This window comes from Delphinus delphis, chromosome 3 (genome assembly GCF_949987515.2).
Source record: "Delphinus delphis chromosome 3, mDelDel1.2, whole genome shotgun sequence".
Lineage (NCBI taxonomy): Eukaryota > Metazoa > Chordata > Mammalia > Artiodactyla > Delphinidae > Delphinus > Delphinus delphis.
Window position 1 is genome coordinate 3,298,226 of NC_082685.1, and position 137,490 is coordinate 3,435,715.

General features: G+C 59.0%; 6 protein-coding genes across 14 annotated transcripts in view; 3 read left to right on the top strand and 3 right to left on the bottom strand.

Moving 5' to 3' along the window:
* Nucleotides 1-11,917: 11,917 nt before the first annotated feature.
* Nucleotides 11,918-39,424, bottom strand: CSNK1G2 (casein kinase 1 gamma 2). Of its 5 annotated transcripts, XM_060007357.1 has the most exons (12): nt 39,151-39,421; nt 21,510-21,942; nt 14,730-14,770; nt 14,516-14,585; nt 14,289-14,437; nt 13,956-14,190; nt 13,805-13,890; nt 13,641-13,725; nt 13,393-13,541; nt 13,146-13,229; nt 12,955-13,061; nt 11,918-12,835 (listed from the first exon to the last, which is right to left on the bottom strand). In XM_060007357.1, the coding sequence occupies exons 2-12, from the start codon at nt 21,691-21,693 to the stop codon at nt 12,781-12,783; spliced, it is 1,245 nt and encodes a 414-aa protein (XP_059863340.1). In that variant the 5' UTR covers nt 21,694-21,942; nt 39,151-39,421; the 3' UTR covers nt 11,918-12,780. The 5 variants fall into 5 exon arrangements, with proteins under 5 accessions (XP_059863340.1, XP_059863338.1, XP_059863341.1 ...); XM_060007355.1 differs by having other exon boundaries at nt 12,955-13,229; nt 39,151-39,424; XM_060007358.1 differs by lacking the exon at nt 13,146-13,229 and having other exon boundaries at nt 39,151-39,423.
* Nucleotides 39,425-46,858: 7,434 nt separating this feature from the next.
* SCAMP4 (secretory carrier membrane protein 4) lies at nt 46,859-66,459 on the bottom strand. Of its 2 annotated transcripts, none has more exons than XM_069540540.1 (7): nt 66,413-66,459; nt 59,696-59,744; nt 58,420-58,548; nt 57,973-58,129; nt 56,155-56,256; nt 51,033-51,150; nt 46,859-49,347 (listed from the first exon to the last, which is right to left on the bottom strand). In XM_069540540.1, the coding sequence occupies exons 2-7, from the start codon at nt 59,700-59,702 to the stop codon at nt 49,168-49,170; spliced, it is 693 nt and encodes a 230-aa protein (XP_069396641.1). In that variant the 5' UTR covers nt 59,703-59,744; nt 66,413-66,459; the 3' UTR covers nt 46,859-49,167. The 2 variants fall into 2 exon arrangements, with proteins under 2 accessions (XP_069396641.1, XP_059863348.1); XM_060007365.1 differs by lacking the exon at nt 66,413-66,459 and adding an exon at nt 61,213-61,248.
* On the bottom strand, nt 61,494-66,497 carry ADAT3 (adenosine deaminase tRNA specific 3). 4 transcript variants are annotated; one of them, XM_060007363.1, is made up of 2 exons: nt 66,413-66,497; nt 61,494-62,563 (listed from the first exon to the last, which is right to left on the bottom strand). In XM_060007363.1, the coding sequence occupies exon 2, from the start codon at nt 62,544-62,546 to the stop codon at nt 61,494-61,496; it is 1,053 nt and encodes a 350-aa protein (XP_059863346.1). In that variant the 5' UTR covers nt 62,547-62,563; nt 66,413-66,497. The 4 variants fall into 4 exon arrangements, with proteins under 4 accessions (XP_059863346.1, XP_059863343.1, XP_059863344.1 ...); XM_060007360.1 differs by having other exon boundaries at nt 61,494-62,822; nt 66,413-66,475; XM_060007361.1 differs by lacking the exon at nt 66,413-66,497 and adding an exon at nt 64,742-64,833 and having other exon boundaries at nt 61,494-62,822.
* Nucleotides 66,498-90,989: 24,492 nt separating this feature from the next.
* On the top strand, nt 90,990-95,937 carry ABHD17A (abhydrolase domain containing 17A, depalmitoylase). The gene is made up of 4 exons (XM_060007366.1): nt 90,990-91,498; nt 92,627-92,821; nt 95,183-95,362; nt 95,465-95,937. Exons 1-4 carry the CDS (start codon nt 91,167-91,169, stop codon nt 95,688-95,690), a joined length of 933 nt encoding a protein of 310 aa, XP_059863349.1. The 5' UTR covers nt 90,990-91,166; the 3' UTR covers nt 95,691-95,937.
* Nucleotides 95,938-104,770: 8,833 nt separating this feature from the next.
* KLF16 (KLF transcription factor 16) lies at nt 104,771-115,654 on the top strand. Its single transcript, XM_060007367.1, has 2 exons — nt 104,771-105,387; nt 113,307-115,654. The coding sequence occupies exons 1-2, from the start codon at nt 104,928-104,930 to the stop codon at nt 113,606-113,608; spliced, it is 762 nt and encodes a 253-aa protein (XP_059863350.1). The 5' UTR covers nt 104,771-104,927; the 3' UTR covers nt 113,609-115,654.
* Nucleotides 115,655-118,848: 3,194 nt separating this feature from the next.
* Nucleotides 118,849-137,490, top strand: part of REXO1 (RNA exonuclease 1 homolog) — a 20,988-nt gene continuing 2,346 nt past the window's right edge. The window contains exons 1-11 of the mRNA XM_060007368.1: nt 118,849-119,116; nt 128,827-130,553; nt 131,504-131,608; nt 132,975-133,185; nt 134,990-135,153; nt 135,303-135,434; nt 135,499-135,622; nt 136,160-136,273; nt 136,382-136,519; nt 136,636-136,749; nt 137,342-137,415. Of these exons, the coding sequence (XP_059863351.1) occupies nt 118,960-119,116; nt 128,827-130,553; nt 131,504-131,608; nt 132,975-133,185; nt 134,990-135,153; nt 135,303-135,434; nt 135,499-135,622; nt 136,160-136,273; nt 136,382-136,519; nt 136,636-136,749; nt 137,342-137,415 (3,060 nt within the window). The 5' untranslated portion in view covers nt 118,849-118,959. The remainder of the gene's footprint in view (nt 119,117-128,826; nt 130,554-131,503; nt 131,609-132,974; nt 133,186-134,989; nt 135,154-135,302; nt 135,435-135,498; nt 135,623-136,159; nt 136,274-136,381; nt 136,520-136,635; nt 136,750-137,341; nt 137,416-137,490) is intronic.

Sequence of the window (137,490 nt, forward strand, 5' to 3'; positions counted from 1 at the left end):
CTCCCAAGACGTGTAGCTATGTAGGGTCACAGTGACCTGCCAAAAGGAACGTGCAACTCACCCTCTGGAGAAAGACGGACAGTATAAGCCTCTACCAGCTGTCATGACAATGTCCTACGGCAACTCAAAAATTACAAAGCAAGAGAGAAAACGGAAACCGATCCACATGTACTTCAGAAATGGGAGTTATCACATACCTCAGCATAATAAAGGCCATATTAGGCAAACCTACAGCTAACATCATACTTACGGGTGAAAAGCTAAAAGCGATTCCTCTAAGATCAGGAACAAGAAAAGGAGTCCCATTCTTAGTTTTATTCAACATAGTTTTGGAATTCCTAGCTACAACAATCAAAAGAAGAAATAAAAGGGATCCAAATTGGAAAAGGAAACTTGTCACTATTTTCAGATGACATGATATTATACACACAAAATCCTCAAAATGCTACCAGAAAACTACTAGAGTTCACCAATGAATTTGGTAAAGTCACAGGATACAAAATTAATATACAGAAATTTGTTGCATTTCTATACACTAACAATGAAATATAAGAAAAATTATGGAAACCCATTGCATCAAAAAAAGTAAAATACCTAAGAATAAACCTACCTAAGGAGGCAAAAGACCTGTACGCAGAAAACTATGAGATGCTGATGAAAGAAATTGAAGATGACACAAACATATGGAAAGATATACCATGTTCCTAGATTGGAAGAATCAATATTGTTAAAATGACCGTACTACCCAAGGCAATCTACAGATTCAATGCAATCTCTATCAAATTACCAATGGCATTTTTCACAGAACTAGAACAAAAAAAAATTTAATTCATATGGAAACACAATCCCAAATAGCCAGAACAATCTTGAGAAAGAAAGAAAGAGCTGAAGTCAGAACACACTCCATGACTTCAGACTGTATTACAAAGCTACAGTCATCAAAACAGTATGGTACTGGCACAAAAACACACATATAGAGCACTGGAACAGCAATAGAAAGCCCAGAAATAAACCCACGCACTCACTGTCAGTCTATGAGACAAGGATATACAGTGGAGACAAGGATATACAGTGGAGAAAAGACAGTCTCTTCACTAAGTGGTGCTGGGAAGACTAGAGAGCTAAATCTAAAAGAATGAAATTAGAACATTCTCTAACATCATATACAAAATAAACTAAAAATGGATTAAACACCTAAATATAAGACCAGATGCTATGAAACCCCTACAGGAAAACATATACAGAACACTCTTTGACATGAATCACAGCAGTATCTTTTTGGATCCACCTCCTAGAGTAATGGAAACAAAAGCAAAAACAAATGGGAGCTAATTAAACTTAAAAGCTTTAGCACAGCAAAAGAAACCATAAACAAAATGAAAGGACGACCTATGGACTGGGAGAAAATATTTGTAAACAATGTGACCTACAAGTGATTAATTTCCAAAATACACAAACAGCTCATGCAGGCTCAATATCAAAAAAACAACCCGGGGGCTTCCCTGGTGGCGCAGTGGTTGGGAGTCCGCCTGCCGATGCAGGGGACACGGGTTCGTGCCCCGGTCCGGGAGGATCCCACATGCCGCGGAGCGGCTGGGCCCATGAGCCATGGCCGCTGGGCCTGCGCGTCCGGAGCCTGTGCTCCGCAACGGGAGAGGCCACAACAGTGAGAGGCCCGCGTACCGCAAAAACAAACAAACAAAAAAAACAACCCGGGACTTCCCTGGTGGTCCAGTGGTTAAGACTCTGCACTCCCAAGGCAGAGGGTCTGAGTTCAATCCTTGGTCAGGGAACTAGATTCTGTATGCCACAACTACAGGATCCTGCATGCTGCAACTACAAAAAAAAGATCCCACACGCAGCAACAAAGATCCCACGTGCCACAACTAACACCTGGTGCAGCCAAATGAATAAATATTGAAAAATAAACAAAACCCACAACCCAATCAAAAATTGGGCAGAAGATCTAAACAGCCATTTCTCCAAAGAAGATATACAGATGGCCACCAGGCACATGAAAAGATGCTCAACATCACCAATTATTACAGAAATGCAAATCAAAACATTACAATGAGATACCACCTCACACCAGTCAGAATGGCCATCATCTAAAAGTCTACAAACAATAAATGCTGGAGAGGATGTGGAGAAAAGGGAACCCTCCTGCACTGTTGATGGGAATGTAAATTGGTACAGCCATTGTGGAGAACAGTATGGAGGTTCCTTAAAAAACTAAAAATAGAACTACCATATGATCCAGCAATCCCACTCCTGGGCATATATTTGGACAAAAGCATAATTCAAAAAGGTACATGCAGGGACTTTCCTGGTGGTCCAGTGGTTACGACTTTGCCTTCCAGTGTACGGGGTATGGGTTCAATCCCTGGTTGGGGAGCTAGGATCCCACATGCCTCAGGCCAAAAAACCAAAACAAAACAGAAACAATACTGTAACAAATTCAATAAAGACATTAAAAATGCACGTCAAAAAAAAAAAAAAAGTACATGTAACCCCTATGCTCATAGCAGCACTATAATAGCTGACAATAGCCAAGACATGGAAACAACCTAAATGTCCATTGACAGATGAATGGATAAAGAAATGTTACATATATAAAATGGAATACTACTCAGCCATAAAAAAAGAATGAAATAATGCCATTTGCAGAAACATCAATGGACCTAGAGATTATCATACAAAGTAAATCAGAAAGAGAAAGACAAATATGATATCCACTATATGTGGAATCTAAAAAATAATACAAATGAACACATGTACAAAACAGACTCACAGACATAGAAAACAAACTTAGAGTTACCAAAGGGGAAAGGTCGGGGGGGGGGGGAGGGATAAATTGGGAGTATGGGATTAATATACACACAGTACTATGTCTAAAATAAACAACAAGGACTTACTTAGAGGAAACTATATTCAATATCCTGTAATAACCTATAATGGAAAAGAATCTGAAGAAGAACAGATATATAGGTAACTGGATCACTTCGCTGTATACCTGAAACTAACAGAACACGGTAAATCAACTATACTTCAAAAACAATAAAAGAAATTGGAGTTATCAGAGAGTTCATATATTCAAGACAGTAGAAAAATGGACAAAATAGATGTAATAGTAATTTCAACAAGCAGAACACTCTCTCATATAAATTGCAGCCATGTCTTTTTGGATTCACCTCCTAGAGTAATGAAAATAAAACCAAAAATAAACAAATGGGACCTAACTAAACTTAAAAGCTTTTGAACTGCAAAGGAAACCATAAACAAAACAAAAAGACAACCTAAGAAATGGGAAAAAAACATTTGCAAACGATGCGACCTACAAGGGATTAATCTCCAACATACACAAACAGCTCATGCAGCTCAGTATCAAAAAAACCAAAAAACCCAATCGAAAAATGGGCAGAAGATCTAAATAGGCATTTCTCCAGAGAAGATATACAGACGGTCAAAAAGCACATGAAAAGATGCTCAACGTCACTAACTGCTAGAGAAATGCAAATCAAAACTATAATACGAGGGGCTTCCCTGGTGGCGCAGCGGTTGAGAGTCCACCTGCCGATGCAGGAGATGTGGGTTCGTGCCCCGGTCCGGGAAGATCCCACATGCCGTGAAGTGGCTGGGCCCGTGAGCCATGGCCACTGAGCCTGCGCGTCCGGAGCCTGTGCTCCACAACGGGAGAGGCCACAACAGTGAGAGGCCCGCGTACAGCTAAAAAAAAAAAAAAAAAAAAAAAAAAAAACTATAATACGAGGTATTACCTCACATCAGTCAGAACAGCCATCATCAAAAAGTCTACAAACGGACTTCCCTGGTGGCGCAGTGGTTAAGAATCCGCCTGCCAATGCAGCGCACACGGGTTTGAACCCTGGTCCGGGAAGATCCCACATGCCGCGGAGCAACGAAGCCCATGCGCCACAACTACTGAGCCTGCACTCTACAGCCCGCAAGCCACAACTACTGAGCCTGCGCTCTAGGGCCCACGAGCCACAACTACTGAGTCCACGTGCCACAACTAATGAAGCCTGCACGCCTAGAGCCCATGCTCCGTGACAAGAGAAGCCACTGCAGTAAGAAGCCTGCACACCGCACTGAAGAGTAGCCCCCGCTCACCGTAACTAGAGAAAAAGCCCACGCACAGCAATGAAGACCCAACGCAGCCAAAAATAAAATTAATTAATTTTAAAAAAAGTCTACAAACAATAAATGCTGGGGAGGGTGTGGAGAAAAGGGAACCCTCCTACACTGTTAGTGGGAATGAAAATTGGTGCAGCCACTATGGACAACAGTATGGAGGTTCCTTAAAAACCTAAGAGAGCTACCATGTGATCCAGCAATCCCACACCTGGCCATATATGCAGAGAAAACCATAATTCAAAAAGATACATGCACCCCAATGTTCATAGCAGCACTATTCACAATAGGCAAGACACAGAAGCAACCTAAATGTCCACTGACAGATGAATATTTAAGAAGATGCAGTACATACATACAATGGAATAGTACTCAGCCGTAAAAAAAAAATGAAATAATGCCATTTGCAGCAACATGGATGGACCGAGAGATTCTCATACTAAGTGAAGTCAGACAGAAAAGACTAATATCATATGATATCACTTATATGTGGAATCTAAAAAATGATACAAATGAACTTATTTACAAAACAGAAACAGACTCACAGACTTAGAAAACAAACTTATGGTTACCAAAGGGGAAAGGTGGGGGGAGGGATAAATTAGGAGGTTGGGATTAACATATACACACTACTAGACATAAAATAGATAACCAACAAGGACCTACTGTATAGCACAAGGAACTCTACTCAATAGTCTGTAATAACCGAAGTGGGAAAAGAATAGATATATGTATAACTGAGTCACTTTGCTGTACACCTAAAACACAACATTGTATATTAACTATACTCCAATGTAAAAAAAAATTAAATGAATAAATAAGAAAAAAAATAACAAAATTCAACAGAGTTGGAACATATCTATATTTGACAGTCTAGCACTGAAAAATACAATATCTGTAATGAAAATATTGGCAGCTAGGAGCAACAGTAGACTGGACACAACAGAAGACAGGGCAATAAGAAATGTCCAATGTGAAGAAAAGTAAAAAGTAATAAGAATGGGAAAATGAAACAGATCATAAGGGATGTGGGACACAGTCAAAGGGCCTGACGTCTGTCAGTGGAGTCCCAAAGGAGGGGAAGAGGAAGAATGAAGAAGACTCCATGCAACGAAGACCCAATGCAGCCAAAAATAAATAAAATATTTAAAAAAATAATAATAATAAAAAAAAAAAAGACTCCACACTCCCAATGCAGTGGGCCCTTGTTCACTCCCTGGTCAGGGAACTAGATCCTGCATGCCACAACTAAAGATCCCATGTGCTGCAACTAAGACCCAGTGCAGCCAAATAAATAAATATTTTTTAAAATATATTAAAAAAAAGAACTGACAGGACAAAACTGAAAAACTGGCAAAACTATATTCATAGTTGGAGATGGACACCATCACACAGCTCTATAAATGACAGAAGAAATCAGGAAGGATCATTAAGATCGGAACAACATGAACAACATGAACAGCAGACTTGCCTAGTGGACATACACAGAACACTACTCCCAGCAACTGCAGAACACAGGTTTTTATCAAGTGCACAGGAAACAATGACCACAATAGGTAATATTATGTACCGTAATGCAGGTTTAAGAATAATTTACCTCCTGCAGAGCATGTTCTCTGGCTAAAGTGGAATCAAACTAGAATCAATCATAGGATAACAACAAGAAATCCCCAAGTGTTTGGTAATTAACTCCTTGACATAAACATAGGCTGAAACAGAAACCATATGGAAATTAAGAACGACTTTGAACTGAATGGTGGTGATTATAATACACCAAAATTTGAAGATCCTGCTAAAGCAGAATTGAGGGGAACACTTACACTTTATGCATAGGTTGGAAAAGAAGAAAGGTTTATTTTACTTATTTATTATCATTAATTTTTTGGCTGCACCACACAGCTTGCAGGATCTTAGTTCCCTGACCAGGGATTTCACCCGGGCCCCACAGTGAAAGCGCCAAGTCCTAACCACTGCACCGCCAGGGTATTCCCAAGAAGAGAAGTTTAAAATCCATGGTCTCAGGTTTCATCTTAAGACACCAGAGAATTAACGGCAAGTTCAACCCAAAACAGGAGAAACAACAAAATAATGAGGCCAAAACTGAAGCAGAAAACACGAAAAACATGAAATACAAACAAACCTTTGGTCCTTTGATAAAACAATAGCAAACGTTTCTGTTTGTTTTTAAAGAGAAAACACATGACTAACACCAAACGTGAGAAGCGGGGGCTTCCCTGGTGGCGCAGTGGTTAAGAATCCACCTGCCACTGCAGGGGACACAGGTTCAAGCCCTGGTCCGGGAAGATCCCACGTGCTGCGGAGCAACTAAGCCCATGCGCCACAACTACTGAGCCCTCGTGCCGCAACTACTGAAGCCTGCGTGCCCTAGAGCCCGTGCTCCACAACAAGAGAAGCCACCGCGATGAGAAGCCCACATACTGCAATGAAGAGCGGCCCCCGCTCACTGCAACTAAAGAAAGCCTGCACGCAGCAACGAAGACCCAACGCAAACAAAAATAAATAAATAATAAATAAATAAAAATAAAGTTCCCTTTATTAAAAAAAAAAAAGAGAGAAGGGGAACACCACTACAGATCCTACAGACATGAAAGAGATAATAAAAGGGGTTCAATTTCTGGTTAGGATATAGACTGTTGTGGCAGACCATAACTTTAGGTGGTTAAAAATAAAACGAGAAAAGGAACAGATTCACTACAGAAATCTACAGAAATACAGAAACATAGATACAGCCGCAATGGAAAACAGCATGATGGTTCCTCAAACAATTCAAAATAGAATTCCCATATGACTCAGCAGTCCCACTTCTGGGTATATATCCAAAGGAAATGAAATCAGGTATCTTGAAGAGATATATGCACCCCCCATGTTCACTGCAGCATTATTCACAATAGCCAAGACATAGAAACAACCTAAGTGTCCCTTGATGGATGAATAGAAAATATGATATATACATTTTTTCTGGTATATTATAATCACAATATCATTCCCTTCAGGATCGTTCCTAGTCTGCACACAGTATAAATACATATGTATCTATTTATATACACAACATGTATAGATACATGTATCGCAAATCAAAACCACAATGAGGAATCACCTCACACCAGTCAGAATGGCCATCGTTAAAAAGTCTACAAATAATAAATGCTGGAGAGGGTGTGGAGAAAAGCGAACCCTCCTACACTGTTGGTGGGAATGTAAATTGATACAGCTACTACGGAGAACGGTATGGAGGTTCCTTAAACAACTAAAAATAGAACTACCATATGATCCAGCAATCCCACTACTGGGCATATATCCAGACAAAACGCTAATCTGAAAAGATACATGCACCCCAGTATTCACAGCAGCACTGTTTACAATAGCCAAGACACGGAAGCAACCTAAATGTCCATCGACAGAGGAATGGATAAAGAAGATGTGGTACCTATATACATGGAATACTACCTCAGCCATAAAAATGAAATAATGCCATTTGCCACAACATGGATGGACCTAGAGATTATCATACTAAATAAGTCAGACAAAGAAATACCATATGATATCACTTATATGTGGAATATAAAAAATACAAATGAACACATTTACAAAACAGAAACAGACTCACAGACACAGAAAACAAACTTACAGTTACCAAAGAGGATGGGAGGAAGGGATAGATTAGGAGTCTGGGATTAACAGAAACACACTACTATACATATAATAAGCAACAAGAACCTACGTATAGCCCTGAGACTATATTCAATATCTTGTAACAAGCTATAATGGAAAACAATCTGAAAAAGAACACACACACACACACACATATATACACACACATATATATAAAATTTGATCACTTTGCTATATACCCGAAACTAACACAACATTGTAAATCAACTATACTTTAAAAAAACAACCAAAAACACCCATCAGAGTCAAATAACTTCAAACTATAAAAAGCAGGGCTTCCCTGGTGGCACAGTGGTTAAGAATCCGCCTGCCAATGCAGGGGACACTGGTTTGAGCCCTGGTCCTGGAAGATCCCACATGACGCGGAGCAGCTGAGCCCGCAAGCCACAACTACTGAAACCCGTGCGCCTAGAGCCCGTGCTCCACAACAAGAGAAGCCACTGCAACGAGAAGCCCGCGCACCGCAACAGAGTAGCCCCCACTCACCCCAAGTAGAGAAAGCCCACACACAGCAACAAACACCCAACGCAGCCAAAAATAAATTTTAAAAAAAAGCAGCCGGACAAAAAAGACACATTCCTTTGAAGGGGTTAACAGGGCCAGCTCACCTCTTGTCAGGAACAATGGAATAGCATCTCTAAAATGCTGAGGCAAGAAAGTCAAACCCAAACCACCTGCCAACGCAGAATCCCATTCCCACTGAAAATACCTTCTGCTAATGTAGGCGAAATAAAGATATTTTTAGGCCACTAAAAGCTGGGAGAATTTGTTGCCAGTAAACCCGCACCACAAGACGTATTAAAGGGAGCTCTTCAGACCGAAAGGAAAGGATCTCAGATGGAACCTCTGGTGGGTCAGCAGATGAAACAAAGAGCAGTGGGAAGCGTGACCACGTGGGTGTACATACAAAACTTTTTTTTTTTTTTTTTTGCGGTACGTGGGCCTCTCACTGTTGTGGCCTCTCCCGTTGCGGAGCACAGGCTCCAGATGCGCAGGCCCAGCGGCCATGGCTCACGGGCCCAGCCGCTCCGTGGCATGTGGGATCCTCCCGGACCGGGGCACGAACCCGCGTCCCCTGCATCGGCAGATGGACTCTCAACCACTGCGCCACCAGGGAAGTCCACAAAACTCTTCTTAAAAATGTATTTGAGGGGCTTCCCTGGTGGCACAGTGGTTAAGAATCCACCTGCCAATGCAAGGGACACGGGATCGAACCCTGGTTGGGGAAGACCCCACATGCCACGGAGCAACTAAGCCCGTGTGCCACAGCTACTGAGCCTGTGCTCTAGAGCCCGCGAGCAGCAACTACTGAGCCCACGCGCCACAACTACTGAAGCCCACGAGCCTAGAGCCCGTGCTCCACAACAAGAGGAGCCACATCAATGAGAAGCCCGCGCACGGCAACGAAGAGTAGCCCCTGCTCACGACAACTAGAGAAAGCCCGTGTGCAGCAACGAAGACCCAACGCAGCCAAAAATCAATAAATTAGGGGTTAAGAACCTGCCTGCCAACGCAGGGGACACGGGTTCGAGCCCTGGTCCGGGAAGATCCCACGTGCCACGGAGCAACTAAGCCCGTGCGCCACAACTACTGAGCCTGTGCTCTACGGCTCACGAGCCACAACTAGAGAAAGCCCGCGCACAGCAACGAAGACCCAACGCAGCCAAAAATAAAATAAATTAATTAAAAAAATGTATTTGAAAGACTTGACCGTATATAATGACAGGGAGTTGCGGGCTTATAACGTATGTCAGAAGTAAAATAAATAGCAAAAATAGCACAAGTGGGGGTAAGTGGGAATAGGCCAACATCACACAGGTGCCCCTCTCTTCTGCGTTCCTTCCCTGTTTATAACGAAAACCGCCACATGAGCCGACCCCTCTGGTTCCGGCACCGCCAGAGGGCTGGCCTGGCCTCCTCTCCGCCTGCTCTCCCAGCTGCGCCATTTCCACTTCCCCACAACACAGAGGTGGCCTCTACCCCTCCATCCCGGACCGGGCAGGCAGCACTGGCCTTCCCAGGCCTCGGTGCTGGAGGGACACCCTGGCAGCACGTGGGAGCCTCAGCTCAGGCTCGTTCCACCAGCTTCTGGAAAGGCTGAGGAGCCGAGTTCTCGGGCCTCAGTGCACGATTCTACCTCTCTGCCTGCAGGCCCCAGTCGCGGCCCTCCCCGTGCACGTCCTCGTAAGGTCGTCCCGCATCCTTGCGAGGGTGTGCCTTGTGGGCAACTGTCTCTAATTTGTGGTGGAGATTCCAGGCTCTACCTGGAAAGTTCCCCTCAGCAGCAGCAGCTTTACTTTTTATTTTTTTGGCTGTGCTGTGTGGCTGGCGGGATCTCGGTTCCCCAACCAGGGATTGAACTCTGGCCACAGCAGTGAAAGCACGGAGTCCTAACCACTAGACCACCAGGGAACTCCCAGCAACCGACACTCACTTGGCCACCATCTCCTGCGTCAGCAACTGCGTCAACTCTTCACCGTCTTGTTCTGCTTCCCAGGCCTTTTCTCAGATCTCCCCTGGAGCCTGGGGCACCTTACAGTTTATCCTTCGTTTCTAAAATCATCTGTTCTTTCATTTTCTTCCAGAATTGGATCAGCCATTTCCAAGTCTGGTTTTTGTCCGCGTCTGTCCCTTGTTTTTGAATTTCTGGTCCAAGATGGTTTCGTATCTTCTGACGCTGTTGGGACAGTCTGCCCTTCTCCGACCTCATGCTCTCTCCTGGGGACGCTGGGGTTCCTGGCTGGGGCAAGGGACATGTGCAGGTTGTGCTGTGAACCTCTGCCTTTTGGCTTCTGCCCACCTCGCTGGCTGCCCCCTGCCGATGCTCCCACACGGCCCAGCAGAGAGAAAGGGCTGGGAGGGAGGCCAGGCTCCCACGGGGGACTTGGCGGTGTTCCTTTGTAAGTGTAGGCAGGATGTTGCGCGCGGCAGGCATTCCTCCCAGTGCTTCTGTGTTGTTTGGGACAGACGGTGGGCTGCCATCGTTTTCAACTACCTGGATCCTTGTGAAACTGTTTCAAGAACTGCTGCTGTTGTGTTTTCTTAGCTGATGCTGCCCTAACAGAACAACACAGGCTGAAACCACACATGGCATTTCTCACTGTCCTGGAGTCCGAGATCGGTGTGGCCAGCTCCTGGTGAGGGCCCGCGTCCCAGCCTGCAGACAGCCGCCTTCCCGCTGCATCCTCACCCAGCACAGAGAGCTCTGGTCTCTCCTCCTCTCCTTACCAGGACGCTAGTCCCATCATGAAGGCCCCATGCCTCCTAACACTGTCCCCCACTGCGGGTCTGGCAGCACCATCTGAATGTTGGGGGATATAAACAATTAGTCCATAGCCACCAAAGTCATTTTTCCTCAGCCGCGTCCACAGTGACTGTGACGCTGTCACAGGGCTTCCCACTTTGTGCTGTCGGGTTCACTCAAGACCTAACCATTCACATACAGCTGGTACCTTTTTGCTCCTGGAAGGGAAGCCTTAGGGTTAGGGTTTCAGATGGACTTGTGCAGACAACGGCAAGGAGCCTGTCCTTCAGCTCCCGTGTTTGCTGTTCTCACTGTGATTTACTTCAATGGCTCTTTTTTCCACCAGCCCCAAGTAGACCAAACCTGGTTTTTTTTTTTGGCTGCGTTGGGTCTTTGTTGTGGTGCGTGGGCTTCTCAATGCAGTGGCTTCTCTTGTTGCAGGGCACGGGCTCCAGACGCACAGGCTCAGTAGTTGTGGCATGTGGGCTCAGTAGCTGTGGCTCGCAGGCTCTAGAGCGCAGGCTTGGTAGCTGCGGCTCCTGGGCTTAGTTGCTCCGCGGCATGTGGGACCTTCTGGGACCAGGGCTCGAACCTGTGTCCTCCTGCACTGGCAAGTGGATGCTTAACCACTGCGCCACCAGGGAAGTCCTAAACCTGGTTCTTACATCCACTTCAGTTCTGTTACCTTGTTTCCGACCGTTTATTTCTCCTGAGCAAGGGGGCTGCCACTCCCCGGCTCCTTCCCCAAGTTGTCCTGCCTCCTAGCCTGTCCCTTCCCAGGGACTTGGCTATGTGAGCTGCTGCTGGCCTCAGCCAAGCCCCTTGGAAAGACTGGACACCACGCTCAGAATTGGTTTCATTTTCCTTTATTTTTTAAAAAAAGCCCCTAAGTTCTATGGCTTCCAGGAAGCATCAGAGAAACGGAAGTGCCATTTCTGTACACTTTTTGTAAAGCAAGACCTAGTCGCACACGCGGGGCGCCCCCAGCTGCTCTGCCCTCAGCACGCGGGCCCCAGGGGACCACGGGGGCCGCACCGACGGGCTGCCGGCTCCACACGCACCTGCGGGGCTCGGATGGGCTTTAAGGCGCTTGTCTCCACGGCTCGGCCGGCAGCGCAGAGCGACACAAGGAGCCCACGGGCCACGCGGTGGCCACCCCGAGAGTTCCAGGCCGGCGGCTCCACGAGCAGGTGTGCAGACCCCCCGCGGGCTGCGCCCACCGGCCCAGGCTTTGGTGCAGCATTTCAGTTGGGGCCGCTCTCATCCCGCCTTCCCCTTTGGTCTGGGGAGGCCCAGGGCGGGCTCACCCCTGGCAGCAACGCCCCGCAGCGCCCCCTCGAGAAAACGGCCTTTGGATCGAGGGAGACAAGCTGCACTTTATGACACTAACGGGCGAGCGGCGGGCTGGACGGAGGCGGCCGCGCTACTTACTCAGCAGACGCGCGGGGGCACAAGGCAGGGCGGCCGCTGTGGTTTTCTCTCTTCCTTGTTTTAAATAGTTAATGCTCTCGGAGGGGAGGACTAGACACAGGTGTAGAAATCTCGGCCAAAGTCTTACGTGAAGGAAGTGACCCCACGCGGGGGCTGGCAGCTCTGCCGGGCCTGCAGTCTGCGTCCAGCGGTGGCCACGCGGCCGTGGAAAAGCGGGCCCCGAGGGGCTGCAGCGGGAGGCTTCAGAGGCCACCGCCCCGGGGTCACTTGTGTCGCTGCAGAGATTTTCTCTTCCTCCTCTTGAAGAAACAGCAGCACCTGGAAGGGGCGGGCACAGGCTGGGAGGCGGCGCAGGCTGGAGAAGAGGGGGATGGGGGAACGGGCGCGAGGGGGTGGGCCCAGGGAGTCCCAGCCCCCAGCAACCTCGGGGGCCTTACTTGGTGTCGTCGGCCACCTCCACCTCTGCGGGGGCCGTGATGGGGGCGTTGGAGTGGCCAGCGGTGGGGTCATCGGCATTCAGCTCCCCGTTGGTGGAGTTCAGTGCCTGCGGGGCAAGAGGGGCACGGGAGTCCTGTAGGCCCTGCTCTCCCCACCCCCACGCTGCTGGGGTCCTCGGCCGGCCCCTCACCTGGTTTTTGCTGTATAGCAGGGCTTTTTCCCGAACCTGAGGCTGCGAGGGCAGGTCGGTGTGGACCGTGCCGATGGGCGTGGGCTGCAAGGGGGCAGGATGCGGCTGAGGCCCGGCAGCCACCCCCCGCCCCACGTCACGTGCCAGCCACCCCCGCCCCCGAGCACAGGGGCTTCAGGGTCCTTGCCAGCTGCCCCCACGCGCCAGGGGCCCCCCTCCAGCACCAGCCTCCCCTCCGCCCACGTACCAGGGGCTTCCCGGCCCAGTCGTACTCGTAGTCGAACACGAAGCCGCTGCGGTCAAAGAGGTCGGTGAAGAGCTTGCGCAGGTAGTCGTAGTCCGGCTTCTCGAAGAAGTCCAGGCGTCGCACGTAGCGCAGGTACGTGGCCATCTCCTCTGCGGACAGCGACAGGGCTGGGGGGCGTGGAGGAGCAGGGCGGCGGCACTGGGCAGGGGGTCTGCGGGGAGTGCGGGGGACGGGGGGCAGACCCTCACCTGGGAAGCTCTCACAGAGCACCTCGATGGGCGTGGCCCGCTTAGTGTCCCCGATCTTCTGGTAGCGCTCCTTGAGCGTGTCGGCCTGCAGGAAGAGCGCGGTCGGCACCGAGGCGCTGCCCGCAGGAGACCCCCCAGCCCCGCCCCGGCCCCGGCGCGCCCACCTTGAGCCCCTGCCAGGGCAGGCTGCCGCGCAGGAAATACATGAACATGTGGCCCAGCGCCTCCAGGTCGTCACGGCGGCTCTGCTCTGCGGGGGGGACGGCAGGTCAGCGCAGCCCTCGCGCCCCCCCGCCCACCCCGCACGCCGCTCACCCTTGCCCAGGTGCGTGTTGATGCTCATGTAGCGCGCCGTGCCCGTCAGGCTCTTGTGCTCGCGGTACGGGATGTGCTTCTTGGTCTCGGGGTCGATGTACTCCTTGGCCAGGCCAAAGTCGATGATGTGGATGGCGTGCTGCCGCTTGGTGCCCGGTCGCCCCACCAGGAAGTTCTCGGGCTTCACGTCGCGGTAGATGAGGCTCTTGGTGTGCACGTACTCCATGCGCGTGATCTGCGGGCGGGCGGGCCTCAGCGGGCTCCCTCCGCCCTGCCCACCTTCCCTCTGCCGCCCCACAGCGTCCGGCCCCCTCTCCCTCCCGCGGCCCGCACCAGCTGGATGGCAATCATGAGCACTGTCTTGAGAGTGAACGTGCGGTCGCACAAGTCGAACAGGTCCTCCAGGCTGGGTCCGAGCAGCTCCAGCACCATGGCGTTGTACTTCCCGCACGGGCCGAAGTAGTAGACCTGAGGGACGCCCTCTGCGGGTGGAGGACACACAGACTCACGCGACGCCCGGGCGGGCTCCCCCTGCGCTCCCACACCCGGCCCCGGGGTACCTGCGGCGCTGAGCTGCTTGTAGAAGCGGTACTCCAGGTGCAGCTGCGGCGCCCGGGACTTGATGGGCTCCTGGGAGGGACGAGGGGACAGATGGATGTCACGCAGGGCGCGGTCCTGCCCTCCTCCCGGCCCGTGGGGACAGCCTCTGCTGGGGGCCGGCGAGGGGCCTGCCCGGGCTGGGGACTGGGGAAAGGGGGCAGGGCCCGGACTCACCAATTTGATAGCTACGTATTCATTTGTATAGAGATTCTTTCCTGTGGGAGGAGAGGCACGTCAGGTCAGCAGGACCCCCAGCACACAGGAGACCGCTCACGACCCACCCGTCCAAGGGGCACCTCCTGTTCTGCGGCAGCCCTCCTTGAGCGTGGCCCAATCCCTCCCGGACCTGGAAGGGAAAAGGATGGGCCCATCCCTCCCGGGCCCGCAAGGTACTCCCACCGGCCGTGGGAACCCGCATCTGCCCCCGCACCCTCATCTCCTGGGCCCCCTCCCTGCCGTCCTGCCCTCTCCTCCAGCACCGCCCCAGAGGCCAACCCTGCCTCCGCCCACTCGGGGCTGCTCCCAAGTCCTCTGCGGGATCCTTCCCGCCAGCACGCCAACACGCTCCAACTTCTCCCATCTAAAAAAGTGAAAACACAACAAAGAGTCCTGGTGACCCCAAGGCCTTTCTTCAGCTCCAGCCGCAGGGAACCTGGAGGAGACATCACACCCCTTCCACACACCATCCCCCCACCATCCCCAGAGGCTCTGTGAGGCCCCCCCCCCGCCACCTGACCTATGCTCACCGCTCCAGCCTCTAGGGACCCCGAAGGCGCCCCCCCATTCCACAATGCCAGGAACTCCGGCCTTGAGCTGTACACGTCCAGAGGACAAGCCCCGCCCCCTCGCTGTGGAGCAGGGGCCCCAGCCAGGAGCCCATCAGGAGGGAGCGTAACCTGCGTCCTCAGCTTAGACAGACATGCCTGGGGCAGGACATCTCACGCGGCCCATCGCTGGCCCACCTGGACCTCCAGGTGCCCACGGAGAACAAGCCATGGCGCTCAACCTCACGAAACTGCAAAAACACGAGCTGTTCACCTGCTACAGTTCCTACCAGTGGCTGAGCCCCTGGGTGGCCGTCTGCATGCACAGTGTGGGCCAGCCCCTGGGTGGCCGTCTGCATGCACGGTGAGCGCTGTGCACACGCTCCACCCTCTGCCCCTCCCGGTGCTGCCGTCCCGCCTTTCCAGCTCCTGAGCTCCGACTCAGCCCCACGGTGCGCTGCTCCTCCAGGCGACCTCACGCCCGAAGTGCCGTGCTGCTGCGTCTTATTTCTGAGAGGATCCAGTGTGGGAAGAGGCCTCAGCTTCCTCTCCATCCCACTGCAGTGGGACAATCTGGGAGACAGCTGCACCAGGCCGTTCTGCCCCACCCGTGGGTGGCCAAGACACCGGTGCGTATGACCCCACAAGCCCAAGTCAGGGGCCCGCATGCCTGTCAGTCGGTCCCCCGGGTCCCTGCCCATCCCGGCTGTCTCATCACTGTGGTGCCTGGCCTGGAGTCTTCAGCTCAGCCTCAGTTCCTCCAGGGCCTTGGTGTCCGTCCCCGTCTATAGAGTCAGCTGGTCCCCAGACAACTGCAGGGGTGGCCCCGAGTCTGCGGAGAACCGTGCCGTCCATGTCTCCAGAGTTAACTTCTCTCAGCGATGTTTTTACTGCTCAGCGTAGAGTGTGCGGCCTTTGAGACTCGGCGATGTTTTTACTGCTCAGCGTGGAGTGTGCGGCCTTTGTGAGATTTGTTCTGGAGGCACCTGATGGGTTTTGGTGCTCTTACACGATCGGGACTATTCTTAAATTTTTGTTTTCCAGTCGTTGCTCCAACAGAGAAATACAGTCGATCTGTGTTGGCACATGCAGCAGCCTTACCAAACTCATTCCTTTCTAATTGTTTACTGAAAGACTACTCTGGCCTCCGCACGTGGGCAATCAAGCCGTCCGAGACAGGTCACAGCTGTATTTCTTCCTCTCCCAGCTTTCTACCTCTCTGTTCTGTTCACTGCCACTGTGCGAAGGGGGTGCCCGCAGGGGCCCCTCCTGCAGATTCCACTCCTTCGGTTACTACGAGTAAAAGGCACCCAGCGGCAGAGAAAGAAAGCGCCCATCTAGTCCTCCTCATTTTCATTAAATAACAGGCATGCCTCTTGTGTTTCCCCGCCACTCTTTATGATGAAAGTTTCACACATTCAGAAAAGCAGGAAGAGCTGGGCGCAGGGAGCCCCACACCCTGGCTGCCTGGGTCACACAATCCGCGATTGCTCTGTTCTGTTTGCCATCACCTGTTCATCTCATTTTCAGATGCGTCTGGAAGTTGCAGACCTCAGCACCCTGCGCCCTAAACACTGCAACCTGCAGATCAACTTCGATTTGTACTTAGTGCTTGTTTTTCCCTTGGGAGGAGGCATTTACCTGGGAAACGCACAGCATTTGATGAGCTTTGGCAAATGTGTGCTCCTGGGCCACCCCGATCCCGTGAGGACAGACAGCGTCACCGCCACCTCACCTCCTGAGAGGCCACCCCACATGCTCCCTGCTCCTTGGGGTTCCCTGCACACGCATGACGCGGCTCGCTCTGGCTTCCTGCCCGGGCGCGTCCGTCGCAGCACGGACACACCTGGCCCGTCTCCAGTGTCCGTTACTGAACGCTGCGCACGGGCCTTCCTGTCACTTCTTGGGCAGGTTTGCTGGCTTGTGCTGCGCACGGAGCAGAAGTCCTGTCCGGGGCCAACAAGGCGAGGTGCCCTCCACGCCCCCCAGCCGCTTGTCCGTCTGCTTCTGGGTGGTGTCTGTTCAGATCTCTGGCCCAGTTTTAATCGCAGCACCTGTTTTTTTATTGCTGACCAAGCTGTTGTCTTCTCCTGCGTCCCGGGTAACAGCGCTTTGTCCAATGGTGCTCAGCAAATAGCACCTCCCGGTCTGTGGCTCGCCTACTCGTGTTTTTTTTTTAATTTAATTTTACTTATTTTTGGCTGCTTTGGGTCTTCGTTGCAGTGCACAGGCTTCTCATTGCGGTGGCTTCTCTTGTTGCAGAGCTCGGGTTCTAGACGCGCGGGCTTCAGTAGTTGTGGCACGCGGGCTCAGTAGTTGTGGTGCATGAGCTAGTTCCTCCTCGGCATGTGGGATCTTCCCAGACCAGGGATCGAACCCCTGTCCCCTGCATTGGCAGGAGGATTCTTAACCACTGCGCCACCAGGGAAGCCCCCCTACTCGTGCTCTAAACAACATTTCTGGAAATTTTAAACTTTGATGATGCCTAACTGATCCTTTCTGTTAACTGGTCATCTTATTCTGTGTCTTGGTCAAGAAACCTCCTGTTTTGACTGTGCACGTGGGGAAGCCAAAGTCCTGGAGTCCAGATGAGTTGAAGGTGAGAGTGTGTGTGCGCGCACGTGCATGCGGGCATCTGAAGTCTGGATTTACAGCTTCCTGGGGACTTCGGGTGCTCCAGGCTCTGAGCCTCACCAACAGCCAGCTCAGCAGTAGGTGTGAAAAGTGGGAGAGTCTGCAAGGCCTGACAGAGAATGCCTCCGGGGGGCCATGAGCAGAAGGGAGATGCCGGGGCTGCACAGGGCAGGAGGACGCTGGAGCCTCCACCACCCAGAGCACGGAGGCCACCCTGAACCCCCCAGACATTTGGCTGAGAACCCAGAAAGCCCACACACTGGGAGGGGGCGACCCCAGCCCTTGAGTAATGCCTGCTTGCCACCCACCCTATCAAAGCTGAGAAACAGTCCCTGGTGGGGTCATGATGAGTCGCCAGGATGAAGCATGATCCAGGCCTCACGTGTGGCACCCACATTGTCCAACAGACAATAAAACATCACTAGACATGTGAAAAAAGGAACAGCACTGCAAGAAGGAAAAACAGCGCCAAAGGCACCACAGACACAGCATTTAAAATAGCTACTGCAAAAGGGAACGCTCCTACACTGCTGGTGGGAATGTAAATTGGTGCAGCCACTGTGGAGAACAGTATGCAGGCTCCTCAGAAAACTAAAAAGAGAGCTACCATGTGATCCAGCAATCCCACTCCTGGGCATATATCCAGACAAATCTATAATCCAAAAAGATACATGCACCCCTGTGTTCATTAGCAGCATTATTTACAACAGTCAAGACATGGAAACAACCTAAATGTCCATCAACAGAGGAATGGAGAAAAAAGACGTGTACACACACACACACACATACACATACACACACACACAGTGGAATACTACTCAGCCATAAAAAACAATGAAATAATACCATTTGTGGCAACATGGATTGACCTAGAGATTATCATATTAAGTGAAGCAAGTCAGAAAGACAAAGACAAACACCATATGATAGCACTTATATGTGGAGTCTATCTATGAAACAGAATCACAGACATACAGGACAGACTGGTGATTGCCAAGGAGGAGGGGTTGGGGGAGGGATGGAGTGGGAGGCTGGGGTTAGCAGATGTTAGGTAACACGTCAGCAGATACAAGGTCCTACTGTATTGCACAGAGAACTATATTCAGTATCCTATGATAAACCAATATGAAAAAGAATATTTAAAAAAGAATATATGTATAACTGAATCACTTTGCTGTACAGCAGAAATTAATACAACATGGTAAATCAACTATACCTCAATTTAAAAAAAGCTGGGACTTCCCTGGTGGTCCAGTGGTTAAGAATCTGCCTTCCAATGCAGGGGATGCAGGTTTGATCCCTGGTCAGGGAACTAAGATCCCACACGCCGCGAGGCAACTAATCCCACATGCCTCAACTAGAGAGCCCATGCACCACAACTACAGAGCCCATGTGCTCTGGAGCCTGCACGCCACAACTAGAGAGAAGCCCAGGTGCCACAACTAGAGAGAAGCCCGTGCACTGCAACAAAGATCCCACGTGCCGCAACTAAGACCCAATGCAGCCAAAAATAAATAAGTAAAATAAATAAATATATACTTTTAAAAAGCCATTGCAAGTATGTTCGAGGATTTTAAGGAAAAGATGGGCAAAATGAACAAGCAGATGGGAAATCTCAACAGAAAAATAAGGGAATCAAATGGAAGTGAAAAATACCGTGTATCAAATGAAAAATTCAGTGGATGTATCAAATAATATATTGGACGCTGCAGAAGAAAAAAAAGGGTGAACTTACAATAAGGCAGTAAAAACTATCCAGGCTGAAGAAAGAAAAAAGACTGAAAAAAAACTTGAGAGGAACCTGAGGGACCTGTGGGACAGCATCAAACACTCCTAATGTGTGACTGGAGTATGAGAACGAGAGGAGACTAAACACAGGCAGAAAGAACATTTGAGGTAATGATGGCAAAGTTTTTCCAAATTTAACAAAAGAGTGTTAATATACATACCCTAGAAGCGCAATGAACCCAAAGCAGGATAAACAGAAAAAAAAACCACACCTAAATTAAGGCCGAATCAACATCTGAACCCAGAGATGAAAAAATCTTTGCAGCAGGCACAAGACAAGACACACTATATACAGGAGAACAGTGGTCAACAGTAGTCATCAGGGAAATGCAAATAAAGTCCACAGTGAGGCACCACTTCACACCCGCTAGCACGCTCCAAGTGGAAAAGCCTGACAACTCCAAGTGTTGATGAGGATGTGGGATACTGAGAACCTTCACACGCTGCCCGCGGGAGTTCAAAGGGGTACGACTGCTTTGGAAACCAGCCTGGCAGTTTCTCATAAGCACACGTGACCCAGCACTTTGATGAAAACACTCATACACGAGACTTGAAGAAAGGTGCTCAGGGCAATTTTATTCGCAACACCCCAAATCTGGGCACAGCCAAAGGTCCCTGAGCAGGAGAACGCACGAACAAAATGGGGTGCAGTCATACAGATGGACAGAGTAACAAACAGCGACTAACTGCAGGCCCAGAAAACCACAGGCACTGAGCCGGAGGAGCCTGGCAGGAAAGAACACAGTTGCCCCTCAGCCTCCAGGGGAATGCTTCCAGGAGCCCCTGAGGATACCGAAATCTGCAGCTGCTCCAGCCCCTGACAGAAAACCCCACAGCACAACCAGCACAGTCAGCCCCTGCACCGCGGGTTTCGCATACTGAGGTGTGGAGCAACAACCAAACCTCGATCCTTAAAGAGCGTTGTAAGCCAAAAGCCACTACCCCCGCAGTCCCCAACGCACGCTCCACCATCTGTTTACCCAGACCTGTGCTGTTTAGGCTGCGGCTCCCAATGCCAAGGCCAGAACCCAGGACAGCCATCTGGGTCCCCAAAGCCACAAGGGGCACCCCCAGGCTGTAGGACAGGACTGGGCCGGGGGACGTGAGTGTGCGTGTGCCAGCCAGTGTGCGTGTGGGCACACATACGTGCACACACTAATGGGGCAGCAGGGTTGGGGCGCAGAAGCCCCGTCGGGGAAGCTGAAGAGTCAGCCACCGTGCAGCACAGATCAGGCTGGGCACGCGGGGCCCCGCACCCGGGGGAGGCACCTGTCTCTCCCACACCTCCGCCCTTCCCGTGAGCAGTTTGGGCCCCTGCTGCTGGCAGTCCACTGGCTCAGACCCAGAGCCCAGGGCAGTGAGGACCTGCTGCTGATCCCATCCCAGCGCCTCTGGCATGGCCAAGGTTCAGGCTCAGGACAGGCCTCTCCCGGCCTCGCAGGCCGCTGGGCATGTCAGACACCAGCAACACCAGCCGACAGACAGACACGGACCACTGGACGGGGGCTGGGGGTCGCCCACCACTAAGCTCCAACCACTAAGTGCTGTGCAGGAGATGCCCCTGGACCCCCACCTCCGCGTCACCAGCCTCCTGAGCTCTGTGGGCCTGGGGCCCCTGGCACAACCGCCCCACAGCTGTCGGGGTCCAGCCCTCTGCAGAGCCTCCTCCGGGGGCAGGGAACAGAAACACACACGCGCTTACCTGCGTTCCCAGCCCTCACGTCCACCCCCGCCCCCGCGTCCCCGGAAGTGAACGAGCGGGGCTCACCTAGCCGGAGCTCCCCGAAGTTGCCACAGCCTATCTTCTTCCCGACTCGGAAGTTGGGGCCCACCATCAGGACCCCCGAGCTGGTCCCCGAGCTCCGGACGCCGTGGCTGCTCCGGCCGGCGGCCTTGGACATTCTCCGGCCCTCCTCCGACTCCCCTTTCCCTCCTTTCTTGTCAAAATCCATAAGTTTGTGGTACCCTGGCCTCTCCACGGTGACTCTGCTGCCGTGCAAATCCCGGCTCCACGGAGACCTGTGGTCGCGGCGGCTCTTCAGGGCTAGCACCCCATGGCGCCCGGCGGGCTCCTGCTAGTGAGACGCGGGCGCTCGCGAGGGCCCGGCCGCAGCGCTCTTCTCGGTGGCCTTGGGGTCACGCATGGGGGGAGGACACATGCTGCTGACGGGTCCCGGGAGCTCAAATCTCGTGGCTCTCGGCTGCAGGAGAAACAGAGGCACGGGTTAGAAGGCCGCGATGCGCCCGCCCGCCACGCGCCCCGGGGCCCAGAGCACAGCCTGGCAGGGGACCCGGGACTGGGCGTTAAATGGTGGCGGGACCGTGTTCTGGAAAGATCTCTGATATGCAGGTGCGACCTGTGACCTTCTAGGGGCAGAGGGGAGGGAGGCTCTTGCAACCTGTGACCTTCTGGGGGCAGAGGGGAGGGAGGCTCGGGCCTCCGAGAATTCCACGTGCCGCCTGCCGGCCCACCCCAGGCTAGAGGACGGCTGTGCTGGGAGAGGAGACGCCTAGTTGAGCAACAGAGGCCCCAGCACTGCTCCTCCGAAGAGGACAGGTGCAGAGCAGAAAGTGCCCGAGGCTAGGAGACAGGCCCCTGCCACAGACCTGGGGGGCCTCCGAGCTGCCTCTCCCCCACCCCACCCCTGCCCAATATCCAGGTGACATCAACGTCCCTGGGCCTCGTTCCAGGAGCCCGTGACCCTGTGGACAGATGGGTGACCGGCTGCTGCTGCAGGAGAGTGAGAGGGCAGGAGGGGCTGCAAGGGCCCCGAGTGCGGGCAGATGGGCTGTGAGCCTGACAGGGCTGGCTGGACACGCGCCCCCAAGGCGAGTCCGGCCTGGCCTCTCCAGCAGAAAGCTGGGGCTGTGGAGGGAACGGTGGGCACCCCGATAGTCCTCCAGGTTACAGGGAGGGGCTGGCCACCCAAGCTGGGGGGTGGGGATACACTCCCAAGGTCTGTCTGTGGTGCCGGCTTCTCCCTCCTCCCCCCACCACGTGGACCAGTCACCCTGCAGCTCAGACAGACGGGGCTCTCCCCTGCCAGCTGGCCTAGCCTCTCAAGCCACCTCCTCCTCTCACGAGGGTCACAGGCCCTCCTACAGGCCCTCGCCTCCTCTTGTCCCCTCTGGCCAATTCTCACGCCAAAGCCACAGGAATCGCTTTAGAAAGAAAACACTAACCTGCTCCTATGACACCTCCCCACGCCCTCTGCCTGCCCAAGCTCCCCTCGGGCCCAGACTGGCCACTGCGAGGCTCACACCTGTGCTCCCCTCCCCACCAAGCACTCAAGGGCTGACACCTGGTGGAGGCCACGCCCCCGAATGCCTGCAGGGGTCGGGGGAGGTGAGGCCAGGTGACGGCCCTGATGCCGGGTAGGCGGCCCAGCTGTAGCTCATCCACAACCCATGAAGGCACCCGGGGGAGCCCCCGGCGGGCTGTGGCAGGACCAGCACTGAGGCCCGGTGCCCTGGGGGGGGCGATGAGGGGGTCGCCTCCCACCCCCGTGGGTGCCCGAGCCCCCAACTGGCCTCCCACATGGCCCCCAGCGCCCCCACCTACCACCGAGGGCCTGATGCTCGGAAGGGCCAGCCAGCAACCGTGTGTCACCGACGGCACAGGTGCCAAGAGTCGCAGGCCGAGGACAGGCCCAAATGAGGGGGCCTCTGGCCATGCGCCTAGAGGCAGGCCCACAGCCGGCAGGACGGGGTGGGGAGATGCTCACACACGCGTGCACACGCCAGTCCATGCTCGGCACCCACGCAGGTCATCGCTGCCCGGGGGGGCGTGCAGGGCCGGAGCAGCCAGAGCCTGGGAGCCCAGGAGATGCCCAGACAGGCAGGGGCCCAGGCTTCAGGACAAACCTCACCATTTAAGGCCGGCAGCTTCCCAACCACATGGACGGTGTGTGTGGACAATGCGACCCCAACAAGAACCGTGCGCCCAGCTCCGCCACTGCCTGGGGTTCCCACCAGCCGACACCCCGGCACCGCAGCCGCGCCACCTGAGCAAGGGGCCGGCCCGGGGCCGCGCGCCCCCGCCCGAGCAGCGCTGTCCGCGCCTGTGGACGACACACTGGTCGCTGGCCAAGCGGTGCCCCTGCTCGGGCGGCCACCCGTCTGTCTCCACCTTCACCGGCTGCACTCGCAGGAGATGGATCTGAGCCAAGGGGACGCCACACGGGCACTGCAGGCCCAAAGGCAGGCAGGGAAGGGCGTGGCGCAGAATCCGGGCCCTTAACAGAGCAGGCCACTCCCCACACCCTCGGCGTCTCAGGGGTTCCGACGCCACGGGCCAGGCCGCTCCCCACCTGTAAGCGGTTAGTTCCCTGTGGGGGGGTGGGCGGGCGGACAGCTGTTCACCATCAGGAATTTGGGAGTCAACTGGGAACAGCTGTTACAAACTTACAAGGAAATAACTACATTAAAAACAAAGGAAATAGTGGGACCTCCCCGCTGGTCCAGTAGCTAAGACTCCATGCTCCCCAATGCAGGGGCTCCAGGTTCGATCCCTGGTCAGGGAACTAGATCCCACATGTCGCGCGGCAAGGCCAAAATAAATAAAGTGGACAGTTCAACGGTTCTTACTGAACCACAGCTTATGCTTGCAGAGTTGTGCTACAATCACCTCAAATTCCAGCACATTCCATCACCTCAACAAGAAGCCCCGTCCCCATCAGCAGTCACCTCCTCCCCCTCCCCAGCCCCTGACAACCACGAACCCACTCTCTGTGTCTGTGGATCTGCCTGTTCTGGGCGTTTCCCATCAGTGGAATCGGACACCGTGGGTCCTTCTGTGTCTGGCTTCTCTCACTGAGCATCGTGTTCTCAGGGTCCGTCCACGAGTGTCAGGGCTTCTGTCCTTCTTGTGGCGGAGTGATGCTGCTACGTGTGGAGGGCACGCTCATCCACAGGAGGACACCCGGGCTGTGCCCACCTTTGGGCTGCGGTGAACTGTGCGGCCGGGGCGTTTGTGTACAACCCCCAGGAGGCGAGTGCTGTCTCCCCGCTCGGACCTAGGCTGCAACTGCTGGGTCAGGTGGAAGTTCTATTTTAATTGCCAGAAGAGCTGCCCCCCTCCTGCGCCCGCCCACGCCCTCCGCATCCCCCGGCATTGCTGCCGCCCAGCTTTAGGACAGCTGCCCGGGGCGTGGGGGTCCTGATTCACCTCCGGGCACGCGTTGCCCCCAGAGCCCGTGCCAGCGCCGGACACGCGCTCACCTCACGGGTGCCTGTGGAAAAGGCACCCAGCAGTGGGGGAGGTGCGCACAGGGACCAGGTGGAGCCAGGCTCAGAGCGGCCAGATGCCTGACCACACGGGAGACTGCACACGACTCACTTCTGGAGCCGCCGAGAGGCCAGATGGAGCAGAACCGGGCAGGAGGCAAACACTCCCTGAGATGGGAACCAGCCGGCATGGGATTCCTGCAGAAAACTGAGGCCACCACCCCTGGTGCCCAGCCCCCTGCGTCTGCTGTTTCAAGACCTGCACACACGCAGCGAACCCGTGCCCTGTACACCCTGGGCACCTTGTGCCCAGACCACACGCCTGGACACGCTACCCTCATTCATTCTGCTGAAGTCCTCCCAGATTCCATAGAGAGGGAACACCAAAATCTACAGGCCACCCCGCTGATGGGATACTTAAGGGTGGTTTCCAGCCGGATTTTCTTTCTTGTCAGAAAGAAATTAAAAACACATGCCTGGGGACTTCCCTCGCGGCGCAGCGGTTAAGGATCCTCCTGCCAATGCAGGGGGCACAGGTTCGAGCCCTGGTCTGGGAAGATCCCACATGCCGTGAAGCAAATAAGCCCGTGTGCCACGACTACTGAGCCTGTGCTCTAGAGCCTGCGAGACACAACTACTGAGCCTGCGTGCCACAAGTACTGAAGCCCACGCACCTGGAGCCCTTGCTCCGCAACAAGAGAAGCCACCGCAGTGAGAAGCCTGCGCACCACAGTGAAGAGTAGCCCCCACTCGCCGCAACTAGAGAAAGCCCAATGCAGCCAAAAATAAATCAAAAAAACAACAAAAAAAACAAACCACCACATGCCTGTGCACACACACGCAGGCACACCAGAGGTGGATGTAAAACCCACGGGAATTTCAAAGATTAAAAGCTGAGCCCTGCGATCTCCCAACTCCTCGGCTCCACTCCCCGAGGATGCCCCGCGCACTCCCGCCAGGCACTCCCGCCTGCAAGCGGCAGAAGCAGCCAGGGTGCAGGGCAGGCAGACGCCAGCAGCAGGCCACCACGGGCCGTGAGCTCAGGGGGACGCACACACAAGCGGGAGGGGACGAGCGCCGAGGTTCTTAAGGAACCTCTGAGGGTGGTTTCCACGCAGACGAGGCCAGGAGGACTGGGCGCATCTGCGCCAGTGCGGGGCGGGCGCCTCGCCGTCCCGCGTCCCGCCGCCGCGACCCACGCACCCCCGCGGGCAGGGATTCATGTCTGGGTCCCGCTTTGTGCAAGCAGCTTTTATGGGGCGGGGGGCCCTGACACCGCCCAGCCCCACAGCACACACAAGGAACCCCTCCCAGGGCCCCACTCCTCTGTACTCCAAGCCCACCCGCCTGGGAGCCTGTGCCCCGCCACCGGCACCTGGCTCCCTAGCAGGCCTCCTTTCCGGGCCGCGACCCCCGCTTTCAGGCCAGGCGGGAAGTGCTCTCGGCCCCAGCCCAAGATCCACAGAGACACGGCCTTCGCCTCCGCCTGGCCTCACGTCCCCAGGTGCAAACCCTTCCGAGCTCACAGAACCTCTGACGGCCCCAAAGCCACGAGACACGCCTCCTCGGGCTTGTTCAGGAGCGCCCCTACCCCCAGGTGCTCACTCCCAGGCCCTCACTCCCAGACCCTGCAGGACGCAAGCCTCAGGGTCCGGCGACACTCCCCTCGGCAGATCCTTCTCCTCTGCCGCCTCCCAGGATGGCTTGTGTTAGGTGAGCGCTTACTCCGTGCCCAGGGCTCGGGTAGCAGTGGGTTGCCGGCCACAACCCCCAGCAGCAGGCCTGTTCTCCCGGTCACACTGTCCAGCAGGGGGCCCTCCAGCCAGCGCGGAGAGGCACGTTCGCAAGCACACCTGCGGCAGCCGGTGGGCCGAGAGTCCAGGAGGCGCCATGCAGAGACGGGCATGACCGGGCACAGCAGGGAAGGAGCCCTGTGTGAGCCGAGAGCCAGGGCACAGCCCGCGTCGACAGGGGCTGCGGTGCTAGGCGCACCGTGTTGGCCCCCACGCCCCGATGTCCACGGGGCTCCCGGCAGGGAGCCAAGGACAAAATCAGAGACTCTGGCGTGTGTACTCCCCACCCTGGCCCGCAGCCCACACGCGACGCCAGAGGCCCCACCGCAGCTCACCCAGCCGGGCCGACAGCAGCAGGGCAGGCCTACGGCCCCCCCATCCGCCTCCTGACAACAGGCAGGCGTGTGGCCACCACGGGGAGGCGGGGGAGGAGCCCTATACCCTGAGCCTCCCAGGGACAGGACGCCAGCCCTGCTCACCCCGCAAACGAGAGCAGCCACCCGCAGCGCGCACGGAGGGGTCGCCCCACCATCCACAGGATGGTTATCCTGGGTCCCCTCCTGGGGCCTGAGGGGGGATGGCAAGAGCGAGTCCCCCACTGACCTGGGGGGAGCAGGGGTAACAGAGAGTGGACACAGGGCTAAAACCAGAGCCAAACGTTGCCAGGAGCCTGGGCGTCTGCAGGTGCCCCCCGGCACACCTGGGGGACCAGGAGGCAGGTGTGTGTGATGCCAGCCCCGGTGCAAGCGCCGAAGCTAAAACTCATCGTGGGGGCGGTGTACCCAGTCCTTGACCCAACCCTAAAGCAAAGCCAGTCTCGATCCAACCAACATGGTCCTCAGGTCCTCCCAGGGGCACCTGGACTCTCCCCCCATGCAGGGAAGGCCCTCCAGGGGTGTGGGCTCTGCTCAGGCCCCCATGGCCAACTTAAATTCCACAGGCCCCGCTGAGCCCCGACGACCCACTCTTGCCCCCCAGGCCAGTCCCCAGGCGGCCCCTGGCCTGCCTTCCAGCTCAGGTGAGTTACCTGCCGTGTTCTCTGGGGGGTCCTCCATCTCGTCAGGGCCTGGGCCAGGTCCCCTTCGTGGAGGCCCCGGGAACCCCCTTGTCTGAGCGCCTCTACCCAGTGATGTCACAGTCCCTGGCCGACATCACAGGCACAGCCCTGGCCCAGAGGCAGGGCCAGTCTGGGGCGGAGATGGGCAGCCTCTCTCCTGGGGGCGGCCCCTCGGAGGCTGCCTGGCTCCACCGCACACGGCAGGCCCTGGTGGGTGCCGCCTGGGAAGTGCCGGGACTCTGGTGGGATCGTGGCTGCGGCCCCCTTTGAGGCACCTCCGGACACGCGTGTCCCTCCATCAGGCTGAGCCCGTTTCCATCCCACGGGGCCTTGGTGACACGTGTAGGGAGGGCCTCCTCCCCAGGGTCACCCAGAGCCGGGGTTGGCACCCCAGCAGCCGTGAGCACCCCGAGCGTCAGGTCTTGGTGCCTATGCACTGCTCCCCAAGAGGGACCCGGACCCTGGAGACGCGCCGGCCCTGGGGCCGCAGCCTAGAAGCTTGAGGTCACCGCAACGTGGAGTTACAGCACAGAGCTAGGAAGTGGCCCTAAAACAGTGACCAGCCCCCGGGACGAGGTCGACACCTAAATGAATTAGGCAGAAATGGGTAACAACACACTGACTGACAGACAAGGGAACGCAACCTGAGGAGACGGGAGAGGAAGGGGCACCCCACCAGGCGGAGGCTGCAGGTAACCGCCACCAGCAATGCTGGAGCACGCCGAGGCGCAGCCCGGCATCACCTTCTCAGCAGCCACGAGGAAAAGTCCGTGTGCGGCACAAGCCGGCTGCTGCCCAGACGCTGCGCCCCCTGGAGAAAGGGGTGGAAGGGGGCCAGACTTCACGCTCGGGGGCAGCCGCAGGCTCGGGGTCATGAAGAGCAAGTGTGGGCAGAGACGCACAGGTGCACAGCCAAGCTACAGGCGAGCCCAGGAGGACTGGGGAACTGACAGCGCTTTCCTTCAAACCTCTCCACAGACTTGAAATGTTCTCACGACAGACCCCACAGCCTCAGGCCAGAAGTCACCGGGCGCTTCTGTGCAGGGGCGACTCGAGAACCTACCGGAGGAGTGCTCGGCAGTGACCCCTGGACACAGCACCTGGAACGAGCTGAGGTGCTGCATCGTTCGCAATGCTGGGAACGGGTGGGCCCGGGCCACGGGCTCACTGGCCTGTTCTCGCTGCGTCTGGGCACGTTTAAAAACCTCCCGACAGGGAGCTAAAAGGAGAACAGGCGGGGGTCGGGGAGGGCGGGAAGGGACACAGAAGGAGTCCGATCACGGGGACGGCGGGCGTCCAAACCCCACATGATGCCAGGTGGAACACAAGACAACTGGAGGCGCAGAGACAGGGCCGGGCCGGCCGCACGGGCACAACTGGCCGTCCTGCCCCAGGACACGGGCCACGCATTCACAGAAGGCAAACACACAGAAGCGCGCTCGGTGGCACCAGGCACGTGCCAGGAGCTCAGCACCGCCGGGGCTGCCGCACACTGTCCTGGACGAGCAGGTCTGGAACCTTCCATCACCGCGGAGGCTGGCCTCTCCCTGCAGCCCCTCCGCCAAGGCCTTGTCCACACCTTCGCAGTGAGCTAGCCGCCCGTGGAGGGGGCAGCACCATCCCAGCCCACATGACAGGCCTTGCGTGACCCCTCGTCCTGGGTGCTCAGGTCAGTTGTGCCTGCACTGCAGCCCCATATCAGTCCCAGGAGGGGGCTGAGCTGTGTCCCCCAAAGACACGTCCCACCCCTGGAGTCTGGGACTGTGACCTTATCTGCAAACGAGGGTGGGCCTGAAGCTGTGACGGGTGCCCTGTGAGCAGAGGAGACAGAGACAGGGAGACGGCCATGCCCCCCACCCCAGGAGAGCGGGCGACACCAGCACAGCCCGGGGGCCTGGGGCAGAGAGGACGTGGGGTAGAGAGGACGTGGGGCAGCATGGACTCTGGCTGAGGATGACGTATGAACACGGGCCCATCAGCTGGGTTGCGGGAGGTGCTGAGGGGCTGGTCGTGGGCACACGGGGACCCTCTGAACTGATTCACAGCCTCTCTGTAAATCTAAAACTGTTCTAAAACAAAGTCTGTTTAGGGACGTCCCTGATGGTCCAGTGGGTAAGAGTCCGCCTTCCGATGCAGGGGACGCGGGTTCGATTCCTACTGAGCCCACACACTCTGGAGCCCATGCGCCACAACTAAGAGAGAAGCCCGCGCCGCAATGAAAGATCCCACGTGCCACAACTAAGGCCCAACGCAGCCAAAATAAATAAATAAATAACTTAAAAAAAAAAAGTCTATTTAAAAAACAACCCCGTGGCTTCCCTGGTGGCGCAGTGGTTGGGAGTCCGCCTGCCGATGCAGGGGACACGGGTTCGTGCCCCGGTCCGGGAAGATCCCACATGCCACGGAGAGGCTGGGCCAGTGAGCCATGGCCGCTGAGCCTGCGCGTCCGGAGCCTGTGCTCCGCAACAGGAGAGGCCACAACAGTGAGAGGCCCGCGTACCGCAAAAAAAAAAAAAAAAAAAACAACCTCCACCTCCTCTAGCAGCTCCCCCAGTACCCACCCAGCACCCACTCCAGTCCTCACTCCAATGTCACCCGCCCAGCCCCTCAAAGAGCATCACGGCGCTCACCGCCATCGACGGCAGCCCATCCACCCAACGCGCTCCCCAGGGACACAGCAGGTCCGGGGGGAACATGGCGGCTACTTGCTGAAAGGGGTCCGAGAGCACGAGGGGCAGAGCAGGGAAGTAACGTGAAGGCCTCTGAGGGCCAGAGCGTGGGGCGGGGACACGTGCGCCGATGGAAACGATGGAAACCTGGGCTCCCAGGCCAGGTGCTGGGAGAGGCACGTCAGGGCCCTCAGAAGCGGCCCCCGCGCTTCCACAGCAAGGAAGCCAGACTGCAGCCCAGGGGCTCCTCTGTGCCTTCCCTGCCCCTGCCAGCAGGTGCAAACTTTCCTGAGCTCAGGAGCAGGGCGGGGGAAAGGGTGGGGAAGAGGGTTCTCAGCACGGAGCCTCACGCGGAGCCCCGGCTGGGCACGGAAGCGGGGTTGCTGGGGTGGAGGGGGACACGCAGACGCAGGGGCCGGAGAGACACACGAGGGAGGACATTAAGGGGCCCCCCAGAGCACCTGCAAACTCGCCAGAAAACCACACCCACCAGCCCACCCGTCCGGCCAGCCCCTCACCGGGTGAGGAGTCAGGGACAAAGACCCGGGCCCTCCCCTCAGGGCCGGGGGCATCACGAGGCAGCTGCCTCTGGGAAGGAGGCGCAGCGCCTGCCCAATGGGCCGGGCTCCTGCATCCAGGCTGGAGCCTGCACGGTCCTCCCTCCCCAACCCCCCACCTGGACCTGGTGCACCAGGAGCTGGCCTGAGGCCCACAGGGCTTCGTTTCCCATGGCGCAGCCTGAGACGGTCTCTCTACCCCACACGGAGGAAACCCGCAGCCAATCCCGACGGGTCCGTCCACAGCGTGTCGCTGGACCCGCTTACAAACACGCCCGTGTTGTTCAGCGGTCTGGAAGGACTTCACCAACGCGTGGCTGGTGCCCACCTCCTAGATTCTGAGCAAGTTCTTAAGACATTCCCACGCTTTGTCGTAACGGCCATTCTCCTCAATGTGCGTGTGGCTTTTGCTACTGAAAACACCAACGAGAGGACAGTGGTTTTGTGGTATCACAACTGGGGGGGCCACCTGGCCCTTTGGGGCCTGCCGGTCACTCCAGGCACTGGACACGCCTGCTCAGAGGAGAGCAGCCGAGGGCGCCAGGACCGAAGTCCACGGGCCAGCCCGTTGTCTGTGATGTCAAAGGGCAGGACCAGCCCCAGCGCCCACATGCTCCAAAGGGCTGGCATTCTGGAAAGTGCAGGGCAGTGGGAGAATCGTCTTCCAAAAACCGGCCAGGGTTCCCAGGCTCTGAGGAGACAGACACCACCACAAAGGACAGACCCCAACCCAGGACAGGAAAGATGCTGGGAGAGGCCAGGACACAGAACCTGGAGAGGAAGCTGGTGGGGACGTGGACAAACAGGACCCTCACCCATGGCGGGTGGGGCAGAAGGTGGTGCAGCCGCCATGGAAAACAAGCAGCAGTTCCTCAAAAGTTAAACACGCAGTCCCCACTCGACCTACTCCGTGTCCACCTGAGGCAACTGAGAACACGTCCACGCACACCTGTGTCTGCACATCCACAGCAGCATGACTCATGACGGCCAAGAGGTACACACGACCCACATGTCCATCAATTGAGGAGTGAATAAATAATGTGGTCCCTCCACACACAGGAACATCACTCAGCCACGAAAAGGAGTGAAGCCCTGACACTCGCTACCACGTGGATGGACCGTGAGACCACGATGCTCAGTGAGAGAAGCCAGACACAGGACACACAGGGTGCGACTCCACTGATGGGAAACGTTCAGAACAGGCAGATCCACGGACACAGAGAGTGGTGAGTAGCTGTCATGGGCTGGGGAGTGACTGCTCATGGGGACATGGTTCTTTTGGGGGTGATGGAATGTTCTGGAAATGATTTTAGTGACGGCTGCACAATTTGTGAATACACTAAAACCACCAAGGTGTACTCTCCAGAGAACTGCATGGTCTGGGAGTCGTACCTCAGCTAAAACCGGGGGCGTGTGTGGCATCTCCACAGAGCTGTCTGGAGGGGCACAGGGCGTGAGGCTTGGCAGGCAGCCCAGAGAACAGGGCTTGTCCAGCGCAGATCAAAGTCCGACGCACGTGCAGCTGCCAGAGCCACGCCTCCCCCTCCCACCAGTTGAAGCAGCTTCTGTGACAGACACGCAATAAATCCTTCAGAGGACAAGGGGTTCGTGCCCACAGGAAGTAAGAGACGCAGACACCGGCGAGAAGGTGGGGAGAGGAGGAAGGGCTGACTCACGGCCTCGGTCCTTCCCAGCAGCCCGGGACAAGGCCCCAGGGGCGCAGAGGTGTCCCCACGATGGCCCAGGACGGGCTCACGCTCACCTGGGCACACTCAGGAGCTCCCTTCTCGCCCCAGAACTGCCCCGCTGGCCTCTGGCCCCGCTCAGCGAGCAAGCAGCACCCTGACTTTGGTCCCCCAGACTGGCCGCGAGCTGGAGCGCCTCCACTGCCCAGAGGCTGCATCAGAGTCACCAGATGCCCAGCCCACCCCCAGATGCGGAGGCCGGGGCAGGGCCTGCAGCCGCCTGGGAGCACCACCTCCTCATTGCAAAGGTCCCCCTCCACACCTCAAGGCCGGCCACCGGCCCCAACCCACTGAGGCCAACACAGCCCCGAGCCCCCGATGGAAGGCTGCCACCAGCCCGGGGTGGCCAGACACAGATAAAAACACAGGGCGCCCAGCTGACACGGAAATTTAGATAAGCAGCTAATAACTTCTACTACAAGTATGTCCAATGCGCTATTTGAGGCCTATTTATACTAAGCAATTTTCGGTGGTTTGTCTGAAACTAAAATTTCACTGGGCACCCCACACTGTTATCAGCTACACGTGGCCATGACTGACAGCAGCGCAGACAGCCTCTGCCAGGACTCACATTGCCAAAGGCACTGATGTTTTCTACTCAAGTCCGTGTATTTGTTAAAATCAAGCGTTTCCGATGAAAACTTAGCTTCCAAATGGTGATGAGCCACGAGTATGGATATATACCCAATAGGAAGGACATAAGCCGCCTCAACAGTAACTTCTCACACCAATTAACGTTTCAATGATCATACCTCAGAAAACAAAATTAAATGACGTAAACGGAGCGTCACCTGTTGCTTTCTACTTTTCCACCAGGTACCAGCACACTGTCCACCATCCACACGGCTTACATCCTGTCTGTCTTGCGGACCAGGGCTGGGGAGCCTGATAGACACCTGGGCCTCCAAAATACTCCACACCGCCCGCAAGCTGGGTACTGTCATGACCATTTCAGACGGGGAAGCCTAGGCTGGGGTGTGAGAGGCGCCGGGCACGCCCTGCAGCCTGCCTGGGTGAGGGGCACTACCCAGGGGCGCGTGGGGACTGGCCGGGCTGGAGCCCCAGCTTTGGAGGGAAGGCAGTGGAGCGTCCAGGGGAGACGGTCTCCTGATTGGCTCTGCCCCCTTCATCTGGCCACAGAGGAAGCTCCAACTCCCCAGGCAGCAGCCTGGAGGCCGGGGGCGAAACCAGGAGGGAGGATGAGGGTCACCCTTGGACGAGCAGCAGGGCGGCCCGAGGTGAGGGGGCAGACACTGCCCCATGGGGGGACCTTGGCCGGCCACCACGTCCAGTCCACATGAGCCGCATCCCTCCGGGCCTCCCCTCTGCCGGTCCCCTCCCCACCTGCTTCCACAGACTTCCAGCTCCTGGGGGCAAAGGTGGGCCTGTGGAGGCCCAGAGACGCACTCAGGGAGCACCTGAAACGGGCACCTACCGGGCCCTCACAGCAGGCTGTGGAGTGCAGGAAACACCCAGCTGGGGTGCTCGCCGGGCTGATCCTGCCGCCCTAACACCGCGCAGCGCCTGGGATGTTTGCGGCTGTCACGACGGGGCTGCCCTAGAGAATGACCCGGCCCCAACGCCCACAGTGCCGAGGGGAGAGACCTGGTTCTAGAAAGAGTCCCTCATGCAGGTTCCCGCTAGACCCATGGCTGCAGCTTCAGGAAACAAGCAGCTCATGACTGAGGGCCGGCAGTCCGAGGGAGGGCCCAGGCCAGGGCGGGAGCTCCCCAAACTGCCCCCGTGCAAGTGTGAGAGCAAAGGTGGAGGTGGGGCACTGGTGGGGCAAGAGGCGCACAGGGTGGCACGAGGGGTCCTGGGAGCTATCGGCACTGACCTGGGCCCTCCCGGCCCGCTCGGATTAAGCTACGCGAGCGGCTGGCTTCAAGGCCAGCCCGTCCATGTGGGTGATCCTCGAGACGGTGCGGCCTGGCACACAGCACGGTCAAGTTTCTGTAAAGACACCAGTCTCCCAGCGTGGCCCCCTGAAATGACACCCAAGGCCTGTTCTAGAAGCAACGAGGAAGGGGGCCTGCACGTGTCCCCAGGCACCTCCCCCAACCTCAGCCCTCGCCACCCCACCGTCCCCCCACGAAAGCCCCCAGTCTTTCCGGAATTCTCTGCCTGGGATTCTTAATCTCAGCCTACTCCCCAGCCAGCTGCCCCGTGGTCCCGGCTGGGTCACCCACTGGGCGCCCAGCAGAGCTCTGCCACGTGCCTACCAGCCAAGCTCTGGAACCACAGCGAGCAGAGCCCCCCATGACGGGCACGGCCGCAAGGGGGCACCGCAAACTTTGCACTCACCAAGGCCCCACAATGAGCGACGTTGCCCTGCAACCCTACGTCCTGCAGGGGGCTGGCGGGGGAGCGGCCTGGCCCCCAACACCAGGCAGGGCTGTCCCCTCATTCAAGAGGGCGGAAGTTCCACTTTTGGCTGCATTAGGCCTTCGTTGTGGTGTGCGGGCTTCTCGTGGCAGTAGCTTCTCTTTGTTGCCGAGCACGGGCTCTAGGCTCACGGGCTTCAGTAGTTGTGGCGCACGCACTTCAGTAGTTGTGGCACGCGGGCTCTAGAGCACGGGCTCAGTAGCTGTGGCACACGGGCTCAGTTGCTCCGCGGCTTGTGGGATCTTCCCGGACCAGGACTCGAACCCGTGTCCCCTGCATTGGCAGGTGGATTCTTAACCACTGTGCCACCAGGGAAGTCCCCAAGAACAACTTTTTAAGACTGAGGTGCATCACAGACCAACGTAAAGTTGTGATACATACTGTATATCTATTTCTACCTTTTTTTTTTTTTTTTTTTTTTTTTTTGCGGTACGCGGGCCTCTCACTGCTGTGGTCTCTCCCGTTGCGGAGCACAGGCTCCGGACACGCAGGCTAAGCGACCATGGCTCACGGGCCTAGCCGCTCCGTGGCATGTGGGATCTTCCCAGGCCGGGGCATGAACCTGTGTCCCCTGCATCGGCAGGCGGACTCTCAACCACTGCACCACCAGAGAAGCCCCTATTTCTACCTTTAAATAGCGATCCTACCATGACCCAGGATGACCCAGGACCAGATCCAGCACCTGGGTGCCCCTGCCCGCCACTGGCAGGAGAGGCTCCGAGCAGCGGGAGGATGGTGGGCAGCTCTCTGTTCTCCAAAGGACGGGCTGCTGGCGGGGGCACCGGGGGAGAGCAGTCCCGCACCAGGGGTGCTCAGGCACTGCAACATCTGCACTTGCTGGGACCTCCTGCCGCCCCGCACGCACTCTGCACGGGCTCTGCAGGCTGGGTCTCCGCGGTGAGGGGAGGGGCTCGCCCTCTGGAATTTAAGCACCGCGGTCTGTTCCGAGCAACCTGGCTTCTGCCACTCACTGAAAGGGGCTTACAGGAAGGGCTGCGTGACAGCAGGGCGGGCGCACATCCGTGGACCGTGCCGGGTACCAGGGGACGCATGGGGTTCGGAGAAGGAAGTGCTGCTACCAGCCACTCTCCCGGAGAGTCCCACCGACCCTCTGCATGGAGCCCCGCGCTACAAAGGCGGGCGTGGGCTCAGCCTGGACCAGAAGCTCCTGTGGAAGACAGGGCAGGAGGGAGGGGCTGAGGCCAGGAGAGGAGATGGGTACTCGCAGCCCCTGTGGGCCAGAGGAGCCCAGGGAGCATAGGTCTTCCTACTGGAGGTCACTCAGGCCTCACCTCCTCATCTGTAGGATGGGCACTTGGGCCATCGCCCAGCACAGGCCCCCCAAAGCTCCCAAACGGGGATGGGCAAACACGGAGCTGCCCGAGGTAGGGCCTTCCGCACCTACCAGGTCTCGGGCCTGGCGGACCCTTCCTCCACGGCGGAAAGATTCCCGACCCAACGGCCAGAGCTCTCCCGAGCACACCCCGCTGCCTAGATCACAACAGCAAGGCCCCCACTGGGCGTGACAGCACCAGCTGGACCCCAGACACTGACCACGACCCCAAGCCGCACGCACCACCCATGCTGACCCACCCAACGCCCCTGGCCATGACACCCCGCTGCCAGCTCCCTCCCCAGGCTGCAGCCTGGTAAGGCCTCCCAGTAAGGCCTCTGGGGGGAGGGGGGGCAGGCAGCAACCCAAACCCACAACAACTGTGAGGAGAAAACCTGCTGCTCTGAGGTGGCCCAGGCAGCACTGGAACAAGGAGTTCCTGGTGCTCCAGGACGTCCAGGGGAGGTGCTACTTCCCCAGGTACAACCTTGCGGGGACTGGGCCCACAATGAGGGCTCGCTCAGACCCACCAGTAAACCCCCAAGGACACAGGTTGCCCCTGCAGCTGTCCGGAACGCCTCTGGGCTGGCTGGCTTCCCCAGAGCTGGGACGAACAGATAGAAAGCTTTCAGTGTAAAAAAAAAAACCAACAAACCTCACCTACTTCCTCTTGCAATCCAGAGGTAATTACTATGTAGCTGAAAGGAGGAGGTTAAGATGGAACCAGCAGCAGCAGTTCAGAGGAGTCTGTGTACACACAGCTCTGCTGTCACATCTCTGAGCCAGGGAATGAGACGCCTGTCCCCAACCCGCTTCAGAAAAATTTAGAGGAACTCGAAATCAGACCAGAAGACCCAACTGGCAACTGCACACGGAAAAACCAGAGCCGGGCTGGATGACCGCTGCAGACCCCAGGGTTTGGCCCACCCCTAGGGTGGGGGTCCAGCCAGCTCCTTCCCGACCTCCCTCCCTCCCTCCACGGGCAAACGCAGCACATACAACTGGCCCCCAGCCTGGGAGCTGCCCCCCACCAGCTGGACCCCCGGCCCACACCCACCACCCCCAAGTGGCCCTCCCATTCCACTCCTCAGAGATAGGGCCACAGACACCACCGCAGCCGGGGAACTGAACACCTGGGGCCGCGGAGACAGTGAGGCGGGCCTGTCCAAGCCTGTGTGCGCTCCTGGGGGCGCTACAGTCAACCCCCCAACCCACCTGGCCACGCGCCTGCGGAGCCACAACTTGGTGGAGACGCAGCAGATAAAAACGAACTCCTGGCGAGGACCACAAACTTCCCCCTTTCAAACCGGCGGCCCAGCTCAGCCGGTTCCCCTCAAGCACAGCCTCCACCTCCTTCCAATCAGAGCCATCCCCCAGCCCCCGGTCTTGCCTCCAGGTCAGAGCCTTTGTGCTCTCCCACGGATCTCTCACATCCCTGAACCACAGGAGCCCGTGGGGGCCCGGAAACGCCAACTGAGCCTGTCCGTGTCCCCTGGGGCAGGGACGGGGGACCCCCAGAAGCCCCTCAGGATGGATGTGTGAACAACCCTGGAGTCCCAGATGCTGGCCTGGCCAGGGTCCCCCTGTGGAAGGGGTTGGGGAGAGAATGCTAGGCTCCACCTATGTGCACAGAGCTCTCCAGGCCGTTTCCTGCAAACAATGCCATCCGGAGGCCAAGGGACTACCCCAGCTGCCCAAAGCCTGCCCAGGACGACGCCTCGGACGTCACAGCAGTGCTCTCAGCCCCCAGCCCGATACTGAACACACTTCCCCTGAGAAAACAGGGGAAGCACAGGGCAGGGAGGGGATGAGTGTGGCTGCTGGGCACGCAGACATCGCACTCCCCTCCCTGATCCGAAGTGTTTCCGGAAAACAAAGCCGGTGGCGAGGGCGGAAGGGGGAGGCGCAGCCAGGCGAGAGCCGGGAGTTCCTGAGCAGCCCACAACAGGTCCCCCAGACCAGACCCCTACTGTTGCTCCCCTTCCCTGCTCCCAGCTCCCCGCTAAAACCTGCAGGGCCACAGAGGGGCGAGTGTATGCGCCAGCGTGGGGAGGAGCGATGGGCCCAGTAGAGAGAGCTGGAGGGGTGGGAGGACGCGGGGAGCGGACCGTGGGCTTGAGCGCTGGGGGGTGGTGAAGGGGGGAGGTGGGGTGGGGCTGAGGGACAGTGGGGGACACTGAGGTCTGGAGTGAGGGAACAGTAGGGTCTGGAGTGAGGAATCAGGAAGGACAATGAGGTCTGCAGTATGGGGATTAGTGGGGGTGAGAGGTGACAGGGCCTGAGTTCGGGGGTCGCTGGCGGCGGCAAGATCAGGGGTGCAGGGGAGAAGTGCTAAGCGGTTGGGGTCTAGAGTGTGGGGGTCAGTGAGCTGGAGGGGCAGTGGGGTCGCAGTGCAGGGGGCAGTGGGGTCGCAGTGCAGGGGGCAGTGGGGAAGCAGAGTCGGCAGTGCAGGGATCCACAGGAAAGGGTCAGGACTGTGAGGTCCGCGGGGTGCGGGACACGGGATGCAGGGGTCTGCGGGGGTCCGAAGTGCGGATGTAGGGGCTGCGAGGTGCCGGAACTGGGAGGTCCTCGGGATATAAGGGCGGCGTGGTCCGGGAGTCCGCGGGGGTGGGGCCGCCGACAAGGGCGTCCGCGTCGTTACCTGACGGCCTCCGCCGTGGTCGTGGCCGTGGCCCCGCGGCCGGGCGGCCGGGCTGGGCGGCCCGGGCTCCCTCAGCAGCGCGGCGCGGGCCCCCGCTCCGGACCCCGTTCGCGCTCCGGCTCCGGCTCTGGCGCCCGCTCGGGCCCCCACTCCGGCGCCGCTGCAGCTGCCGGCCTCCGCATGTTGGGCGCGGGCTGTCCCAGCCGCGCGGGCGCCCGGCTCGCCCCGGTCTCGCAGCGTCGCTCGCGGCCCGCGTTTACGCCGCCAGCGTCGCGGGGGAGGGCCCGGCGCCCACTGCGCAGCGGCCGGCGGCCCTGGGGCGCGCGCGTGACGTCACCGCGCGGGGCGGGGCCCGGAGGCGCGCCCGCCGCTTTGCGGCAGCGGGTGGCGCCGCGCGACGACCACCGCGCTTTGCGGCCGCTCTAGTGCGGCCGGGCCGCAGCCCCCGGGACCACTGGAGGCGCGCGGCCGCGAGGGCGCGCACGGGCGGGGTGAAGGAACCGGACCCCATCCACCCTCCTGGGAGGCGGGGCTCCCGCCGCCGGCCCTGGCCCACCCTGCCGTTGCCATGGCGACGCGTGGCCGGTCGCCCGGACACCGCCCCACCGCGCTCCTGTGACGTCAAGGTCTCGCCATTTGACGTCACGGCCGGGCGGTGCCGCGGGGCGTGGTCAGCGCGGGGCAGGCCGACTTCCGGAGCGGGCGGCGGGAGTCGGCTGGGTGGGACCGGCAGGGGCGAGGACTTTAGGTCGACGGGCGAGAGGCTTGGCGGCGCTTCTCCGCGTCCTAAGAAACAGTGACGTAAGCAAGGAGCCAAGGAGGGGGTCACCCAAGGCACTGGTCCAGCTGGGCCTTCCGGCCGAGCACGGGCCCTGGCACGCAGCTGGCGCTCAACAAGTGTCGTCTGCAGAGTGCTGGCTCACGCACTGTCAGTCCACCCCGGACCGAGAGGAAGCTTGGGGATGGGGCGACTGGCAAGGGCCCTGCAGTGAGTGTCTGCTCCCCCCGGGACAGGGCCTCCTCCGGCGGGGCATTTTTACCGTTGGAGGAGACTCACTCATTCTCGTCTTTATTAAGTGCCTGCCAGCGGCTCTGAAAATAGAATGGTGAGCTAGGCTCTTGGCATGGATTCCCAGCGAGTCCTAAGTGCTGAGCCGGGGGATGGACAGGACGGTGAATAAATGGACACGACGGTTTCAGATGGTGTTACAAGGTGACTTGGGGCAGAGTGACCAAGGGCCAGGCCCTAAGGGCTAAGAGCTAGATCTAGCAGACGGGAAGAAGATTTCCATGGTCTCAGCAGCCAAAAACGGGGGAGGAGAATTAAACTGGCGGGGGGCGGCGAAATGACAACGGTTTAGGGCTTGTCCTGCCCCAGTCCTCCTCCTTCAGCCCCACTTGCAATGTCACCGCCTCCGGGAAGCCCAAGCCACGTTCCCCTGTTGTCCTTTCTCACTGCATCCTCACCCTCTCCAACCTGAGCCTTAACTTTGTTTCAAATCAAAGGCTTCCACCAGCTGTGCAAAGAACATGGACTGAATCTGTTTTGCTCACTGCTGTGCCTGTAGGCACCTACTCTTGACGTTCAAAAAAAATCTGCCCACAGGTGCTCAACTCCCAGGGGAGCAGGAGGCATGGTGGCCTCTCCTCCAGATGTATTTGAGCCTTAAACCCGAGCTCCAGCCTTGTCCCTGTAAAAGGCAGGGGGGCTTGTGCAAAGGAAAGAATGCAGAAAGGCCACGGGACTGGGGTTGTGCCAGCCAAAGGCTCTGTGACTATGAGTAGGTCACTAACCCCCTCGGGTCCTCTGCATCTTCGTTTGCAAGTTGTAACTAACGATAGCCCCCTCGGGTACATCATGAGAATCCATGAATTAGTGAATAAAAGACCTGCCAGCATAGGACCTTCTGCCTCAAATGGACATATTTCTCTCTAATCACTTGGGATCTTTGAAAAAGCAAACAGCCTTTCATGCTCCCTCTTTTTTAACCCACTTCAAAGGTGCACCACATGTTCCTGCTTCCTTTTGGCTTTGATCATGGGGACACCATTTGGGGAAGCTGGGGTAGGAAACAGCCCATTTGGGGCTCTCGATAAAATAATAAGAACATTGCAAAGAGGATGAGCTAGTCTCCACATTGCCCCCTCCCCCCACCCCTACCCATCTACCAGGGAAAGTCGAACAACATCCCAGCCTCCCAATAAATCCCAAACAGCTGTAGATTTCGGGGAAGAGACACGCAGGAAGCACCCCTTTCTGTTCCTTTACCCTTGTAAGAGGCAGGTGCATGGAGAGACCCCAGGACAGAATCAGGGCTGCGTCCTGGTGTCCAGCGCCAGCCCACAGACACAAGCGGGTGCCCCGGTTAGCTTTTGTTGAATTGAATGGAATTAGCCCTCCCTGCAGCCAGTCCTCTGCCCCAGTGGGGCAGGAACTTGGACACATACATTTCCATTTTCGAGCTGTGGAAACTGAGGATTACAGAGGCCAAGTGACGTGCCCAGTGTCTCCCAGCTTCAAACCTCCAATGCTGCTGCCTTCCACCAGTGGGTAGAGGGTGGGCCCAGCACCACCCCCCCTCAATCCCAGTGGCTGCAGGCGAGGCCTGGCGCCATAAGCTCACCAGTGATTGGGACAAATCAGATTTCTCTCTTTGGTCATTGTGAGCTATGGAGGGAAAACTGAGGCCAGAAGACACCAGGAAGAAACCAAGGCCTTGAGGATGCAGAAGCACTCCGGAGCAAACTGTTCACCCCAGGGGCCTCCCCATCCTCTGAGAACAGCCCCCAGCAACCAGGTCTGTACCATGTGACTTCCCAGCCATCTCTGATTGGCCCAGCATGAGCCAATCAGATCCTCCTCTAGGACTGCTCAGCGGATGGAGGCCAAGGTACATGACTTGTGTGAGATGTGACCCAGATGGTGACCTTCTGCCATTGTGTGGTTTCTCTGGCATCCACCACCCCCCATTGTTGAGACACAGTGTAGGGTGACCAAGCACCCCAATATACCCGGGTCTCCTGGGACCCGGACCTTTCATTGCTAAAATCCCAAAAATCCCACCAAACCAGGAAGCCTTAGTCACCCGAGCATCGGGCATATAATGTCCTACCTGTCCCCAAGGAGCCCCCATGAGGAGCTCCTTCGCCCCACTACCGGGGGCCAAGGCCTGGGCAAGGTAGAGAGTTGGATAGCATCCGCCCAAATTCACATCCACCTGGAACCTCAGAATGTGACCCTTCTTGGAAATAGGGTGTTTGCTGATGTAATTAGTTAAGATGAGGTCATGCTGAATTAGGGTGGCCCTAAATCCAATGCCTTGCGTCCTTATAAGAAGAGGGACACATAGAGAAAACAGCCACATGAAAACGGAGGCAGAGACTGGAGGGATATGTCCACAAACCAAGGATACCTGGAGCCCCCAGAAGCTGGAAGAGGCAGGAAGGACCCTCAGAGGATAAATAGCTGATTTGAGCCACCCAGTTTGTGGTACTTTGTTACGGCCACCCCAGGAAACGCATACAGACGTGCACCCAGATTTAGCCACTGTTAGGAATTGTGGTCCCCAAAAGGTATGTTGAAGTCCTGAGCCCTGGGACCTGGGATGCAATCTTATTTGGAAATTGGGTCTTTGCAGTCGTGATCAAGTTAAGATGAGATCGCACTGGATTAGGGCGGCCCTGATGCAATGGCTGGTGTCCTTGTAAGAAGAGGGACATTTGGACACAGACACACAGGGAGAGGCCACGTAACCACAGAGGCAAAGATTGGAGTGATGTGTCTACAAGCCAAGGAATGACAAGGATTTCTGGACCCACTAGAAGCCGGGAAAGACATGGAAAAGATTCTCCCTGGTGGCTTCAGAAGAAACCAGCCCAGCTGACACCCTGATTTCAGACTTCCAGCCTCTAGAAACAGGAGGGAATACATTTCTGCTCTTTTCTTTTTTCTTTTTTTTTTTTTAGGCCACGCCACATGACTTGCAGGATCTTAGTTCCCCAACCAGGGATCAAACCCAGGCCCCCAGCAGCAGAAGCGCAGAGTCCTAACCACTGGACTGCCAGGGAATCCCCAAATTTCTGCTCTTTAAAAAAAAAAAATTATTTATGTGGTTCCACTGGGTCTTAGTTGTGGCAGCACATTACTTGCAGCACACAGGCTCAGTTGCTACACAGCATGTGGGATCTTCGCGGACCAGGGATCAAACCCATGTCCCTTGCATTAGGCAGGCAGATTCTTTATCCACTGTGCCACCAGGGAAGCCCAGGTCTGCTCTTTTAAACCACGGTGTTTGTGTTAATTTGTTAAGCAGCCCCAGGAGACTAAAACAGCCACTGAACAGTCCTGTTCTGGATTTGGAGCCTGGAGCCAGCTCCCACCAGCTCACTCCAGGGGCGAGGCCGTCGTCCTACCCTCTCACCACGCAGGATGCTTTAAAAGATGATGTTCTATTAGCATCTCTTGGTCCTCACAGCCACCTTCACTCCTGGTCTGGGGTCTGATTCAGGGTCTCCAGCCTCTCACCAATTCCTTGGGTATCTGCTAAATTCCTATATCAATTTACTCTGAAAAATCAATTCCAATGAATTCCTGGGCCGTCTCGAGACAGCCGGAGGTGGTTTCTGATGCTTGAGGCGAGATGCCCGGCTTACCCGATGGGTGAACAGAAGCCACGAGGCAGTGGGGAGACATTCTGGGTTGTGGGTGAAGGACCTGGTTGGTGACGGCTGGGGTCACAGGAGCAGAGATGAAGACTGGCCAGGCGACAGGACAACCCATCCGTGTGTGTGTCTGGGGACGGCTGTAACAAAGCACCCAGACTGGGTGGCTCCAACAACAGAGATCTATTCTTTCCTGGTTCTGGAGACTGGAAGTCCAAGGCTGAGGTGTCCCCCTGAAGGGGAGAGGGGAGGCCCTTCTCTGAGCTTCTGGTGGTTCCCTGGCTGTGGCAGCATCACTTCAACCACCCCCGGTGTTCTCTCTGCCTGTGTGTCTTGTCTGTGTCCAAACTCCCCCTTGGATAAGGACACCAGCCATACTGGCGTTTGGATCACCCCATTCCACTATAGTCTGATTTTAACTAATCCCACATGCAATGACCCTATTTCCAAATATGCCCCCCGTGAGGTCCTAGGGTTTAGGACTTAAACATACAAATTTGGGGGGGGGGTGACGAGGAGAAACAATTCAACTCATAACAAGACACAAACACATTCCCCACAAACACACACACACACGCACGTCCACACACACAGACGCAGGCACACAGACCAGCACTCTCCACCTGAGGGCAGAGTCAAGGCCCCCCGGCCCCCAGCCCAGGTGTGTGAGCTGGAGGATGAATGCCCCCAGCGCACCCCCCGTGGGCAGACAACCTGAGGCAGGGTCCTTGAGGGACTGAGCCCTCCTGACTGCCCACGGCTGTGACCTGCTCATTTATGCCTTCCGCCTCCCGGGTAAACCTTTCACCCTCAATCTGTGTCTCGGGTCCAAGTCATCCTGCTGCAAAGGAGCCCACGGGCGAATCCAGCTCCTCTTCTCTGAACCCACAAGTCAGAGATTCGAAAAATGAAAGCAATGTCACTCATCCTTTTATTTTTATTTTTGGAAAATGTGGTTTTTAAAAACGTTAAAATGCAGGCATAGAAAACAAACTTATGGTTACCAAAGGGGGAAGGGGGGGACAAATTAGGAATTTGGGATTAACATATACACACTACAGTATATAAAATAAACAACAAGGACCTACTGTATAGCACAGGGAACTATACTCAATACCTTTTAATAACCTATAATGGAAACACCACTGTAAAGCAATTATACTCCAATAAAGATGTTAAAAAAACACCTATAATGGAAAAGAATCTGAACAAGAATAGATATACATGTATGTATACCTGAATCACTTTGCTGTACACCTGAAACTAACGTAACATTGTAAATCAACTATACTTCAAAAAAAAAAGTTCAAATGTAATGAGTTTATTTTTTAAATGACATTAACAAATGTTTCAAAATTTTCTGTCTTCAATCCTGATATAGTAAATAACAGTACTGAGCTGGGAGAGGCAGGAAGGGTCCCCCCAAAGGTCTCAGAGGGAGCAGGGCCCTGTGACACCTCAGCCTTGCGCTCAGGCCTCCAGAACGTGGGCGTCAGTTCCTGCCCGTGTTAAGCCACCCAGTCTGTGGTCGTCTGTTACATGGACCTTTCCACCTGCCCCCTGGCCCCTGGGTCTTTGTTGATGAAAGACAGCATCTAAACCCAGATTCACCGCCCCCCAACTGATGAGTTTCTTTGAGTAGGTTCGGAGTAAACTCTACAAATCAAATGTAATCCTGATCAATCATTCATTTTCTCCATAGCAAAGTTAAATCGCTTCCAGTTACCTTTTTTTTTTGGCCACGCCGTGCAGCATGTGGGATCTAGTTCCCTGACCAGGGATCAAACCTGGGCCCCCTGCATCAGGAGCGCGGAGTCTCAACCACTGGACGCCCAGGCAAGTCCCCTTTTAAAAACTTTCTGTTTTTTTTTGTTTCATGTTCTTACTCCTGGAAGTGACTTCCATCAGCCTCGATGCTTTGGCATGAAACTGAGGGTACTTGATCCCTCAATCAGATTAAAAAAAAAAAAAACCTTCATCAAGTTTTCTAGTTCAGTTGCTGCTCTTGACTTCCACTGAGAACAGATCTGCCAGGTCAAATCTTGCAGCTAAAGCAGGAATCTCACCCGGGTGGTCCTGCCCCCAGGGGACATGGGGCCATGTCTGGCGACGTCTGTGGTCATCACAACTGGGGGGCTACTGGCATCAAGGGGGTGGGGCCAGCAAGGCTGCTCCACACCCCGCAGCACCCCGGAAGGTCCTCAGAAGATGCTCCAACCCCAGTGCTCGCAGTGCCCAGGGGACCCGGAGCTGGAGGACAGCTGGTGAGAAGCTGTCAGCTATCAACTACTCACAATTCGCAGGACCTGCCTGGTCCGCCGGCCTCCTGTCACCAGAGGTGACCTGTCGCTGCTCCCAAGGTCAGCCCCTCCCCTCGGATCCCCCTGAGGATGCTCTCAGCCCAGCCTCCCCTGCAGGAAGGCTCCCACGGGCGTCTGCAGGTGCCGTGCCCCCACCCTCACCTGCACCCCTTCCCCCGTGAATGATGCTCTCGTCCATCCCAGGGACCCATCCCCAAAGCCAAGCCCCTCGGTGCAGCCTCGGTTCTCTTTCCCTGGACGGGCTGAGCGGTGGCCCGGAACCTGTGACCTTACTTGGAAACAGGGTCTTTTCAGATGTATGAAAGGTAAGGAACCAGCTGAGATCATGCCGGATGTGGGGTGGGCCCCAAATCCAAGGATGGTTTCCTCATAAGAGACAGAAGAGAAGGCCGTGAGGACAGAGGCAGAGCCTGGAGCGCCCTGAGGGTCGGAGAGGCAGGAAGGACCCTCCCCTGGAGTCTGGAGGGAGTGCAGTCCGGCCACACCTGGATCCAGAACCGGGAGGGATAAATCCTTCGTTTAGGTCCCAGGTCAGTGGTCCCGTCACAGCCGCCCCAGCAGACGGTCCCCTTCTCGACCTGGCCTTGGTCCCCTCACCTCCACCCTGTCCTGTGTCCCCGTCACCTCTGAGCCGAGGACGCAGATGCCCTTCCCCAGACCCACGTCCCCCACACCGACAGGTGAGCCCTACACCGCCCGCGACCCAGCACCGCAGACTGCGCGGCTCACACACGTGTATCCCCTCAGCTCGGCAGGGCAGAGCCCGAGATCCGGGGTCCCAGGCTGGCTCCTGCCCAGGGACCACCTGCCCTCCTCCGCCCCCACTCTCCCCTGGCTTCCGGGGTTCCCCACAACCCTAGGCTCAGAGCGGCCTCACCCCATCTCTGCCTCTGCCTTCACGTGGCCCCTCCCCGTGTGTGTCCAAACGGCCCCCCTCTTAAGGACACCAGTCCTGCTGCGTTAGGACCACCTGCTTCTGTGTGACCTCCCCTTAACTAACTACTCCCGCAAAGACCCCGTTCCCACACAGGTCCCACTCTGAGGTGCTGGGTCAGGACTTCATGTGAACTTGGGGGGACGCGAGGAAACCCACGCCACTTGCTCTGGGTTCCGTCTGCCTCCTCTCTGATGACTTCGTTTTCCTTCCCCGGGTGTCCGTGGGGTAACAGACCCGCCGCCGCTCTCCTGTGTCCACGCAGGGTGTCCACTCCACCACCAGGGCCCCCCGTGAGCCGGGCTGGGGCCTCTGCAGACCCACACCGCTCCTATCTCAGCCACTTCAGCCCTCGTGTCTCCTTCCCGGCAAGTGGCGCTGGTGTCTCACTTCCTGCAAATTTTCTTTCTCAGATGAAAGCTGCTGAGCGTGAAGAAAATGTGACTGAAAGCAAGAACACGAAGGGACATGGCTTGCGGGCGAGCTTCCGCGGTGGGTGGGGCAGGGTCCCGGGCAGGGGCGGCCGGCAGCGTGGACGGCACTCGGCCCAGCGCACAGCCTGGTCCTGGTTTATCCCACCGGAGGCCGTGGGCGCTGGGATCCAGGGGAGGAAGGCCCCGGAGGTGATACCACATGGCGCCAAAAACAGCCCCCACGGAGGCTCCTCTGATGCAGAAAGGATGTCTTTATTTCCTGGATATTCTCACGTAACAAAAACCACAACGCACAGCGAGGAGCGGGGTGGGGGTGGGTGCTGTGGGCGATCCCAGGCTGGCTGACGCCTGCTCATCGCCCGTCACTGGTGGCGCCCCGCTCACGCCGAGACTCGGCCCCACGGGGAGAGCGGCACACGCCTCCATCACGGGAGGTGGCCTTGGGGACGCCATCTCAGGGGCCCATTAGGGTCCCAGACCCGGGCGCTTTCTCGCAGCCACCTTCGGGCACCGCGGGGTGGTCAGCACGAGTAGCCAAGCAAGCAGGCAGAGGCGTGGGGGGCGGCCCAGCTGGTGCGACAGGAAGGGCGTCCTGCCCCGAGGGCTGGGCGGCTAGGAGCCGAGGGGCAGCATCCGGGGTGCCCGGGAGCCTGGACGGGGGCCCATCCACTCACACAGGTGCAGGCTGCTTGTCTGGGAAGGAGCTGGAAGGACCGGAGGGCAGAGCGAAGGGGCGGGTTCAGATTCCTAATAAGGCACAGACTTGTCACTCTCCTCTGTCCCTTCAGGGACTCCAACTCCTGGTCCCGCGGCCCCGGCAGGGCTGCGTGGACGGCAGCCCACGAGCCTCGGGCCCAGCGCTCGGCCTGGGGCGTGCGCTCTGCGGAGATGCATCTGGTTTCCCGTCTGCTTCCATCGGGGACAGACCGGCGGCTCCCCTTCCCCGCAGAGCGAGTTGGTCCCAGGTGTCAGATCTGACGAGGTCCCGCCTGAGGGTCCCAGCTCTGAGACCCCTCCGGGGGAGATGAGAGCGTCTCGGAATGAGCGTGGCCATGGGCGGGGGGACTGGAGGTAAGCTGCCAATGGACAGATGGACAGCCAGCCAGACGGGGTGAAGCTCAGATCATGGCACTCAGGCGGCAAGTCCACAAGAGGGGAAACACATGGAGGATCCGGCTACCGTCACGCCCCTCCGTCTCCCACCAGGGACCGGAACCTGGTGCTGGGAAGGCCTCCCTCTTTCCCTCTTACTGGAAGCTGGGCCGAGGGCGACCACCCGGATGGAGACCGGGAAGGGTGGACGCAGGACCGGGGCCCTTCTCCGCGTCAGCAGCTCTGGAAAGGGGGCAGCCGGCCCACCTCTGACCTGCGAGGCCCGAGGGGAGAGGGTGTGGCTGCAGCACAGTGGACGTCACGGTGACTAAACGCATTCAGGACCACAGGGGGTGGCCTTCTGCTGGACAGCGGCGGCCGGACAGCTTCTGGGCAGAGCTCGCAGGGAGCCCTGCTCTCGGGAGTGAGGTGAATGCGGGGGCGGGTCCCCGAGAGCCCCGGGGTCTGCCGTCCTGTTTGGCGGTGGGGCCTCACCAAACCCAGGGCAGTGGGAGTGGATGGCGAGGGGCAGGTGGGCCGGTGGAGGGCGGGCAGCGGGGCCGCCGGACTCCCCCTAAGGCCACTGGCTGCCGCTGGCCGGGTAGCTGGGCACGGTGGGGTACTCAGGCAGGCTGTTCCCCGAGAAGTTGTTGTACTGGGCCTCCCGGGATGGCGGATTCCGCCAGGCGCCTGTGCTCCACTCCGTCTGCGCCTTCTGGAAGCTCCCGCCAGCCCCGCGGTAGATGCTGTGCACCTGCGGGGGTGGAGGAAAGGACGGTGGAGAGACCCACTTGGGTTCGAGGCGGGGCTTTTCTTAAACAGATGACAAACTGCAGGAGCTTTAGAAAAAGCGCAGAAGCTGAGATGGGGGTGGGGGGGGCTCTGAAGGCCACGCCTGCGCTGTGACCACTGCCTGCCCGTCCGAGGGTCTCCGCCACCCCAGCAGAAAGGGGCTCGTCCAGGACAGTCCTGCAGCCTGGCGACCACCCGGTGACTCAACTCCCGGGGCACATCAGGCCCCGGGCCCCCGTGTTGCCAAGGGCATCTCTGCAATGACTTCCTCAGCAGAGACCTCTGGAGACGGACCACTGCCTCCTCCCCACCGTGCAGGAAGGCTGGGCCCCTCGGACGCGGGGCTGGGCTATTTCTGGAAGTCCCAGCAAATCCACTAACTGAGAAGATGGCATTTGTTTTAACTTGAGGCTCTTGAGCAGCGAAGCTGACGCTTCTGTCCTTTATCTTTCTCCTGTGCAATGGCCTCCCGGCGAAGCCCCAAACCGGGGCGGTGCTGGGGACCCCGATGGGGCAGCTCTGCTCTGGAGGACTCGCTCAGCTCGGAAGCCCTCCCGTCTGCTGCTGAGATGTTCCTGCTGGAACCGCAGCTGTCCCTGCACCACATTCGTCCCAGCATCTCCCCAAGCTTCCCTTGGTTCCTCCTGCCCGCTTCGGGTCATCCATAGAGCCAGCGGACTTCAGGGGCAAACACGGAGGAGCAGGCACCCCTCTGTCCTTCCAGATGACCCAGGGCTCCGGAACAGTGCAGGCCTCAAAACCTGACAAAACAGTTGAGATCCCACGGCACAGAGGCTGGAAGGGACTCAAAACCCAGCTTTCAGGGACTTCCCCAGCGGTCCAGTGCTCAGGACTCTGCATTTTCACTGCCGAGGGTGCAGGTTCGATCCCCGGTCAGGGAGCTAAGATCCCACAAGCCCCACAGCATGGGAAAAAAAAAAAGAAAAAAAAAAGTTGTGGGTAGGGCTGGCTTCCCTGAGCAGCGGAACTGGGCGCACAGGAGGGGCCCGGCCGAGAGGGTCACCTCCGGGAAGGCCAGGTGGACGCACCATAAGCCTCATCACCCGTCAGTTTCCACGTGGCCCCAGGACAACCCTCGTGCAGCCGATGCCCCCAGACTATAGGGCTCACGTTCCCGCTGGAAGCCTCCAAACGCCTGGAGTGGGGCTGTCCAAGGAGAGCCCGTGACAGTGGAGCTGGTCGGCGCCAGACCCTCACGCCTGAGCGCTCGGGAGGAGGTGGGTGCGATGGACGCAAGGAATTTTTAGTTTTAGTTAACTTTACTCAATTTGGATTTAACTGTAAACAGCGATTAGTGGCCGGCGGTGGCTGAGCTGGCAGTGTGGACCACCCTCTGGGACACGCGTGCTAGGGGCTCTGGCAGGCAGTGGTCACCATCGGCCACAGGGCACTGTCTCCCCAAGTCCCTCCTCCCTGGAAGGCCATGTGGGCAGGACGGCAGGGCCCTGGCCTGAGCAGTCGAGGGTCCGGACCACGGAGGGTGTGCCCTGCTGACAGCGCTCACTTCACTTCCCGATGCTCGGTCTCCTGCTCCCAAAACAGGGTAAGACGAGCCCCCGGGGATGGGAGGTCAGGACACAGGATGCGAGAGAGGAAGTGGGATGTCTCAGGACCCAGAGGAGTTACCTTCATGATCGTGATAGCCATCATGGCGGCCGACATGGAGAACATGATAGCCGGAAGCAGCATGACCACGGCGGCCCCGACACTGGTCTGGAAGAACCCAATCGCGGCCAGCCAACCACTGCAAGGGGCGAGAGAGCGTGTGGGAGCCAGCATGACCTCCAGACAAGGGCCCACCATCCCTCATATGTAAAGAGCTCCAATAAATCAACAACAAAAAGGTAAATGACCGGCAGAGAAAATGGGCAATTCACAAGGAGCAACAAACTTAGGAAGTGATGCTCGAACCCACCAACAAAGATGTGCAAGTTAGAAAAAGTCTTGTTCTCACACCATCGTCCTTGCAAACATCGTGAGGGAATGGAGAAACAAACACTACTTTGTCAGTGTGGGGTGCACCCTTCCTGGAGGGCAATGGGGTGTGACCTACAACAAGACTTAAGTGCTCATTCCTTTTTCTTTTTTTCTTTTTTTTTTTGCGGTACGTGGGCCTCTCACTGTTGTGGCCTCTCCCGTTGCGGAGCACAGGCTCCGGACGTGCAGGCTCAGCAGCCATGGCTCACGGGCCCAGCCGCCCCGCGGCATGTGGGATCTTCCCGGACCGGGGCATGAACCTGTGTCCCCTGCATCGGCAGGCGGACTCTCAACCACTGCACCACCAGAGAAGCCCCAGCGCTCATTCCTTTTCCCCCAACTATTTCACTTGTAAGAATTTATGCCACGGCCATTGTTTGTAAGAAGGAAAAGCTGAGGGTAACATGTAAACGCCCACTGGCTGGGAATGACTGGAACATCAGTTTGCTAAGGAGACAGCAAAACAAGAGAAAAGCTGGTGGTCACTGGGTGCGTCCCTAGTCCACACGCGGAAGAACACCCATCTGGTCTCTGGGAGGGAGAGGCAGGAAATAGGGTGTTTTTGAGAATGTTTCTTCTTAGCAAGTAATGACACCACACTGTTCAAGATTCAGGAAATTAAAAAAAAAAACACAATAGACAGTCTCTCTCCTGCCGACCCCCTCCCCAGCCCAGAGGGAACTGGTGTAGCTCATCTACTATGTATCCTGAGAGAGTTTATAAGACGTATGCAACCCGCTGCAGGCACACACGAACAGGCCTCGCCCCTCTGTGAAACCAGGAGAGACGTCCTTGTGTACAAACAAGGACAGCAGAACACGCTGCTTTGCACTTTGAGGGGTATGAGCACAGCCGGGCGGCTGGGGGGCTCAGGTAGGTAGACAGGCAGATGGGGCTGGGCCAGTGGGGGGCTGGATGCTGTCCTGTGGGCTCCTGGGAGGGGAGGAGGGGCTGGCTCTGCTGGGGGAGGGGCCACTCTGGGGACCAATGATCTCGCATCGGATCTGGGGCCATGGATCCTGGCCACTGGGGAGGGTGGGGCCGTAGGATGCGGACCTGGCTCCACAGCCCAGACTCCCAGAGGGACCGGCAGCCGGAGCTTCCAGAGAGCAGTATCACCAACAGCCCAGGGTGACCCACTCAGGACAGTGGGTGATAAACCGGCCTCGACCAGCTACGGACAGATGTGCAGAGCCTGCTGCACCCACAAGGCGGGTCAGCCAAGGCAAGCGGCAGTGGGGGGAGGGCAGGGAGGATGACAGGCCTGGAGACAAGGCGGCAGGGACACGAGGGTGCCAGGTGCTCCCCTAAGGCCACTCGGCCAGGAGCTCGAGGGGACAGAGCCAGGGATATGGGGACAGGAGGTGCAAAAGGACAGCACAGGGATGCAGCCTGCAAAGGCTATGGGAGGGCCTGGCAGCTCCTCAGACAGCGAAACAGTTACTGTGTTGCCCAGCAATTCCACAACCAGGTGGAAGAGGAATGAGAACACACATTCACACGGATACCTGTAGAAACCGCACAGCAGAACGACAAGCAATAACAGACAGGCACACACAACCCAAGCGTCCACCATGTGTCCGTGAATGGACACACATACCGTGTCCCTCCACACACGGGAGCATCACTCAGCCACGAAAAGGGGTGAAGCCCCGACACTCGCTACCGCGTGGACGGACCCCGAGAACACGACGCTCAGTGAGAGAAGCCAGACGCAGAAGGACACACAGAATGTGATTCCATTGATGGGAAATGTTCAGAATAGGCAAGTCCACAGACACAGAGAGGGGATGCATGGTTGTCAGGGGCTGGGGAGGGGGTGTGGGTGACTGATGATGGGGACGGGCTTCTTTTTGGGGTGACGGAATGTTCTGGAATTGGATAGAGGTGATGAACCTCTATCCTTGTAAATACACTGAAAACCACTGAATCATGCGCTTAAGAGGCTGCCTTTCTGGCTGTGAAGGCACCTAGATAAAGCCCCTACCATGGAGACTACAGACGGTCGAGCTCCCGGATCAGAGAGGCGTTCACACCTCACCTGGAGTCTGATGTGAACCAACCGCAAAGGCCAAACGTTAACAACCCACAGGGATCCCCGAGGGGAAAGACCTGTCACGGAAACACTGTGGAAACCTGGGACACCTGCAGGTGGGTAAGAGCACTGCACCCGCCATGTGTGGTCGAGGCCAGGACGTCAGATGTGGGCGGGGAGTTGGCTGAGTGGTGGGCGGCGGGCTCTGCCCCGGGTCCGTGAATCTCTAAGGAGCCCCACGTGAGGTCACGAGAGGGCAGGAAGGACACGTCTGAGCACCTGAGGTGCTGGGGTCACTGTTGGTTTCCTGGCGCAAAGCAGCATCGCAGCCTTTTACGTATAAGACGTCTCAGGGGTTTTAAAAGTCCGCCTCCTGCACGGACTCACAGGGAAGCGTCTGGGGTGAGCAGGGAGGGACAGACCTGCGGGCCCGGGACTGGCTGGGAGCTGGTGCCCCCAGAAGGCATCCCCGAGGCTCCACACGCTGACCCCCGAGTGGTCCACTCGCTCCCTGGAGGTGACCTGCGGGACTGCGGCCACCTGGGCAGGAGGGTGAGACCCCGGGAACAGGGACACCCCAGCCAGCCAGGAGGAGACCCCCGGAATGGGCAGACCCCGGGTGGGGAGGCTCAGCAGCGGGGCAGACCCCAGGCGGGGGAAGCCCAGGCTGGCCCGTCAGGGTGAACGCAGACAGGCAGAGCTGCAGCTCCTCGGCCCCAGCCCCAGCACTGAGCCCCGAGGCGGCCCCCGGGCCAGGCGCCATCTACTCCCCCACATCTGCGGAGGCCGGGGGTCCCCGTACGGGACCAGAGCCAGGACAGCTGCCCACACCGGCCGGAAGGGGAGGGCCTTGGGTACCAGGTACGGAGCCTAACCCTGACCCTAACCCTTGCCCCCATCCACACCTGTCCCCCTGTCTGCAGACTAGGAAGTCAGGAGACCCCTTCAAGGGGAGCAAATGAGCCAGCCCTTGGGAGGTGCCCAAGCCCCCCTGCACACCCAGGAGCACTGTCACCGTCACTGTCACCGTTGTTATTACTACCCCCCTCCCCCTCCCCAAACAAGGGCAACATCTCGGGGCAGCCCCTGCACGAGGTGAGGTCACCAGCTGGGGAGGCCCCCACGGGAGGTGGGAAGGTCGGCTCCGATGTTCCCTTTCTGCAGGCTGGGCCCCAAGGAAGGTGTGCACCCTGCCCGTCCGCGCAGAAACCACGGCGATGGGGGGCCAGGCAGAAGGCGGCTGGGTGCCAGCGTGAGGCCGCGTCTGGAACCAGACCTCAGGGGCTCCCCGTCCCAACACCGCCTATGCAAACGTGGAGTCCCCCCAGGCACCTACTCTCCCGCTGGATCTGGGGTCTCGGCCGTGCCTGGGGGTCACCCAGTGAATCCCTGCACTTGGGGTGGTCCTGAGGACCCCACACCCGCATCTGGGAAGGCATCGGCCGAGAGGAGGCCCAGCATTCAGGGTCTGCTCACCATGTGGGGAGGGAGCAATGTCAGGAACCCGGAGAGACGCACCCTGGAGATGACCCTGGGTGACAGGCTCCATCCTGGGGAGGGGTGAAGGCCCGGCAGCAAACGGACACCGAGAGGCCGTGCAACCTCAGCGGGGCCTCAAGAAAAAGAGCGCGCACAGCTCACCACTGACAAGGGCACGTGGCGGCCGTCCCCGCGGACACGGCAGAGTGACGGGGACGGACACCTAGAAGGCAATGGCAACAGGCGCCGCCCACCCAGGAGCCAGAAGATCCACCAGAGGGCGTGACCCAGAAGACCCCCCGCCGCTCACACGGGCAAGGTCCCGACACGCCGAGAGATTCTACCAAGAGACGCCAGGCTCTTGGCGTGGGGACACGCCAGGCGGCACATGCGGCAGGAAGAGCAACCGCCCAGCGCCACCTCTGGGCACTGCCTGCCGCAGACGGACCCGCTGCCCCGACACTGCCACGTCCTGCTCCAGGGCCCCGCGGATGTGGCACCTTAGGTGGCAAAAGGGACTTTCCAGGTGAGATTAAGTTAAAGCCCCTGAGACAGGGATGACCCTGGATTCCCCGGGGGGCCTAGCGTCATCCCAGGGTCCCTATAAGAGGGAAGCGGGAGGGTCAGAGGCAGAGAGAGACGGGAGATGCTGCCCTGCTGGCTGTGAGGATGCAGGAGGGGCCGCGAGCCAGGGGTGCGGCGCCTCTAGAAGCTGGAAAAGGCGGGAACCGCTGCTGCCCTGGAGGCTCCGGAAGGATCAGCCCTGCCCACTCACAGGTTAAAGTGAGTTCTGACCTCCAGAATGTGACGTAAGTTTCTTTCATTTCAAGTCCCTAAATCTGGAGTAATTTGTTACAGTAGCCACAGAAACCTCGTATGATACCCCAAAAGCAAACAAATGGAAAACGGCTCACCCCCTAGATGGCAGGCCTAGGCACAGGTGGCCGCTCAGGGCAGGCCCTCGAGCTGCTCTCCCACCCCCCAGACACACCATGGACCACGCTTCCCAGGTCCTCCTGGGGCCGGGTGACCACGCACGAGGCGGCAGAAGGCGGGCGGATCCGCCGCACCCGGCCCCCGGAGCCGGCAGCTCCCTGGAGGGTTGACGAGAGCAAGGAGCAAACATCAGCCCTGTCCCGGCTTTCGGAGTTTTGGGGTCCTCGTCACAGAGCTCAGCCTGCACTAACGGTACGAGCAAGTGACTCGTGGCCCCAGAGCTGACCCCGCTCGTCGTGGGCTCTCGGGGGCCCTGCTCACCATGCGCCCCATCCCGAGAAGCCAATAGCCTGGATGACGGTCAGGATGAACTGGGCTCCGAAGATGAAGAAAAACGCCATGAAATTGAAGGAGCTGTCAGATCTGGAGGAAAGGAAAACAGCCATTACTGAGGCCGAGGAGGAAGAGGCAGAGGCTGCGGGAGTGCGACGGCCCCTCCCCTGCAGTTCCCATCAGGAGGGGCCCAGCACTGCCCTTCCCAGAGGACGTCACCCAGACACACTCCTCCTGGGAAGTTTAAGAGCCTCCTGTGTCCTAAGGACATGCCTGCACCCGCGTGGCCCAAGGGAGGTTCATCGTGGATTTGAGATGCTCTGCATGCTGGACCCATGCCTGCTGCCCCGGACAAGGGAGGCTGCACGGGGCTCACCCAGGCCGCTTCCGGCTCACGAAAGGAGGGCAGGCGCCGGGGGACCCACAGCAGAGGAAGGGCGGGGTAGGCAGGGATGCCCGCGTAGCTCAGGGCTGCTCCCAGGCAGTCCCCGAAGCCCTCGGGGGTCCCCGTTCCTGCGCACGGTCACACCAGCCAGCCTGGGGCCTCAAGCAACAGGCCCCTTTTGCTTCAGCACATGTGAGCAGGTTTCTGATTCTTGCCCCCAAGAGGGCACCAGGGGCCCTGTATGACTCCCACTGAGTCCTGGATTCAGGGACCTTCCAGGGGCAAACATGGCACACACCTGAGTAGCAGGGGGCTGGCTGGGGTTGAATTCACAGAGCAAGATTCACAGCACCCAAAAGGTGGCAACAACTCAAACGCCCATCAACAGATGATGGATAAACAGCTGTGGGGGGACTTCCCTGGTGGCGCAGTGGTTAAGAATCCGCCTGCCAATGCAGGGGACGCGGGTTTGAGCCCTGATCCAGGAAGATCCCACATGCCGCGGAGCAACTAAGCCCACGCGCCACAACTACTGAGCCTGCGCTCTGGAGCCTGTGAGCCACAACTGCTGAGCCCTTGTGCGGCAACTACTGAAGCCTGCGCGCCTAGAGCCCGTGCTCGGCAACAAGAGAAGCCACCGCAATGAGAAGCCCGCGCACCGCAACGAAGAGTAGCCCCTGCTCTCTGCAACTGAGGAAAGCCTGAGCACAGCAACGAAGACCCAACACAGCCAAAAAAAAACCCCACGATATTATTAACAAAAACAAAACAAAACAAAACCTGCTGTCCCTCCACACACGGGGGCACCACCACTCAGCCATGCAAAGGGGTGAAGCCCCGACACTCACTACAACGTGGATGGACCCTGAGAACACGATGCTCAGTGAGAGAAGCCAGACACAGAAGGACATGCAGTGTGTGATTCCACAGACAGGAAACGTCTAGAACAGGCAGATCCACAGACACAGAGAGCAGGTTCATGGTTGTCAGGGGCTGGGGAGCGGGATGGGGGGATGCTAATGGGCACGAGGTTTCTCTTTGGGGTTTTAGACAGTGGTGATGGTTGTCCAACCTTGTGAAGATACTAGACACTGAACGGTTAAGCAGGTGAGCTGGATAACATGTAAAAGTATGATCTCAATAAAATTCTTAGAAGTGAACAAAACAGGCAGCAGCTGGTTTTGGCCCGTGGGCCGCTGTCTGCAGACCCGATATTAAGTGCCATCCGAACTAGACAAGAGGAGGGGGTGGAGCTCACGCCTGCGCCCGGCGGCAGATGCAGACCAGGATGCAGCCCACACGGGGCCGGGCACGGAGGGGAGCGCACGCGGTGAGGTAGCCTGTTCCCCTCAGTTTGGGGCTGTCAGCACCAGACACTCCCCGAGGGCCCCTGGAGGGTGCAGGCCACCCGCCCCACTCACCGGAAGGCCTTGTATGCGGGCCGGAACCAGCACACGTAGCCGCAGGGGGAGAAGAGCAGCAGCCAGACCAGGGCCAGACCGAAGTTGGCTCCCGAGCCGCCGGCGATCCACCAGGCCAGGCAGGCGATGAGGTTGACGCCCAGGGTGGCGCAGTAGACTGTGGGGAGGGGGCGAAGGGGGAGAGAGGGGCTGAGCCGGGACACCCCCCACCCCTGGACGGCGGCTCCCATGAGTGCAGGGACCCCAAGGCCAGAGAAGGGTCCAGAGGGCCCGGCCCCGCCCCCTGCTCCATCCACACCGGACAGGAGATCAGCAGAAAGGAGCTTTATCACCAAACCCTCAGGCTCTCACCGCCCGGGTGCAGGGCGGCCTCCTAGCCTGCCTCTGTCCCAGGCCTGGGTCTCTGGGTGGTGCAGGTGGCCCCCCATTCCTGCCCTGTCCACTCACACAGCCACAGGCGGTAGATCCTCTTCACCAGGACCTGGTGCTCGATAGGGATCTCGTCAGAGAAGTTCTGGTAGAAGCAGGGCTTCAGGGGGATGAACTTGGGCAGCGGGGGGAAGTTGTTCTCCTTTTCTGCAGGGACAGAGGAGCCAGAACAAAACCCACACTGCAATCAGCTTGTAGCGGCCCCAAAGATGCGCCCATCTGGTCCCAGGACCTGTGGACATGTCACCTCACGGGGCAGAGGGGACTTTGCAGGTGGGACTAATTAAGGCCCCTGGGATGGGGAGGACACTGGATTCCCCGAGGGGCCCAGCGTCATCACAGGGTCCTTATAAGAGGGAGGCGGGAGGATCAGATGCAGAGAGAGATGGGAGATGCTGCACTGTTGGCTGTGAGGATGCTGGAGGGGCCGCGAGCCAGGGATGCAGCACCTCTAGAAGCTGGAAAGGCGGGAACCACTGCTCCCCTGGAGCCTCCGGAAGGACCAGCCCTGCCCACACCTGGATTCAGCCCCAGTCGGACTCCTGACCTCAGGACTGTCAGAGAACAAATTTTATTTTAAATCACTGAGTTTGTGGTGATTTCTCAGAAGTCACAGGAACACACACAGACTCCATGGCAGGGCCCACGTGCCATTCACACCTTTGACTCCAGGGAAGGTTCTGGCACTCGGAACATATGAACTTCCCAGGGCAGCTGTAACAAAACGACCACAGACTGGGGGGCTTAACACAAGAGAGATTTATCCATCTCCATTCTGGACACCAGATGACTGAGATCCAGGTGTGACAGGGCCACGCTCCCTCCACACGCTCCAGGGGAGGGTCCTTCCTGCCCTTTCCAGCTTCTGGGGGCTCCAGGCGTCCTGAGCTTGTGGACCCGTCCCTCCAGTGTCCGCCCCCATCTTCCCTGGCTTCTGTGTGTCTGTGCCCACATTTCCTCCTTCTTAGGACGTCTGCCATGAGACATCAGGGCTACCCTATTCCATTGGGACCTCAAATTAAGTTACATCTGCAATAGGGTCCTGTTCCAGGGTCCCGGGGTCCAGACTTCATGGTTTTCAGCACGAAACTTTTCCGGTCCCGCGTGTCTCCCGGCGCAGGGGCCGTGCTCATCTCTGTATGGCTCCGTTTTAGCGCACGCGCTGCCACGGCAGGCACTGCACGGGCCTCAATGGGGACGTGATCCTGCCCGCAGCACAGCGTCCAGCGCCCGAGCGCTTCCCAGAGGAGTGGAGAAGCCGGAACCCTCGCTGTGCGACGCGGCCAGGACTCACCTGACATTTCCGCTGTGAAGACAGGGCAGGGGCAGAAGCCTGCAGCCACCTGGAGGGAGACAGTCACAGTCAGGGGGTCCCCATGTCTGCTGGGTGACCCCAACGCCAACTGCAGTCCCAGAGGGCTACCGCGGGCACCGTCCTAACCACCAAACTGTCCACAGGGGTATCTGGGCTCTTGGCCCAAAGGCTGGCCCAGCCCTGAACATGCGATCCCAGTCATCACCTCACCTCAGAGCCCCCCAGGCAGCCTGGCACTTATGCGAGGGGAGGCATCAGGCCAGAGGATCCCGGCAACCCACCCCCACTGCCCTCCTGCCTCATCTCCCCCACCCCCCGAACTTCCCCTTTATCCACGGATGGCTCTGAGCACCTCCTATGGCCACAAAGAATCTCTGAATCACCGATAAATGGGTCCATGCTCATTGCTGTGTGACCTCAGGCAAACCACACAACCTCTCTGGTCTGCGGTTTTTGCCCTTGTGAGTCTTGCAAGGCCAAGGACCCCATTGCAATCCAAGTAAAATGCCAGGGGACAGACCCGGCACCCAGCGGCCCTGCCCAGAAGGAGCCCAGGAGCCCGTGTCACAGAGCAGCCCCTCACAGGAGACACCACCGAGGCGCGTAACTGAGCTGAATTCACCTGTTCCACGAGGGCCCTGTGGGCAGATGGTGTCATCTTCAGGAAACGGGCCAGGCAATGTGGCCACGCCTAGCGCCCACCTGGCCCTCACGGTACAGCTGGCCCTGCACTGCCCCCTGTGCCTGGCACCAGAGTGGGTGGGGGAGCCCTGCCTGGAGGTGGTCCAGGTGGGAAGGATCCAGTGACCGAGAGTTCCCTGGGTCCACCCCCCGGCCCCCTGCTCAGTGAGGGCCCCACTGGGACCCTCAGCCCGGCCTGGCCCTGCCCTCCTGCCTGCAGGCCCCACTGTCTGCCCACTGCTCCGGCTCTGGCCGAGCCCCCCTGACCTGTCCCCACGGGCTGGGAGCATCCCCGAGCTGGGGGCTGGAGCGGGGGCTCAGGGCAGGGATGTCTCAGGGCCCTGTGGCACGGTGTGGTCAGTCAACGTGTATCTGCTGGATGGACAAACAGGCTGCTCCGAGCCCCTCGCACACGGGTCCTAGAGCTAACCCGCCTTGGAAGAGCCCAAGGGCCCCTCTGGGGACCCCGTGGGCACCTGCGAAGGACGGGAAATTGATGTGGTCAGCTGAGTCCAGGCTGGCCGGGCTCCTCCCCAGAGTCCAGCCACAGCCTTCCAGACTCCGGGGGCCCCGCTTTGCCCACACGTGGCTCAGAAGCTCACCGCCCGCGCCCCCTCCAGTACAAGCCCAAGTGTCGGCGGAAGCAGCCACCCCGATCCAGGGACCCTCGTTCCTCTGTCAACAGACAACGACCTAGTTTTTTTTTTCTCTTGGCTGCACCGCTTGATACGTGGGATCTTATCGAACCTGTGCCCCCTGCACTGGAAGCACAGAGCCCTAACTACTGGACCGCCAGGGAAGTCCCAGACACCGACCTGGTTTTCAGTTGTTTATTTTCACACGTCAGAGCTGTTTCCTGACACCTGAGAAAAGGAGACACAATCCTGGTGGCCCCAGAGGCCCAGGTCTGAAGCTGCCCGGCTACTCGGCCTGGCTGGAGCCCCGCTACGCCCACGCCCGGAGAAGAGCTCACCCAGACAGGCATGTACCCCACGCGCCGGCAGCAACAGCGCGAGTGTCCCCAAGCCGAGACGGGCCGGCAGCCCCTGGCAACATGAGGGAGGCTAAGGAAGGTCCGGTCCGGTCCGGGCCGGGCCTATGCGTCGGGGTCCAGCCGGCGGCACTGGGCCTCCAGCACGCCACAGAAGGCCTGGAAGCGGTGGTTGAGGTCCGGCTGGGCGTGGAGGCGGAAGCGGGTGCCCAGCGCGCCGTCGGGCGAGGGCGCCCCGTAGAAGACGCGCCGCACGCGGGAGTGGACCAGGGCCATGGCGCACATGGCGCAGGGCTCGCGGGTGACGTACAGGTCGTAGCCGGTGCACACGTAGGGCAGGCCATCGGCGTCCTCATCCAGCTTGTGCACGGAGCCCGCGCGGACGCCTGGGGGGGCGGCGGCTGGGGCAAAGGAGCAGGCGGGGTGGGGTGCAAGGTCATAGGCACCGCGGCCCTGGCCCCGGGCCACCAGGTCGATGCACACCATGGTGGCGTGCAGCAGGGGTCCGGTCGCGCTGCTGCAGTCGTGGCCTGTGGCCAGCACGCGGCCTGAGGCCGGCTCCACCACCACTGCCCCCACGGCCCGCAGGCCCCGCGAGGCCGCCTGCTGCGCGGCCCACACGGCCCGCTCCATGTGGCCCTGCATCGCCACCCGCTCCTGTGCCGAGAAGAGCTGCCCGGCCAGGGCTCGGGTCACCTGCCGGTCCTCGTGGAAGGTGGTGGGCCAGTGGGCGCGTGCCTCCTCAAACTGGCCCCTGGTCAGGGGCGGCCGCGCGGGCACAGGCACCAGGAAGGGCTGGCCCAGGCCACGGGGGTCCACGGCCGGCGGCGGGAGGAGCTCGGCCAGCGATCGCATGCCCGCGGCCGGACCCGCCAGGCACAGCAGCATCTCCAGCGCGTGTGGGCAGCCGGGGCAGGGGCTGGGTCGCACCCTCTTGAGGTGAGGCTGTGCGGGCAGCGGGTGGACGGCTGACACCTCCTTGAGGAGGCGTGAGGTCTGGCGCTTGTCCAGGACCGGCGCGGCATAGGCCAGCACCAGCTCCACAGCGCCGGACTGCTGCTCAGACAGGATCGGGAGGGCCTGCCACGCCGGCTCTCGCTCGGGGCTCCCGGCCTTCGCGTCTCTGTGTGGCTCCACGTCGCCCGGGGTGGGGTCCATCCTCGGCAGGGCTCCGACTGCGGGGACAGACACCGGAGCAGGGCATCATCCTCAGCTGCGGGAAGCCTGCTGGGCCGGACGAGGGGTCGGTCCCAGGAGCGTGCCGAATCTGGAGGCTCGTCCAACCGAGCGAGACGCATCAGCGGTCGTGCTCTCACTCACGGCCTACTAACGCTTGCTTTGCACAGAGTTTAAACCGCCCTCGTTACGGTGTCTTTTTCCCCCTTTTGCTTTGAGATGTCTCACGTTGGGAGAATGCACACCGGACCTCAGAGACTTAATACAAAAGAAAGAACATACACTGTCTCAGTTTTTTCTGTGTTCCACGGATACCGAGGACCGTCTGCACTACACCGTTTTACATAAGGGCCTTGAGCATCCTCGGATTTTGTTATCCTTGGGGGTCCTGGAACCAGTTCCCCATGGATACCGGGGAGCGACCGTGTCGACTACGTGCTGAAGTGGGAATACCCTGCCTGTCTCAGGTTAAAGAAACGTATTACTAACGTTAAGTTCACCTGTTTCTTCATACTTTTCAAAAACATGGCTTCTAAACGCTTCATCTCACATACATGCCCCACATTATATTCCTACTGGTCAGGGCTGCCTTGGATGACGTTAGAGATGCACTACAGATAACCTTCGCGGGACCCCAGAGGATCTCGGTGCCACGCCCGCAGCACCCTGCACCCTGGCAGCGTCTCGGAGTGGGCCAGCCCCTTCCGCCTCTCCCTCCGGACGAGGCTTTTGCTCCTGTGATGCGCCCCGGCTCACAGGCCCCCCCAGAGGACACGGTAGGTCCTCGCCCAGCACCGCCTGTCCGAAGCTCACGATACGAGCTCGGCAAACGCACAGGACCAGGGGTGCAGGTGGCAGCTCTGAGAAGCAGCCAGCATGGACGGGCCCCTCGGGCGCCCATGACGCCCGTGCCAGGCGGGGGCCCTCAGGAGGGTCCGGGGCACTGGCTCTGAATCTGCTCCCGGCACACACCGTGCCCAGGATGCCAGGGCCCGCACAGCCTGCCCCAGGCCACAAAAGCTCCCATTGTCTCCCGGGCAAGATAAAATCGTCTCCTGGGCAAGACAGACACAGTCCCGTTTGTATCTCCAAGAATGCAAGCTCTGTTTGATCAAAATAAAACAAATGACAAATACAGGGGGCTGCCATTGGGACACTGCTGGCCGGGCTGCCGGCTCCCAGGGAGGATGCCTAAATACAGCAGACCACCATCCGCTCCTAGGTGTGTGTCCAGGGGGCTGCCATTGGGACACTGCTGGCCGGGCTGCCGGCTCCCAGGGAGGATGCCTAAATACAGCAGGCCACCATCCGCTCCTAGGTGTGTGTCCAGGAGAACTGGAACACACATCCACACAGGCACCCGCACACGCATGTCTGCAGCGGCAGGATTCCAGCAGCAAAAGGTGGACACAACCCAGATGTCCACAGAAAGATGGACAGATAAACACAACGTGGTCCCTCCACACACAGGGGTATCACTCAGCCATGTAAAGGGGTGAAGCCCCGACACTCGCTACAACGTGGCTGCACCCTGAGAACACGATGCTCAGTGAGAGAAGCCAGACACAGAAGGACACACAGGGTGTGATTCCACTGACGGGAAACGTCCAGAACAGGCAGATCCACAGACACAGAGAGTGGCTTCGTGGCTGTCAGGGGCTGGTGGAGGGGATGGGGAATGACTGCTGATGGGGACAGAGTTCCTGTTGGGGGGATGGAATTTTCTGGAATTAGACAGATGTGATGATCACACAACATAGTGAATACGCTCATACACTTTAAGTGGGTGAACCACACAGTGTGTGAATCATATCTCAGGAGAGCTGCTGCTCCTTGCGGGTGGTGGGGGACATGTGGTGGTCGCCAGGGCAGCCGGCCCCAAACGAGGCCCAGCACCTCGTGACCACTGCTGGCACTGGAACCACCGCACGTCCTCACACTGCCGTGAACAGGCTCCCTGACTCCTTCCCATGACCCAGGACAGAGACTGTGGGGCTGTTCCCTTTCTAGAGGCCAAGGAACTTGCCTGGGGCCAAGTGGCTGGGAGGACAGAGCCAGGACCTGACGCTGAGGCCAGGTGGCCAGCAGCTCCCCGACTCTGCCTTCTGAGCCCCGGACCATGGGGGTCCTGAGCCCCTTCTACAGATGAGAAACAGGGTCCGCAGAGGGTGACCCACCCAGCGACTTGCTTCATCGTCCGCGGGGACCTAAACGCACACGCTCGGAGGCTGACCTGGTCCTCTTTTCGTCCTTGAAGCCCCGCATCCACCCCCAGCTCTGGGCGCCCCACTGCGTGCCACCCTCCCCGCTGTGCTCTTTGCTGCTCCCGCCAAGCTCAGGCCCTTCCCTGGGTGTATCCACCTCCCTCTGCCTACAGCGAGGGCACCTCATAAAGGTGCCTGTGCTCCAATGAGGGGGGGGCAGCCCCTTTCACAACTGTTTACATTTACGGTTGTAGCCTCTGTGGCGGGCACCGGCTGCCAGGCTCAGGGAGGGCTCAACTGCGTGGGGCAGGCCCTGGAGGGTCTGCAGAACCAGGGAGTCAGGACACCTAACAGCCAGTCCCCTCACTGGGTGCCCTGGAACTCCTGGGCTGTGGGTCTGGGGTCCGAGGAGGCAACGGGGCTTATTCAGCAAGCTGAGTCAGGCTCTGAAGGTGACACCCAACCAGAGGAAGGGGCCTTATCTCACCCATGGGTGTGTCCCAGCCCTGCCCGAAGCCCTTACCCAGCCCACGTTTTCCTAGCTGAGACCTGGTGTTACCTGTCCTAACCCCACCCCCAGCTTCCCCCTCTGTGAAATGGGATCCACGGCCACCGCCATGCATGGCTGCCTGGGGCAGAAAGTGACAAAATCCACAGGAGGCTCAGGGGCCCAGTACCCTGCAACGGGCAGACTCCAGGAGGGCTCCTCAGAGGCGATGACACAGAGCTGGGCCTGGAGGGAGGGTGGGGAGCCCTGGGCAGAAGGAACAGCCAGGGCTGGAGTCTCCAACACTCACACAGTCCGGGTGGGCACTGGTTTCAAATACGGTTTCCAGGACTCGGCCCCATAGAAGGGAGAGGGCCCCAAAATCTGCATTTCTGACAAGCTCCCCAACAAAGTGGGGTCCGCAGATAACATGCAGGACGCTTCGCTAAATTCGAATTCCAGATGATCAGATAAATTTTTAGCATAATCGTTGTGTCCCATGCAATCACTGGGATATACGTATTCTAAAATATGTGTGTGTGTGTTGTTTACACTAAATTCCAATTTAAGGGGGCAACCTGCGTGTTTATCTGCAGAACCTGGCCACCCTATAAGTGGGCCATCGTGCATGAAAATTCGAGAACCTCGTGCATGTGGGGTGTGGGAGAGACCCGAGGTCACAATTTTAAAAGGTCTTGAAAACTCACACTTTCCTTAAGTATCAGAAAAGATTATCAATGTTCAGGACGTACAGAAAGGTTGGGGCATTTCCCCCAAAGCGGGCGGGAAGCTGGTAAGTGGACAGTCCAGTGGACAGCCCGGAGGTAGAGGGTTGGCCGCGATGACCCCTGGGCAAGGCACGCCGGAAACAGCTGGGGCACGGGGTCTCCACCACGGACGGCAGGGGCGCGCGCACGCGCAGAAGGGCGATGGCGCGGAGAGCGGGGTCCCGCGGCCCGGCAGCCCCACGCGCACGCGCACACGCACACGCGCCGCTCCCCGCGCCCGCCCGAGGCGCGCACGAGCCCGGCCCAGGTTGCTCCCTAGCTCCCCGCGCGGCCGGCGTCCACCGCAGCCGCAACCCCGCCCCAGCTCCCGCTCGCCCTCCGCGGGAGCCTGGGACGCAAGAGCCCGAGACCCCGGAGCCGTGCGCTTACCTGACGAGACGGGCGGAAGCGCTGCGCCTCACCAAGTCTTAGCAACCGGCCCGCCTGCCCCGCCTCTTCACCGCCTGGCGCCGCGGGGCACGACGGGAGCGTAGTTCCAGGGGCGGAGTCAGCGCGAGGCGGAGGCGGAGCCTGAACTACAATCCCCACAAGAGCGCGCGCGCGCGCTCCGCCCCTTTCTTGAGCGCTGCTCCCGTGACCGGCAGGAGAGAGGGGGGCGAGCTCTGAGTTGAGGGTTCGAGACCCATCAGGGCGGCGGGAAAAGTCCGACCCTGGGGGCCCTTTGGGAAATCAGCAGAGTGAAGAGACTGAGGCGGAGAGGCACACGCCACCCGTTGCAGTCACTCCCCGAGTCCAGTTTGCTGCTGCCACGTGGCACCGGAGAGCCTGTTCCCAGAGACGAGGATGCGGTCTGGTTCCAGTTCTGCTCTGGGGCCCCAGCCGACTCCGGCCTCACTTTTCCATCTCTACAGTAAGCGAAAGGGACCTCTTGACTCTCCCAGGCGAGACATGCTAATGAACAAATCCGGTTATTCATTCTGGTTAAAGAGGTTAAACCCAGAGGGTCTCAACCAGGGGCAATTTGTCCCCCCACTCCCAGGGGACACTGGGCGATCTCTGGGGACATTTGTGGTTGTTATGCCTGGGGTTCCTCCTGGCATCAAAACCTGGGATGCTGCCAAACACCCCACAATGCATAGGACGCCCCCAAAGCAGCCTCCCAAATTGTCCACAGTGCGGGGGGGGGGGTTGGAAGACCGTGGTTTAACCCCACTGCTAAGCAAGGAGAAAGATTTAGGTCTAGAAGGACCCTGAAGAGGGAAAATTTTCGATCTTTCCATTTTCTCCCTGCTCCACTCCTGCAAGAACCAAGGTATCCGTTCAACGTCTACCCTTGGAAGGCAGTGGCTGGAGGGTAGAACCCACCTCCTAGAGTCCCCCCCGCAGCCCAGCTCCTCAACCTTGTAGGACCCTGAGAGTCCAACCCCCTGTGTTTCTCCTCTTAATTTGCAAAGCATCTCTTGGTGTCCCAATCTATTCCTATGTGAAACAGCACTCCAGGAAACCATCCTGCTGGAAGCTAATCACTCTTTTCTTTTCTAAATACTCAGATTAATGTATGCTTTAGTTTAACTTTTTTTTTTTTTTTAGAGACGTCTTTCCATCCCTGCATGTCCCACTCAAGCTAGCCAAGCTAGCCAAGAGTCCCTGTTTTGCTGATTTTTTTTTTTTTTTTGGCCCTGCCGCACAGCTTGTGGGATCTTGTTCCCCAACCAGGGATTGAACCTGGGCCCTTGGCAGTAGTGAAAGCACGGAGTCCTAACCACTGAACCGCCAGGGAATTCCCTGCTGATTTTTTTTAATGCTCTTTAACTGGTATGTTATTAAAAGCAATGCCTAGATTATTTGCATCTAAAAAATGAATCTCTTCAATGTATCTTTCTGCTTACTTTTAATTTCTCAAAATGCAAAAACACATACAGGTACGGATGTAAAATGGTGCAGCTGCTGTGCAAAACATTGTGGTGGTTCTTCAAAAACTTAAACAAAAAATTACCCAAAAATCCAGCAATTCCACTTCTGGGTATATACGGAAGAGAGTGGAAAGCAGGGACTTGAATGGATACTTGTACACCCACGTTCATAGCAGCATTATTCACAATAGACAAAGGGTGGAAACAACTCAAGTATCTGTCATCAGATGAATGGATGAACACAATGTGGTCCATCCATACAGTGGAATATTACTCAGCCACGAAAAGGAAGGAGATTCTGACACCTGCTATGACATGGATGAAACTTGAGGACGTGACGCTCAGTGAGAGAAGCCAGACACAGAAGGACAAATACTGTCTGATTCTGCTCACAGGGTGTCCCTGGAGGAGTCACAGCCACAGAGACAGGAAGTAGATGGTGGGGTCAGGGGCTGGGGGAGGGGATGGGGAGTGCCTGCTAATGGGCATGGAGTTTCCTTTGGGGTGATAAATATGTTCCACAGTTAGATAGGACTGATGGTTATACAACATCGTGGATGTACTCTCTATCCCACCAAATTGTACTGTCGAAACAGTTAATTTTGTGTTGTGTGAAATTCTCCTGAAAACAAGAAAGACATAAAAGAGAGAAAAGAAATGATCCCTGTCTCTCTGCCTCTTGTTTGCATGCTGCCTTCATTTCCTTACCGGACAGGGACAGACAGGATTTCGGCAATCCTCTGGCTGCAACCTGACAGCTGCTGGCTGGCCTCCAACCCACCTGTCTACCAGTGGGGTCCCCTTGTCCAGGGACCCTGCTGTCAGGCTGTCCATGCAGACAAATGTCTGCCTACAACATAACATCCTCTGTGTCAACACAAAGAACTCCACTTTGGGGAGAAAAACCAACAAAGGCCCACTGAATCTTTCTTTTTTCTTTCTTTTCTTTTTTCTTTTTTTTTGGTTGCACTGCACAGCAGCAGAATTTTGGGATCAAACCCGGGCCCGGCAGTGAAAGTGCTGAGTCCTAACCACTGGACCACCAGGGAATTCCACACACACCCCCGATGCCTGCCACTGAATCTTTCTAATGGAAGTCACGCACCAAGTCTGTGCATCCACAGGGCAGCGCTAAGGCGGGGAGGGAGAGGCAGTGTGGCGGGTGGGTAGAACAGGGCACACACACATAACAGCTTGGTCCAGGGGTGTCTCTTTCACTCGGGTACTGCCTGGTCATCGGCATGGATACAGCAGAGGGGGTGAGAGGGGGGTGAGACTGGAGTCAGGGCATTGACTCTCAGGTGCACACCCCAGAGAATTAAAAACAGGGACTCAAATACTTGTACATGAGTGCTCCTAGCAGCTCTACTCGCAACAGCCCAGACCTGGAAGCAACCCAAGTGTCCATCAATGGACGCGAGTGGATAACCAGAACAGGGGCCTTCCATACACTAGCGTATTATTCGACATTGGTCCTGGATCAGGAAGATGGGGGAGCTGCCTGTGCTTATGTTTCCAGGACTGGGATGGGGTGGCAATGGAAATGGGTTGGCATCTCCTTACTGGAAACCCCATCAAAGCCGGGCAATTGTAAGTGGTGTCTGTGTTCTATTCTCTTAGGATCCAGCATACCCTTCTGGACATGGCACTCCAATGTTTGTGGGGGACTGTCCTTCTCACATGCTCATGTGGCTCTACAGATCCATTATCAACTTAGCCCCCCGTCAATCAGAGAATTTCCATCCACAGAGATTCCATCCACAGTGATTGGTTCGGGGAATGAACATGTAACTCAAGTGGGACCAATGAGAGTCATCCCAGGCACTTTGTCTGAAATATAAGCAGTGTCGCTCATGGTGCCATACAGTGGAAGCCCGGAGCTTCCATGAGTCATTTTTTGCCACCCAACAGCTCTGAGATCTGGAGGGCGTGACCATGTCGCACATAGACTCTGACCCTAGATACTAGCCACTCTGCTGTTCCTCGTTTGTGCATTCACCCCCACCTATCAGCTGGACTTAAGCCTTCTGGGAGCATCATTGTGGTTGTTTTGCATTTGTATGTCTGGACCATGAGCCTCAGTTAAAAAAAAATGGGGGCTTCCCTGGTGGCGCAGTGGTTGAGAGTCCGTCTGCCGATGCAAGGGACACGGGTTCGTGCCCCGGTCCGGGAAGATCCCACATGCCGCGGAGCAGCTGGGCCTGTGAGCCATGGCCGCTGAGCCTGCGCGTCCGGAGCCTGCGCTCCGCAACGGGAGAGGCCACAACAGTGAGAGGCCCGTGTACCGCAAAAAAAAAAAAAAAAAAAAAAAAAAGTAATGAGAATGAAGACAAAACAGAAGAGGGCGGATCTTAGAGAGAAAGAGAAGTTGAGGAGTCCATGCCTTCACAACATTGTTTAAGCACCTTTTTTTTTTTTTTTTTTTAGCTGTGCCACACAGCATGTGGGATCTTAGTTCCCAGAGCAGGGATCAAACACGTGCCCCCTGCATTGTAAGCATGGAGTCTTAACCTCTTGACTACCAGGAAAGTCCCTGTGTAGGCACCTAGATCCAGCCATACCTGAAGCAGGTGGCCCTTAGCCCTTCCTGTGTATTTTGTTTTGGTTTTTTGGTTTAAGCTAATTTGAGTCATGACTTCAGTCTTTTGTAAACCAAGAGTTTCGACTGATAGTGTCCCTTTTGTTTTTTGGGTTTTTTAAATTTTGCATTTATTTATTTATATGTTTTGGCTGAGTCAGGTCTTAGTTGCAGCACTCATGCGGGCTCTCTAGTTGTGGCGTGCTGGCTCAGTAGTTGTGGCATGTGGGCTTAGTTGCCCTGCGGCATGTGGGATCTTAGTTCCCCGACCAGGGATCGAACCGGCGTCCCCTGCATTGCAAGACAGATTCTCAACCACTGGACCACCACAGATGTCCCATGTCCCTTTTGTTTTGATGTGATTCATCACCCAGCACCTCTCACAAGTAACGTGATCCTCAAAACTCACGGTGGTAGGTTAGTGTCTGCCACCAAAATGTGGCGAAACCATGGAATCGGTTCCCCAATTGGAAGCTCAACAGCAGCAGAAAGCACCCTGGAGTCAGTCAGAAGCCTGTGTCAGCTGCAGAGGTAAGACTTCCACCTCTGCAGGGCAGTCAGTCAACAAATGAGTCCAGGGGGAAGAGAGGCTTCCCCCCAAGCCACCTCTATCTCCATGCGGCTGGGGCCAAAGTCAACATTTCTTCAGCCAAGTTGTGTGGCTTGTGTTTATCTGGCTTTTCATCCTGTTGACTTTCTGAGGTTGCCATGGGCAGCTGTATAGGCCCCAGGTGTTTCCCGCCTCTCTGGGGATCTTCCTGGAAATGGGTTGCAGGGGGCTTCCTTCAACTGCCCAGGAAAGGCAGATTAAAGGCTGTGAGAGCCTCACAAGGAGGGGAAGGTTGCCATCTCCTGTTTCCCGGAGGTTACAGGACACTTTCAATAAATGAATCCCTGCCTACCTACCCAGACTCTAACACACACACACACACACACACACACACACACACACACACAGCTCATCTGGCCATTCCCCCAGGCCGGAAAACATTAGTTTCCAAAAAGCAAATTCAAGTGTTGTAAAATTCTAAAACACAACCTCTTTTCTCACAGCCCTTTAACACTTAGTTTACACACAATTAAAACCTACAGCGTTCTCTGCGTTCCCAGGTCTCAGATGCTGAAAGTAACGTTCCCAGGTCTCAGATGCTGAAAGTAATGATAATAATTAATGGAGGTTAGGGACTTCCCTGGTGGCTCAGTGGTTAAGAATCTGCCTGCCAATGCAGGGGACATGGGTTCGATCCCTGGTCTGGGAAGATCCCACATGCCGCGGGGCAACAAAGCCCGTGCGCCACAACTACTGAGCCTGCATGCCGCAACTACTGAAGGCCGCATGCCACAACTACTGAGCCCATGTGCTGCAACTACTGAAGCCTGTGCTCCTAGAGGCTGTGCTCTGCAACAAGAGAAGCCACCGCAATGAGAAGCCCGTGCACCGCAACGAAGAGTAGCCCCCACCTGCCACAACTACAGAAAGCCCGTGTGCAGCAACAAAGACCCAATGCAGCCAAAAACTAAATAAAATTTTTAAAAAAATAGTGGTTAATATTGAGACTTCCCTGGCGGTCCAGTGGTTAGGGCTCCATGCTTCTGCTGCAGGGGGCTTGGGTTTGATCCCTGGTGGAGGAACCAAGATTCTGCAAACTGTGTGATGCAGAAAAAAAAAAAGTGGCTAATATTTACTAAGTGCTTATTTGGAAACAGACAGCATTCTGAACACTTTATATCATCTCATTTAGTCTTTTCAGCAAGTCTGTAAGACAGCAGTGTAACCTGTTTTAAAGATGAGGAAACAGAGATGCAATCTCCTAACCACCCAGCTATCTTTCATTGAATCTGTGTCCTTTTGATTATTTTACATTTATGCTTACATTTATGTGTGCACCTCCCCAACTAACATCCCAAGGTCTGCCTAGCTGTCCACTGTGGTTCTAGCTTAGCCAAAAACAGGGCCTGGCACAGCTAGGAAGACCACAAATCTTCGTCTCTGAGTTTTGCGGCTGCGGAATGACCCACCCCTGGCCACGTGGGATTGGGGTGTCAGAGAGGAACCCTCATCTCTAGTACTCCCTATTCTTTCCCGGCCAGCTCTTTATTGTATTGTCTTTCCAGCATTTATATTAGCTGGTGATATTTACCTAGAATGTCTGCTCCATGTTGGAGCAGACTGGACATGTTGTCTACGGAGGTGTCCCCATTGTCCAGAGTGAGAGCGCAATTCGTGCGAAGGGACCACGTTATTATTGTTATTATGCTGACAAGTCAGTCGCTCACGCATCCCGCCCCGCCCCCACCCCCCACCCCCACCCCCGCCGCATCCCTGCGCCCCTTCCCCGACCTCCAGGATCAAGCGGGCACTGTCGCCACCTAGCGACGAAAGGCACCATGGTCCGAATCCCTGGCTTCAGGCCAGATCTGGAGATGCAGTCATTTGAGCACTTCCCCCCCAAACATCTACCCCCCCCGCCCCCCCAGTCCCCCCCACCCCGCCTCTGGCTCCTCCCGGTCAGAAGGAGGCAGCACCTGGCTCCAGTGGCTCTCAGTCTGGCAGGGGCGGCGTTACAGCAGTGGGTCTCCAAGAGGGATTGCCCACCACCAGCAACACCTGCATCACCTGAGGTCCTTTAGAAATGCAGATTCTTGGGCCCCACCTCAAACCTGAGGAATCAGAGACTTGGAGCGAGGCCGGACCTTCTGTGCTTCAGCGGGGTCCCCGGGGGATACCCCTCCAGCCCTGAGCAGCAGTCTTCAACCACGTTTGCTCCCCAACATTTTCCACAATTGGGGAGTCCTCCAGGCATCGTGCAGGTGGGGACCAGGGATGCTGCTCAACACCCTACCGTGCCTAGAAGGGCCCCAACTCAGAGAACGATTTGGCTCCAAGTATCAGCAGTGCCGAGGTTAAAAAGCCTCACACTATTTGGGGGGGAAAATGGAATCTGACTCAATTGAGTCCCTGCTCACACTACGCACCAGGACAAATCCCCAATGGTCAGACAGGGTAAACCAGGGTGACCCCCAGTGTCTGTGTCTCCTCCCCTCCCTCCCACTCAGGTGTGTATTTAAATGTGTGCAGCATTCCAGGACCTCAGAGGTCAGATGGTTATGGAGTACACTGTCCTGGGGGGGGGTCCATGAAATCCCCTAATCCAGTGAATCTCACCCATGGTGATCTTGCCAACCCCCCAGGGACACTGGGAGATGTCTGGGGACATTTGTTACTGTCATGACCGGGGCACGGGGGTCCTGGCATCCAGTCGGTGGGGGGCCAAGGATGCTCTCCACACCCCGAAGAGCCCAGGATGCCCCCCCGCAAGAATCATCCACCCAGTCTACTGTCTAGACTGAAATTCCTGCCCCAGAGCCAAGCAGATACGCTAATCATAGTGGGGGACCTTGGGCAAGGGTCTTGGGGCTCCAAGCCTCAACTTTTGTAAGTTGGGAATGATAACAGGACCTATCCGCCTAAGAATGTTGCAAAGAGAGCGACGAGCATGGACAAGGAAAGACCCAGTCCCTGGGTCTGGGAGGAATCTATGGGGCGGCAGACCCCTCCCCTTTAAAACGGAGGCCCGTATGGGACTTGAGGAAATGGGGGCCCTTCTGCAGAAGCCCGTGCCACTGTGCCAGGGACTGGGGGAGCCCCTTGTCCTTCCGCCTTCTGCTCTATCCTGCAGGTACAAATACCTGGCCGCGTCTCTTCCGCGAGAAACGCGGAGACATACTGGCTGCCCGTCCCGCCTCCGCCTGGAAAGGCTGCTTTCTATTGGTCTCGGGCAGCAGAGGCGAGGGCCGATTGGCCTAGAGGCGGGCCGTGGCGAGTGATGGACAGACCTGGGGGCGGGGCCTCGGGGCCCTGAGAGCTTTCAGCGCGCATAAGGCTGGTCCTGGCCGCTGGAATGGGGGGCGAGGAGGGGGCGGACAGAGCGCCCCAGACCCCGCGGAATTGCCCAGGGGCCGATTCGTAGGGGTGGAACCGCAGCCGCGGGGACATTGCCTGTCTTGCTCCCACCCTCTCTTTTCCTTTCTCAGATAGGGAAACTTGAGTGTTTATTCAAAATTTTATTTCCTCCACCATGGCTTTTTAGCATTAATCTTTTTTTTAATTAAAAAAAATTTTTTTAATTGAAGTATTTGATTTACAATGTTGTGCTAATTTCTGGTATACAGCAAAGTGATTCAGTTATACATATATATACATATCCTTTTTCATATTTGTTTCCATTATGATTTATTACAGGATATTGAATATAGTTCCTTGTGCTATACAGTAGGACCTTGTTGTTTACTTATTTTATATAAACTAGTTTGTATCTACTAATCCCAAACTCCTACTCCCCCACCCCCTTTTCCCCTTTGGTAACCATAAGTTTGTTTTCTGCATTAATTATGATTTTTAAAATATATTGCAATACAATGGTATTTACCTCTATGACTGAGTTTTTCTGGCGTGACCCAAACCCACCTCTGCAGAGAAGGATCCAGGCAAGTGAGCCCAGGGGATCTGCTGCTGCTTCTTGGGCCTCCAGCTGCTGGGGTCAAATCATCACTCCCAGATCTGACCTTTGTGGGGCAGAGGGAGGGGCCCTGGCTCCTTTGGCCTTACTTTTTTTTTTTTTTTTTTTTGGCGGTACGCGGGCCTCTCACTGCTGTGGCCTCTCCCGTTGCGGAGCACAGGCTCGGACGCGCAGGCTCAGCGGCCATGGCTCACGGGCCCAGCCGCTCCGCGGCATGTGGGATCTTCCCGGACCGGGGCACGAACCCGTGTCCCCTGCATCGGCAGGTGGACTCTCCACCACTGCACCACCAGGGAAGCCCCGGCCTTACATTTTAAAATTGATTAATTAATTAGGTACAATGACTTAGTTTTGTAACATGTGTATTGAGACATAATTTTCATGCCTTACAATTCACTCATTTAAACTGTACAATTCAGTGGTTTTCACAAGGCTGTGCAACCAGCACCAGGATCTATTCTAGAGATTTTCATCACCCCAAAAGGAACCCTGCCCCCCTCATTAGCAGTCACTCCCCACTCCCTTCCCCAGCCCCTGGCAACCGCTAATCCACTTCCTGTCTCCGTGGATTTGCCTGTTCTGGAATGTTATATAAATGGATCAGACAACATTTGTCCTTTGGTAACTGGCTTCTTTCTCTGAGCATCATGTTTTCAAGGTTCATCCACATTCTAGTGTCAGTGCTTCATTACTTTTTACTGCTGAGTAATAGTGTGTGGACAGACCACACTGGTTTATTCATTCGTCAAGTTATGGACATTTGGGTTGTGTCCACTTCTTGGTGGTTATGAATCATGCTGCTGTGAGTTTGTGTGCATACATTTTTATGGGGCATACATTTTCATTTCTTGTGGGCATGTACCAAGGAGCAGAATTGCTGGATCATATGGCAATTTTGTGTTTAACCTTTTGAGGAGCTGCCAGACCGTTGTCCACAGGGGCTGCTCCATCTTACATTCCCACTTGCCACGTGTGAGGTTCTGATTTCTCCACACCCTCACCAACATTTGTTATCACCTATCTTTTTGAATGCAGCTGTCCTAGTGGGCATGCGGTACCATCTCACCATGGTTCGGATTTGCATTTCCCTGATGGCTTATGATGTTGGAATGCCTGCTGTGTGCCAGGTTCTCTCCTGAGCTTGGACATAGAGCGTGGACAGCAAACTTGGTCCCTGTTCCAGCAGTACTCACGAGCCGTAGAAGGAGACAGGTAATAACCGAGTAAGATAAAATTGGGACTTCACAAGCAGTTCAGTGGTTAGGACTCTGAGCTTCCACTTCAGGGGACCCAGGTTCAATCCCTGGTCGGGGGACTAAGATCCCGCATGCCACGTTGTGCAGCCAAAAAGAAAGATGAGGTCACAGGAAGTGCTCTACGGAGAATGGAAGGTAGTTGCTGCCTTCAGGATGACCATGTGGCCATGGTAAAGGGAGCGGTCAAGAAGGTTGGGCTTCCCTGGTGGCGCAGTGGTTGAGAGTCCGCCTGCCGATGCAGGGGACACGGGATTGTGCCCCGGTCTGGGAAGATCCCACATGCCGCGGAGCGGCTGGGCCCGTGAGCCATGGCCGCTGAGCCTGTGCGTCCGGAGCCTGCGCTCCGCGACGGGAGAGGCCACAACAGTGAGAAGCCCGCGTAACGCAAAAAAAAAAAAAAAAAAAAAAGAAGGCATCTCCGCAGAGTGATGCTTTCCCTGAATCCTGAACGATGAGACGTTTTCTGTTGGAAAAGCATTCCAGGCAGGACCTGGCTCTGCATATTGAAACCAGGAAGATTCCCTGGGATTTGAGTTTGGGGAAAACAGGGGCAGGTGGAGGAGATGAAGCCAGGGAGCCAGAGAGCCCGGCTACTCTGAAAAACCATTTGGCATTTTGGACAAAATCTAAACTCATGGGTATTCCGTGACCCAGCAAATAAGCTCCCGAAGGCGTAGGTGTCTGTTAGGGACTAAATTTTGTCTCCCTAGATGCATACATTGAAGCCCTAATTGCCTGGACCTCAGAATGTGGCTGTATTTGCAGACAGGGTCTTTACAGAGTTAATTAGGGTAAAATGGGTCTAGACCCTAATCCCATCTGACTGGTGCCCTTGTAAGAAGAGGAGATTAGGACACAGGATTGAACAGAGGGATGACATGGGGAGAAGATGGCTGTCAAGGAGAGAGACCTCAGAGGGAACCAGCCCTGCCCACACGTCAATCTTTGGAGCTTCCAGAACTGGGAGAGAATCAATGTCTGTCGTTTAAGCCCCCAGATTGTGGTACTGTGTTATGGCGGCCCAGGCAAACGAATACAGTGCCCAATAAAATATGAGTGCAGGCTTCCCTCGTGGCTCAGTGGTTAAGAATCCGCCTGCCAATGCAGGGGACATGAGTTCGAGCCCTGGTCGGGGAAGATCCCGCATGCCGCGGGGCAACTAAACCCGCGCGCCACAACTACTGAGCCTGCGCTCTAGAGTCCGCGAGCCACAACTACAGAAGCCCGCACACCTAGAGCCCGTGCTCCACAGCAAGAGAAGCCACTGCAATGAAAAACCAGTGCACTGCAACGAAGAGTAGCCCCCGCTCACTGCAACTAAAGAAAGCCCGGGCACAGCAGCGAGAACCCAACTCAGCCAAAAGTAAAAAAAAAATATATATATATATATATATACACACAACCAGGAAAAGACTCATAGTAGCTGTGTCCATAATAGCCCTACAGTGGAAACCACCCAAGTGTCCATTTGCAAGAGATGGGTCATGAAATGGTGGTGCGTAATAAACAATGATAAACCATAGTGAAAAAGAATATATATTTAAAAGAAAAGAATGTAAGTACTTCCCTGGCAGTCCAGTGGTTAAGACTCCACGCTTCCACTGCAGGGGGCACAGGTTCGATCCCTGGTCAGGGAACTAAGATCCCACATGCTACACAGTGTGGCCGGAAAAAAAAAAAAAAAGTATATATATGTATAACTGAATCACCTTGCTGTACAGCAGTAAGTAACACAATATTGTAAATCAAGTATACTTCAAAAAAAAAAGAGACATCATAATTCTTAGGTCAGTGCATCAGAAGAACAAGAATGCTTCTGAATTCTTGAAATCTGTATTTTGACTTAGGATCATGCAGTGCATTGTGAAAGACTTCCTTTAGACTATTTGTGAATTTAATATATGTCAATTAATAAAATTGAACGGTTTTTTAAAATAAATTCATTTATTTATGTATTTATTTTTGGCTGCGTTGGTTCTTCGTTGCTGGGCGTGGGCTTTCTCTAGTTGCGGCGAGCAGGGGCTACTCTTCGTTGCCGTGCAGGGGCTTCTCATTGCGGTGGCTTCTCTTGTCGTGGAGCATGGGCTCTAGGTGCGCGAGCTTCTGTAGTTGTGGCACTCGGGCTCAGTAGTTGTGGCACGTGGGCTCTAGAGTGCAGGCTCAGTAGTTGTGGTGCACGGGCTTAGCTGATCCGCGGCATGTGGGATCTTCCCAGACCGGGGCTCAAACCTGTGTCCCCTGCATTGACGGGTGATTCTTAACCACTGTGCCACCAGGGAAGTCCCTTGTGTGCAGGATTTTTTTTTAATTTATTTATTTTTGGCTGCTTTGGGTCTTTATTACTGTGCGGGGGCTTTCTCTAGTTGCGGCGAGCAGGGGCTACTCTTCGTTGCGGTGCGCGGGCTTCTCATTGCGGTGGTTTCTCTTGTTGCGGAGCACGGGCTCTAGGTGCATGGGCTGCAGTAGTTGTGGCTCGCGGGCTCAGTAGTTGTGGCGCACGGGCTTAGTTCCTCTGTGGCATGTGGGATCTTCCCGGACCAGGGCTCGAACCCATGTCCCGTGCATTGGCAGGCAGATTCTTAACCATTGCACCACCGAGGAAGTCCCCCTTGTGTGCAGTTTCTAAAGACAATTTCTCAGAGCAGTTTTAGGTTCCCAGAAAAATTGATCAGAAGGTACAGAGATTTCCCACTTCCCCTCCCCCCCACCACGCATAGCCTCCCCCACTATCAACATCCCCCACCAGATGGGACGTTTGTGACAAGGATGAACCTACACTGACACGTCATTATCAGCCATTGTCTGCAGTTGACACTCGGTTTCACTCTTCCTGGTGAACGTTCTACGGGTTTGGACAAATGCATAATGAGAGGCATCTATCATTATGGCATCACACAGAGTATTTTCACTTCCCTGAAACCCCTCCGTGCTCCACCTGTCATCCCCTCCATCCCCCAACCCCTGGCCACCGTGGATCTCTTTACCGTCGTGACATTTGCCTGTATGTGTGTAATTTCATTAAGTCGTGCGACATTACGCTCTGTAAGATACATCTCTTTGTTTTTTCTTTTTTGTCCTCACCATGGTGGCTTGCAGAATCTTAGTTCCCCAACCAGCGATTGAACCCGCGCCCTCTGCAGTGGAAGCTTCGAGTCCTAACCACTGGACCGCCAGGGAATTCCCAATATATCTTCATTTTTTAAACTTGATTTCTGGTGTGTCTGTGCAGGGCTTTCCGGATGAGGTGGTCCTTTGAATTGGTGGACCCCATAAAGCAGATGGCCCTCGCCTAAGTGGGCATCAACCAGTCCATTGTGGACAAGAATGAAAAGCAAGGCAAAAAAGGGAGAATCTGTCCCTTCTGCCTGACAGCTGGCAGGACCATCCATCACCTCCTGCCTTTGGCCTTACAGCACCAGGTCTCCTGGGTGTCCAGCTTGTAGACGGTAGATCCAGATAGAGGGACTTCTCAGCCTCCATAATACTGATTATACATCTCTTTCTGGGTAGCAATATATCTATATCTATATATTAATAAATTTTCTTTCTTTATTTTTTTGGCCATGCAGCATGTGGGATCTTAGTTCCCTGACCAGGGATCGAACCCACCCCCTGCATTGGAAGCGCAGAGTCTTAACCACTGGACTGCCAGGGAAGTCTCCACAATATATCTATATTTGTATCCTTATATATTCTGTTGGTTCTGCTTCTCTTGAGGACCCTCATCCAAGCTCTTAGGGTGGTCCACCGGCACCTCTTTGCTTTGAAACCCAATTCCTGAGGCTGGGCTGGTAGGGCCATGGTGCAAGGTCTGGCTGAGTCCAGGGAAGGAGCAGGGCTGGGTTCCGGGGAGGGGGCTTCCTCAGAAAAGTCCCATCCAAGCCCCTCTCCCCGTCCTCACCCACAATCAGCTGGGTGAGCAGTGCTATTTTCAGACCCTCCTCCCCCCACTTCCTTCCGTGCCCTGTCAGAAGCCCACTTCCTGACTGGGTCTCATCCTCTCCCCTCAGGGTGGGGCAAAGACAAACTTGCATATTGTGGCATTTCTCCACCGACTTCAGTGTCCCAGACCCCGATCTTGAGTCCTTTCCCCGAACCAAGACTGGCCACATAATGTACAGATCCCAGTGCAGAATGAAAATGAAGATGCCCTTGCTCAAATACTATGAGGAATTTCAAGACACAAGCCACAGGGCAGTAAATCATGGGTGCAGCCCTTCTGAGCGTGAGGTCCTGGGTGACTCCATGGGTCTCAGCCCAGAACGCTGGCACTGCCCCCAACCACCTGCAGCCCTCCCTCCACCTCCTGGTTTCATAAAGTTTTATTTATTTTATTGTGTTAAAATACACATACTATAAATTTTCCATCTTAACCATTTTTAAGCACACAGCTCAGTGGCATTAAGCACATTCACATTGTCAGGCAACCGTCCCCACCATCATCTCCAGAACTTTCTCATCTTCCCAAACTGAAACTCTGTCCCTAAGAAACACTGACTCCCCGGGCCCTCCCCCAGCCCCTGGCCCCCACCATCTACTTCCTGTCTCTGTGGATGTGACTTCTCTTGGGACCTCACATGACTGGAATCAGACAATATCTGTCCTTCTGTGTCTGGTTTCTCTCACTGAGCATCATGTCCTCAAGGTTCATTCGTATGGTAGCAGGTGTCAGAATCTCCTTCCTTTATAAGGCTGAATAACATTCAACTGAGTGGATGGACCACGTTTTGTTCATCCATCGATCCACGCATGCTGCTTCTACCTTTGGCTGCTGAGAACCATGCTGCTGTGAACATTCCTGTACAGGTATCTGTTTGAGTACCTGTTTTCAGTTCTTTTGGGTCTGTACCCAGAAGCACAAACATTAATTTTAAAAAATTAATCAGTTAATTAACTTTTGGCTACGTTGGATCTTCATTGTTGCACGCGGGTTTTATCCTTTCTTTTCTTTTTTTTTTTTTTTGCGGTACGCGGGCCTCTCACTGCTGTGGCCTCTCCCGTTGCGGAGCACAGGCTCCGGACGCGCAGGCTCAGCGGCCATGGCTCACGGGTGCAGCCGCTCTGCAGCATGTGGGATCCTCCCCGACCGGGGCACGAACCCACGTCCCCTGCATCGGCAGGCAGACTCTCAACCACTGCGCCACCAGGGAAGCCTCGCGGGCTTTCTTCAGTCGCGGCGAATGGGTGCTACCCTTCGTTACAGTGCGCGGGCTTCTCACTGCGGTGGCTTCTCTTGTTGCAGAGCACAGGCTCTACGCGCGCGGGCTTCAGTAGTTGCGGCACGCGGACTTCAGTAGTTGCGGCACGCGGGCTTCAGTAGTTGTGGCTCGTGGGCTCTAGAGCGCAGGCTCAGTAGCTGTGACGCACCGGCTTAGTTGCTCCATGGCATGTGGCATCTTCCCAGAACAGGGCTCGAACCCGTGTTGCCTGCATTGGCAGGTGGATTCTTAGTCACTGAGCCACCAGGGAAGTCCCCAAAACATTAATTTTTAATAGCCAGCCTTCCCTTAGGCATCTAGTTTTATCTCAGCTTCTGGCTGATCCTAACAGTGAAAACACTCCCTTTGCCTGGCAAAACCAACGAAAACTCAGAAGACACATCAAAGAGTGAAGAAGAGAAAAAAAACAAAATCTCCTGTAACCTCATGCCCCAGCGTCCCCCTCGTTTCCACTGTGGCGTGTGTTTGGGGGCGGGGGTGTCGGCTACAGTTGCGCTGGTTGCGCTGTTTGCTGGATGTGGTGCGTGAATCTTCTCATTAGAATCCTCTGCTTCCAGGAATCTTCCCCTCAAGTCCCGCCCACAAGTGGTAAATGCCCCAAGTGCTGTTTTTGTCCCGCCCACAGCGGAAACAACCTAAGTGTCCAGCAAGAGCGGACTGTGTACACAAACAGTGGGCCAGCCCTAGGGGTTGCATGAGAGGATCGCAAGAGCAGTGTTGCTGAAAGCTACTATATGTGTCAAAAAATAATAATAATAATGGGGATTGTGTCTTTACACCTGCTCACAGGTGAACACAGATGCCTGGGTTTCTCAGCACTGAATGGGTTGCAACTGAGAATATTGGCCGCCTTAAGATGGGGTCATCTGTTTCCTGTGCAACAGGATTGGGGGAGAGAGGTTTTCTGCACAGCCTTTTAAACCCTTTGAATTTTGAACCATGTAAATATATTTCCCATAAAAACATAAATCAAAGTAAAACTTTTTTTTAAAATTTATTTATTTTTGGCTGTGTTGGGTCTTCGTTGCTGCGCGCGGGCTTTCTCTACTTGTGGCGAGCGCGGGCTACTCTTCGTTATGGTGCGCGGGCTTCTCATTCCGGTGGCTTCTCTTGTTGCAGAGCATGGGCTCTAGGCGCGCGGTCTTCAGTAGTTGCAGCACGTGGGCTCAGTAGTTATGGCTCGTGGGCTCTAGAGCACAGGCTCAGGAGTTGTGGCGCTCGGGCTTAGTTGCTCTGCGGCATGTGGGATCTTCCCAGACCAGGGCTCAAACCCGTGTCCCCTGCATTGGCAGGCGGATTCTTAACCACTGCACCACTAGGGAAGTCCCCGCAAACTGTTTTTTTTTTTAAAAAAGACCGACAGCCTAGTATGGGTCCGCATACCTCAGGGCTGCAGTTTTTTTCATCAAAGGTTGACCATAATCTTTTTACTTAATTTCCTCTCTTCACTTTGAGGATGTTTTTTCTGTTTTCTTTTATATTTTCTTTTATTTTTTTATTGGAGTATAGTTGCTTTACAATGTTGTGTTAGTTTCTGCTGCACAGAGAAGTGAATCAGTCATACATGTACATACATCCCCTCTTCTTTAGATTTCCTTCCCATTTAGGTCACCACAGAGCACTGAGTAGAGTTCCCTGTGCCAGCAGTCCCCAAACTTTTTGGCACCAGAGACCGGTTTCACCGAATAAATTTTTTCCACGGACCGGGGGCAGGGGGCGGGGGCTGGGGGGTGAGGGGGTGGGGGTGATGATTCAGGCAGTAATGCGAGCGATGGGGAGAGGCAGATGAAGCTTCCCTCGCTTGCCCACCGCTAACTTCGTGCTGTGCAGCTGGTTCCTAACAGGCCAGGGATGGGTACCTGTCCGCGGCCTGGGGGTTGGGGACCCCTGCCCTGTGCTATAAAGTAGGTTCTCATTAGTTACCTATTTTATACATTGTAGTGTATGTCAATCCCAACCTCCCAGTTCGTCCCACCCCCACTTCCCTTCTTGGTAACCATAAGTTTGTTCTCTACATTTGTGACTCTATTTCTGCTTTGCCAATAAGTTCATCTGTACCATTTTTCTAGATTCCACATATAAGCAATATTATACGACATTTGTTTTTCTCTTTCTGACTTACTTCGCTCTCTGTGACAATCTCTAGGTCCATCCATGTCTCAGCAAATGGCATTATTTTGTTCTTTTTATGGCCGAGTAATATTCCATTGTATATAGGTACCACAGCTTCTTTATGCATTCCTCTATCGATGGACACTTTTCACTATTGTAAATAATGCAGGGATGGACATCTATGGATAGAACTTGCTATCTTCATCAGATTATTTACTTTGATTCCTACAAGGAGAATTTCTTCTTTCCTCCCTCCCTCCTTTAAACATTCATTGAGCACTGACTGAATGCTAAGCTCCAAGCTAGGCACCAGAGACGCAACAGGAAACCAAAAGGATACCAACGCAGATGCCTTTCCTCTTGGAGCTCAGGGGCTAGACCGGTGCTTCCAGAACTTTCTGGGTGATGGACTTGTTCTCCATCTGTGCCATCCAAAATGGGAGCCCCCAGCGCCAGGTGGCTCTTGAACACTTGAAAATGAGCCCATAGTGACTGGAGAAGTGAAATTTAATTTACTTCTAATCAAGTCATTTCAATTTATTACTTTTTTTTTTTTTTGCAGTATGCGGGCCTCTCACTGCTGTGGCCTCTCCCGTTGAGGAGCACAGGCTCCAGATGCGCAGGCTCAGCGGCCATGGCTCACGGGCCCAGCCACTCTGCGGCATGTGGGATCTTCCCGGACTGGGGTACGAACCCGTGTCCCCCTCATCGGCAGGCGGACTCTCAACTACTGCGCTACCGGGGAAACCCAAGTCATTTCAATTTAAATAGTGGCTTGGGGCTGACGGCCTCCATATTGGATAGTGCGGGGCTGAAACTTATGGCTCCAGGTGGGATTGATCTCGGAGAGAGGCAGCAGTGAGCGGGGGCTTGAAGTGTGATCTTAGTTCCCCACCCAGGAATTGGACCTGGGTAGCCTGGATGAAAACCAAGAATCCTAGCCGCTAGTCCACTAAGGACTAGAGGCTAGAAGCAAGGTTCCCCTGGCTCTCGCCCCCATTGAAAAATGCATTTCTCAAGGAGGCAAAAACTGTAAGAAACAGGTACAAAGTCTGTTATTAGAGACACAGCACAACAAGCGAGAGAGCACACAGAAAAACAATTTGTTTAGTTAAGACAGAAGCAAGGCAGAGATGCACCCCTGGACAGAAAGATATGGGCGTCCCCACTAAAGAGGAGGAGCGCAGCAAAGGGGCGGTTACGTCATTCATATAGGGCAGTTCTTCCGGTCTTTGTTTACCTTTGGCCAATTATCTGGCTTATTTTTCCACACCTGAACTGCCCTAGGACCTTCCCCAGCACGCGTACGCAACTTTTTTCCAAGATGGATTCCAGTCCAGAGGCCTATGGGCGTCCTTGGCATCACCTATTATGGGGTGACGCCCCCTCCTTTTTGTCCCCGAAGGAAGGTTTCTGCGCATGTGCGGTGTCTCCCTTTCCCCAAGGATGGGAAATATGTGACCTCTTGATCTTTTCCTCAAACAGGATTGCTTTTAAGACCATTGATTCCCGTGGTCACGTTATTTTGCCAATGGGTTGAGTGTCTCGGGAGAGAAGGAAAAGCACAGCATCCCGCCAGCCTGAGGTCTGTGCCAGTGGCACCGAAAATCTCATGGAGCCTCCCTCCACCCTCCCGAAAGCCTTCCTCTGGGCTGGGAACTACCCTTCTCCTGTGCATCCATTGATTCATCAGACAGCATGGGAGACAGCTGCGGACCTGGTGGGTAAGAGCCTGGGTGTCTGCCCCGGGGAGCTCATGGAATGGGGGGAAGACAGATGATAAGCAAACAACTCAATAAAATGATGTCAAGTTCTATGATGGAAATGAATAGGGTGTGGTAGGGATTTTGACTGGGGGTGGTCAGGGAGGGCTTTCTGAGGAGGTTATATTTGAGCAGGTGCTTGAAGACGAGGAGAAGCTGGCCATGTGTCTATCTGGGGGCACTCCAGGCAGTAGGCACCACTTGTGCACAGGCCCTGAGGTAGGAACAAACTTGGCAAGGATGGTTTGGATGGGGCAGAGAGAGCAGGGGCAAAAGAGGTGGGGAAGGGACTTCTCTGGTGGCCCAGTGGTTAAGACTCCACATTTCCAATGCAGGAGGCATGGGTTCGATTCCTGGTTGGGGAACTAGGACCCCACACACCTCGTGGTGCAACCAAAAAAAAAAAAAGAGATGGGGAAAATGGGCCAGCAGCTGCATGGCAACACCAAGCAGGGGCTTTGGGGAGGGGAGGAGAGAGGGGTGACTGACCTTCTGAGACCTTGGGGTATTCACAGCAGTGCCTTCATCCTTTCAGAGTGTCCTCTGGTTGATGGGGGAACTCCGTGGGAGCGGGTCAGGCCACATTTGGGTGGGGACTAAGCCTATCCCCACATCCTGGCCACCCTCTTCACAAGTGTTCCCCTTGGGGCATTTCAGTCCTGGTTGAGCTGGGCTTTCTGGAGGCGCCACTGCTCTGGCCCTTTCTAGCCCAGGCCTGGAGGGGAAGATGGGCAGGGGAAGGAAGCTGCGGACAGGCCTCTTCCTGTTCTGGCACAAGGAAACTGGAAGGAGCCTGGCCCAGGTGTGACCTTTGGACCTCAGGAGAACAGCTGATGCCAGGAGCCCTGAGGGGGGCAGCCGAGGCAGGAGGACTCCGGGGCACCCCTCAACAGCCCCCTGGCACATGGTGTGGAAGGTGGCAGCTGATCCCGGGGCCAGGGGCCAGAGGAAACCGGCTGGAAACTACTTCTGGACAGTGTCCACTCCTGAGCCTAAGCCTCTCCGGGAATGGGGCCCTGGGGGAGGGCTGGCCAGGGAGGCTTATCTCTGCAAATGAAGCTGAAGGTTAGGCGTCCCGGGGAGGAGAGGGGCCTGGGGTTGCCTGCAGCTGGTGGGGTGGATTTTGAGCTGGAATAGGCTTGCCGGCCCAGGGAAAGGAACACGCAAAGGGCGGAGGCCTGGAATGACGAAGCTGTCCCACTAACTCATCTCCCTGACTCAGGCTGGGCCCTGTTGGCCTCTGCAGCCTTCCTGCCCCTGTCCCTGTCACTCCTCAGGAAGGCCTGCCCTGACTATCCTCGAAGAGATTCCCTGGTCACCTTCAGCCACACCGCCACTTTGCTCTCAACTGACATCCTTTTTCATCTCCCCTACCTTCAGCTCGGTAACCATCCGCCTCCCTGCCCGCGGGGTGAGCTGAGTGGGAGGGGCTCGAGATCCATAATATTTTACTATATTATTTATTTATTTGGCTGCCCCGCGCGGCATGCGGGATCTTAGTTCCCTGACCAGGCATGGAACCCGTGCCTGCTGCAGTGGAAGTGCAGAGTCTTACCCACTGGACCTACTGGACCGCCAGGAAGTCCCCGATCCATAATATTTTAATTGCACTAGTAAAAAAGCCAAAACCAAGGCAAAAGAACCCATGATGAACAAAATAAAGGCAGGATCACTTGCCTTACCCCAGTCAGGGGCCTGGTTCCAACAAAACTTTGTGGGTTTTTTAGTAGTGCATTAAAATATATTTTTTTACGTTGACTACTGAGTTTTTTGGCACGCCGTAAGCTTATTTTCTAGGAGAGTGCCTCACTTGCCTCACCCGAGTCCTGGCGCTGGAATGAGTGAAGGATCGAATGAATGGTTGTGAGTCTCCACTGCCTGAAACCTAAGGGGAACCCAAAGCCCGGGCCCGCCCACCCACTCTTGCCCCGCCCACCACGACGTGGTCCCGCCCCTCCAGGGAGCCAGCTCCACCCCCAAACCCTGCCCAGCGCCCAGCGCCCGGCGCCTGGCCCCCGGCCCCTCCGGCCCTCGCGCACACCTGCGCGTCACTTCCGGGGCGGCGGTGGGAGTGAGGTTCACTTCCGCCAGCGGGGGAGCGGCGGCGGTGGCGGCGCAGGAGACCGGGCCGGGGCCCCGGGGGATCGACGGACGCACGGGCGGGCGGCCGGGAGCCATGGAGCGCGGCCCCGGGGCCGGGGGGCGCGGGCCGCGGCGGTGAGTGTCCTGTAGGGGCTGGCGTGGCTGCGCGGAGCGGTCTCAGTGCTTTTCGCGGCCGTTTGGAGAGCCGGGCCGGGCCGCGAGGCCGGGGCAGTCCGGCCGGACGCCCCCGAGACCCCGCACTCCCGGGGCGGCCGAGGTCGCAGCCGGAGGACCCCAGGATCAGGGCCAGGGACGGCGTCTCAGACTCCGGCAGAGCCCCGTCCGCCGTCCATTCAGCCCTCCGACTTGGGGTGTGTTCCCACCTTTCCGGGTACGCGGCCCCGCCTTCGGGGAATGCGCTGTCCGAGCCAAATACTCTATCCCCGGCCCCGAACCAGTGCCCCAGCCTGACACCCGGACCCGCCGAAGCAGCCGGAGCCCTGCTTCCTAAACGTCTCCAAGACACCTCTGCCCTTTCTCGGGCGTCCTCTGGCGCGCTGGGACACCTGGACAGGCTTCCCAGCCTTTGCTCCAGTCCCATCTCCAGGCTACAGCTAGGGCATATCCACAGCTTCTAACCCACGGGCTCCATTCCCAGCCCGGGACTCCTCCAGGGCTCCTCCTTTTCCCCCAGGATGAAGTCCAAACTGCAGCAGGGCTTACGGGCGCGGCCCGACCCAGCTGTGGCTCTCTCCAGGATCCCTCTGCTCTCCTCTTCCTCCCAGTGTCCCTCTAGCCTGGGACCCGCAGTTCCTGGAACCCGCTGTCACTTCTGGGTTTTGCCTGTTTTCTCCCCTCCCGGCACCCGGCACTTTGCCTGTGCCTTTCAGGCTGACTGGCTGAATGAGGTGCGGTCATAGTCGTCCGTATTTAGGTCGTCCTGGAGTATTGTAATTGCCTGGTTCCATGTTGGTCCTCATGACACTGCCAGCCTGCACCGGCCCGGCAGCGGGGTGTCCGATTATGTGCTTGTGGGTGAAATCGCTGGGCTCTTGGTGCCAGGGGTGCCTGCCCAGTGAGTGAGGTATCTGGATGTGCTCTGTCCAGTCCGAGGCCAGGCTCTCAGGTCACATTCAGTGACATCCATAAAAGACAGCGGGAGGTCCCAGGTCTGCGTGGCTTGAGAAGAGACCTTCCCCCCTCTCTGTCAGATGTCAGACCTGGCGGACTGTAGCGTCCCCCCTTCCCTTTTGCCCCTGGTACTTTGTCCATTCGTTCAGTCAGTGTTTACTGAGCAAGAACAGGTAGTAGTCTTGCCCTCATGGAGTTTCTCTTTGGTTTGAGGGGTATGGTTGAACATGCAACTACAAGCTGCAGAGACAGATCTGAGCCATGAGAGTGTGTATGGGGGGCTGACCCTGTTTGGAAGGGTGCTGGAAGGGAGATGTGAAGGGTGGGTGGGACAGGGGTCACGGGCTCTCTGGTGAGATTAGGGGAACTACTGGGGCTTCGGCTCTGAGTCAGGAGAAGGCAGTGGGGCTCATCAGGGGAGAGTGAGGTACAAGATGCGTGAGGCTGGAGAGGTCGGCCCCACGCCTGGTGCCAACCTGGCAGATTGTGGTGAAGGCTTTGATCTCTATCCTGAAAATAGTGGGGCTACTGGGGCACCCCAAAAGGGAGGTAGCATGATCAGATTTGTGTTGTGAAAAGATCTTTTGGCAACTGGGGTGAGAATGGCCCAGAGTGGGTGATGGTGGCCCAGCCGGGGGTGGGGGTGGGGACCGGCGAGGAAGGAGACTGTGCATGCCCCAGGCAGAGTCAGCAGGCCCTGTGACGGGCGGATCTGAGGGTGCAGGGAGGTGTGTCAAGGATGGCATCCCGGTTTCTGGCTTGGTCAGTGGGACCTTGTCCACCTTAGTATGCCTGTTCATCCTCGGGTCACCAGAGGCCTCCTACCTGCCCACCGGCTCTCAGCCAGACCTTCCTCTCAAAACAAGCCTTCCCTGTGCCACCCAAACTCCAGACCCGCCAAGTCACCAAAAGCACCAGGGCAGTGTCCTCTGTTGGGGCCTGGGCCTCTTTGAGAATGTGTTGGAGCAACATCGGTTTGGTTGACACTCTGGAGGGGGAGGGAGGGTGTCCTGGGCACTGTGGGGTGTTGAGCAGCACCCCTGGCCCCACCCACTCAGTGCCATTAGTAACCCCCTCGCCCCCAACTCATGACAGCCAAAGATGTCTCCAGACCTTGGCAAGTGTCCCCGGGGGGCAAACTTGCCTTCGTCTGAGAACAGTGTGATGGACTTGTAAAGCGAGCATCCCACCTGGGAGTCTGGGGGCTCCTGGAGGCGGTCCGTGTCCCCTCCTTGGCTTTAGCCACCCTCTCCCACACCCCTCCGTGTGCCCCCATCCGAGTGACTGCAGTGCGGCTCTCTGCAGCCCCCGGTCTCAGATCACAGGTCTGGAGGGAGCAGGTGTATTTCTGGGCCTCGGACTGCGCCGACCTGCTGTGCATCCGCGTGTCCCTGGCCCAGTGGTTTACAAATGCTGTGGCCCCGAAACAGAACAGGCTCAGGTGCTCTGCTGCTGACACTTGAGTTGTGAGCGTGTGTCCCTCCCTCACTCCAGGCTGTAGGGAAAATGTAGTAAGCGAGTACTCCGTATTTTCAAACCTCTGTATTTTCTTCCAGTCTCCCTGTTGGCAGCTCCATGTACGATTGTAGTTGCTTTAGCAATTTCGCTGTAGTCTGTTCAAGGCCACGTTTCACATGACATTCTGCATTTCTTCTCTGAGCCTGGCCCATTCCACCACTTTCTCCTCATCTTATTCACTGTCTCTGTGACCTGAGTGGTGTCTGATTGATAGATGAGGAAACTGAGGCCCAGGGATGCTAAGCAACTTGCCCAAGGCCACAGACACCTAAGCTGGCAGAGCTGGGGAAGGAACCCCAGGCTCCCATGACCCTGCCCTGCCTCCCCCCTGCAGCAGGCTGACCCCTGGGCCTGGCCCCAAGCACTGGAGAGAGCCATTGTCTCAGCCCAGTAGGCCTTCCCAGCCTCGAGATGTATCCTGCTTTTGTTTCCAGAGCCTTTGTTTGTTGTATTTCCTCTGCCTGGGCTCCTGTCTCCGGACTTCGCAGGCCCTGGGAGCTGGGAGCGTGCTCCTGGGTCCTTGTGGTCAGCAGTCGGTCCTTGCCTGGCTGAGCTGTGGCACCTGGGGGTGGCAGATGGGGATGGGCCCCAGGGCAGAGTCTGGGCCGGCCGTGTGGACAGAGGCATGGGGCGGGGGTGGGCTGGGGTGACATTTCCCAGGGCCTGGAGCAGGAGCTGTGCCCGGGAGAGCTGGGTGGGCCAGGGCTCTGATCGCCCCGCACAGCCTGCAGGCCGAGGCTGGGTTGATGAATGGGCTTAAATGGCAAGAGTTGGTGTCTGCCAGCGGAGGAAGGGTGGTGGCAGGCGGGGTCCTGGTCAGGTTTAGGTCCCACCAAGGTCACTTGGGAGCCCCGGGGGAACTCCACATCTTGCTGTCCCCCTGCAGGGTTTCCCTCTGTGCGACATGGACACACGAGGCTGCGAGGCTCCCAAGGGCTCAGCTTGGACCGCGATGGGGCTGGGCTGCAGCCTCCTAACGGGGCTCTCGTCTGGGGCGGTGGCCGGGGGTCGCCCTGCCCCCTGCCCGTGTCTCCGAGCACCCCCATCCCTCCCCTGCCGGGCAAGGCCCGCCCCGGGGCCCGGCGCCCGCCATGAACGGCCTGTCGGTGACTGAGCTCTGCTGCCTCTTCTGCTGCCCGCCCTGCCCCGGCCGCATCGCCGCCAAGCTCGCCTTCCTGCCTCCAGAGCCCACCTACTCGCTGGTGCCTGAGCCCGAGCCCGGGCCTGGTGGGGCCGGGGCCGCCCCCTCGGGGACCCTGCGGGCCTCGGCCAGCACCCCCAGGCGCTGGAAGCTCCACCTGATGGATCGCGCCGACTTCCAGTACAGCCAGCGTGAGCTGGACACCATCGAGGTCTTCCTGACCAAGAGCAGCCGGGGCAACCGCATCTCCTGCATGTATGTGCGCTGTGTGCCCGGCGCCAGGTGAGCCACGTGGACTCGACCCCCCCGGGGTGGAGGGACCGGGTGAGGGGTGGGAGCCCAGGATGTGCTCCATCCTCAGGGCTCTCGTTTCGGCCACTGGTGGCCCTTGGAGGGCCAGAGACTGGCGAAAGCCCATCTGGAGGTGCGGGTGCCCCGGGGATTCTTCTCGCCAGAGGGGCAGCAGATGAGATCTGCCCATGGCCACCGAGGAACTGCCGGGGGTCCTTCCACTTGCAGCCCTCTGGGGGGCCCTCTCGGCACCCTGTCTTGTGGACAAGAACCCTGAGGCTCGGGGGTGGCTCTGAGTGGCTGCGTCACGTCACCTGCTCGATGTGGAGCCGTCTGCTTCCGGGTCTCGGTGTTCACCTGCCCAGGGCTGGTCTCCTGGGCCCTGGGTGCCTGGTGAGGCCCGGCACCCGCTTTGGGCCGGTGGCCCCTGAGGCCTGGCTGGCGGCTTGGGCCAGGTCTGACTGCCGGAGCCCTACAGTGGTGCAGAGGGGGACCTTCCAGCTGCTTCCGCCTCAGAGCAGGCTGGGTCCAAAGGGCAAGCTTTTACCTTTCAGCTGGGCTGGGCTAGGGCCGCAGTGGGGCTGGAGGAAGAAGGCTCTGCAAGGCTGTCAGCCGGGATCCAGCCTGGTCACCTGCCATCGGCATGACTGCCTGGCAAGGCCGCCATGGGGCACAGGGCAGAGGTGGCGGCCCGGGTCATTCCCTGGAGGAGCGGGAAGAGCTGCACCGCGGTTACCGGGGCTTGGCTCTCTTCGCCTGTGGTCGGAGGGCCGCGTCTCATCCTCCAGGATGGTTCCGAGCAGTAGGCAGACGTGCCTCCCATCCTCGGGCCGTCAGAGTCCCTCCAACAGGAACAGTTCCAAGGGAGAGGTGGCTGCTGCTCAGGGCGTCAATGTGATGGTCACTGCGGCTTCCTGGGCTCACGCTGGGGGTCCACCTGTGGCAAGAAGGTGACTGGTGGGCCCAGCGGCCCCCTTAGATGAGCGGAAGTCCGAGGCTCCACTGTGTGTCATGGCCTAAGTCACACCGGGCAGAGCCAGGCACTGTTCCCCTTGGCAGGGCTCCTGCCCCCTCCGCCCTTCGCCGTCTGACCTGTGCTTCCCCACTGCCCACCCCAAGGTACACGGTTCTCTTCTCGCACGGCAACGCGGTGGACCTGGGCCAGATGAGCAGCTTCTACATTGGGCTGGGCACGCGCCTCAACTGCAACATCTTCTCCTACGACTACTCGGGCTACGGCGTGAGCTCGGGCAAGCCCTCCGAGAAGAACCTCTACGCCGACATCGATGCCGCCTGGCAGGCCCTGCGCACCAGGTGAGCTCACGCGGCGGGGAGGGGCTGGTGGACGTGTCTCCTCACAGGTGGCTGGTCCTGGTGAGACCAGGTGGGAGGAAGCCCAGGTGGGTAGCCCCGCAGGAGAGGGAGCTGATCTGCGGCCACACTGGGCCACAGGAAGAAGCCCGACCCCTGTTCCCCCTGCAGGGTAACAGGCATGCTTGGTGTGCAGGGGGAGGGCGGTCCTCCAGCCTCCCTGGGGGGGGCCCCTCCTGGGAGCCACTGGCCTGGGACTGTCCCCATGGGAATGGAGGTTCCGCCTGGAGGGAGGGGGCAGGCAGAGGCCGAGGCCCCTCCTGAGCCCAAGAGGTGGCGTGTGAGGGCGGTGTGAAAGGACTCTGGGAGCCCCGAGGCTGAGGGAGCACTTGGGGTGCGGGGAGGGGCTGGGCCTCTGCATCAGGGTTCTGGTCGTGGAGCTTGGCCTCATCCTGAGGAGGGTCTCCTCTGGGCCTGGAAGGTTCTGTCGGGCAGCTTTGTACCCAGCACAGTCCTGGTGGCTGGAGGGAGGTCAGCTCCTGGAGGCTGGGTCCTCCGCAGGCATTGTGCCCAGCACACAGCTGCTTGCTTGACTCAGACAGGGCCCCCACTGTCTGGTCTACACCTCCGTCCCCAGACCCCACTGCCCCGGTCATCCAGGTCCTGGCAGCCCCCTTCCACCCCTTGCTCGCTCACTGAAGCACAATAGCTCAGTCTCTGTGCAGAGATGGCCCGGCGCCCTGTGCTGCTCTAGAGAGAGACCCACCCAACCCCACCCTCCCAAAGGTGGTGCCCTCTGCCTGCCCAGGGCTGCCCCATCTTGGCCCTGCCTGGCCGACTGGCACAACCAGCTCCTTCAGGGACCACAGCCAGCCTGCCATGGGGAGGCGGGGCCCTGGTTGCTGGAGTGATGCACCAGGCAGTCCCTGATGCAGGCCCTGGGAGCAGGGTCCGCTGGCACCACCCTGGCACTGGGACCCGTGCTGGGTGGCGTGGTGCAGGTGTGTGTCCACACGCGGCTGCCGCAGCCTGTCCCCACTGGCTGAGGGTTGCTGGCAGAATCATATCCCGCCGAAGGGTCAGGGGTCTGAGCTCTGTCATCCATCCATCTGTCCTGCTGCCAGGCTTGACCTCCAGAGACCTGGTCCCTCAGACCCAACGGCTGAGAATCAGCAGGAGGGTGGGAGGCTGGGGCCCAAGTGGTGGCCTGGGGCGGGGCAGGCACTGGAAAGAAGAGCTGTGTCATCTGGCACCTGTCATGTTTGTCCAGGTGGAGACAGCCAGGTGGCAGCTGGGGGTCCCTGCCTGGAGCTGGGTGATAGGACGAGGCTGGTGCTCAGCACAGCAGTACTCATGGTGAACCAGGGAGCAGGTCGGGGAGGAGCTTGCAGGGTGGTAGGCACAAGGCCAGATGGCATCCCCGAGGCCTGGGGGTTGGGACCGGAGGACAGGGACAGGGGCAGATGGCGCCTGGGTGCCCAGGTGGGTTGCCCAGGTGAGACTAAGACCTTCCCTGGCCACTCGGAGAAGGGGCACCCCCTTTGAGATCAGGATGTGGGTGTGGGGAGGAAGGCCGTGGAGGCCCCCTGCAGTGGGAGGGTGGTGAGTGGGTCCTTGTGGGGTCAGGAGAGGACTGTGCTGGGATGGCGCTGGGGGAGGCCCGTGTGGAGGGGGTGTGTGGGGGGGGTCAGGACCTGGCCACTGTGTAGGAAAGATGCCCAGGGAGGGAGGTGATGGCCACCCACCTCCTCCCCTCAGGAGCCGCTATGCCTGCTCACCCACGTTGTACTAAGCAGCTGAGGGGCTGCAAACTGGCTGAGATAAGAGAGGACGAGGCTGCCTCCATTCCCCGAGGCCAAGGGGGTGGGTGAGGGTGACGGATGCTGGGAGGAAGACACACCCCCTTGCCCTACGACCTGGAAATGCTGTCGAATTCCGAACAGCGAGGACAGGAGGGCCCCAAGCAGGTTCTGCATGTGGCCCTGGTCGAGTGTGTGTAGGGGTGGGGGTGGCCTGGTGACCAGGAGGAGCAGGAGAGGCCCCAGGGATCTGCCCCCAGGAACCACACAGCGCAGGTACGGCCCGCACAGGTGTACTGCCCAGGTGTGACCAAGTAGATGCTGTCGAAACTGAGGGTAGAGCTGGGGGCTTGGGGCTGCGGGCAGCCAGCTCCCCTCACACCTGTGGGTCCTGCCTCCCCTGCTGAACGGACCGCCTCGGGGCTGGGAGGCAGGGGAGGGTGCCTGGGCGCCACCCTATTGCTTGGAGCCTAAGCGGAGAACAACTGGGGACTGCACTAGGAGGGCAGGCAGTGGGAGGGGTGTGCGTGTTGCGTCGCGGCTGATCTGCCCCCACCGCCGCCAGGTACGGCATCAGCCCAGACAGCATCGTCCTGTACGGGCAGAGCATCGGCACGGTGCCCACCGTGGACCTGGCCTCGCGCTACGAGTGCGCCGCGGTGGTGCTGCACTCCCCGCTCACCTCGGGCATGCGCGTCGCCTTCCCCGACACCAAGAAGACCTACTGCTTTGACGCGTTCCCCAAGTGAGCGCTGAGGGGGGCGGGGCCGCGGGCGGGGGCGGGGACCCAGGGGGCGGGGCCGCGGAGGGGGCGGGGCGTGGAGGCCTAATGTGCCCCGACCCGCAGCATCGAGAAGGTGTCCAAGATCACGTCGCCGGTGCTCATCATCCACGGCACGGAGGACGAGGTGATCGACTTCTCGCACGGGCTGGCGCTCTACGAGCGCTGTCCCAAGGCCGTGGAGCCTCTGTGGGTGGAGGGCGCCGGGCACAACGACATCGAGCTCTACAGCCAGTACCTGGAGCGCCTGCGCCGCTTCATCTCCCAGGAGCTGCCCAGCCAGCGCGCCTAGCCTAGCAGCAGGCCCGAGCCGCGCCGGGACCTCAGCAATAAGGCGGCGCCCGGCCCCGGCCCCGGCCCCGGGGGCTGCATGTGAACCCCCGGGCGCCCCACGTCCTCGAAGCAGCTGGCCGGTAGGGGTCGGGACCTGACCCGGCCCCTGGGCCGTGGACAATGTACAGGCGACGGAGCTATGCGCTCCTTTCCTTCTGGAAGAAAAACGAAGGAAAAACGTGAGAACAGAAATTAAAGATTTAAAATTTTAAGGTTCCTCTCCCTTTCTTGGCTCATGCGTGCTCTTCTTGGGGCTCAGCAAGCACGAAGAGGGGGCCGGGCTTTGTCCCCAACCCCCCAAGGAAAGTTCACAACTGCGGATGTCAGGTCACTCCCTACAGAAGAGGGGTCCAGTTCGGGTCCTTGGGGCTGCAGGTTGCCTGGGTGGTGACGGAGGGGCAGCAGCATTTGAACCCAGGACGCTGCGTGCTCAGAGGGCGCGCCTGGGGAGGGTGGTGGGCTTCCTGTCTCCGAGACAACCCTGGGGGTGGAAGTGGCCGCCGCCGGTTTAGGCTGGGCCTGCTCCGGGCCCCCAGAGAGGCAGACAACCCTTCCGTGCCCGTGTGGTAGACATCGCAGGGCTGCTCTTCCCATCCCACCCCACCCGTCCTCGGCTCCCGCTGCCCAGAGAGCTAAGAGAGTCTTGCAAACGGGGACGCTTGGGTCCAGTGGAGGGCAGTGGCAGGTCCGAGGCCGCGTGGGGCCTCCCCAGGAATGAGGTCACCATGAGCACCCCGCAACACGCCTCCGGACCTTGGTCTGAGTTGTATCCTCCGCCCGGGGTGCCCTTGAAGACAGGGTCGGTCCGCGTCACCCTGGACCCTGGCCAGACGCCTGGCTCATCAACGGCCTCCGGAGTACCCCCTGCGACCTCCAAGGGCGGCACTCTAGAGTGGGTAAGGCCTCAGAGGCCTGTCATCCACCCCGAGGTCGGGCGGCGGCTCGGTGTGTGGCGACACTAGGCAGGGGCGAGGCCGGGAGCCGACGATGCTTCCGCCTCGGCCCCTCGGGGGTCCGCGGCCCCTTTAAGAGGGGGCAGTGCTTCGGCCTGGGGGCGGGGAAGACGGCAAGGGGCGCGGCCGGGCGAAAGCGGAAGTGGGGTGGCGCGCGCACGGCGGAGGCGGTGGGTGGCGAAGCGCGAGGAGACCGCGGCGTGCGCGGTAAGTGGCAGCGGCTGGGGCTCCGGCTGGCCGGCCCTGCCCTTGCCGCCGTCCCGGTCGTGGGGGCGCGCCCAGCGGGCCGGCCGACGACGGCGGGTGTGTGTCAGCGCTCTCTGTGGCTCACAGCTGGCCCTCGGGCCTGGGGCGCTGGAAGAGCCGGGAGTGGCCCCGGGCACGCCGTCCCTGACCCAGGACGGTGCCCGCCCTGACCCTCCCGAGCCCCACGGGCCCTCCCGCTGGGAGGCTAGGCTCGTGTTTGATAATCCAGGACGTCTAGGAGCAAAACTGAACGTGGGGTGTGTTCTCTCGGGAGCAGAGAGCATCGGGTCCTTTCCGCCGCGGGGCCTTTGCACGGAGTGGTCCTCGTGACCGACGTGCCGCCACTATGGCCCGGCCTTTGCCGATCCCCCTCAGCACGTCCGGCTCCTCACCCTCCCGCTGCAGTATTTCTTCCTCGAAGCCGCCCCCCAGCCCTGTGCTCCCACTGACCCCACTGCTGCCCGTGTCACAAGAGCCCGCCGTCTTTTCACCCCATCAGAATGTAAGTTCCCTGAGTGCCGGGGCTCCGCAGTGCAGCAAGTCCAAAGCGACGGCCCACGATTGAACAAAAATGTTTTCAGACACACAGAGTAATTCAGAGTATAGAAGAGTGTTGGGTGAAAACTCAGTGTTCTTCCCACCCCTGACCTCAAGTGCTCCCCTCCACTGGGGCAGAGAGGAAGCAGTTTCTTATGTGTCAACAAAGAAAGTGCATGTGTACCTAATGAGTTTATACAAAAGTGTGATCCTCTTACTCAGCGTGCCTTGGAGAGTGTTGAGTTTCCCCTGCATAGATAGACTGGATCCAGTCCTCCTGGTGGCCACGCCAGTTTATTAGCACTATAATTTATTCATCCTGTTTCTTGTTGGTTGAGATGTAGGTTTTTTCCAGTCTTCTGTAGCAGGCAATGCTAGGTCCAGTATCCTCGTACAAATATCTTCCTACCCAAGTACGAGTACTTCTGGAGGCTGAATTCCTTAATACAGAAGGACTAGATCCAAGGGCTTTCCATAGAACTCTAAATGGGTATGTGAGCCCTTAAAATAGTATTTCATTGTAGCTTCATTTGTGTTTCCTAGAAGTATAATCAAACATCTCAGTGCTTCTGTCAGATTTGTTTTTATGTTGATCATTTCTACCACTAATATAATCATTTTGAAACTGGAAGTCTATTATAAACATGTATATACTTAAAAAGCCATTTGTATTTCACATTCTTTGTCCATTGGGTTCTTGATGTTACTATTGGGTTCTTGGGTTGGGTTCTGTTGGGTTCTTGGTTTACTGTTTTATAGGAACACTTTACAGACGAAGAAAATTAGCCCACTGTCTTAAAAAAGATATATATTTTTTCCAACTTGTCATTCGTGTTTGACTTGGATTGTGTGTGGGTTTCTTTGGTTTTTTTTTTTCGTTTGTTTGTTAATTTTATTTATTTAGTTTTGCCAGGCACTTAAAATCGTTATCAGTCATTACCTTATCAATATGGCTTCTGCATTTTGTATAGTGCTCAGAGATATCTTCCCTACTCCACGATTGTAAAACGTTTGATGTTTTCTTATGTAAATATAATGGTTTGTTTTCTAAATATGTATTTAAATTTTTGGTCTAACTCTAGAAAGGACTTTTGAGAAGGAGTAAGGTAGGAACCCAACCTGCTTTTTCCCAAATCGTTCGACCCCAAAGCCATTTCCCGATAAAGCCATTCTTTTCCCCGACTGAAGCACCGCCTTTACCGCACGCACGAGGGGCTCTCCATGTCCGGGGCTCTGTTTCTAGACTCTATCACCCCAGTCATCCTGAACCCTGCTGACTTCTTTACTGTCTGGAGGCCCCAACTCCCCTCGTGAAAATCAAGAAAAGTTCTGTCATAATAAATAGCTGACGGCTTGAACATGTTCCCTGTAATGCTAGTTCTGACAGATAGGATTCTGAAAACTTAAGCCTTTGGGGCCTCCCCCCTGGCCCCCATGTACAGTCACAGTGCGAGGTGCTGACCTTGCTTGAGGTCAGCACAGTGCTTTACTCGCCGGTGCCTGCCCATTGCAAGGAAGGGATAAGCTAAGGCCAGGGGCTCCTCAGGCTGGCCCGGCCGGCGGGCTCTGCCCTTCTGCGGGGGACTCGCCTTTCCCACGGGGGGTGCCTCTGAGGGGCTCAGCCTCTGAACCGCAGGGGCTGTGATGGGGGAGTGGTACCTTCCGGGATGCACCCCCCCCCCTTCCTTTCCACTTGGTACGGCCCATGAGCCAGGCCGCCTGGGACAAGGGCCAACTTTCGGTTCTCCATTTTGTGAATTTCCCAGGACACACGTGTTCACACCGGGCAGCGTTCTTGCGCTGCTCAGCAGGCGCCCCCCGGCTCCCCAGAGCCTCGCGTCCTCCGCTCGACACCTGGCCTGGCGCACCTCACCTGACACCTGGCCCCTGGGTCCCGGAACCAGGGTCCAAGCTCTCTGATCCGCGGCCTAGGCACGCCTGGCACCCAGAGACCCCGGGGGACACAGCCCGCCCAGGGGGTGGGGCTGCCTCAGCCAGGCACAGGCCCCTCCCCGAGGGTGGGGTCCGGGTTGTGCGCATGCCCCTCGCCCTCAGGAGCCCCGACTGGACTTCCTGCAGGGCCCAGCCCCCGAGGGCCCTCCGTCCATCCTCCCTTCCTTCCTCCGGCGACCCTGCTTCACTGCCCACCCCCCATCAGGCTGAACTGGTGGGACCCACCCCTCTGGTTCTGCTGTCTTCGTGTTAACTGGGGGGCCCCATGGGTCCCAGAAGAGGATGGGGAGTTCAGTGTCCTCCCTGACGCGTAGTGGCTAAGGTTATGTGAGGAGCTGTGGTTCCCCCAGGGCCCAGATCTGAGATGGGGCCTCGTGGTGGGTGCCACCCCTCAGGGCCCCCGGCACCCCGACCCAGGGCCTGGGCGCTCCCCCAGGGCAGGCACTTGTCTGTATGCTTCACGGTCAGGGTGCAGGGCCAACGTGTTAATTGTGCGATTCCGTCAGGTGGGAGTGCCAGCCCAGCATCAGCGTCCCCCTTAAGTTTCGAAGCTCCTGCCGTGTGCAGTGGATCTTCACGACGACAACCCTGGGCTACTGGGGTCGCCGTCCCCACTGTCCCAACTTCAGGGGAGATGGCTCTGGCCAAGCTGCCCAGAGAAGAAGGCCTGGGACCCTGACAGGACTCAGGCCTGGGCCCTCTGGTGCTCAAGTGGTCTTGGGACACAGGGACCACTGCCCTGGACCACTGCCCCTGGACCACACTTGGGACGTGTCCACAGCACGTCCAGGTGAGGTGGAAGGGATGGGCCTGTCTGTGGTCATGGTCATCGCTGGGAGGAGCCGAGCCAGGTGCTCTCTGAAGCCCAGCAGAGCACCGCGCAACCCACGTTACAGGAGAGGGCCTTGAAGAGGGCTTGTCATCTCCCCCAGCAGGGCACAAGGAGGCCAGGCCCATAGGTGGCCCCCACTGCATCTGGCCATCTGAAACTTTCCTCCAGAAGCCCCTGCTTTCCAGGGGTTGGTCCCAGGCCAGCAAGGAATGGAGGATGAGCAGGGGCCCTGGGGAGGGAATTCACGGGGCTCAGGCCATACCCGCCCCCTCCCGCTCCTAGAGAAGGGACGGGTTGCGGGGGTGGGCGGGTGGGCTGGGTCTCTCCCCAGAAGCTGGGAGCAGGGACCTGGCACCTCCTGTGGGGGAAGTTAGCCACATGCCCACTGCCCGGCTAGGCCTGGGCTGGGGCCTTCTGCACCTCCTATGTGTGACCAACCCCTAGGACCACGGTGAGTAATCTGACACAAGTTAGAAATAAACAGGGATGGGGGCTTCCCTGGTGGTCCAGTGGTAAAGACTCTGCACTCCCAATGCAGGGGGCACGGGTTCGATCCCTGGTCGGGAAACTAAGATCCCGCACAGTGCACGGCTTTAAAAAAGAAAAAATATTTTTTGTGTACCTTTGCAGGCGTGGAATTGCTGGGTCACAAGGTACCACATTTACGGCTGTGACAGCTCTGTACACAGCTGTGAAAATGTAGAACTCCTGGTGCCTCCGATGTGGACTGCTAGCATCCACTCCTCGTGTTTAATTTCAAATGTTCACCTCGGACTAGTTTGGGGTTTACAGAAAAGCTGCCATGTCTAGCCTTCCCGCAGCGCCCCTCGTGGGAGGGTCTCGTGAACCAAGGACTAACTTGTGTACCTGCCCATTCTCATGCTCCAGACTTTTTTCCCTGTCTCCGCAGTTTTCCCACTAACGTCCTGTTCTGTTCCAGGGTCCGACCCAGCAGCCCACATGGCCTTCAGTCATCATGTCTCCTTACCCTCTTAAAACCTGTGACGCTCCTGCAGTCTTTCCTGGTTTTTCATGGCCTTGACAGTTTGGGGACCAGTCGGGAATTTCTGTAAATGTCCCCTAATCTGGGCCTTTCTGAGGTTTTCTCGTGATCAGACCAGGGCTATGGGTATAGGGAAGAACACCCAGAAGTGAGGTGCCCTTCTCATTACATCCCACTGGGGATTGCTGACACCCTGAAGACGACCTTGACCTCCTGGCTAAGGTGGGGTCCCCAGGTTTCCCCACAAGCAGGTTACTGTCCTCAGCCCAGCCCACACCAAAGCAGGGGAGTTATTTAGAAGATAACTTTTCAGGGACTTTCCCGGCAGTCCAGTGGTTAGGACTCTGTGCTTTCACTGCCAGGGCCCAGGTTTGATCCCTGCTGGGGGAACCAAGATCCTGCAAGCCGCATGGCATGTCCAAAACAAAAAGAAAAACAAAAACTTTTCATACGGAAAAGTATGAAAGGAAAGGGCCCATGGCCCATGATTGCACTGCCTAGATATCTACTGACATTTAAAGAAAATAAAAGTAATAAATCCACATGGATTAAAAAAAAGGTTGAACTATACAGAAAGTACTATTAAGACAAAAAGTGAAGGGTTCACTGTCTTTAAAAGAAAAAAAAAGCTATGGTCCTTCCAGAATGTCTATACATACAGACACACAGACGTACACGCAGGTACACGAGCCTAGATTCCCACTCTGACCTGTTGGGGCCCCAGGGCATCCATGTTTCCAATGCGCTCCACTTTATATTGCCTTCCCCTCACTGGCAGCTGGAAGGCTCACCCTCTGAGCCCCCTTCCCTTCCACACCTCCCTGTGTCTGCTTCTGCCCAGCTTGGCTCCATGGGCCTTGTGGTCTGGCGAGAGCCCCCCCTGAACTCCTTGGTGCCAGAAGGGAAGGCTAGAGATGGGCCCCCATCTACAGGTGAGGAAACTGAGGTCTGGAGAAAGAAGGGACTGACCTCTGTGTGGGTGCCCCGGCCAGGACAGAAGCTCAGGCCCCTGAACCCTCTGCTGCCTCCTAGCTCTTCCACGTGGGCCAGCCACTTCAGGCCACTTCTGAGACCTCTCCCAGCCTTGATGTCTTCATCTATGAAATGGGGTGACAACTCCTGAAGGGCTGTAGTGAGGATAGGGTGACAAAACATAAGGCAGAGGTGGGCATGGGGTCAGGGTGGGGCAGGGGGGGTCATCAGGGGTCACCCAGGCATCCCCCGGGGCCTGGGGTGTGAACAGAAACACTGTGGGTGGAGTGTGGTCCCCCGCCTGGGGTCTCCTGCCTGCACAAGTGGTCCGTGGAAGAAAGCCACAGGTCCAAGACCCTGATTATCCGTGGGAGCGAGTGCACACCTGGGGTTCTGAGAAAATGGTCTGTCTGGGGCTGTGCTGCCAGGCACAGCCGGGACGGCAGTCCTAAGCCCTGCTTTGCCATGGTCCACCCCTCGCTTGCCTGTGGGAAGTTATTGCCCCAGTTTCCCGTGGCTGCCCCCTTGAACTGCAGGCCCCAGGTGGAGCCATCTCTGGGATGCTACCCCCACTTGTTCTATTTGTCAGGCCTGTGTCCATCCGCTGTGCCACTGTCTTGAGTCCCAGCTGCCTTGCCCTAGACTCTGAGCCCCTGGAGGGCAAAGCCACTGGGGAGATCTTGCTCGGGGTCCTATAAACATCAGTGGAAGGAACGAACAAAGGGTCCCGGCATCTTTCTTGTCCTGCTTCTTCCCCACATGCTGGGGTGAGCTGGGGCCTATGGGGGCAGCCTGCAAAGCACTTCCTGCCTTGTCTGGACTTGGGAGAGGCCAGGCACAGGGACTTGGGGAAGACCTGAGGGTGGCTGTGCTGAGATGGTGGAGGGTGGGGCCCTGCCCAGGTGGGCCACCCTCCTAGACTTTCAAAGGCACAGGAGGCCCCGGCCAGCAGGAATGCTGACAGCCGGCGCCCACCAAGTGCCCACCTGGAGTGGGAGTGGGCTCATCTGTTAAAGGAAAAAGCGGCGTCTCCTCTCTGAAGCCTGAAGTCATTGCTCCAATGCCCCGCTCCTCTCCCTCCCTCTGTCTACCCTTGTGCAAGGGCGGGCCCCCAGAGGAGGCTGGCACAAGCTGGCACCACCAAGGATGGTCGGGCCTAGACCAGGGGGACGCATGGGGCGGAGCCAGGCCTTGTCAGCCAGCGCGTGGAGGGGGTATGTGTTGCAGGTGGCCAGGGTGAGTATTCAGTCCTGGGATGGGGTCTGGGCTAGAGCCCCCGGCCTCTGTCCACACCCAGCTCAGGGCGGGTCACCGAGAAAACAAGAACCCGTGCAGGAAGGTCCCCTGGAGGCCGCTCCTGCCACTGCACGGTCCCCGTGGCCTGCCTAGGAAGGGGCGGGGGCGTGGTCGCAATGGAGGGGACCACCCCATCGCCCCACTTCCCCGCGCCCGCTGCTTCAGACCTGAGGGTTGGGCGGACCCCGGGCATCTGCGTTCCTGGCGTCATCGACATTAAACAACTTGGCCAGGACGTCCTCGGGGTCTTGCCGAGGCCCCACTTGCCCCGTCTGCGCCCCAAAGATCCCTGACTGGCGCCGGTACTGATGTTCCCGACCCCCTTGTTCTGGCGGGGCCGACCCACTCTTCCAACCCAAAGCACCCCGCGCCCCACCCTTTGTGACCCCAACCATCTTCACTCCCGAATGGGTCAAAAAAAGAGGAACGAGCGCACGTTAGCTCGACGCTACCAGGCGGGGAGTCCTCCCCTCCCCTGCCTAGCTGTGGGTCTCCGGGAGCGGCGAGGGGGACACCCACCATGAAAGCAAGCGGGCGAGAGAAGGCAGGGGGCGCGCGGTCGAGCAGGGCCACAAACTGGGGAGAAGAGGGGGAAGGGTCGCGCACGTGGCCGGGGGGCGGGGCTAGCCGCTTCCGCACCCCCACCGGGCCACGTGGGGAACGACCCCTCCCCCATCTTGACCTGGGGCGCGCCCGGGCCAGGGTGGAAGCGTCCGAGGAAGGGGCGGGCCCCCGCCGGCCGCGCGCCCCAGCGTGGGGTGGGCGAGCCCGCGGGGAGGCGGGGCGCGCGCCGAGCAGGGAGGGGCGCGCCCTAGGGGGCGTGGCCCTCCGAGGAGGGAGGGGCGTGCCGGGACGGGGCGGGGCGCGCCCCGGAGGCGGGACCGTAGCGGGGACCGGGCGGAGCTTCCTGGTGTGAGGAGAAGGTGCTCGGGGAAGCGGACCAGGGGTGGCCGCAGGGGGAAGGGAGGGCCAGAGGGGGCTAGCTCCCCGGCCTGGCGCCCCGCGTGGGGAAGGAGCGCTCGGAGAAGGAGGGAAGGCGTACTCCGTTGCCAGAGTAGGCGCGCCAGGGGGCGGCTCCTTCGGCCCGGCACCGCCCCCGGCGGCCGCGCGCAGCGGGCAGGGTGGTGGAGGGCGCGCCAGGCGGGGGGCGTGGCCGTGCGCCCCGAGGGGGCGTCCTCCGGGCGGGGCGGGCCGCGGCCGCCCCCGCGGGCTCCGGTGCGTCAGGGCGCGTCAGGCGGGGCGGGGCAGGCCGAGCGCGGGCGGCGGCGGCGGCGGCGCGCGCCGGCCTCCTCCTCCTCCTCCTCCTCCGCCTCCCGCACTCGATCAGCCGCCGCCGGCCGGACGGGCGCCGCTCCCGCCGCCTCCGCTCCGCCCGCTCGGCCGCGCCGCCCGCCCCTGCCTGGCATGTCGGCAGCCGTGGCGTGCGTGGATTACTTCGCCGCCGACGTGCTCATGGCCATCTCCTCAGGCGCCGTGGTGCACCGCGGGCGACCGGGCCCCGAGGGCGCGGGCCCGGCCGCTGGCCTGGATGTGCGCGCGCCGCGCCGCGAGGCCGCCCCGCCCGGGCCCCCGGGGCCGCCGCCGCCGGCCCCCGTCGTCCCGGGCCCAGGCCCGGGCGCCGCCGCCGCCGCCGCACCCCACCTGCTGGCCGCCAGCATCCTGGCCGACCTGCGCGGCGGGCCCGGCGCCGCTCCGGGGGGCGCCTCGCCCGCCTCCTCTTCTTCGGCCGCCTCGTCCCCGTCCTCCGGCCGCGCCCCCGGCGCCGCGCCCGCCGCCGCCAAGAGCCACCGCTGTCCCTTCCCGGGCTGCGCCAAGGCGTACTACAAGTCCTCCCACCTCAAGTCGCACCTGCGGACGCACACAGGTGAGTCTGGCCGCGCGCCCGGCCCGCGCGAGGGCGGCCTCCCGCGCTCCCCCCACCCCCCCGCCGGGACCCCGAAACTGCGTGGCGCGTCGGGGGCGGGGAGGGGGGCGCGCCCGGGCCGCCGCCGCGCCGGCCGGGAGGGCGGGGCCTTGGTGGGTGGGGCGCGCGCGGGGGGCGTGGCGGCCACGCGGTCGGGCGGCGAGCGGATGGCGGGCGCCGAGGCAGCGGCAGCGGCTCGCGGGGCGCGCGTCGCGGCGGGGTCCGCGGGCGGGGTCCGCGGGCGGGATCGGGGCTCCCGGGCAGTCTCCTTCACTCTCGGCCTCGTTTCTCTTTTATTTTCCGTTGGTTTCGGATCTGGTTGGTGGGTATCGTGGTCGGAGCGTCCAATTCTGAGGTTCTCGTTCTCTCTCCTGCCTTGGTTTCCTTCTCTGTAGAAAGGCAGGAGGAACCGCGCGCTGCCTCCGAGGTGGCCGCGAGGATTCACCCCAGAGAGCGGCGGAGCGCCTGGTGCAGAGCCAGGTTGGGGGGTGCCCGACACGTTTTTTTTTCCTTTATATGTATTTTAATAACGCGGAAGGCAGGGCTGGGAGTGCGGGTTAGGGCTTGAGTCTGGGGAGGAGGGGGACCCCTGAGGGTGTCACGTCCTCAGTGCGTTTCGCAGCTTCCTGGGTCCCCCCCACGCCCCCGCCTGCAGCGGGAGCCGGGAAGGCTTGGGGGCGGGGGTGGGTTCCGCGCGACACTGTCACGTCTCACAGCCCAGCCGGGGGTGGGGAAGGGCCGCTAGGGAGCCGGAGGTAGGGGGGCTCTGGCCACCCTTTCACTCCGTCACCCCCTCTTTTTCCTCCTGTGGGTCCCCCCAGTCTTCCCCACGGAGTCCCACCCTCAACCCTGAGGATTTTCTCTTGGGCTGGGGGTCTGGGGATGGTGGGCCTTGGTCACCAGCCTGAGTTTGAACATTGGAGGTGTTCGTTCTGTTGGAAAGGGCAGGGGGGCTGGGTGGGCGTGCACTTGGACTTGGTGGTTCTGTCCGTTTCTAGCACATTACCTACCGCCTCCGGGCTGCCTTCTCCTGAGGGCCGTTATGGGGGTCACGTCGGGCAGTAGGGTGCATCAGCTTGGCTCAGTGGACACGCTCCCACTGTAGGAACACGTGGAGCGGGTGCATGGAAGCGGGGTTGGACCTAGCGTTGTGGCAGAGACATGGATGGTGTGACCCCTGAGAGTGGCTCAGACCCCCTAGTGCTCTAGTTTGGTTTGTTTTTTTCCACATTCTGTTTGAGTCTCTGGGTCTGGTGAAGGGGGTGGCCACCCCCCTTCCCACTGTGGCTCTGTAGGGACACTTCCCCAGGGTATTCTGGGATCCTTGAGAACCTCGGTGGGCCCCCAGGCCGCCCCCGTAAGCCTTTGGGGGAGAAAGGACTCCTTGTCGAGCGCCTGGATGTCAGTATTGCCATTCTGGTTTTAAAGAGAAAGCGAGGCCCAGGGGACTGAGTTGGGGTGTCCCAGTGATGGGTGGGGAAGGGCAGGGTGCCATCCCCCCATGCCTTGCCCCCTGGATAATAATGGTGCTGGGCCCTGGGGTGGGGGGGGTGCTGCTCCTGAGAGTGAAAGTCGTGCACCTAGGCACCTTTGGTGCCGGTTTTGGAGGGTTTGGGGCACCTTTGTGCTCAGTGATTGCTAATTCAGCATCTGTTTAGTGCTCAGGACCACCAAACCCTACCCAGGGTTTGTGTCAAGGCCTTTGGGTTTTTCCAGCCCCCAGGGGAGGGGGCAGCTGTTTTTATGCCTGTTTTGGGGTGGGGAAGCCATGCTTGTCTGGACCTTGTTACCCACTGCTGGGGGCAGGCCTGGGGAGTGATCTGATGAGGAGCTTTAATTAGATGATGGCTGTCTGCTGCACCGTTGTCCCCCGAGGGCCTTTGGGAGGGAGTCCCGTTCCACCCGCCTCTGCCTGATGGCGGCTCTCCTCTCTGTAAAGTAAAGAGAGCTCCCATCCTGGCCTGGCCCCATTTTACAGATGAGCAAGCAGGCCCAGCAGGAGCCAGGCGAGTTGAGTGTGGTGCCTCATCATCCCTGCTCCATTTGGCACAGAGGTTTGGGGTGGGGAGACCAGGAGGGGCGATGGGGTCCTTCACAGGGCCACCCAGCTGTGGGGGAGCGGGGACGGCTGTCCTCCGGTCCCCTGTGTCTGGCCCGCAGCCCCTGGCCCAGAAGGAGCTCTCCTGCCTCCAGTGTGGGGCACGGAAGGACTGGGAAGCTGCAGGAGATGTTGACGCGGTTGCCGTGGATACCGAGAGGGAGAGGGAGGGAGGTGGGGCGGGGGCGGAGAGGCTGGCAATCTACTCCTCGCTCTCCCAACCTCCCTCGTCTCCGGACTGCTCCCCTGCCCCAGTGCCCCCAGTGTCCAGCACCTTCTGGTGGGCTCAGGCCCCCTCCCCGCAAGGAGCTGAGATCTGGAAGTGGGGCTGTTAGTCTAGGGTCTCCCCTTCGGCCCTGCTGACTTCGGGGCCGGCTCATTGTGTGGGGCGTCCTGGCTACTGTAGGGTGTTGAGCAGCCTCCCTGGCCCCCACCTGGAGCACCCCCCGTTGTGACAATGACATATGTTCTCAGACATCATCCAGTGTCCCCTGGGCGTTGCGGCAATACCTCCAGCTGAGACCCCCTATAAAACCCTGTCTGCTTGAGCCAGAGCAAGAGTAGCTGAGCCTTTACAGTGTGTGAGAGGCACTGTGGGGACGACCCAGTCCCCGTCCCCCGGGACTCCTGGAACACTGGGGGGACAGTGACAGCAGCGGTGATGGAGGAAAAGGCTTCCTGTAGGAAGAGGCCGCTGAGCGACACCGCGGGGTCAGATGTAGCAGGGAAGGGTGTGTCCCAGGAGAGGGGCTGGCACCCTGGCTGCAGGGGGTGGGGGCAGGGACCCTGGGGCGTGGATTTGGAGGGCTGCGGCTGTGGTGGGTGGGAGGTGGGGAGGGGGCAGAGTAGGTAAGTGTGCCCTTTAATCCCAAGGGCAGGTGGGGGGGGCGGGCAGGCCCGGCTTTGCAGAGGAAAATCCGTTTATGGGGAAGGGATTAGGATCCGGCAGAGGGATCGAGGAGGGGGGCCACTGTGTTGGAGGGAGAGCAGTGGGCCACCGCACGAATTGGGTGGGAGGGACAAGACCCAGGACTTGGGGGACAAGAGGCGGCTAGGGCGACCCCTGTTTGCCGAGCGGCCTAAGGGGGGTGGTGGTGGTGGTATTCTTTGCTGAACAGGCCCCCAGGAGGAGAGGCAGACAGGGAAACTGAGGCCCAGAGGGGAAGTAGCCACCGCACCCCCCAGGGCTGTCTGAGTCAGCAGACCCCACCTCCACGCCTCGCAGAGCTGTGAGCGCCCCTAGCGTGCCAGGTGGGGCACAGGAGACTGGTGGCTTATCTGGGGGGCCAGAATGGGGCAGTGTCAGGGCGTGGGGTGGGGTGCGAGTGCCCAGGACTGCCCGCCCCCCAGCCCCCTCCTCCCGCAGCAGGGTGCAGCGAGCAGCTGGGACTGCTCACGGTGCTGGTGCCCCAGCTGGGGGGCGGGGGAGGGTGCCCCCAACCTTGCAAGGGGCGATAACCACCCCCCACCCAGGCTCCCTGATAAAGCTGGCCCAGATGGCCCGGGAGTTGGCACACGATACCAGCCTGAGGAGCTGGCCTCCCGGGGAGGGAGGGGGGCCACCCTCACCCAGTCCCATTTCCAGAACAGCGGGGCTCCGGAACACACATGCTCTGGGGGGCCTGAACACACAGGCACTGAGTGGGCCATCACCCCCGATGCTGAAGATGCCAGTCCGAGTGGGGAAGCAAAGCGAGGGCAGCCTGGGTTCCCCAGGAGGGAGGAGAGGTGTGGGGCGGCAGGTGGCCCGCTTTTTATGTAAACGGGGGTAGTGGTGGCTCCTACCTGGGGGGTGGGGAGGTAAACCAGATGACGCACCAGCAAGCTAGCTGGTCAGCTGCTGCTGGAGCTGTAGCAACCTGAGTGCCATTCTTGGGGCTTGTAGACGCTTTCCACGGATGTGTTAAGCACCCACGGTGTGCCAGGCCTGTGCTGTCAGCTTTATGGTCAGGTGGGGGGCACATATCATTCCCAGGAGAGACTGAGCATAAGCATAAGAAAGCCGAGAACGGGGACAGTGGGGGGGGTACCCCAGCGGGATAAGGAGCGTCTGCTCTGAAGGGTGGCGTTAGCACAGACAAGGGACGGAGTGATGGGGGAGAGGTTCCAGGCGGCGCGTGAGGAGCAGCTACCGGGGCTGCAGAGAAGCGAGGCCACAGTGAAGACTTCAGCTTCGACTCCGAGCCAGGGAGCAGAGCACAGGCTGGGCGGCCCAGGCACCCGCCGATGGGCTGCCGCCTCACTCCTGGGCTGAGCTGGGGGGGGCGGGGGCTGGACATATTTTGAAAGGGGCTCTGATGGGATTTGCTGCCAGGTACCACGTGGGGAGGTGAGGGCCTGCAAGACCCCTGCCTACGGTTTTTGGTGGCAACCGCAGAGCAATTGAAATGGAAAACCTACAGGAGGGGCGGGGACAGGGAGAGAGATGGGGGTGGCTAACGTCTAGGGAGTATTTAAGATCACAGAGCACATGAACTTCGCACGGGTTGGTCTTTGTTAAAGCCATCAGGATGGCCAGCCGCACGGGGACCCTGTGCTCTGACCCCCGGACCTCACCATCAATTTTCAATCCTTTTGGCTGTATGTCCGTACTGTCCTTCGCGGCCTGCTCAGGCCTGTCTCCTTTGGGAAGCCCCCTGCCCCCGCACCTGCTGCAGTCCCAGCCTTCTCCAGCTCTCCTGGGATGCTACCTTACCTGGGCCCCTCCCCCGGTGCAGTCCACCTGGTAGGTGGGCATTTGCGCAAGGGTTGGCTGTGGGCCACACACCCGCCTCTTAGGTTAGTGATGACCTCAGGAGGTCACAGTGAAGGTCAGCTGTCAGACCCTTGGCCCCCAGCCCCAGCCCGGGGAGGTGGGGCACTGTCCCCCGTGAAGGCCGAGCACACTGAGCCAGGCCTGGCGCACGGTCGCCAGGACCTCCTTTCCGGCCGTCCTGAGCTCACCCCTAGTCCCAGCCCAAGTCAGAGGGTCAAGTCCACCGCAGCCCCGCCCACCGCATCCTCCTCCGGCACCCAGGTGGACTCAGCAGACAGGCAGCTGCACCCGGCATGCCGGCTCTGAGCCTCTGAATGTTACCGCCCTTCCCGGCCAGAGGACTGAGAGGGTGGCAGGCCCTGGCATCCTGCAGGCATCCGCCCGACGTTGTGGGGAGGGAAGCCTGCAAGCCCCGGGCCGCGCCACCCACGTGTGCACGTGCGCTGCGCTACCCAGCAACCCGGCGTGGGGCGGGGTTGGCAGGCGGCCAGCCGGCGAGGCGACCCCCGGCCCCGGCGGGAGCGGGACCACGTGAGCGGGGCCGGCTGGGGCTGCGGATGTCCCTGCCGCCGCTGAGCTACGTGCGGCAGCTGTGTTCCCGGCGGCTGCAGGCGTCCGGCCCCTGCGGGCACTGGCACCGCTCTTGCAACCTGCTGGTGGCAAAGTAGAGCTGCGGGACGGAGAGAGGGGAGGGCAGGGCGGGAGGCGGGCCCCGCTGCCCTAAATGGGGAAGTGAGCCAACTGTGGGGCGCACCCGTGGCGGGCTGGCCCCCCTCTCCCCCCCTTCTCCCCCGCCTGCGTCCTGCAAGATGGCGACAAGGCCGCATGCCCCTCGGAGGGGCGTCGCTCCCCCAGGCCCCCGTTTGCTTGGAAGCCAGCAGCCCCGCCCCCAGACTTAGGCCCTCGGGACCTGTCGATTCCAAGTGGGGTGGGGTGGGGTGTACCTTCTGGGGCTGTTTTGAGCCCCGTGATTCTATGGAGGACGTCCCCGCCGGGGCCCCTCCCCCAGCGGCTGCGGACTCTGCCTGCTGGATTGTTGCAGGGGAAGCATGGGGGGTGTGTGTGTGGGGGGCAGCCCCAGGGATTTGGGGCCACCTGTGGTCTTGGACAGTTGCTCTCCCCCCAGCACCATGATTGTGGCCTGTGACCCCTGGGGGAGGTGGCACCAGCGCGTCTGGGTCCCCAGCCTCCTGGGGCGTGCCCTCCCCCAGACGTGAGTATAACCGACAGGTAACCCACAAGAAACTTTCTGGGGGAGGCTGCTGGGCTTTGACCCCCCCCCCCCCCCGCTTTTCTGCCTCGCTGGTGGTGTCCGAGTGCGACCAGGAGGAAGGGGTGGGGGAGGGGAGGTTTTAGTCCCGCTCTCTCCTGGGCAGCCCCTCTGAAGTCCACTGGTGCCCCTCAGTGGTTCGCGATCCCTTCCCCCTCCCAGCCCTTTCCCCAGGGCGGGCTTTGAGCTTCCAGAGCAGAGATGTCACTGGGTCACCCTGAGAATGCAGGTTCCCCCCACCCCACGGCTGCGGGTCTGTCCCATGGCCCCCACCTCCGGCTCCTGGTCAGCGGTGCACGCCCCCACTAGGGTGCTGCTTTTCAGGTGCTTCTCTGATCCTCGGCTGAGGATACCCTTCAGTCTGTCTCCCTCAGCACCTCCCCCACCGGTGGGCGTGTTTCCTGAGGCAGGGTCAGCCTGGGTCACCGCAGTCCCCAGTGCTCGGTGTGGGCCTCCCAGTGTGTAACCTACCCTGACCCCACTGTGGCTCCCCCTCCTGCCCCCCAGCTGGCCTCCCCCTCTTCCTCTGCTGGGTTCCGTCCAGTGCCACGAGGGGCGACCCTGCCCACGTGTCCACACTCTATCCACCCCCAACACACCCTGCAAACCCCCTGAGCATTGGGCAACACAACGCCTGGGGATTCCAGGGTCCCAGGTACCCGGCGCTGGGTCCAGAAGGGTGCAAACTCTTGGGTGCTTCACGGCCCCCGGGCCTGGGGCGTGGCGGGGGTCCCCCTGGGTCGGCTGGGGACACGCTGACAACACAGACGTTGATGTGTTGATGAGGGGGGTCGGGTGACCCCCCGGGTTGATGAGGGGGGTCGGGCGACCTTGTTCCGGGGCGGAGACCCCCCCAAGGGATGGGCGGGTGGGGACTGGCAGGCGGGGAAGGCCGTGGCCCGCAAGGGCAGGATGGGCGAGGCCGGCCTGGCGGTGGGAGGGGTCTGCGGAGGAAGTTGCCGGTGGCGGCCCGCCCCTCCCCTCGCCTTTGCTCCGCTGGGGCGGGGCGAGTCCTGGGCTGCCTCGGGCTCCGCCCCTTCCCCGCGCACACCCAGGGGCTGTCCCCGTCTCGCCTTGCGTGCCTCCGCACCTTGCGAGTGCGGCCCCGGGGTTGGCCGGGGTTGGGGGTCCCTTCACATGTCCTTCAGCTTGTAGAGGGGCCACGAGGGTCAGCAGTGGCGTAAGGCATGGGAGGCTGCCCAGACGGTGCACCCCACGGGGTGGTCATTTCCAAAAGGAAGGGGCTTGACTGGGATCGCGAGCACCTGGGAGACCCCGAATGCCCCCACAGGAAGGGCAGAAGGGAGTTTCGCGGGAGTGGGGACGGCAGGACCCGTTTGCATAAGAAGCCTCTCGGAAAACTCGACGTGCGTTCGGAGCGGACACGTGTGTGCCAAGTACACATGACACCGAGGTGGCGCCTTCCTGGGGGTGGGGGCGCGCGGGCGCGCGGTCCTGGGAGAACGCGGTCTCTGTAGATTCTCTTTTCAACCCATGGCAGCTGCTCCCAGTCTGATTACCATTAGTCGTAGGAAACAGAGGGGAGAGTATTCACGGGGGTTCGCGAAATGAGTTGGGGCCGTTTTCTTTAAACATCTACACGTTTTAAATTCACGCCCAGAATTCAGCCTCTAGAACAAGGTGGGGAGGGATGAGGCAGATGACGAGGACCTTTGGGGATCTGATGGGACTTCCTCCTCTCCCTCTCTCCCCCGACATTGACCAATGTCTGTCTGTCCTCCGCCTCCTCCGCGCAGGTGAGCGCCCCTTCGCTTGCGACTGGCCGGGCTGCGACAAGAAGTTCGCGCGCTCCGACGAGCTGGCCCGCCACCATCGGACGCACACGGGCGAGAAGCGCTTCCCCTGCCCGCTCTGCTCCAAGCGCTTCACCCGCAGCGACCACCTGACCAAGCACGCGCGCCGCCACCCCGGCTTCCGCCCGGAACTGCTCCGGCGCCCGGGCGCCCGCAGCACCTCGCCCAGCGACTCGCTGCCCTGCAGCCTGGCGGGCAGCCCCGCGCCCAGCCCGGTGCCCAGCCCGGCTCCCGCCGGCCTGTAGAGTCCCAGTCCAGCCGCCCTGAGCGCGCCCCCGCTGGGCCTGGGCATGGAGTACCAGCAACACGCCTGCTGTCCCGGCCCGGGGCGGGGAACGGACTGACCGCCAGCCCGGCCCCTTCCCCTTCCAGTGTCCCCCTGAGGGCCCCCCAAGATGCCCTTGCCCCCTCGAGAAAACAAGGAGGGGTCTGAGACTGGACCGGGGTCATCCGGGCCTTGGAGTTTGCTCTCGGGAGGGGTAGTGGCCCCGTGTCTGTATATAGCCATGATCGTTAACTCTCTTCCCAGCTGTTAAACAGGGACCCCGGGTGGGTGGCCAGGAGGCGTCCCCCTTCCCCCTTCGCCACCTCCCTGCTTTGAGGGACGTGTGGGCCTTGGGGGGAGGTGGCCCAAGAAAGGCACCCCCTAACCGGTGTTCACACTTGGTCCCCAGGCCCCTCTGTCCAGGTTGGGATGAAGTGTGCAAAGAGCCATAGGTGAACCAGGGGTTACCGCGGGCTGCCTCGTGTCCCCCCATCCCCCGCCCCGGGAGCCCCTCACCCCACCGAAAGCCATTGGAGACGTTCAGGGAAACGGGGGTGTGGCCCGGCCGCCCCCATTCGGGTACTCAATCTCAGGTGTCCACAGGTTCTACCCCACTGCTCATGGGAGGGGCCCCTCAGCTCCCCAGCCTCGAGGGCTGGGTGGGTGGGGACGGGGGAGGTCGTAGGGTTTCCATAGGGGTACCGGTTTTGCTTCTGAGACTTGGGGTAGGGAGGGAGAGAAAGGGGGGTTCTTCCAAAGAGCAATTTGACTCACGGTGGGGGCGGGGTGCGGGGCGCGAATATCACCGGATGGGAGTTACTGCAGGCTTATTTATTTTCCTCTGTCTGCTGGCTTGGGGGGCTGCCTTGCCCCTCTGGGTGGGTGTGCGAATGTGTCAGTGAGAGAGACTGTGGGGAAGCTGGCCCCCAGTTTAGATGGCTGGCTCCCCTCTCCTGAAGGGGAAGAGTCCCCGACTTTGGCCTTGTGCAGCATCACGTGACAATCAATCCCTCCTATTTGGGACCAGGCCAGCCTTTGGGCGAAATGCACCCCTTCCCCGCCCTGCGGATGGGGGTGAGGAGGCCCCGGGCCCTTGCTCCATCCTGCCCCGGGCATGGCCACTGGACCAGCGGTTGAGGTCCTGCCCACGCGGGCGGGCGGGCGGGCGGGAAGTGGGAGGGCTGACCCCCGAACCCCCTGGGATAGCTCGATTTTTTTGGACCGGGTAGAATATTTTTTCAGGCGCCAATCTCTTCCTTGATCTGGGCCCCGGTGGGTGGTCTGTTGTCCTCAGGCTTTGTGGGTGTGGGGGGGAGGGCCTGCGTGGTCTGAACTTAGGATGAGGAAGGACAGATGTCACGTCCCCTCCTGGTGTCTTCCCACCGTGGCTGCGGTTGGATTTCATTTTGGACAGAGGGACTGAAGACCCCGGCCCTGGAATGGGAAGGGACCCAGGCTCCCTGTCCCATACCCTGAAAAGGCCTATCCCGCCTTTGGCTGCACGAGGTCTGTGACACCCCTCTGTGTTCCAGAACCTTCCTGCCTCCCAGTTGGCGGCTGGGGCGTTTGGATGGCACTAGCGTGGACCGGAACGGCCCTGGCAGGATCCAGGGACAGGTGCCTGGGGTCCTGGGGAGGGCGGTGGGGCTGCGGAGGATCTTCCCGCGGTGGTGAGATGCCTTAGTCCAGGGGGCAGAGGGCGGGCCCGGGCCTTGTTTCCCTTTGTGTCTGTCTGGACGCCCCCCTCATTGTCCCAGCCCTGGCCGGTGCATGTCCGCGGGGGTTGGACTGTGGTCTGAGGACCCAGGGAGCTGAGAACTTGTCCCTGCCCCCCCTCCCCCCCCGTGTCCAGGAGTCTGGAGGGACCGATGGTCATTGGGGTCTGGCTCCAGCCATTTTAGCTGTGGCCTCTCGAGGTGTGGGGGGGTAGGGTCCTAAGGGATTTGTGCTTTCGGGTGACCCCCCCCTCCCCTTGCCCTGCCTGGCCTCATCCTGGTATTTAATTAATTAAACATGTCTTTTTTAAACCCGATTTCCAGAGCCTTGTGGTTTTTCCCATCGCTGGTCCGAGCCAGTGGGCCCTCTGAGTCCCTCTGTCCCCCTCGCCAATGGGGTCCCCAGCCTCCTCTTGGGGAAACTGAGGCAGTGGGCTAGTGAATTCGGGGACCCAGTGGCGGTCTTGGCAACGCCCCTCCAGCCCTAAGGTGCGGGGGGGGCTGCCCTCTGCGGCGCGTGGCGCGTGCTGCCGTCCAGCGGCACCCACGCCTCGAGCAGCTGCGCCCCCAGCCCGCCTTCCGGCTCCGTTACCCGGCAACCGAGGCGCGGTGACACGGCGCCCGGGGGCGTCCGCTGCCCGCCCCCTTCCGGAACCGGGGGCGGGGGGAGCCCGCGCTTCTCTAGACTCTAAAGGACTCGCGGGCTCGACAGGGCTCCTCCCCGGAGGTTCCCCTCGACCCCTGCCTGGCTCCTGTGCCCATCGTCTGGCCGCTCCTGTATCGTGTATGCCTGCTGTATGCCGGCTCCCAATTGAGAGGGCAAGGGGCCTCGGGAGCGTTGAGAAACTGGTGAGGGCTCTGAACCCCTTCTTAGGAAAAGTGCATCCCAGGTTCCAGCGGTCTCCAGAGCCCGGATGGTGTGTGGGGGACTGCGGTGGGGGGAGCGCGGACCCTCCCCACGGGTTTCCCCGCTTCCCGCCCCTGGGAAGGCGGCAGACCTGCCATCTGGTGGCCTCCCCTGGTACTGCACCACCGGCTCCGGCCCACCCCTCCCCAGGGTCCTGTCCTTGGGGCCGCCAAGGTCGCCCCAACCTGGGCACGGGGCCCTCGCCTTTAGTCGATGGTGGCCTCCCTCTGGCACTCCCCTTGCTCCCTTTCTCCTGGAATCTGGCCCGAAAGCCCGCAGATCTCGCTCCCTGGACCCCTGTCCCCCTCCAGCTCTGGCAGGCTTCTCTGCTCCTTTGTGGCAGGGTTCCTGGAATGCTGGGTCCACGCGGGCAGCCCCCCCTTGGTCGCACTCCCACGTGCCCCGGAAACAGCTCGAAGATGCCCCCTCTGCCTCCTGGACGCTTCATTGGCGGGTGGCCTTGGGACCCCTGGCCCTCCTCCCCAGGTGTGCTGAGGACACCCCCTGGTCCATACCAGCTGGGCCTCACCCTCAACTCCAGGCCCGGAATGTTCTTACCCCTGCTCCCAGTCTGCCTTGGTCGGCTTCCCTTCATCACTGCATCTTCATCTTTCCAGGTGTACAGGCCAAAATCTTTGGGGTCACCCGTGACTCCCCTCTTTGTCTCACCACCCACGTCCAGTCCACCCGGAAATCTCCCTAGAGCTCTACCTTCAAAACATATCCAGAATCCACCCACTTCTCCCCCCTCCTCGGCCTCCACCTGGTCCCACCTCATCATGGCCCACCTGGACCAGCATGGCCTCCCCTGTGGTCCTTGACTCCCACCCTAGCTCCTGACAGTCTGTCCACCCTGTAGTGGCCACAGGGCACCAGTGAGCACCTGTACCAGGTCCAGTCCCTCCTCTGCCCATAGGCCTGCAAGGTTCCCACCTCCCTGGGGATAAAAGCCCATGCTCTCCCCGTGGCCCACAGGGATCTGCACGACCTGCCCCGTCCCCTTCCTGCCCTCCCCTCCTCCCTCTCTGCCCCTTGCTCACTCTGCTCCAGACACATGGACCTTCTAGCTGTTCCTCCAACATGCTAGGCCCGGCCCTGCCCCAGGGTCTTTGCACGGGCTATGCCCTCTTCCTGGAAAGCCCCTCCCCCAGATGCCTGCTTAACTTCCTCATTCGCTTCCTTAGAACTGCTCAAATCCCACCTTTCCCATAGGACTATGTGAACCACCCCTTGTCCCAGCCCCCTACTCTGTTCTACTTCCCCGTCATAGCACTTTTTACCTTGTATCAAGATATTTACTGATTTCCTGTTGTCTGTCTGTCTGCATCTATAATGCTACAGCCACCAGGGTGGGGATCTTTGCTTTGTTCAGGAGCCCACCCTCCTGTTGGCAATGGAGGAGAGGCATTGAGAGACCCCTGGGGTGAGGGGTCTCAAGCCCATATGTCTGCAGGGCCAGGTGGCTGAGGTAGGGAGAGAGGTGGGTTGGGAGAGCGGGGAGGTGACCTGCACAGACTACCGCCTGCTCACAGGAGGATCCTTGGTAATTGCCAGCTGGTGGACAGGCTGGGAATTGTAGTTGTATGTGACATCTCCCTACATTTTAAAAATGGGCAACAGGGCTTCCCTGGTGGCGCAGTGGTTGAGAATCCGCCTGCCGATGCAGGCGACGCGGGTTCGTGCCCCGGTCCGGGAAGATCCCACATGCCGCGGAGCGGCTTGGCCCGTGAGCCATGGCCGCTGAGCCTGCACATCCGGAGCCTGTGTTCCGCAACGGGAGGGGCCACAACAGTGAGAGGCCCGTGTACCGACAAAAAAAAAAAAAAAAGGGCAACAGGCAAATTTACATCATTTGAAAAACTAGTACTGAAACAAAACTGGTACTGAGATACACACATGTTCACAACAGCACAATTCACAATAGACAAAAGGCAGAAACAATCCGAATGTCCATCATTTGATGAATGCATAAAATACGATTTAGGGCAGGGCCTTGGTATACAGTAGGTGCTCAATATTTGATGGATAAATGAGTGAATTGGAACAGGTCTCCTCTGGTAGACCTGGGGATTAGACTGCTGACAAGAGTCCAGGTGGGAGAAATGAAGCGGTTATTGCCAGTCAACCAGGGAGGAGTTGAGTTTCAGAGCCTGAACTGGGTAACTCAGGTGAGGGTTCCCAGGTGCAGGTGAGATGCGCCCGCAGGACTCGAATCGACCCGCAGAGGGCGCTTTAGGGGGACAAGCTAATAGAACGCAAATTGAATGCAAATGAGCCGCAGCCGAGCCGTGTGGGGCGTTTTTTTTTAATCAGGCGCGCCTTGGACAGCCCAGGTGCCGCAGGGGCCTGGGGCTGAAGATGGTGCTTCTGCCGCCGCAGAGGCCCGGGCGGCGGCGGCGGCAAGACACCCGGAAGCCGCAGGCAGGGCAGCCTGCGCCCCCTCATCACTCCCTCCGCAGCCGCCTGTCCCAGGCCAGGGGTCCGTGACCCACCTCGGTCCCGCGGGAGCAGGCGCTTCTGATCAGGCGCACTTCGGGCAGCCGCTCCCGGGGTCCCTTGCGGCGTCGTCCCAGGGGCCTCCGGGGACCTCGGAGCAAGATGGCGGCGGCGGCGGGGTCCGTGAGCTGCGGGCGGCGGCGACCGCGGCGCCAGTGAGGGGGCCCGGGGGCCCGGGCGGCTCCGGGCCGGGGCCCCGCCGCGGGACGGACCATGCTACGCTCCACCGGCTTCTTCCGGACCATCGACTGCCCCTATTGGGCCGGGGCGCCTGGGGGACCCTGCCGGCGGCCCTACTGCCACTTCCGGCACCGCGGGGCCCGGGGTCCGGGCGCACCTGGCGAAGGCGGAGCGGCGCCCCCCGCAGCAGGTAACGTCTACGCGCCCGCCCCGGGCTCCGTTCCCTGGCGCGGGCCTGGACCCCAGCGCCCGGGTTTCCATGGTTTCCTGTTCCCCGCTCAGCCCTCTCCCTGCATGGTCGCGGGCTTCGTCCCCCCAAGCCGGGACCACCCACCCCGGGGCCCAGTGCCAGTCGCGGGACCTCTGTAAGCCACCGTTTCCATGAGTGTAAAACGTAAACAATGGGAGGACCTGCTCTCCTAGAGGTGTCGCGAGGGTGGAGCGCGCGGGGATCGGGAAATGAGCGCGGCCGACACTGGTCTGCAGGCCCGGGACTCCTGCCCGGGGAACCGTTCCCGCCGCCTCCCCGGCCCGGGGTGTTGGTTGCAGCCGTTGTTTATTTCCGCGCTTCCTCTCGCGCCGCGCCTCTGCTCGTGGCCGCTCCTGTTTACTACAGCGGAGTCGAGAGAGTCTTGTTTAGCGGCCGCCGACTGTGTGTCGAGCCTGGTGTGTCATGCCAGGGTTAGGGAGTGAGTCAAACCCGGTTGACTGTGTGTTGTGTGTGTTTTGGGGTCGGGGACCGCCTTCCGAGAGAACGCTCAGAGACTGCGCATCCCATCAGCGTGGTGATTATCAATGTCATGGCAGAGTTCGGTGAGAGCTGTCAGGGGGCAGGCAGTGCTTCTCGTAGGAAGTGTGGGCCTTGAGCCGAGACGTGAAGAACGGGGGCAAAAAGAGGGACATCACAAGGAAAGGCCCGCCGGGAGGATCGAGTGTGGTGTCATTCTTTCCGAGGGGAATTCAGGCTCCCGCTGTGGCCCCTGTCCTCCGGGACTGGCTCCCCCTTTCCATCAGGGCCCAGATTTCCCCCATAAGGCACTGGTCCTTGTCTCAGAGTCTTCTTACTTGAAGAGAGGGGCGTCATTGCTAGGATGAAACCATAGGGCTGTTTTCCCAGTTTGCCAGAAAAAAAAAAAAGGTAGAATTTTTTTCAAATTTCCACTGTAAATTTGCTCAGACCGCTGGCCCCTGTAGCCCAGTGTTTGCTACAAGGTCGGGCTCCACACCTGCGCTGGGCTCCAGCCTGCGTCTCAGGAACCTTCCCTCGAGGAGGGAAGACAGACGTGCACGCAGGTGCCTGAGCTTCAGGTCTGGGAGAGGGGAAGGGGGTGAGTGGGAGGCCTCTCGGTGGTCACCCTGTCACAGGGCAGTTTCTCACTCCATCTGTTGAGTTATTGGCGTGGTGTGTGGCGTTCTGTAAAGAGCCCCTGGTGTCTGGGTTCCTCACTGTCAGGACAGACCGGGCGGGCCGGCTCCCTGAGACCCCGGGACTGACTCTTCTGCAGGCCCACAGGTGGCCTTCCAGCCGTCTGCGCTCTGGGGCGCTGACTTCTCTTCCCGTGCATTTCTCTCGTGCCAAGTCAGTCTCTTGATTGCTTCCTACACCACAAATGGCCATTTTCCCAAAGGATCGTTTTTGAGAATCCATTCGGTTGATGTAGCCCTGTCTGCTTCACTTTCCCGCAGGAAAAAGTGCAGCTGCCTACCCCTCACCCCAGTGTGTCTGCATTTTCCTTTTGCAGGTGAGAATAAGCAGCCCTCTTCCCATCACAGAGGGCGGGGCCTGGGGGGCGTGCTCTGGTTACCTTCTGGTCGAGGGCTACCTTGCCCTGCAGAGAGGCAGGGGCAGATCCCAGCCTGGCCTCTTTCTCGCTGCGGGGCCTCTCTGAGACTCTCTTTTCTTCTCTGTGGCGTGCTCGTGGGCCAGGGGGAGTGTGTGCCTAGACCTCCCCCACCCCTTCAGCTCCCGTTGCTCCAGATTTTGACAAACCCACTTCCCATCGGGCTTGGAGAGACTGCAAAAATCCAGGCTTTGGGGGTCCACTTTTGACCAGATAGGCACGGCCCAAGCACAGGTGCTTTGGCAAGGGTGGGCTGCGCAAGGATGCTGAGGTGCTGGGTGATGGCCACCTGCAGGCAGGATGTGGGGGTCCCTGTGTAGCCCAGCACCTCTGGCCTTGGGTTGATGGCCTCCTGAGGGCTGGGTGGGCATCCCGTTCTTCCCGGCCCTCAAATCTGCCCTCCTGTGCTCCAGGGTCCCCACCTTGGCACTCAGCTGGGGGATGCCCAGTTACCGCCACGCACCCTCAGTCGTGCTCTTTAACCAGTGGTAGGGACGATTGTCCCCATTTTAGGGACAAGGAGACAGGCCCAGAGAGGGGAAGCCACGCACCTGTGTACACATGGCTGGTAAGTGGGGGACACGGGGTTGATCTGGACTGTCAGGCCCTTGCCCCTCACCACCGACGGCCGATTCCTGCTGCCTGACACATGTGGGACCTGGGCACCTCGGTACCCGTTACATGTGGGCTCAGTGCTGTGCCCTGAGGCTGGGAGGTAACAGTGAGAGCTGGGAAAGACGGTATAGCAGGGCCTGAGCACTGAAACCTTCCAAGGATGGGCCGGAAGGAGGCTGGAAGGCGGGGGTGGCCCCAGCTGGGTGGCAGTGGCAGCTCCCTGGGCAACCCGCTCCCCGGGGTCTCAGATTTAGGCCTCGGCAGCGGCCCCTTGTGGTCTGGAATCCTGAGAGCAAGCCCTGCTTCTCCAGGGAAGGTCGCAGCCAGGAGTCAGGCAGGGAAGGGAGGGTGCAGCCAGAGAAACGAGTGCTTCCAGCACAGGGTGGGTTTTGTTTGATTTTCTCCGCGAGCTGACTTGGAACAGGAGGGGGCAGCAGCCCCTGCAGTATCACTGCCCCGGGCCGCTGGCCACGCTGCCCCTTAGCTGCCTCCCCCGTGGGCTGGGTGCCAGCAGCTTTCCCACTGCCCTGATGACAGTGCTTTCCTCGGTTTGACACTTTCTCTTCCAGAGTGAACTGCCGTGAGCACTTGCCTCCCTCCCCTTCCTGGGAGAGAACTCATACTGAGAAAACCTCAGCAGAGAGCAGAATCGCCTTTGTGTCTGGAGGCCCAGCCAGGGTACTTGAGGACCTGGGAGGGATTTTCCTAGCTGGTTGTCAGGTGTGGTCTTTGGTCAGGCCAGCCACGGCCTCTCACTTCATCGGGGGGTCGGGGGGAGCTATGAAGAATAGCAGAAACTGGGGACATGGGGGGTTATCCTCTGGGCCAGTCCTGGGCACTTTGAGGTGTGGAGCAGCCTCCCTGGTCACAGCCCCTCGATGCCAGCAGCCCCCCCAGTCACAACGTGCACAGATGTCAGATGTCCCCAGACGTGGCCCAGTGTCCCCTGGGGGGGCGGGATCACCCTGGGTGAGACCCCCTGGTCATAGGCTGCTTCTTGCTGAGGCCACTTTTTTTAATTTAAAGTCTCCTCCCTGCCTCTCCCAGGGAACTGTGTGCCCAGGTGCAGCTCCAGCCCCAGGGAGCCCGGGCCACCAGGCTCAGAGGACAGAAGCTGTGGCCTCCCAGAGGAGGGGCCTTCACTGCCATCCCGTGGGTGGTCCTCTTGTTCTATTGTTCTTGACTTTTTTGTAAAGAGAGAGTAGAGGAGAGGTACTGTTGGATTTTCAGGGCAGAGTTCGTCTCTTACACCAGGATGAGAAGAATCTAGGTTGTATTTGTGGTTCAGCCCCACCCAGATGCAGCCCTTGTCTTCGGGGGCAGTGTCCCAGCCAGCGGCAGCCTGGACACGTTGTCTCTCCATTCAGAGCGCTTTTTTTTCTGGACTTGGAGAACGTTCATTTTAAAACCACTGGAGAATGCCGCAAAGTCAAAGGAAAAATGTTTCATATGTTGTCGCAAGTCCTGCATCTGCCGGCTTGTTGTGCGTCCTCCCAGCCTCAGAAACAAAAGGCTCTGTGTCTCTTTTCTGTACTTGTGACCCTGCCTCACTGGTGAAGTTGCATTCTTTTGTGGAGGCTCCAGAGACTCCAGTGAGGTGAGAGGCCGTCCCCAGGCCTGCGGCCCCTCTTCAAGCACTTGGGGAACTTTAAAAACCTGCCTTCTTGCCCAGATCCAGGCTTGGGACACTTGAATAAGGGTACATCTGCCCTTAAAGCTGTTTTTGGTATTTTAGGAGTCTTTGCTTCGTGTCAGTAAAGCAGTGTCTCTCACCGTGGACAGTCCTGATCCCCTGGGGGACACAGGGCGATACAGGGACATCTGCGGTTGTCATGACTTGGGGGTGCTCCTGGCAACAAGGGGGCGAGGGCCAGGGATGCTGCTCAGTGCCCGCGGGTGCCCAGGATGGCCCCCTTCCCCTACACACACAGACTTTTCCAGCCCCAAACGTCAGTGGTGCCAGGTGACATGGAGCAGCCTGATCAGTGTCCCAGCACCTGGCCCCTTTCGTATTTGAGAATAGGACAGGAGGGCTGGCCACGCCTGCAGGGAGCCAAGAACCCCGAATATCGTCGCCGCCCCAGCTCCTCCGGCTCTGGAGGTGAGGCAGGGCGGCCCAGGCGCCCAGGTTGGGGTGGACAGGGACAGCACCCTGCTGGGAGAGCTCAGAGGACCACGTGGGTGCCCGAGTGTACCCCCCACCCCCAGAGCATCCTCCAGAGAAGAGGTACAGGCGCCACGGCTGGCTTTCAGCCCTGCAGGTGGAGTAGGGCCTCAGATGAAGACCTTTTGGCTCCACCTTCCGTTGTGCGAAGAGCCTGGCGTCAGTTACTTCTGCAAAACGGGGTCGCGACGCAGACCCTCTACACACAGTGCGCCTCTCTCGTCTCAGCTGTGCTTCGCAATGCTCCTGCTTTGCCGTCCTCCTCCACTCCCATTCTGCCCTCAGAATCCCCCACACAGGATCATTTCCAGTGACGAGCGAGTGCTGGGTGCATAGGAATTTGGTTTATTATTATTTAAGCTGTCCAAGTGCGGAAGGTAGACTTCTGCTGGTCTGATCTGACTCAAAGCAAAACCTGGAACGCTAAAGAGGAAAAGTGCGGAAGGAGGATCACGGGAGCTGGGAGGTGGTCAGGGCAGATCCGGCCGGAGCCCCACAGGGTTGTCTCCTGGTCCCCTGTCCTCCTTGGTGGTGGCAGGTCCTCAGGCTCCTGCGGTAGCCAGTCTGCCCTTTGAAGAAGCAGGCACATGTGCCAGCGGTTTTAGGGCGCTGGGTCCGTGGCTTCCTCTGAGCACTGAGGCTTTCTGTAAAGGGCCATGTGGAGCACCCTGCCCCCGAGGGCTGCGCGGGTGGCAGGCAGTGTCGAAAGCCCAGGAATGTTGCTGGGGGAACTGCCCTCCTGCCTGCTGCTGTAGTTGCTGGGGGGAGCAGGACGGGTGGCTGATGGACCTGGGTGCTCTGGGGGCTGGGACTTGGCCATCTCACAAGCTGTGGCCTCAGCCTGGGCATGCACGTGGGCACGGCACAGCTTCTGTGTCGTCCGTAAAATCAGGAGCTGGCTCTGGGGCCTTCCAGGGGCTCTTCTGGGTCTGTCTGAATTCAGTACTTATCTGGGGACCAGGCTGTGGGGACTCTGCAAGGGAAGGAGGGATGTCCAGCAGCACAGATAACGGCCCAGAGTCCGGGAGAGCGAGCCGTTGGCACCTGAGGTTGCAGGGAGTCGGGCGAGTATCCCCAAGCAAGCAGTTACCGAGCTGGGCTTTGAAGGATGAATAGAAGTTTGCCTAGTGGCTGGAAGTGGAATGTCCTCCATTCTTTATGCCTTTGAGGCCTCTGCCACTTGGGTAGCTTCCTGGGGCAGGGCTGGTCTAGTTGCTCTTCTTCGACTCATCCTTGTGTCCTGCTTACCTCTCGTGTGGCGGGATGGTGTCTGTCTTCTCCTGGCCCCCCTGCCCACCCCCTTGTGTTGTGACCGTCCCCTGGGTTGGAGGAGTCCCCACTGATGTCTAATCAGAGCACAAGTGGGCGGGGGGTAGGGGTGGGACCACTGTGTGCTTCTTGTCTTTGGAGGTGCAGTGGGGAGGAGGGGTGGGGTGATGGGGAGTCTTTCGGGGCCCAGAAAGGATCGCGCGGTGCTGGGTCTTCTGGTCTGGGGGCGGGGAGCCAGGGTTTGGGGTTAGGCAGATCCCTTACCCGCTGCCCTAGACCCAGCCTCCTCTCTCCTCTGTGAGGGGGGCTGACGCGAGCAGGGCGAACGTAGAGATTAAAGGGGAAGGCCTCGGAGCCGGCTGGGTGGGGGTCACGTGCCTCCCAGTGGGGTCTTCACGCTCATGTGTCTGCTCATTTTCGCTTGTTAATTTTACGTGCAGCTAGAGCTTGTGGGCCGGGCGTCTGCGCAGTTATGGAAGGGTGCGGAGTGTTTTCTGGAATGGAAGGGCGTGGTGGGAGCAGAGAGGAGCAGGGGGAAGGCTTGGAGGGGTTGGAGGTGGCCACCACCCCGTGTTGTCCTTCGACCCGCCGTGGGCTCTGCGTGATCTGTTCCCTGAGCGCTGTGGCCCCGAGTGTTTGCTTTTCCCGGCGTGGAGGTGGGGCAGCTGGCCTGGGCCCCGCTGTGCCGGATGCTGCTCAGAGCTGGTGATCAGAGCCGGTCGGGACTGGGTCACTGGGAGAGTGTCCAGCAGCACCAGAGCCGGGAGTGGGAGCTGGTGCACACAGAACTGGGCACAGGGACGGCTGAAGAAGGCTCGGCCCCATGAGCTGGCCGGGAGCCTTCCCAAGGGGCGTCCTTCAAGCGGTGGCCCACCTGGGCAGGCCCTTGGCCTTGTGGGTGTCCCTCTAGTGGCAGTAGCCAACCCCTTCCTTGCCCTGGGCCGGGGGCAGGAACTTCTGAGAGTGTAACCCCAGCAGCCAGGCCTTCAAGGTGCTTTTCCAGTCATCCCGAGGTTCGCCCCCTTTCCGAAAAACAGCCCAATTAATCTTGTTTACCAAAGGCATGCTTCCCTGGTGCAAGCCCCGAAGGAGCTCCCATTGGCTCCCAGCCAGGTTAACTCCCCAGTAATGGGGAGGTGCTTCTGAGGTGCTCCCACGGCCATTCCTGACCTCTAGAGGGTCACCTGTCGAGTCGCTTGTAAAACATTTTCTTGGGGAGCTTCTCCAGTTCCTACTGGTCCCTGAGGCGGGGTACGGCGGGGGCGCTAGGTAGCATCACAGATATCTTCTCCATTTGCCCGCCTCCCCCCACGAGCCTCCAGTAGCCTTGGCAGGGGCTTGGGGCTGCAGCTCCAGGGACCAAGCTCTGGGCCCCATGCACTAGCTTCTGAGCTACAGGGGGCTGCTGCCGAGCCCCTGGCAGCTGTGTCCTTGATGCGGCTAGACCTGTCTGGAGCTCCTCGGGTTGGTGATTTGGCCTTATGGTACCTTGGGGACACTGAGGCCCTGGAGGGGAGGGTGTTGGCCTAGACCGGCTCACGCCCACCTTGGGCTGTTTCTTTTGCTTTTTGGTGTAGCCTGATGGGGTGTGAGGAGGCAGCCTCCCCTGGGACTGAAAACACCCCCACGCTGACAGAGCTCCTGGAAGCTCAGATCTAAGGGGCTGGGGGCTGGGTCCCAGGGCACCTCCTTCCTCTCCTTGCTTCCAAAGCACAGACTTGTTTGTGGGTGGATCCCTTTCAAAATGCAAAGTGCAGGGGTTTGAACTCTGCCCTTACTTGGGAAGGGCTAGAGGCACTCCTGGGTGATTTGCATGTTGTCTGTGGCCCTTTGTGACCTGTTCCAGAGCAGGTCAGAGGTGGGGAAGGACCCCCATCCATTTGATCCTCACCCTGCCCTGCCCACCTCTCCTGGGGGAGGGCATTCCCACCAGCTGGGCCCTTGCTCCTGTCCCCCACCTAGGGGAGCCGGCTGGGGTGGGAGCCATCTTGGCCTCAGGAGGGAGGTTGGGAGTGAGGTGGGTTGGGCTGGAGGCCCCCTGAGACCGGCAAGACCCGACCCACCCCTCACTTGAGATGCCCTGTAAGTGCCCCCTGGCTTGTGTCCTGGGCCCTCCACTCCGAGGGGACGGCCTGCGGGGGCACTGGCTCTTCTGTTCCTCCGGGCGGTGGTGGGCTAGGGGTGGGTCTGCTTTAGTGCCTTCGGACCCGTTGAGGGTTAGGGTGGGCTGGGAAGAGGGCCCTGGATCTCGCTGTTGGGGTTTCTAGCCTTTCCTCTCTGTGGTGCCTTCACCTTGAACCTTGTGGGGGGGCAGAGGGCCCAGTGGCTGTGTGTCCTGACCTGTCCCCCACTCCGCCCTTCACCCTGGCATCCTCAGCTGGGAGGTGGGGGCATGAAGTGACTGCTCCCCGGCACCCCAGTCCCGCTGCCCCCTGCGGCCTCTGCAGCTTGGTTTTACCTCCCCATCTATAACCCGCATCCTGGGTGTGTCCTCGGTGTTCTGAAGCACAGATGTACGCGCGAGTGTCCTTTCTCCTTTCTAAGCATTGTTTGAAAAATAGGTTCCAAGGTACAAGCCAGACAACAGGCCTGCAGTGGGCCCCGCCCCACCTTGGGCCCCCAGGCGGCCCAGGCCCAGCCACTGGCCCCGGCAGTGCCGGGTTCTCTGGTGCTTCATCAGTGATGCGTGCGTTTCCCGGGGCTTCTGCAGCAAGACCCCACTCACCGGTGCCTTAAAACAACACAGGGTTTTTCCTCTGGTGGTTCTGGAGCTCAGAGGTCCAAAGTGGGTCTCCCTGGGCTACAGTCCAGGTGTGGGCATGGCTTATCCCATCTGGAGGTTCTGGGAGAATTGGCTGTTACTTTGCTAACCAGAAAGCACCAAATCGATCCACTTTTCTGCCAGAGGTTTTACAGATTATGTCTGGCAGACGCTCTAACAATGAACCGTCTCTACGTTCTGGAATATTTGAACACGTTATCCTTTCTCAGAACGTTGGGCTTTATTTGCTTACATCTTACTGAGAATTTCCGCACCTCTGTCCTGAGTCTCCCGTGAGCTTCGTGTCAACGTGGGTGGTATTGGGGTTGGACTGGTCTCGTGGAATACACCCTGGAGCCAGGTAGCCCGCCAGCCGCTCCGCCACCCCTGTTCAGCTTGATACAAACCTAAGTGTGTGCTGTGCCCGCCTTGCCGTCCGCCCCACTTCGTGCTTCCCCAACATTGCCCATTGCCGGAACGTCTTTCACGCCGTGGCGCTGTTCCCTGGACATCGTCGTGCCTCGCTTCCCCCGTGAGATGTGCTGTGCTGTCCTTCGTCCACCCCACCCGCTGCCCCTTCCCAGTGGACGCTTCGGGGCTTTCTGTGTCCTCACTGGTACACACGCAGCCGGTGGAGTTCTCTGTGGGCGAGAGTGCGTGTGGGGGACAGAGCCCTAAAGGCGCTGTCACCAGGCAGGGCCGTGTGCATCCGCCTGTCCACCCGCTGCTGTGGGTGGGCTGTGTCGGCCCCGCCTCCCGCTCCCTCTCGCACCCCTGTCGACCCCCAGTCAGGCGTCTGTGCGCTCTGCGCTTTCTGCCCTGGCTCGGTGTCCGGCCTCCCCGGCTGCAGGGAGCAGCGTGGTGTGTCTTCAGTGTGGGCTGGGCCCTGGGGAGAAGCCACCCTCTCGCCCAGCTCCCCAGGCCTCACCATACCCTGTCCCAGGCAGTGAAGTCCCCGGGATCTTGTGGCCTCCTCTAGGGCCTGGGCTCTGTGCCCTCACCCTACCTGGCAGCCTCTTCGGGGCAGGACCTGCAGGGAGGGGCCCTCTGGAAACCCTGACTTGCTGCTGGAGCCTTGGTGGGGGTCGGCCGGAGGTCTGGCCCCCGGTAGGTTCTGGAGGCTGGTACTCTGCTCTTCCTTGCTGGCACCTGGGGTCGAGGCCCGGGACGAGGCAGTGACCGGTCACTGGCTCGTCTGGCCTGCTGCTATAGCCACCTGCTCATTGCTGTTTTCTCCCTCTCCGTTTCAGGGCTCGGTTATGACCCGTACAACCCCGAGCTGCCCAAGCCCCCTGCCCAGAGGGAGAATGGCGCCCTGGGCAGAGGTGCCGAGCCCCGCTCAGACATCCTGGAGCTGGAGCTGGTCAACCAGGCCATCGAGGCCGTGCGCTCTGAGGTGGAGCTGGAGCAGAGGCGCTACCGGGAGCTCCTGGAGACGGCCCGGGAGCATGGCTCGGCCGAGGCCCCCGCCCTGGCGCCCCACGGCCCCACTGCCGGCCTGGATGGGGACACCTTCTCTCTATCCTTCGAATACAACCCCGGCGGCCGTGGCCTGTTAAGCCCCGATGCCAGCTACCAGCCCACGCCTCTGGCCAGCCCCACCGAGCCTGGCACCAAGTACTCGCTGGCCTCTCTGGACCGGGGTCAGGGCCATGGTGGAGGGGCTGGTGGCACCCTGGAGTACGTCCCCAAGGCCGTGGGCCAGCCCCGGCGGTATGGCCGCCCCATCTCCAGCGGCAAGTACGTGGTGGACAACTCCAAGCCATCTACAGACCTGGAATACGACCCCCTGTCCAACTTCTCCGCCCGCCTGCTCAGCAGGGCCAGCACCAAGGACGACAGGGCCCCCAAGCGGCCCCGGGGCTCCCGCGGCAGTGAGCCCTACACACCTGCACCCAAGAAGCCCTGTGACCCCTTCGGCGGCTGCGACGCCAGGTTCTCAGACTCTGACGATGATACCGCTGCTGCTCCGGGTGACAGGCTCGCCACCGCCAGCCCCCCGAGAGCCCGAGTGGGCCCTGAGAGCAAGGCCCTGGGGAAGCCGGGCTCTAGGGAGGGCCCAGAGCCTGAGGAGGGCAGCCTTCGGGAGACCAAGGAGATGGCCGTGCAGTACGACGTGGGGGACCTCGGTCAGCCTGCCAAGGGCCCAGGCGGGCTGCCTCCTGCCAAGCCCAGTTCCCCGGGCAGGGCCTCGCAGGAGCGCAGCAGCCCCAAGGAGGGGAGACCCAAGAAGAAGAAAAGCGGGGGGCCGCCGGCCGCCGGCCGCAAGGATGGTGTCGGGAAGACAGGCAGGGGTCAGGATGGAGAGCATGGGAGGCCAGCCGAGAAGCCCTGTGTGGACAGGAGGGGCCCGCGGGCCGGCAGCCCCCGGCACAGGGCGGAGCGGCCCCAAGGGACCAAGAAGAAGCCATCTTCAGCCACTCCGGTGGCCAGCTCAGGGAAAGGCCGGCCCGAGGGGCCGGGACCGCGGCCCAGCCCCGCACAAGGGGCTGCCCACCAGCTGCCAGACAGGATGGGCAGGAAGACCCCGTCAGGGAAGCTGGCACAGCGGAAGGCCCGCTCGCTGGATGAGGGTGCCCCCCGGGGTGCCCCCAAGCTGCCGAGGCGGGCCCTGAGCCACGCCGAGCTCTTCGGGGATGAGAGCGAGGACGAGGACCCGGGGCCCGAGGCGCCCACCCCGCGGCCGCCCACCCTCCCCAGCCTCAGCTCCAGCTCCGATTCCGACTCGGACTCCAGCCTGGGCCCCTGTGGCGCGCAGGGGCCGCCCAAACGCCTCAAGGCCTCCCCACCCCCGTCGGCCAGGCGGTCCTCCCCTCCCCGCCCCTCCTCCTCCTCCTCAGGGGCGGGCTCCGACGTGGACTACTCGGCCCTGGAGAAGGAGGTCGACTTTGACTCCGACCCCATGGAGGAGTGCCTGCGCATTTTCAACGAGTCCACCGCTGTCAAGACGGAGGACAAGGGCCGCCTGGCCCGGCAGGTGAGGGCGGGCTGGGCTCGGGCAGCCGGGCTCCTTCCTGGCTTCCCCCGTGACTGGAGTCCCAGCGCCTGGTGGAGACGGCTCGCTCAGCGTCGGCCTCTCAACTCGTTCAGAATTCAGGACCCCTCGCTGGCTGCCTGCTGCCCCCCTGCACCCCGTCCAGAAAGAGGACGCTGGCTTATGGCCCACCCAGCGGGGTTCCCACGGCAGCCTTCTGAGAGCATCCCGGCCAAGGGGTATCAGGCACCACCATCCCGCCTTCCCCAGCCCTCTCTCCCCACTGAAGCGTTGCTTCTCCCCTGCCTCTCTTGCCTCTCCCCTCCTCCCTCCTTCCCCGGCTTCCCCCCCCCCCCCGCAACCCGTCCCTGACCCCCCCAAACTCAGCCAGCCTCCACCTTTCTGGTCTCCTGCTGCAGTGTCCCCACCTCGCCACCAGAGGGAGCTTGCTCTAAACAAAGCAGGCTGAGCCAGTCAGTCCCTGCAGAGAACCTGCGGCTTCTGAGGGATCCCAGGGTGGGACCCTGGCCCCGCCCCTTACTGCCTCCACCCTGTTCTTGGCCCTTTGCTTTTCTGATTTCTTCCCCTTCATTCCCACGATTCTGAGCTTGTCCCTGTGCTGGCTGGGTGGGAGGGGAGCAAGAGGCAGGCGTGAGCGTGGGCTGGGCCAAGTCTGCAGAACTCACCATCCGCAGGGCCTGGGAGGGGGGCCCGGGGTTCAGGCAGCAACTGGGGGCCTTGGCTCCGGGGCGCCAAGTCTGTTTGCTCACCTGGGAGGTGGGGCAGATGCCCCAAATCGCATCTCTAGACGCGGCAGCCCTCCCTCAGCACGGTACTGTCTTCCACCCACTACTCGGGCCTGGGAGTCAGGCGTGCTGCGGGCCAGGGTGAGAAGAGCCGCAGCATCGGTGTGTGTGGGGGGGGCCTCGCTGAGGGCCGGATGTGTGTCTCAGCCCCCCAAGGAGGAGAAGACCGAGGAACAGGGGCACTCGGGGCTGACCACTCTGTTTCCTGGGCAGAAGAGGAGGATCTCTCACCTCTCCAAGCAAGGCAAGGAGGTAAGGGAGGGCCCGCTTCTGGGTCCTGGGTAGAGGCTGGCAGGGGGGAGATGGGCCTCGCTCTCCCTTGCCCATGGGTGCCTCTGGCAGCCGTGGATCCAGCACTGCCTGTGTCCTGCAGAAAAATGCCAGGGACCCACGTCCAGTCATCAAGTTGCGCTTAGTGCGCAGAGTGGGGCACAGAACAGGGACAGCGAGATGAGGGGCAGCCCTCCAGCAGGGTCGCACTGCCCCATCCCAGTCCCAGTTCAGAGGTACGCTGTGTGATCTTGGGCAAGTGGCGTGACCTCTCTGAGCCTAGGTTTCCTCCCTTGTGGTCCAGAGACAGGATCAATTGTCAGTCACTATGGGGCTGCTCAGTTAGTTAGCACAGGGAAGGCTGGAGCAGAAGACAGGGCTCCTGGCTGAAGAACTGCAGGTGATCCAATCACCAGACCCCTGCCCCACCCGGATGGGGATTTTGGAAGTACAGTTCAGAGAAGATTGGATCAAGCAGGATCTAATCTAGGTGCTGGGGGTTCCCACCCACTCTGTGTCTATATAAGGGCTGAGAGCACAGTCTGGGCACTTAGAAGCCAGGACAGCAGGGCTGGGAAGGGACCTGGGAGAGTGAAGCATCATGGTGAATTTGAGAGCCGAAGCACCAAGCTGGTTCCCTCCCAGGTATCTGCAGACTTGGGGGGAAGCTAGTTGGTGCCTTCCAGGGTATCAGCAAACTCAGAAGACCAGCTGGTTCCCTCCGGGACCCCTGCACACTCAGGAGGAGGAGAGCTGGTTCCCTCCGGGGCCCCTGCACACTCAGGAGGAGGAGAGCTGGTTCCCTCCGGGGCCCCTGCACACTCAGGAGGAGGAGAGCTGGTTCCCTCCGGGGCCCCTGCACACTCAGGAGGAGGAGAGCTGGTTCCCTCCGGGGCCCCTGCACACTCAGGAGGAGGAGAGCTGGTTCCCTCCGGGACCCCTGCACACTCAGGAGGAGGAGAGCTGGTTCCCTCCGGGGCCCCTGCACACTCAGGAGGAGGAGAGCTGGTTCCCTCCGGGACCCCTGCACACTCAGGAGGAGGAGAGCTGGTTCCCTCCGGGGCCCCTGCACACTCAGCAGGAGGAGAGCTGGTTCCCTCCGGGACCCCTGCACACTCAGGAGGAGGAGAGCTGGTTCCCTCCGGGGCCCCTGCACACTCAGCAGGAGGAGAGCTGGTTCCCTCCGGGACCCCTGCACATTCAGGAGGAGGCTTCTGAGGTGGCCTGCTCCATCCCAGCCCTGGAGCACCTGCCGCCCGCCCCACAGTACTACCTCTCTCCTGACACCCCTCGAGGCCTGCTCTGGGTACCTCTGATGTGCAGTCTGGACTTGAAATTTGTCACCCAGGCGGAACCCACAAGCAGAGGCCCAGCGCCTCCTACCCGTCCCCCGACTGCCCAGGAGGTGTGCTACCGCCGGGCCCAGCAGGCACAGAGGGAGTCAGCCAGCCGGCTCCAGGCTGCCCAGCCGCTGGCCGAGAAGCAGTCCTCCATGCACATCTCAGCCCCCGGAGAGAAGAGGAGGATTGCCCACGTCCCCAACCCCCTCCTGGCTGCAGGTGGGTCCCAGGGTTGTGGTCTCGGGAGTGCTTCTTGTCCAGCAGGAGGACCCCAAGGCCGGGCTCCTTTTATGCCAGTAGTGGTGGCCTTGAGCAGGGTCTGGCTGCATCTCGGTGATTATATGTCAAACGGGGATAAAAGTCTCCCAGCTGTGTGGGAGGCTGAGGCAGGCCTGTTGTGGCGCCCGGCGGCTCTGGGCCTCTGTGGGCTTTGGTGTTAGCAGTGGGGCGGGCCGTAGGGAGTCTGAGGGGTGTCTTCCTCTCTTCCCTGTCTGTCCACCAGCCCCAGAGGTCTGCCTGTGACTCCGCTCTGCCCCTGCTGCCTGCTCTGTTGGGGGCTCCCACCCAGGTGTGGCTTGCACCTGGTAAGGTGTTAATGGGGGGGGTGGTCCTGGAGGCCTTCACCCTTGAGTCAAGCCAGCTGATCTGGGGTGGGAGTTAGGGGCTGGTTTTCCTCCCCCTCCCACCCTGAGGGCCACTTTCCCCCCACTTGGGCTTGTCTGAAAGCTGGGTTGCCCTTCAGCAGTCCGATGCGTGAGGTGCTCAGTGGTGTGTCTGGGGCTGAGGACGTGGGACAGGAGCCGGGGCTCTGCAGCCACCTGGAGGCTCGTTCAGATGCAGTCGTTTGCCCCCTTGGACCAGGGGGACCCTTACTGTCTGAACAGCTGCCTGGGATGTCCTTCCTGCTAGTTCCAAGACCCCTTTGAGGAGTCAGCCCCGAGGAGACGGCTCCACACGCTGGTCCTGCGGATACAGGCTTCCGCAGGCCTCCTTGGTTTCCCTGGGTGCTAGAGCCTCCTTCAGGAGAAGCTGGCCAGATCCCCATCCTTCCCCCGCCCCAGGATGCTGGAGGGAGCGCTTACAGCCAGGCGGCTTGTCAGCCAGGGGCTCTATCTCCGGCATGGGTTTTAGCAGTTGTTTGGCCCTGGGGATGTGAACAGAGATCGACCTGAATTGTGGACCTGAGACGCACACTCTCAAAAGCCTGCACCTGCTCTCAGGTTGTCTGGTCATCACCGATGGCTTGGGACAGTCCTGCCACCGTTGTCACTGCACGCGCTGTGGTGGGGTGGCGGCTCTCCTGAGCCCCAGGGGGACTCACCTGTCATCCGATGCCTCATGCTCCAGATGACCGTAAAAGCGTTCCTTTCTCCATCACTGAAAAGTGTGCATTCTTAGAGCCGAGGCCGGTCGGCAGCTGGCCGCCTTTGTGGCCCGAGAGGCTGGGCCTGGTGTGGGCCCCGCCGCTCTGTATCTGTGCCTCGGTCTCCTTGCTGCTCCTGTCCTTCCTCGGGGCTGAGCCCTCCCGCCACCCCACCCACCCTCCGAGCCCTTGGAAACAGCCCTGCTGGTGGTCACAGGAGACTGTCTGGTTTGTGACCTCATCAAAGAGAGAGACAGAACAGAGGTCGCTGGGGGCAGGCTGGCCGGTCACAGTGAGCAGGCCCTCTGCCCAGGAGCCAGGGCCTTTCGTCCCTCACACTTGAGTGCCTCGGGGTCGGGGCCGCAGCATGTGGCAGAGGCTCCCCTCACCCCCCCGCCACTTGCAGGGCCACCCCAGTGGCGACCTTGCCTGAGCTGGCCTCCGAAGCCCCGTTTTCGTCGCGTCCCCTCTCGATGGACTTGCCCGAAAGCTGATAGAGCCTAATGGCGTTCCACAGCCCACAGGCCAGACCCCGGCCCTTCTGCCTGTGCCCCAAGACGCACGTCCTGCTGGCACTGAACGGCCGCAGCTGCCTGGTGCTCTGCAGCTCAGTGATGGGCGTGCTCTCCTCCCGTACTCACGTCCCCCGTCCCCCTCCAGCCCCTACAGGTGCCAAGAGGACCCTCTCGGCCGGCAGCAGCCAGCCCCCCAATGGCCCTGAGCCGGGCAGCCAGCCCCTGAAGACGCGTACGTTGTCGGGCATGGCGTCCAAGACTACCGCCACCGTGGCCCCCAAGCGTGTGGCGCACAGTCCATCCTTACAGGTGAGCCCTCTGCTTAGCTTACCTCTCCCTGCTCCCCTGTTGTTTCCATTTAACCCGTAGCCTTACTCCTTCGAGCAGTTTCAGTTTGCAGACCCTGAGTGGGGTGCAGACGGGAGCGTGCCACGCTCTGCTGGTCTCTGTTCCCCTAGAGTTTAAAGAAGCCCGTTATCCCAAAAGAGTTCGGGGGCAAAGTTCCCACTGTCATCCGCCAGCGCTATCTCAACCTGTTCATTGAAGAGTGCCTCAAGTTTTGCTCTTCTAACCAGGAAGCCATAGAGAAGGTGTGTGGGGCGGGGCTGGTGGGAGGCGGGGCTGGGCTGGGCTGAGCCGAGTGTCCTCCTGCAGGCGCTCAACGAGGAGAAGGTGGCCTACGACCGGAGCCCCAGCAAGAACATCTACCTGAACGTGGCCGTGAACACCCTCAAGAAGCTGCGCGGCCTGGGCCCTGGCACCGGGCCTGGTCTCAACAGTAAGTCGCCTCCGGAGGACCGGGGCCCAGCCCTCCCCGGGCCACCGGCAGGTTGTCAGACAAAGGCTCTGCGCGCCAGCCACCCGGTTGCCAGGCTCCTGTCAGGATGGCGCTGGGCCCATGCCCTCAGAACAGCCTCCTCTCGCTGTTAACCGCCCTCCTCAGCGAGCCGAGGGCCGCCACTAATGGGGGCCTCTTCAAAGCGCAAAGCAGGGGGGCATTTCCTGAGCCCTCTCGAAGGATGCATTAGCGCCTGTCTGCTCCGCCTGCTCTCCGGTTCGGCCCGCTTCCCTGGCAGGCAGCTGCGCACAGCGCCCGAGGTGGCCATCAGAGCCTGTGTAGAGTCCTTTCCCTTCCTTCTCCAAGGGGTGAAGACCCCCGGGGGGTCCAGGGGCGGTGGAGGGGCTGCCGGGCAGCCTGCTGCTCCCCAAAGAGTGCACATCACAGGAGGTCAGGCCGTCCCCTTCTGGAGGAGGGTGGAGGAGCACTTGTGAGGGCTGAGGTCTGAACCTCGTTTACCCTCCCCTCCCCTTCCAGAACCCAGCGGCCGGAGGGTGGTGTCCCATGAAGTGGTGCTGGGGGGCAAGTTGGCTGCCAAGACCAGCTTTTCGCTCAGCCGTCCCAGCAGCCCCCGCGTGGAGGATCTGAAAGGTGAGCTTGGCTCTCCAGGTGCGGCCCCTGGAGGCTCTCCCACCCTCCCCGGCCACTGGGTCCAGCCTCAGCCCGGCTGGGGGCTGACCCCCTCTCCCCTGTCCCCAGGGGCCGCCCTGTACAGCCGCCTCAAGGAGTACCTGCTCACCGAGGCCCAGCTCAAGGAGAACGGCTACCCCTTCCCGCACCCCGAGAAGCCAGGGGGCGCCGTCATCTTCACGGCCGAGGAGAAGAAGCCCAAGGACTGTGAGTACCTCCTGCGCCACCGCCCTTGGGGCGGAGGGGCCATCTGGGGACAGGGAACGCCAGGCCCAGGCTGGCCTGACGCATCGCCCTTCCTCCTGCCCCGTCCCCACTCGCAGCCGCCTGCAGGGTCTGCTGCCGCTGCGGCGCCGAGTACCTCGTGTCCTCCTCCGGCCGCTGCGTGCGCGACGAGGAGTGTTACTACCACTGGGGGCGGCTCCGCCGGAACCGAGGTGAGACCCCCGCTGGGCCGGGCTGGCGCCAGCTCTGACCATTTGTAACTTTTTTCTGTTGGTTGTTCTTCATGGGAAAAGTAACACAAAGGTCTTCCTGTGACAGTGTTCCCGGGTAGATAAAAGGAAGGCCTCCCACCCCATGAGGCCCCCACGCATCCTTTCCACGACTGTCCCCATGGAACGACGTGGGCGGTTCTGCCCCAGTGGGAACAAAGCGTTCGTCCTGTCCTGCGGCTGCTTGTTTCATTTTGTCGCCGGTGTGGCCAAATTCCCTCTCCTGGGAACACACGGGGTGGAGCTGCCGGCTGGCCGCCCGCAGACACGTCTCTGGGTGGGCAGGCCTCCCTGGGGGCCGCGCCAGGCGTGTCCTCACTACCAAATGCGAAGGGCTTGCGCTAAGCCTGGGCAGGGCGGTGGGTCTGCGAGCTGTCCTGGCCCCTCACTGCCTGGTCGGGCCTGGCGCCCTTCCAGGGAGGGGCACTGGGAAGCCCCTGCCCCGCGCAGGCAAACCAGCTGGCATTTGTAGTTCCCTGCGGGAGGCTTGGGCCCAGGGCATCAAGGAGGTCTGCTGACCGCGTCTCCCTTGCAGTGGCAGGGGGCTGGGAGACTCAGTACACATGCTGCTCGGCCGCCATCGGCTCCGCCGGCTGTCAGGTCGCCAAGGTAGGTGTCCTGGGCCCTTCCTCGTCCTGGGAAGCCCCTCCCCGATTCTGGCCAGAGCCCTGACCTCTGAGCTGC

Bases quoted from the DNA above. Each gene is read 5' to 3' on its own strand.
- CSNK1G2 (XM_060007355.1), bottom strand. From the start codon at position 21,693: ATGGATTTTGACAAGAAAGGAGGGAAAGGGGAGTCGGAGGAGGGCCGG. The intron at 14,771-21,509 runs GTGAGCCCCGCT...CTCCTCCCACAG, and splicing joins CTTCGGGGAGCTCCGGCTAG to GAAAGAATCTCTATACAAAT. The intron at 13,891-13,955 runs GTGAGCGGCGTG...TCCCCCCCGCAG, and splicing joins CAACACGCACCTGGGCAAGG to AGCAGAGCCGCCGTGACGAC.
- SCAMP4 (XM_069540540.1), bottom strand. The intron at 58,130-58,419 runs GTGAGTGGACAG...CCCTCCCCACAG, and splicing joins GATCTACCGCCTGTGGCTGT to TCTACTGCGCCACCCTGGGC. The intron at 51,151-56,154 runs GTGAGCAGGGCC...CGCCCCTTGCAG, and splicing joins TTCTCGGGATGGGGCGCATG to TGGTTGGCTGGCCGCGATTG.
- ADAT3 (XM_060007363.1), bottom strand. From the start codon at position 62,546: ATGGACCCCACCCCGGGCGACGTGGAGCCACACAGAGACGCGAAGGCC.
- ABHD17A (XM_060007366.1), top strand. From the start codon at position 91,167: ATGAACGGCCTGTCGGTGACTGAGCTCTGCTGCCTCTTCTGCTGCCCG. The intron at 92,822-95,182 runs GTGAGCTCACGC...CACCGCCGCCAG, and splicing joins TGGCAGGCCCTGCGCACCAG to GTACGGCATCAGCCCAGACA. The intron at 95,363-95,464 runs GTGAGCGCTGAG...CCCGACCCGCAG, and splicing joins TGCTTTGACGCGTTCCCCAA to CATCGAGAAGGTGTCCAAGA.
- KLF16 (XM_060007367.1), top strand. From the start codon at position 104,928: ATGTCGGCAGCCGTGGCGTGCGTGGATTACTTCGCCGCCGACGTGCTC. The intron at 105,388-113,306 runs GTGAGTCTGGCC...TCCTCCGCGCAG, and splicing joins GCACCTGCGGACGCACACAG to GTGAGCGCCCCTTCGCTTGC.